General features: G+C 44.4%; 1 protein-coding gene across 1 annotated transcript; it reads right to left on the bottom strand.

Annotated features, from left to right (window-relative positions):
• Nucleotides 1–34,625: 34,625 nt before the first annotated feature.
• Nucleotides 34,626–105,522, bottom strand: RYBP (RING1 and YY1 binding protein). The gene is made up of 5 exons (XM_079712841.1): nucleotides 105,396–105,522; nucleotides 104,514–104,639; nucleotides 35,627–35,803; nucleotides 35,434–35,532; nucleotides 34,626–34,993 (listed from the first exon to the last, which is right to left on the bottom strand). Exons 1-5 carry the CDS (start codon nucleotides 105,425–105,427, stop codon nucleotides 34,741–34,743), a joined length of 687 nt encoding a protein of 228 aa, XP_079568967.1. The 5' UTR covers nucleotides 105,428–105,522; the 3' UTR covers nucleotides 34,626–34,740.
• Nucleotides 105,523–144,179: the final 38,657 nt, after the last annotated feature.

Genomic DNA, 144,179 nt, shown 5'->3' with positions numbered 1-144,179 from the left:
AGAGGGGTTACTCAGGGTCATTAACTAGGAAACTGGGAATTCAGGATTCGCACGCAGGCCACTTGACCCTAGAGCTTGCCCTGTACTCATCCTGTCACAGAGAAGTCCATCTGTTCAAAGCAGGGGTACAGAGCCAATGACCTTATGGGTGTGTGACCCAAGTGGTCACACACGTCCTGCACTTAGAAGGGCCACGCATTCAATTTAATGCTGTGCTGTCGCCATCTTGAAATTCTCCATTGTTTTGTAACCAGGGGCCCCATATCTTCAGTTTGCAAATTATGGAGTCCAGCAAATTATGTAACCAGTCCCGCTGGAGAATTCTCCTGCCCTCTTTGCAAATTCCTCTGAGCTGCATGCTAGACTAGTTCATCACTGGTTTTTCCTCCTGTTCAGAATATAGCAAGGCTTTCTTTTAATTGCATTTGTGGAGAAGATCCATACTGTAGAGTCACCCCCCAGACATGGGTTCAAACCCAAACTCTGCCACTTATTAGCTGTGTGTCCCCCCGGGAAACTGCTTCTCCTTTCTGAGCCTCAGTTTCCTCATCTATAAAACAAAGACAATAATAGTCCCGACCTCATTTCATTGCTGCATGGATAAAATATGATTTTTTGTGGTAAGCACTCAGCATGGTGCCAAGCACGTAGTAGAGACTCAGTCAAGGTTAGTTTTTGTGAATAAAACAGCAAGCATTGGGACTTCCCTGGTGGCGCAGTGGTTAAGAATCTGCCTGCCAAGGCAGGGGACACGGGTTCCATCCCTGGTCTGGGAAGATCCCACATGCGTGCCATGGAGCAACTAAGCCCATACGCCACAACTACTGAGCCTGCGCTCTAGAGCCCACGAGCCACAACTACTGAGCTCGTGCACCACAACTACTGAAGCCTGCGCACCTAGAGCCAGTGCTCCACGACAAGAGAAGCCACCGCGATGAGAAGCCCGCACACCACAACAAAGAGTAGCCCCCACTCACCACAACTAGAGAAAGCCAGCACGCAGCAACAAAGACCTGATGTAGCCCAAAAATAAATAAAATTAATTTAAAAAAAAACTATTCTATTAGGGCTTCCCTGGTGGCGCACTGGTTTAGAATCCTCCTGCCAATGCACGGGACACGGGTTTAAGCCCTGGTCTGGGAAGATCCCACATGCCGCAGAGCAACTAAGCCGCCTGTGTGTCACAACTACTGAGCCTGTGCTCTAGAGCCCGCGAGCCACAACTACTGAGCCCACATGCCACAACTACTGAGCCCACATGCCACAACTACTGAAGCCTGCGCGCCTAGAGCCCATGCTCCACAACAAGAGGAGCCACCACAATGAGAAGCCCGCGTACCGCAAGGAAGAGTAGCCCCCGCTCGCCGCAACTAGAGAAAGCCCGTGCGCAGCAACAAAGACCCAACACGGCCAAAAAAAAAAAAAGGCCCATTGCCTTCTTTAAAAAAAAAAATCTGCTATTAAAAAAACAAAACAAAACTACTCTATTAATTAAAAAAAAAAAAAAACAGCAAGCATTGTGTAGCTCCATCCCCACGGCACCACCAGGACCCCTCCTACACTGCCCTGTTTTCCCTGGGCATGGTGAGTTTCACACAGTCTTATGAACCTGCTGCCTCCAGAGTTTGCCGCGGACACCCTCTCCTCTGCAGCTCCTCCTCCATCAATCTGCATTGCCTGGAGTCTCGGGAGGGGGTCCTCAATCATGTCCCCATTGCCAAGATGGCCAATAGCGTGTGTGCCTCTCTGGATCCTCAAAGGCTCACATCCTCCAAGAACACACGCCTAGAAGCCTCGGTTCCAGGCTGCAGTGGGGGACACCCTTCAGCCCACTGCATCATTTACCAAACGCACGCAGATCTAGTGCCATGCTCACATTAGCCCTGTGGGGTAGAGGTGAAGAACTGGCCCCGTTTTACAGATGCAGAAGGATGAGCCTGGAGAAGAAAGTAACTTGTCCAAGGTCACAACCAGAAGGTAGCTCGGCCAGGATTAGAATCCAAGCCTGGCATCAAGTGCAGTGCCGAGGTCAGGCCCCATCCTGTGCTAAGCAGACAGCTTGTCGCCTCATCCCACAGAGAAGGGTGACCTCAGTTTCTGCTTGTAGCCCCTTCCTCCAAAGGACCCAGAGCCACATGTGGGGCTGCAGGGAGGGGCTGGGGAACGCAAACAACAGGCCAGTGGTTCGTGCCCAACCTCCAGACACCCGTGCAGGAACCTCCCTGCTCCTTTAGCCAAAAATGTTTTAAATGCTCTCGTCCAAACCAGCTTCTCCCAGACCTGTCCACCAATTTCCCAGCCGGTCCCAAATCTGCAGTCTCCGGTGGGATGGCCTGGTTCAGAGGCTACGGGGAGAAAACGCCGGAGAAGATGCCAGCAGGAGGAAGGCGCGCTCAGACAGACACCCATCATTCTGTGGGGACATTCAGAGTGTAAGGGAGGGCGGAAGACCACAGGGTGACCGTGTACAGGATCACGTGTTGCCTTTGAAGGACGTCCAGAACCTGGGAGCCCTGAGAGCCCAAACTGCACCCGTAGGTGCGTCACCTACATCGCTGCTCTGACACCCAAAGGCTTCTCAGGCAAACACCTGGGCTCCCTGTCCATGGGAGCCCCTGGCCTCTGGAGTGAGCCTGGCCGTGCCGTCAACGTCCCCAGGGGCAGCCTCAAGCCAAACAGTCAGGAGGTGGGGATCGAATACCCAGCTTTCTCACACCTCAAGAGGGACAATTCTCCCGGGGACCCAATGGCACTGAGTCCCAGTTGCCCATAGCAGTGACCTGTTCGTTAACGTACCCTGTCTCGGCTGCTTCCCTCCCCTGTCTCATTTCTCCACACCCCTACCTGTGTTCTCTGGGGTCCTCCCCAATCTTTACGTCAGAGTCTGCTTCTGAACGGACCCAGCCTAAGACAGAAAACATTCGTTCATTCATTCGTGTATGTCACAGGTCCTCCTTGCATTTCTGCCTTTGTATGGCCATAAACAGTGACTCCAAGGAGCCCCTCTGTGGGCCCCACCTCTGACACTAGTTCCGTTTCAGGTGCCTGGGAGGCAATGGATACGAATAAAAATAGACACCTTTACAGAGGGTGTCACATGTGCCAGGGGTGGTCCTGAGCAAAGACCTCCACATGCACCGTCTCCTTTCCTACCCACAGTGAAGCATCCATTCTCAGCCTCCTTTTTCAGACAGGGAATTGAAGCCTCGGGGAGGTTAAGCGTTTTCCCAAGGGGACACAAGTAAGTGCCACCAGCGAGGTCTGTGGGAATCCTGAGTCTGTGGAAGATTGACTTGGTCACCATGCTGTGAGGAAGACCAAGCAGCCCCATGGAGAGAGTCACGCGAGAAACCAAGGTCCCTGGCTCACAGCCCTGGCTGAGCTCCCAGCCAGCATCTACTTGCTGGGCACACAAATGAGTCACCTTAACTCCAGCGTCAGTCAAGCCGCTTCAGCATTTGTCACATGGAACTGAGAAAAGCTCTCCCCACCGAGCCCTGCCCAAATTGCAGATCTGTGAGCAAAATGTATGATAGTTGTTGTTTTAAGCCCCTAAGCTTGGGAGTGCTTTGTTTGCTGCAGTAGATAACTGACTCAGAGAGGTAAAGGGACTTGCCCAAGGTCACAAAGCTGGTCAGTGGAATAAAGCCTTGAACCAAAGTCCCCAGCATCCTGGAGCAATGCTTTTCCCTTTCACAACCCTCATTTAACACATGGGAAAAACAGGGTTCAGAGAAATCAGGTAACACACCCAAGGTCACAGAGTAATATCAGGGGTTGAACTGTGTCTGCCCCAAAAGATACCTTGAAATCCCAAGCCCCAGTACTTCAGAATACGTACGACCTTAATTAGACATACGCTTTTTACAGAGGTGATTAAGCTAAGATGAGGTCATTAAGGTGAGCTCTAATTCAATATGACTGTTGTCCTTATAAAAACAGGACATTTGGACACAGGGAGACCACACAGAAGGAAGACAATGCAAAGGCACGGGGAGAAGGGCATTTACAAGGCAAGGAATGCCTGAGGCTCCCACAAGCTAGGGGAGAGGCATGGAACAGCTTCTCCCTCACAGCCCTCAGAAGAATCAACTCTGCTGATGCCTTGATTTTGGACTTCAAGCATCCAGAATTACGTGACAATAAATTTCAGTTGTTTGAATCACCCAGCTTACGGTACTTTGTTACAGCAGCCCTAGGCAACTAATACAGCTAGTAAGTGGGAGTCTAACCCAGCAGTTATAAACTACTGCCTCTCCCCTGAAGCATTCTGGGAAGGCTTCTTGGAGGAAGTGACGTCTCAGTCCTGAAGGATGCATAGGAGTTGGCTAAGAGCTAATGGGAGGGAAGAGTGTTCTCTACAGATGGGGTAGCTTGGGGGGTGCCAGGAGACCTGTTCCAAGGACTGCAGAAGTTCTAGTGGCTGGAATAGGCTGCATGTGACAAGGGCACAGGCTGGAGCAGTGCCCAGGGGCAGGATGAGGATGGCCTTTGTGAATCCAGCAGGCAGGCCATTTGGATGTCATCCCGAGGGCAGTGGAGAGCCCTCTGCCTTTTTCTTCTGCCTTGTCACCACAGCAGGATTCCTCTAAGAGCATTTCACACTGTGGCCTGGCCCTCCTACTTGGAACCTGGAAGTGAGGGAAATGGTGGGTTTGCACTCAGCAGGGGAGGAACTGGCTTTGCAAAGCCCCCTCCTCTCGGAATTAAGGGCTTCGGATGCTGCCTTCCACACTGCAGGCCCTTCCAAAAGTCTCACCACTGCCAAGCGTGAATCCAAATAAAGGCCTCCACAGAGCTGCTGGGGATGGGAAGGGGAGAAACGTTGCTGGGAGGCCACCAGAGGGTCCCTTAAAGAAATCTCTCCTACGGGGCAGCCCCATCTCAGGAGGCACTGGGTGGGATCCTAGGCCCTTATTGCTAATGGGCAAGTTTACAGGTTAAGACACAACCCTCACTCCCTGCAAAGCTGGGGCCTGTAAAGAGTTGCTGTTAAGATTCCTGTTGTCTGGACCGAGGCTCACATGATGTGGAGATTTGGATGCCAGAAGCCTTTCTCCTACCACCTCCTGCACACCCACAGGATAGCTTCTCTGGGTCTCCCAGTCTTTGCCTACATTCCTTTCATATCCAAATTCCTCAGCCAAACCAGACTCTGAAGTGTCCCTGGGGCTGCCATGTCCCCCTTTCCAGTCCCCCGAGGGCCTTCTGTCTCCATTGATATCTGCTCAACTGTTCACCCACCCCAGGTCAGCAAATCTTGTCAGCAAACATCCTACCGGGTAGCTATGAGATGGAGCAGAAGCTGGTGGTGGGGGGAGGGGTCACTGGGATAAGGAAAACAAGCGCCCAACCCCTCTGCAAAGGCCCCTAGCGCTCTTTTCTAAGAAAAGCTTGAGTTGTCTTTAAACCGGGAGACTGTCCAAGTGGAGGCTGTCAGGAGAGCCTAGACGGCTGGGTGGTGGTCCTGGCAGGAACCTGGCTGAACGGTGGGCCCACAGCACATCCCCCGTGGGACACAGGGGCTGCCTCCCACACCTACACCCAGACAGGGGCAAGGCTCAACGGAGATCAAGGGCGTGCAAAACAGGGACTTGGGAGCAGAGAGAAGGAAGCGGGTGGGGAGATGTTTAACTGAGACCTCTGTTTATGTATGTTTGTTTTGTCTCTGCCGCCGGGGAAGGACCAGAAGGGAGGAGAGCTGTTTGTGCTGGTTCACAGTGGCTCCAGCAGCGAGCCAGGCCCTTCGGGGTGACTGCAGGGCTTGGAGACAGCCTCTGGCTGCTGTGAAATCTAGAAGATGAGGCTGGGCTCCCCCGAGGGAAGAGAGGGGAACACTGCCTAGGAAGGGGAGGGAATGTGAAAGTGCTCCGAGCACCCCCAGGGTGGTGGGCGGGGCTGGGGTGAGCAGATGATGGCCTCTCTGTGGGATCCCTAAGGACACTGATCCCCCAGATCTGATACCAACAAATGCCAGATCCGAGCGTGGCTTAGAAGGAACAGCCCTGGGAGACTTCAAAGGATGGGCCGGACTTGGCGATGAGGCGGCCAGGGTGGGGAAAGGCTGGAGGCGGCCCTAGCCCTATCGTGCAGACAAACCCTGCAGGAAAGATGCTGGGAAGGCTCCATGGGGACTGAGACAGAGATGATCCTCCCGTCCCACCGGCACGCAGCCTGGGGCTTGGAGTCGGGGTTAGGTTATCTTCCAGAACATGCAGACGTGAGGGCGGCTCCTGCAAACCTGAATTCACCAGAGGAGGAGGGAAGGAAGGAAGGAAGGAAGGCGGGGGTGCGGGGAGCAAGGGAGGGAGAAGAAGCCGACAGACAGGCAGGCAGACAAAAAGAGACAGACTGAAGGAGGGGGCGAGAGGACGCTTTAACTGACAGACCCCTGGGGATGAGACAGAGGGTCTCCAGAGGGAGAGAGAGACCCCAGAAAGGAGGGGAAGAGATGGGGCCGGGGAGGGCAGCTGACTAAGGACAGCCCCAGGCCCCAGAGCTCCCGGGCAAGCACTCCACAGCCCCCTCACCGTGCCTGGGGCAGGGCTGCGGGCTGGGCCTGAGGACTGATCCCCCTGCTGCCCCCAGCGCCAGGACTGGTTTACACGGTGGGAGTGGAGACTGAAACCCCAGTCCTCACTCGGGTCCCGGGGCTGCACTTTCCAACCCACACAGAGCCAGCCACTGGCCCAGCCCTGGGCCACCGGAGCCCAGGCCGAGACAACCAAAGCCTTTTTCTGATTCACAGAAAAGTCATCCTGAAGTCAAAGGGCAGGCCGATTTTGCATCCTATCAGCCCTAACCTAGGCATACACACTGTACTGCAAGGTCAGCTGGGGAATGTCATCTCGATCCCAGGGGGTCATGTGCCCACCTAATATTTGGAGGTTCAATTTCTAAAAACGGAAGAACAAATATTGAAGAATATCAAGCAGAGAGTGGAGCCCCAGGGAGTGGGAGCCAGAAAGGGGAGTCAGGAAGAAAGGGAGGCTGACAGTGAGGCTTCTCTGGGGAGGAGAGACCAGAATGAAATGTTGGGGGGCAGGGCATGGGGTGCACATGGGGCTTTCAGTACAGGGGGAGGCGTCCCCTGGGCCTTAGGAGTCAGACAGTCCTGGCTCTGCCGCTCAGCACTGTGGCTTTGGGTAAATTACTCCAGCTCATGGAAACTCAGTTTCTTCTTCTGTAAAATGGGCACAGCAAAAGCACGGCCTTCATGGGGTTACTTTGCGAGTAAAATGTTGACAGCCCATCCAGAGGCGCTGGGCACACAGGAAGCCCTCAGCGACTGGAACTGATGACAGGGCCCGCTGTGTGGTGTGTGGAACCAGGGTGAGGAGGACCATGGGAAGAATCTTCGAGGAGCCCCTCTGGCCTGGGCCGTCAGTTTGCCTGCTTGGAAAACATTAGTCCCAAGTCAGCCGGGACCTAATCCCTTTCCATGTTTCCTTAATTTCATCCCCACCCAGACCCTAGAAGGTAGTATCTGAGTCTCTGAAAACCAACTACTGTGCCCAGTGTTGTCACAAGCCAGTAAGTGGGCGAGCCCAGGTGCTAGAAGGGGTCCAGAGCCTCCCTGTCAGGAGGACGCTCCACTACAGCAAGAAGCAGCCTCAGTGCCTCCGAGATGAACACTCCTCCCCTCGGGCTGAGAAATCCTGGCTGACGCCCCAGCTGGACTGGAGCCAGCGTTTGCCCCAGTAATGAGCACCGCTGCCTGGCTCCAGGGAAAGCCTGAGGCCAGCATAGGAATTCAGGGAGCGGGACACCACCGTCCCCAGGCTTTTCCTTGTCATCCCTCTCCTCCAGGAGAGCTGGGAGGAGGAGGCGTTGCAGGAGGAAAAGCTGCATCCTGGCCCCGATGCTCATGCCAGGAGTGGGTCTCATAAGGGCATCACTGGGCAGCAGAATCCATGAGAGCAGAAAGGGAGGGACGGGGCGCAGAGGGGGCCTGAGTGTCCTCCACCCCGGGCTACTTGGAGGCAAGCAAAGGAGAGAGGTGTGCGTGAGTGCGCGCGTGCGTGCATGTGTGTGTGTGTGTAGGGGAGGTGACAGGATGTGAAAATGGGAGGGGGGTGGGCGTTGATCTGGGCAGAGCAGGTGGGAGGTGAGGATGGAGGAGGGAGTGGTGAACAAGAGGTGGGGAGGGGCACGAGGGACAGGAGGGCGCCAGGGATTTCAGGGGCATCTCCTGTTCCCATTGTTCCCCGCCCCCTTCCTCTGGGAAGAGCACTGGGGTGGTCCCTGCTCTGAGAAAACCCCCAAGAGCATATAGGTGGTGCAGGTCGAAACAGGTCCTAGGGTCTCCCGCCCTTTCCCGCTGGCCTTCAGCATCTCTGGCTGACAAGTGGGTTCCACTGGAGTCCACAGTCAGCTCACTTGCCCCTCAGCCTCTTCCTGACAAATCAGGCTGATTTGGGACCATTATTTCTGGACACTGTTGAAGGGGGTTAAGCCACGTTTTGGGTTTGATTTAGGATTCCTCTCGGATTTGCTAGTGATTCATTTGGTTCTGTAAGCAGCCGGCCTGCACCTTGGTGTAGACAAGGTTAAGTGACTGAGCGACGGTGGCCGGCTGGCTGGGATTGGGGTGGACCTGGCCTCAGACTGTGGGAGCCTGCCACGAGCTACAACTGACTGGGGTGCCCAAAACTGGGCTGATGGATGGAGCCTGACTGGCCAAGGGACGGGTTGACCAGCACACTGACTCACGGACTTTACGACTGACTGGCTCCTAACAATGGGCCTGGTGGTGGGTAGTTGATTGGTTGTTTGCGTAATTCAGACTGAATGGATAACTGGGAACTTACCGGGACTTACTTTTCTGACTGCCTGAGTCCTGTGGCTGACTAGTTCAGTGTGGCTGGTGGCTGATTCAGACTAACTAGGTGACTGGGTGACTAACTATGACCCCCTACCCAACAGCCTTGATTGGTGACCTTGCCTGAAGGGCTCTGGCTGGGGGAGGGGTCGTCTCTTTCGGACTGACTTGACGACTGGATGTCTGCCTGCGACCCCAGGGCCTTGGCTGGCGCCCCTGCCTGCACCCCTGACTCTTTGGGACTGACCAACTGGCTGGCTGGTGTTTCCTTGTGGCTGGAACTGACCTGGCCACGGACGATGGCTGCCGGAGACAGTTCAATGGATAGAAACTGTGCCCAGCTGACTGGTCTGGCTGAGTGGACCGACTACCTGCCTCAGTCACTGAAAACTGACCGTCCAGGTGCCTTGACGGCCGTGGGCGGCCCGAGACGGACCGGACAGACGGATACCCGCCTGCCTGGCTGTACAGCTGAGCCTGGCCGTGAGACAACGTCCTACCAGCTAACTGATGGGAATGTGCTCGCTGGCTGACTGACTTCGATGCGCTGTTGGAAGACAGAGGATGAGGTGACACAGGTGATCGGCGGGCTGATGGAGGTGGGCTGACCGACCCGGCTTTGACTGACTGACTGGCTGACAGATGGACACTGACAGGTTGGCGGGAGGCCCGCTGACCACGGCTGCGACCCACAGTGTGAGTGGCCGTGTCAGCCCGGGCGGCCCTGACTGTACAGAAAGCAGTGACTGACTGGCCCACTGAGGCTGGCTGAGCCAACAGCGGTGACTGGGTGTAGCCAAGTCTGTCTGTGAGTCACGGCCCGCCGGGGGGAGGCTAGCCAGGAGCCCGGCTGAGCACCGCTGTAACTGGAGCGTGGGGGGCCCTGCCTCACTGTGCAGCCCTGGTTGTGCGTCGGAGGCTGTGACAGACAGACCGCCTGCAGACACAGTCCCTACTTGTCCCAGAACCGTCAGGGGCCCTACAGGGAGCCGGCCCAGCCCAGGGGACCCAGCGGCTTCTGTGGAACAGCAGGAGGCGGCGGCAGGAGCCGCCAGCGGGAGAAGAGAACAGGCCCTGCCCAGGGCTGGGCCCAGGTGGAAAGTTCTCCACGTTACTCACCCGCCTCACAGGGGCTGGGCCACAGGCACACGTGCTCTGAGCTGTGTTTCTGGCTTGAGTCTTACAGCTCCTTTATTAGGGGCAGGGGAACTGGGGGGAACCCGTAAAAACGCTGAGCCGATAACCCACACAGGCGACGCCAATTACAGGAGCTCGTTGCGGGAAGGGGAGGGAGGAAAGCCAGGTGGGCCCCCGGGCTGCCGGTTATAGGGCTTGGACGGGGGCCAAACACGGCCCTAGAAAACGCAGGCCTCGTAGCACAGGGCTGGGGAAAGCTTAGCAAAGAGTGTGAGTCTGCCAGACGCACCTCTGTTACCGCTGCCCTTTTACAGCTGAGGAAACAGAGGCCCCCAGGGCCTGGGGCATTTCCCAGAGCACAGCCCTCCTGGGGCCACGGGAGCCCAGGGAAACGGTGAACCCCAGGCCCCTCTCACTCTCCCACAAGGCACTGGACGGCAGGTTTTCAGGGGCAAAGTTCATGACCTTGGCCAAGGCACTCTACCTTCCTGAGCCTCAGCTTCCTCATCTGTTAAACAGGTATTTCTAGTCGGAGGCCATTTGGTAGAACTGAGATCGGGCTCACAGAGGCCTCTGCTACTTACTGAATATGTGGTTTCCTCACCCACCAAGGGAATAATATCAATCATGGCTCTTACTCTATAAGCTTGTCATGAGAGAAAAAAAAAAAAAAAGAATCCAGATGAAGACTGCGGCTCAGGGCCTGGCACCCAGTAAACAACCGAGAAATGTGAGCTTTCAGGATCATGCGCATTCCTATCACAGGAGAGATACTGGCCGGGAAGCTCAGCCCCAAAGCGCTGGGAGCAGCCCCTCAGCCTGGCGACAGACCCTTGACGGAGCCGAGCCAGGCCCTCACTGGTGGCCCTGAGATGCCCCCTGGGCCCCCAAAGGATCCAACAGACTCTCTGTGGACACCAGCTGCTGCCGACACTGAAGCCACTGGGCCTGGCCCCCGAGGGACAGGGAGGTAAAAACAGGAGGAAATTCTCAGGGGTTCCCCTGGGAAGAGCCAAGGGCCTAGGGGTTTTGAGTAGCCGTGGTGGGGCAGGGGCTTCTTCCAGAAAGGCCCAGGGTCTCAGGCCCTCCAGGGCCAGGAGAAAAGGCCAGCCTCGCCTCGCAGCCAGGGCAGGCCGAGGGGTGGGATTTCGCCAGGAGGCTGAGCACCGGGGTGTGAACCCAGAAACATCCACTCCCCACCCCCATGCTGCTGCCCTGTGAACCCAGAAACATCCACTCCCCACCCCCATGCCGCTGCCCTGCTCTCAAAGTGCTGCCGACGCGGCCTCATTGGATCTTCAGAGCCACCTGTAGCTGCGAATTCCAACAAACCAGGATGAAACAGCCTCAAGGTCACAGCCAAGGAACTGAAGGTCCCCTCCTGACTCTTTCCTTCCTCATTCATTTCTTCCTGAGGCTTAAGACCTCAGACTCGGAAGCTGGGTAGACCTGCATGGGAATCTGGCAGCTCAATCAGTTACTAGACCTGTGACCTTGGGCCAGAGGCTTCTCCCCTGAGTCTCAATTTTCCCATCTTAAAATGGGGGAGACTATAGCATCCATCTCACCAAGTCATGGAGAGGACTGGACAAGACGCTCCGTCAATGCTTTGCAAATCTAAGCCTGAGGGAGCTGGGAGTCTCTCCCTTCCCTCCCACACCAGCTTCCTCATCTGCAAAATGGGCTTAACCTCACCCTGCAGGTCACTGCGATGAGTATGTGGTCGCTTAGCACAGTGGCCACCCCCCTTGCACAGCTCCAGAAGGTACTATTCACAGCCTACTTGATCAGCCACGGCCTCTGCAGCTCTTCACAGCGACCCTGACTGCACGCAGTAAAGGCTGTTTGTCTTCCCCTTAGAGGGGAAAGCAAAGAAGGAGATAAGCCTTTAAATACCAAGGGCGTGCTAAGGGCTAAGTTAAGGAGGGTGAAGATGCCTCCACTTAACGGAGGAGGGAAGGAGGAAGCACTAGAGGGGTCACAGACATGTAGGGCTAATCCAAGGCACAGGCTGTGCGAGCTGGGGGGCTCCGGCACAGGGGAAGCCCTGTGAAAGGCCTGGAGGCTGGAGACAGAGCAGAACGTCTGGGGCCACCCGGACCAGCTAGGGGAGCCGGAGCTGGAGTCCCAGGGGGACGGGGCAGGAAGAGAGGCCCTAGGTCTGTGGCTGGGGAGGGATAAGGGGAAAGTGAAGGACCTCACTCCTGGCCCCCAGGAACACCAGGGGAGGGAGCTTTGCGGCAGTGGCCAGGTCAACAGGCAATCTCTGAGCAGCTCTCCTGCCTGGGGCGGGGCTGCTGGGTTCCCCGCACCCCCAATTCTACGGCCCCTCAGGCAGGGGCTATCACTGTTCCATTTGACCAAAGAAGAAAGGAGCTACTTCTTAGATTCATTTCCTCTGGATGCCTTTAGAAATTGCCACAAACATGATCGCTTAAAACAACACAAATGTATTCTCTTACTGTTCTGGAGGTCTGAGGTCGAAAGAAAATCAAGGTATCAGCAAGACTGAGCTCCTTCTGAAGTCTTCAGTGGAGAAATTGGTTCTTTGTCTTTTCTCGTTTCCAGAGGCCAGCTACCTTCCCCAGTTTGCGGCCCTTCCTTTGATCACGCGAACCTCTTGCTTCCCTTTTCACGCTGCCTTCTCGCCCTCCAATCTCCTGCCTCCTTCTTAATGACGACCCTCGTGATTACACTGGACTCACCTGGGGAATCTCCCATCTCAAAATCATTAAGTTAATCACATTTGAAAGTGTCTCGTGACCTCAGCGCCCCTGCACTTGCTTTTTTCATTACTTGGCATGTTTTCCCCCAGAGCCGTTTCGTTCACTCCTGCACTCCCTTCAAGTGCTCAAATGAAACACCTCCCCCACATCCTGGTACTCCTCATTAAACTCCTCAATAAACAAATGGGGCACCTGAAGTTCAGAGAGGTAAAGTGACTTGCCCAAGATCACACAGCTACTAAGGGGCAAAGCTAGGGATCTGAACCTAGGTGGGTCTGGCTCCCATACCTTCCTGGTTTGGCTCAAGGATGCCTGTCAGCCTCTTAAAATTCACTTACGTAGATACCAGGCCATCAGGCCCTGCCCTCTGCCTTCTCCTGGTTGATGATGGGGTAATTGTGGGCTGCTGGGTGATTCACCCTAGGAAATAACCAGAGGAATAAAAATAGTTTCTGTTGGCCCAGGGCATTAGATTTCACAACAGACTGAGGGTACCGTGAGAGCAGGGAGCATGCCTGTTTCACCCGGCACAGTGTAATCCGTGCCAGACAATGCCTGGAACATTGTTGGTGCTCGAGTCGTCTTTGTTGTCGAATGAATGGCTGTCACTTGATTGCACAGAGAAGACGTGCTCTATATCTAAGTACCTACGTGTCGATGTACCTATCATCTATCTATCTATCTATCTATCAGTCACTCTATCCATCCATCTGTCATCTCTCTCTCTCTCTCTGGGTTTGGGGACCACCCATTTTTCTGCCCTGACGTCCTGGCCACATTCCTTCTCTCTGTGCATCCTTCTCGCCTCTGCCTCTGAGTTTCACGACAGGGTCCCCCCCAGCAGTACCTCAGGAGGAGCCCCACCCTCCCCTGAAGTACCTGATCTCTGATGTCAGTGCCCATGGTAATGACCCCCAACAACAAGGGGAAACATGGTGGAAAAGGCCCCACATGAGCCTCCCTGTCTCTCCTGAACCGTTCCCCCAGATCGGCCAAAAGGAGAAGGTAAAGGGGCTCTCCCAGACTCTCCCAAACACTTTTCTGTCTTACCTCTCCCTTCCCCAGCCAGGATTTTCAAGAAAAACAGACCCTTACCTTTCTCCGTAGTTTCTTTCCAACCAAACTGCCGAAAGAGAAGTCTAGAAATCTCCCATGATGAGAGAGGGGGAAGAAAAGGCACGGGAAGGTATAAACAAGGATTATGTAATTAAACCCCATCTGCAGCCCAGGGGGGCAGCATAGTGGCAGCTGTGGCTACAAAGATATCACCCCAAAGGGGGAAGAGAATGCAGGAGCTGGCCATGGCAGGTGAGGGATGCCACACTGAGGAAAAGGGAGGAAAACATGCAGAAGGAATGTCGTCCCCACTGAAGAAGACGCTCTAATCTATGGCACTGCCAGGTTCATGCAATTCCATACTCAAGCATTTCAATCAGCCACTGAAGCACCACGAGGACTAGCAGGTGGTTAACGCTACTGATCCCATGCTTTCGAGCCTTTGCTTTACACATTCAACCACCCTGGTTCCATGCGGTAAGACAGCAGCCACTGGTGTGTGGCCACCATGTGTCCAGCTCCAACCACGAGCCCGGGCTCTGCGCTCAGCCCTTTCTCTCCATTAATACTCAGATATTTCACAAATGTCTCTTTGAGGTAAGGTGTGCCCATTCTACAGATGAGACAACTAAGGCTCGGGGAGGTTAAGTCACTTGCTCAGAGCCACAGTGCTCTTCTCATTTCCACGCTGGTCCCCCTGCAACAGGAATCAGCAAACCACTGCCTACAGGCCAGTCTAGCTGTTGCCTGTTTTTTAATAAATTGATTATTTATTTACTTATTTTTTGCTGTGTTGGGTCTTCATTGCTGCGCACGGGCTTTCTCTAGTCACGGCGAGCCGGGTCTATGCTTCGTTGTGGTGCACAGGCTCCTCATTGCAGTGACTTTTCTTGTTGCGGAGCACGGACTCTAGGCGCATGGGCTTCAGCAGTTGTGGCTCGCGGGCTCTAGAGCGCAGGCTCAGTAGCTGTGGCGCACAGGTTTAGTTGACCCACGGCATGTGGGATCTTCCCAGACCAGGGCTCAAACCCGTGTCCCCTGCATTGGCAGGCGGATTCTTAACCACTGCACCACCAGGGAAGCCCTGCTGCCCGTTTCTATCAAGTTTTATTGGAACACAGCCATACCTGGTTGCTTACAAGTTGCTTCTGGCTGCTTTTGTGCTATACGACAGCAGAGCTGATAAGTCGCGACAGAGATTTGTTGACCCCCAAAGTCCAAAATATTTACTCTCTGGACCTGTACAGAGAAAGGTTACCAACCCCTGCCATGTTATCTATTCTCTGCCCGTTCCCCAGAGGAATCCTTCAGAAAGCTCACTCTTCACGACACAATGTTTAAAATCTTTTGAATAAAATCCAAATTTCCTCCCACAGGCCCAGCAGGAATTGTCTCCTGCTAACCTCCTCCCCTCTCACTCCCATCGGTTACATTCCAACCTACTGGACAGTTTTCTGTTTATCTAATGTGCCGGGCTCTTTCTAATCTCAGGACGTTTGCACATGCTGTTCCCTTGTCTGGAACGCTTTTTCCCAGCTTTAAGTCTTAGTTCAAATTCCATTTCCTCTGAAAGGCCTCCCCTCTAGTTATGCTCCATCTCCACACTCAGTCTGTTTCCGGGCTAGCAGTGATAAAAGTTCATCATCGTTTTATCTATAGGTTCACTTTTACTCTCTTTTTTGCCGGCTGCCAGCCCCGCGAGGGCTGGCCTGTCTCTGTGTGGTTCAGTGTTCTCTCTCCACGGCCTGGCACCTAGTAGGTGATCTACGAATGTTGGCTGAGTGACAGCAGCACAGACATGTTAGCGTCCAGGCCTGTGGGACTCCCGAGCCACGTTCCTCACGCAGATGCTCCCATCCTTTCTGCCTTCCCACAAGCCCTCAGAAAGCCAGATTCACAAACGTCAGCGGAGGGGCTAGGCGACTCCAGAGAGGTGGATGAGCAGACCCGTGCCCTTAGTGAAGCCCCGGGGACTAAATCCTCCCCCAGCCCAGCTCCCTTCCCCCTTCTTCAGAACTGCTGGCCAGGGAAGGGGGGCCCATGCTGGCTGCCCCCGGGTAGCCCCGCCCCAGGAAGGAGTCTGCTACTTGTCACTCAGACCCTACCTAATGTCCCCAAGATTGTCACCCCTGAGAGGCTCTGGGACATAGCTGGGCTTCCCTGGAGTAGGTGACACTGCAGGACTGAGGTTGGTGCTCAACAGGGTCCAGACCCCAGGTGTCATAGGTTGAACAGTGGCCACCAAAAAGATAGGTCCGAGTCCTAACCCCGGAACCTTGGGGGAAAGGGTGTTTGCAGACGTAAGGAAGGATCGCAAGATGCGATCACCCCAGATTACCAGGGTAGGTCCTAAATCCCATGGCAAGTATCCTTTTCAGAGACAGCAGAGAGGAAAACACACACACACAGAGAGAAGGCCATGCGAAGACACAGGCCGGGATTGGAGTGCGGTGCCCACATGCCCCAGAGCACCTGGAGCCACCAGAAGCTGAAAGAGGTGAGGAAGGATCCTCCCCTGAACCTTCAAAGGGAGTGTGGCCCTGCCTACACCTTGATTTCAGATATCCAGGCCCCAGAGCTGTGAGAGAATACATTTCGGTAGCTGTAAGCCAGCCAGGTTGTGGTTAATTGGTTAAGACAGCCATAGGAAACTAATACACCTGGGAGAGGCTGGCCCACTTCTTGCTTCAGCCCACAAAGAATCACAGAGTATTTTGCTAGAAGGGACATGGGGTCTGAGTCATCTGGCATTGCTTGACTCCAGGCACCCAGTCTCCACCTGACCGCTGTTTCCACCTCCACACACACGCTGTCCCTCATCCCTTAATATTTATCTTCAAACTGACCTAAGATCGTCCTGCTCAAATGGATTTCCAGAGAGAACTTGAGCTCTGAGTGGGGAGAACCAGCACCGCTGGCCATGTATTTGCTCTACCCTGTTATTCCCTGATTCAGTCAACAAAACATTCATGAAGCGCTGACTATGTCTTGGGCAGTATTCAAGGCTCTGGAAACACAGTAGGGATGAAGCAGACGGGAACCGCCCTCCTGTCGCACTGGCTTTCTCCTGTGGAAGGGGCAGGTGGGGATCATTACCCCAATAAATACGAAGCCGCTAAAATCAAAAACCTTCACTGGCATGTGCCCTAAAGTTGTCAGTGAGCCCTGCGTGGGGACGTGCTGACAAAGTCCCACACCTTCCCTCTCAGGGAAGGCGCTGAGGGTGGGGGGCAGGGCGGTGACGGAGAGCAGGGTCCGGATTCTGGGTGTGCGCTTCCTGGCTCTAGAAGAGCCGTGAGAGGCTCCATCTTCCCTCCACCGAAGCAGGACTTCCCAGGCTCCCTAGTTCCCCGTCTCTAAGAGCCTGTGGTTCTGGAGAGGGAGAGGCCTCCCCCCAGGCACAGAGCCAGGGCGGGTCTGTGGGGCTGGGACAGCAGAATTTCCAAGATGCTGAGCCCTCTGGGCCAGGAGGATGGGCCGGGAGGATGGGCCGGGAGGACGGGCCAGGAGGACGGGTGAGAGGGAGGTTCTCGGAGAGGGGGTGCAGCTGCCAGAGCTCAGAGCCCATGGCAACCCCATCCTCCCACAGGCGACAGGAAGGGCTGTCGTGTGACTTGCGGGATCTGCGGACAAACAAACTGTGAGGCTGGACGCTGGCCCAGGGAGGACAGGAAGCCTACTTCTGAATCCTCTGGTTTTAATAACATCGACCATTCACTGAGTACCTACAACTTGCCCAACCCAGACAACCTGTTTTACATAGGTTAGCAGCACAACAATCATCAAACTGAGTATTACTGTTCCCATTTTACAGATGAGGAGGCTGAGGCTCAACAAGGCCACACAGCTCTCAGTGGCAAGGCTAGGATCTGAACCCAAGGCTGGTCTTCGCCATCTCACTCTACCACATTTAGCTCTAGTTCTGAACTAGTAAGGTGTTTTCAGTTGCAAGGGACAATGGTCCAATTCAAAATGGCTTAAGCCCACTTCCATTCCCCAAAAGAATTTATTGTCGAGTTTAGGGCTTTCAGGCACAGCTGGATCCAGACGCTCAAACAATGTTCTCGCAATTCTGTCTCCCCCTCTGGCCTTCTCTTCCTCGGTGTTAGCGTCACCTTACAGTACCAGAGGTACAAAGATGACTGCCCGAGGCTTCAGTCTTCTCCTCTACCCCAAGGAATCTCTGGAAACATGACACTCTGTTCTAATAGTTCTAGCACAAGACCTGAGTATCAGTTTCATTGACCCAGCTTGGGTCACATGACCAGCCCAGAACCAATCATTTGGTTAAGGGGATGCAGTATTCCCACTGGCCAGAAATGGATCAGGTGTCCAACCCTGAAGTTGGCAGGTGAGGACAGTATCCCTACCCCCAAATCACAGAGACTGAGAATGAGGTAAGTGACTCACCAAAGGGAAATCGAGAACCACTTACTAGCAGAACGGATTCTTGCCAAGTAGAACCAACAGACATCCACTATAGCCTGTTTCCTCCTTCAGTCTTTGGTAAATTTCCTTTGGGAAATCTCCAGCCTTATCCTCATAGAAAGAAGAGGCACAGCCTTCGCCCACTGCAGCAAGGCAAGATGGCCTTGGTGTCAGTCGCCTTTGAATGGCAGATGGGATTGGTAGAAGAAGTGCATTGTACATCTCCCCACACTGATGGTGTGTGTGGCCATTTGACTGCCTTTGGTCAGCACAGTGTAAGTGAGTGTGTGCGAGTAGAGGTTTTAAATGTGTTTGCTTCATTTCACTTGGCCTTCTGTGCTTCTGCCACTTACCATGAGACATCCTCTGGGTAACCACTTATTCCAGAACAAAGAAACACCTGGAACATACCTGATCATAGACCCAAAGCCTAAAGCAGAGCTACCCCAGAAGGCCACAGACCCAAGAGCAAGACCCATGTGTGGCTATTGCTGTAAGCTCCTGAGATTTGAAGGGAGTTGTTTGTCATGCAGCATTATCATAGCAAAATCTGACTATCACACTTTGAAAGTTTAGGAGGTTTCATGTTGAGGGAGACCACTATTCTTTGAAGTAAACAGTTTTTCAGGGCCTTAGTACTCTGAGCTGTAGCCAGTCTGTATTCTGCCAAGATGCCCTGGGAACCCAGAAAGGCACAGCCACCAGATTTTAACACAACATCATATTTCAACGGGCACAAAGGCCAGAAAGAGTTTCAGCATCTTTTTTGGAGCCCTGCAGCTGCCCTACCCTCCCTCCAGGGTCTCTGCATGACCTTGGACAGGTCATTTGCCCTCTCTTAGCCTTAACTGTCTAATCTGTAAAAGGGAATAAGATTAATCCTTAGCTTTGGAGGGGAGCTGATCAAGAGGATATATATAAAACACAGTTCCCGGTGCATTGAAATAGCTCAATAAATGTTAGCTTTCTATTTACTTTATTTTTAAATTACAACAGGAGTAAAGATGCGTTTGAATGTTGGGTCTGCTCCTCTGAGCCTTGGGAACATCATGCAATAAGCATGTCTGTGCCCCTAAGAAGAAGCCCCCTGTGCCTGAAACCTGGCAGAAGAAGAATCTAGAACATGACAAGGCAGGTTTTTCTCTTTTTGTTTTAGTTCCTTGAAATCACACAGTCTATTTATTTTGATCGTTCATTACACAAATAAAAATAAAACAAATACTTGAGAACAGCGACAGCATTTGCTGCAACTCTGATCCATGAGAAAGAGCCACGGCAGGAGGAGAAGTCACAATTCCTTTAAGTGGGAAAACACTGAACTCCCACGCTTCCTTTCCATCGGAAATTTCCCGTGAGGTGGGATTTTCATGCAATTGACAGACCAGCCTTGGTCCAGCCCTCTTCAGGCTCTGCCTTTGGGGGCCTCCTGTCCCCAGCCCTGCCGTGTGAGCCTTGGAATGAAGGTGGTGAAGTGGTGGTAGCTGAGCACGAGCTAATTCAGGGCTTGCCGGGTGCCAGGCGCCACATTACATGCTCGGTGTGCAGGCTCACTTTGTTCTCACCACATCCTGCCGGGCTGCTGCACATTTTATCCCACATGAGGAAACTGAGACTCAGAGATTTTAAGTCATGTGCCCACATCCCACAGAAAGCCAGGGGCAGTTCCAGGACTTGAACTCAGCCCTGATTCCGAAGCTTATGCCCCAAATCCCTATTTTAGGCTGCACTGCCTGGTCCTGGGTGTATGGTCCCGGTCCTCTTTGGGGAGGGATGTAGCCAAAGCTGCAGCTCCTCCAAGCCCCTGGCTGGCCACATCCAGGAAGGGCATCCTCCAAGCTATAGCCTTGCGTCCTCAGAGCAAAATCCCCACCCCGGGCTTCTCTGGCAGTCGGCCTTCCCCACTGCAAAGAGCCCTGGAATAAGGGGCTGCATACCTGCTTCCCATTCTTGGAACGACCTCTTCCCAGCTGTGTCGCTCAGGCACTCACTAATCTCCCCGAGCCTCAGTTTCCCCATCTGTAAAAGTTTCCCCATCACACACTTGGCTCAGTGGTTTCCAAACCGTTTCAGGCAAGGACAGCACAAGTGAACGAGCACGCAGACCCCCACATGAAAAACCGATGAAAGAGCAGCTGTTGCAGATAATAGAGGCCTGGGTCTTGGCGCCCCGCAGTCTCCAGGGGAGCTGTCTGCGCTCGGCTATCCCAGCGCAGCTCTGTGGCCCCATCCAGCTCTGCCATTCTGTGTTTCTCAGATCCTGACACATGCCCCCCGAGAAAGACTTTTCTTACCAGATGTGTTCATCAAGACAGCTTTGCAAGTGACACAAACAATTCAAACCAAGTTGAGCAAAAAGAGAAACGTAGGGGCAGGGTCCCTAGAATTCCTCTTTGGCTTTCTTAAATTTGGCCCTCTCTTGCTTAAAGGCTTCTTGGCTTTCCACAGTCCCAGGGAAATTATGAGTGCCTTCCTTTAGCCTGTAATTCTCTGAGCGACCTGGCCCCTGGTTTTCACTCCAACCTCATTTTGAGGCTTCCTCTCCCTCCTCCGGGCCTTTGCACATGCTGTGCCCACCAAGAACTTCCCCAGGTTCTTCCATAGCTGACTCATTCTCACCATGCAGGCTTCAGCTCAAATATCACCTCTTCAGAGAGGCCTTTCCTGTCCACTCCAACTTAGGTAGCCCCTCACCTCTCCCATCACCTCTCCTGGCTGCATTTCCTTATCACAGTCTGGAAGGACCTTATTATCTATGTGCTCCCATGCTTGTTGTCTATCTCCCCATTAGAACGTCCACTGGATAAGGCTCTGCATTGTTTACTGCGGTATCCCTGACAACCAGCACTGTTCTCGCAGTGGACAAGCACTCCATAAATAGCTGTGGAATGAACCAGCACACGGTTGACAATAACTTCATGCTTTATCGAGTCTAGACTCTGCCAGAAATGCAACATCTCACCACCAACCAGACCCTCTTGCTTCTCTCAGAGGGAAGCCACCCCCCACCGACCCACCGGCTCTGCAAGCCAGTCCCTCCTTGGTTGCTCCCTCCGACGCCCACCCACCCATCCCCACGTCCTGCCAACTCTAGCCCTCACCTCTCAAAGCCGACCGCCTCTCCCCGTCTCTACCACCACCCTCCAGGCCCAGCTCCCGTCTCTCTCCTCGGGGCGCCTGCTGCAGCTTGCCAGGACCTCTCCCGGAATCTCTTCTTGCCCCAGTCCAACCTGATCCCCTCAGCACAACTCTGATTATGTCAACCTCTGCTGAAAAACTACCAAGAGCATCACCTGGGACACGAGGAGGAAGCTCAGCTGCCTTCCCGTGGGCCACAGCAGGCTCTGCAGGCCTGCCCTGCGAGCCCACCTGTGCCTTAATGCCCCTCTCTTTCTGCTCCAGCCCCAGGTTCCCTGGGACCCCAGCTGAACAGAACACTCACCAGTGTCGGTTCACACACTTCTCCTGGGGCTACTGGATCAAGTCTGCTCTCCTCTAAGCTCATCGGGGCAGGTACCTTACCTGGCTTTCCAGGCTCAGCCCAGCCCCATTTCCGGCCTAGGGTTGCTTAATAAATATCGGTAAATGCATGGATGAATCAATGCGGTTGAGTACCTACTATGTGTCAGACATGAAGCTAAAAATGTAAATATGTTATTTCATTTTCTCAAGAATCTTTTTTTTTTTTTTTGGTCACGCCACATGGCTTGTGGGATCTTAGCTCCCCAGCCAGGGATTGAGCCCAGGCCCTGGCTATGAAACCACCAAGTCCTAACCGATGGACTGCCAAGGAATTCCCTCAGCAATCTTTCAAAGTAAGCACCGTTATGTTCGATTAAACACATGAATGAATGAACGAAAGAACGAACAAACGAACTTCTAAATGAGGGCAGGGGCACAAAACCCAAAAGCGTACAGAAGCCAGGAGGGAACGTACTTAGCAAGAGGCACCCAGCAAGAGGCACCAGTGGATAGACAGGCCCACGGCAAATGAAGCACAATGGCATCCTTAGGAGTTGAACTGTGCCCGCTCAAAATTCATGTGTTGAATTGTACCCCCAGGACCTCAGAATGTGACCTTATTAGGAGACAAGAATCCTTGCAGATGATGAAGTTAAAATGAAGTTGTTAGGGTGGTCCTAACCCAGTATGACTGGTGTCTTTACAAAAAGGGGAGATTTGGACACAGAGGGACTGACACACATTGAGGGAAGATGATACAGAGACACTGGGAGAAGACGGCCACCTGCAAGGCAAGGAGACAGGCTGGGAACAGGCCCTTCCCTCACAGACCTTGGAGGAAACGCTGTCAATACCTTGACCTTGGTTTTGCAACCCCCGAGGAGCTGTGAGATTTCTGTTAATCCACCTGGTCTGGGGTACTTTATTACGGCAGCCCTAGCAAGCTAATACAGCACAAATGGCATCCACGTGCAACAACACTTTTCAACTCCTGGGGGCCAAATAAGACGTGCCGAGAGGGCACAGGTGGCAACTCCTACAGCCTGTTGGGTCCCCAGAGCACACTGTCCCCAGGGAATCGGCTCCGGGGGAAACTGAGGTCAAATGGAAGTTCAATTATGGCTTGGAGACAAGTCCCCGAGGTCCCAGATTAAATGAGGGCAGACACTGGAACGGGGGCCCCAGGCTCCAGAAGCTGTGCGGACGCTCCCACACAGAGCCAGGCCAGGCCCAACCCGTTTGTCAAGTACAGGAGAAAACCCGAATTAAAGGGAAGAGAGAGACTGGATCAGAGACATGCCTCTCGACCAGTACCCCCAGCGTACGGTAATCAGTACTCTATAAAGCACATCGGAACTTCTGTTTACAAGTATCTGTTCATTATTAAAATTGAATCTATTTTTTCTCCCCTCCATTTAGTTGAGAAATCTCACGTTACACAGAAAGGTTAATTACAAACCGACTTCCAAGAACCCTTTGTTGGAAGCTTCTGTTTCATTTTCTCCGAGATGAATCCTTGAACTCCACATTTGGGAATGCAGACGCAGGCCAGCTTAGTGAAATCGTTTCCTCATTCTAGCAGCCCCCAGCTGTAGCCAACCTCTCAGATGGCCTGATGCAGCTGGGATTAACCAGAAACCACTTCAACCCCCCCCCCAACCATCTAAAATGTGGTTTTGTTGCCTTTTCCATTGAGACTGAAGACCACCATGTTTTCAACATGTTATCCTGGTTGCAAAAGGAAGAGGGTCTCCAGCTCTGGGACCACAGTGAGAGACATACAATATCCCAGTGGCTACATCAATTAGGTCTGTTTGCTCCTGGCCTTGGGGAAGGTAAATGGCCTGTTACTTGGCGGGTAATGCATACCACATGGCATTCCTCAGCCTCGAGGAAGCCGGAGAGGCCTCATTTTCCTAGCGAGAACTGGAACGGCGCAGTAGGGATTAGGGCCCCCAGCACCAAGGCTCAGTCCTTCCCCACCATTAGCTGTACCAGTGAGCTTCCCTGCTCACCATGATCCCTTTGCAGCCTTCCCAGATTCACTTCTCTCCAGCCGTGCCTGGAAATCTCCTTGTAGCAGGTGGGGTCGTCCCAGCCACCGCCTAGACTCTCTGCCTGGCCAGTATTGAGTCTCATCAGGTTGAGGAAGTTGTCTTCTTCTCCTAGTTTGTTGAGTGTTTTCATCATGAAGGTGAAAGTTAGTTTTAAAAAGAGACCTTGAGGCTTTCGCATAAAGATGGAGCACTGTACACGCATATCATTTTGTTCCCTCTTGTTGTACCATCGAAACCAGGGTCGAGGTTTTGGTTAGGGTTTGGGGGTGGGGGGTATTTTTTATTTCTTTGGCTGGTTTTCTGTTTTGTTTCAGCAAAAAAACAAAAACCAAAACCCAAAAGACAAAACAAACAAACACAAGTCTGGGAGAACGAAGAGGAGACAACAATAAGAAAAGATTCTAAGCTGGGGAATAGATGGGTAGGTGGCCACTGCCTTAAGAAAGCCAAATCTTAAGCCAAGTTGCAAAAACCACCAATCAACCAAATCTTTCCAAAGGTCAGGAATTTGTTCCTTATGTAATTCTAGAAGTCGAGGTGAAGGGTAGGGCTGACTGAATAAGGAGAATTGGTTAAAGCTGTTAAAGAAGTGGATGGTTTCCCAGATGGGCTCGCTGGGCCCACCTCTCACTCCTGGAGGCAGGGTGCCCGCTCCTCCCCGACTCCACCCTAGAATGAAGGTTTATTCCCCCAAGAAGGTGAAGCAGACGATGCATGGCTTTACCTGATGAGGACTGAGGCCCCAGACTGTTCCCGGTCGGTCTTTACTTCCAGACAGGAATTTGGCAGGGTCTGAGACTCCTGAGGTGGGCAGACCTAAAGACATTTACGTTCAGCGTTTCCCAAAAAACAGCGCCAGCACATCCCTCAACAGATAACAAGCTCTGCTCTCGGCTTGGTGTTTCAGCCTTTCAGCCCGCCCCTCTTCAACAGGAGACACCTGAGGAAAGCCTTTAACAGGGCATAAACAAGGACCTTAATAGAGACTACTTCTGGGAAAAAAAAAAAGCTTTAAATCATCATTAATTTTCTCAGAGAGATGAGAAAATATACTACAGGCATGATGTAAGAAGAGGATGTGACAGAAAGAAAATATACAGAGAAAAACAACAACAACAAAAGGCTCCTGGAAATCAGAAACATGACAGAAGAAATGAGTTTAATAGAAGAACTGGAAGGCAAAGATGAGGTGTACTATTTTCTGGAGCTGCTGTAATAAAGTACCACAAACTGGGTGGCTTAAAGCAACATAAACGTATTGTCTCACAGTTCTGGAGGCTGGAAGTCCAAAATGAAGACGTTGGCGAGGGTTGGGTCTTTCTGAGGACTGTCAAGGGAGAGTCTGTTTCTTGCCTTTCTCCTCGCTTCTGCTGGTTTGCGGGCAACCTTTGGCATTTCTTGGCTTGTAGAAGGATCACTCCAATCTCTGCCTTCATTTCCACGTGGCATTCTCCCTATGTGCATGTCTGTCTCTATGTCCAAATTTCCCCTTTTATAAAGACACCAGGGCTTCCCTGGTGGCGCAGTGGCTGAGAGTCTGCCTGCCGATGCAGGGGACACGGGTTCGTGCCCCGGTCCGGGAAGATCCCACATGTCATGGAGCGGCTGGGCCCGTGAGTCATGGCCGCTGAGCCTGCGTGTCCGGAGCCTGTGCTCCGCAACGGGAGAGGCCACAACAGTGAGAGGCCCGCGTATCGCAAAAAAAAAAAAAAGACACCAGTCATATTGGATTATGGCCCATCCTACTGACCTCATTTTAACCCAATCCTCTGCAAAGACCCTATTTCCAGATAAGGCCACATTCACAGACACCGGGGTTAGGACATCCACATCTTTTGTTGGGACATAATTCAACCCATAGCATGAGGATGTTTCTTTCTAAGAAAAACAAGAACATAAAAAGATAGAACAGAAAAGAGAAATCACAAGAAAACCAGAGGAGGTGATTCTCTGAATATCTGAATAACAGGAGTTCTAGCAAGAAAACGGAGAGTAAATGAAGGGAAGTCATAAGCAAAATATTTCAAGGAAATCTCTGAACACTGAATGACTTGAATTTGGGGTTTGAAAGGGTCCACTGGGCATTCGGCAGAGTGGTGAAAAGAGACCCACACCAAAGAGCACAGCCATGACATACCAGCCCACCGGGGACACAGAAAAGTTCTTTAAGTGTCTAGAGAGAAAAAAATCGGTCCCGCGCACAAGTCAGGAACCAGAGGGCTTTAGGCTTCTCATGAGCATCACCAGCTGTGAGGAAGGAAAATGACTTCCAACCCAGCGATTGTGCCAGGCAGGTATGAAGGAAGAATAAACCTGTCATTGGTCTGGAAAGGACTCAAAGAATATGCCTCCTACACACACACTCTTTCTCAGGAAGGTACTGGAGGATGAGCTCCGCCAAAATGAGGGAGTAAAGCAAGAAAAGGAAGACTGAGGTGATTTACACAATCAGCCCCCGAATTCTCAGGCCTTTAGACTCAGACTGAATCAAGTCACCAGTTTTTCTGTTTTTCCACCTGGCAGATGGCAGATTGTGGGACTTCTTGGTCTCCATAACCATGTGAGCCAATTTCTATAAAAAATCTCTGTCTCTAGATAGGTAGATATATATAGATATACATATCTGTCATCTATCTATCTCTCCAGTTGACCCTTGAACAACACGGTTTGAACTAGTCAGGTGCACTTATATGTGCATTTTTTTCAATAATAGATACGACAACATTACACGATCTGCAATTGGTTGAATCTCCAGTTGGTTGAACCTGCAGATGCAGAACCACAGATACAGAGGACCGACTGTGAGTTATACTTGGATTTTTTACTTCATGGGGAGGAGGTCTGCATCCCTAACCCTCCCGTGTTGTTCAAGGGTCAACTGTACATCTCCTATGGGTTCTTTTACTCTGGAGAACCCTAACTAATACAGAATGGCTTAAATAAAAGATAAGTTTATGTCTCACCTGTGAGAGGTCAGGAGCTGGGCAGGGCATCCACGCTGCTATCTTTTAGCTCTTGTTATCCTTACTGTGTAGCTTCCATCCTTAAGCTGACCTCATAGGCCGAGATGACCGAGGTGCAGCCATCACATTCAAGTTCCAAGCTGAAAGCTTGAGGAATCAGGCCAAGCTCAAGGATGTTTGCCTCCCTCTCATCATTTGAGGACATTAAGGGTCTCTACTGCATCACTGGGAGATGTTATTGTTCTTCTATTCACTTATGGCCCTTCTGATCAGACAGGCCTGGGCTCGGGCTGGCTGTGCCCTTTGTGACACTGAGTGAGGGTTGTCAAGACCTAAGGACAGTTCTGTTTGTGTACGGTCCACAGCAGTGGTTTAGTGGGAGGCCAGATCAGACTGTCATTTCCAGGGTGGGCTGACATCTGACAAATAAAGAGAAAAGCCGCCAAGCCATCCCAACAAAACTCAGGAAATAAAATGTTAAGTCTTTCAACATGACGGCGGGAGGCTGGCCACCATCCCGGCTCCTCCCACAGGGCCTGTGGCTTCTTGGGATGCAAGCTCCCGGCAGGACTGGTGGCCCTGGAGTGGGAGAGCCTGTTCTCCAGGAGAACTGTAAGGCGAAGCCAGAACCTTCCTTGTGGGGAGGAGTGGGGAAGCGGGGGAGGGTACCGGCTAGCCGCTGTCCTGGAACTGTGTCCTTTACCACCAAACAGCAGCAGAGTCCACGCTGGGCTTTGAGAGGGGGGATGGCTTCATAGCGGGAGAGACCGGCTAAGAACAGAGGGAAGTTACGGGCCGGCTTTCACGTGGTTGCGTGCCAGGCTTTTTAGAGGCACTCGGGCGGATGTGTGAGAGAAGGCCCCGGCTCTATCATCTGCCGAGCGCCAGAGACCAGAAAATGCCCGTAGCAGGGCCTTGGAGCCCACGCCTTGTCAAATATATATTTACCGCCTTCTCCGTCCCCTCTTCAGGCTAGGCTCTGTGCGGTTGGGAGCAGAATAGCAGGCTTCCTCAAACTTCTCAACAGAAGTCCCCGTCAAGGCAGCAGAGGATATGGAGAATGTGAAATTTCTTTGAGGCCCTGCGTTTTACTGTGAAAATTCGCGCGGAAGTAGTACGTCACCACCGCGCACGCTTCCGGAATTGGTCTTGCGAATTTCACTCCTCCCGTGTGCCAGGCAGCCCCCGCCCCCGCCCCTCACTGCCCTCCAGCAGCACCAGCCATTCCCAGGCAGCGGTGCCCGGGAGAGGCAGCGGGGCTCACGCTGGGCCCGCCAGCCCAGCACACCTCCCCCTCCAGTGGCGGCCGACTCTCTTCAGCAAGATCTTCAGATGTCTGGGGTCGCCGGGCGGTGGGGATTTTCGCAGGCGCTGAAGTGGATGGTCCCCGTCGAGAGGCTGCCAGCATCTCACCTGCTGTCAGGAAGAAAGGCTTCTGGCGTCCAGGGAGTCGAGAAGGACTCACTTAAGCAGGAGTGTGACTAAGATGAGAGAGGATTCAAGAGCACGGCTGACAGCCGGAGCAGACCGTTAAATCCTCCCTGGTTAAGTGACGGTGGACAGACCCACAGGGAGGGGAGCCGGCACCCCGCCAAGGCCACGACGCTGGCACACAGATGTTCCAGGAGGATTTCCCCATCTGCAATTACAGCGCCAGAACCTTCCCTCTTCTGTGGTGGGAGGTCCAGTTTACAGCTCTGAATGCTCCTATCTCTGCAACTAATTGGTACCTGAAGGTGAGACGAGCGATCCCCTTGCAAAGCTACTGTGGTTCCAAATGCGGCCTCCACGGCGGGAAGTGGCAGAGAGAGAGACAGACAGACAGACAGATAAAGAAAATATTTAAAAACAAGATAAGACAATCACAAAACAAAACAAACCCTTCTCATTCATTCCTGGTGTTAACATCAGTGAAGCCTTAGAATGAACGTTTGGGAAAAGTTTTGCTCTTCATTAGAAACATAGCAAAATACAAGCAACGACTGGGCCACTGGCCCATGGCCCCTTGGAGCGGAGAACAGGGCAGGAGAAATTTGCTTCAGAGGTGAGGAAAATGAGCCTGAGGAAGCTGACTTGCCCAAGGTCATCCAGTCAGGTGGCGGTGGGAGTCTCACCCAGTTCTGGCTCCAAAGGTGTATCCTGTTGTTTCCAGGAATCACACCCGTCTGGTGTTCTGCCCTGTCATCTGAGAGTCCCCGAGTTGGCAGAACCAGTGTGACAGCCTGGGCAGGTCCTGGTCCAGCCTACGTGGCGGGCCGCTGGTCTGGCACTCAAAGCGACAGTGCTCAACGTCGGTCTCCTCCTGTGGTCCCGCTGTGAGCTGTGTTAAGAGCTGGTGTTGGATATTTTGTTCTCTTCTTTCCTGACTCCCTTCAAGCCTCTTAGCTGCCTTCTGCTTGGAATCCCTTTGGCTCCAGCAAGTGCTCCACAACTGAACGGTTGATTCAAAACTACCTTGTAGGGTTCCCTGGTTGCTGTGGGTAAGGATGCCTGGAGAGCTGTGTTGAGGTTTCAGAGGCTGAACTCAGCTGGAAAACAGTACTGTGATCAATCTGTGATGCCTGGCACAAGCTCGAGGTGGGGAGAACAGGGTGGGTGGTCCAGGTCAAAAGCACCTGCAGGAATGGGCCAATTTCAGCCCGTGCCCTTGTCTCCACACACTCTGCCCTATTCGCTGTGTTTCAGAACCACGGTGGATGTGTAACCGGGCACTGGATGCCTTACAGCTGGCTTCTGCCCCAGCCTTGCGGTTTATGCCTGGAGAGAAGGCAGGTTGACCAGGCAGAACACAACAGCTGGATGCCTACTTTCACTCTAGGGTCTACCCAGACCTGAGCCCCCTCCCTTCAATCTCTCCAGACATGGCCTACGATCTTTTCTAGAAAAATCAGAGCCTTCCCTGCCAGTATTCAGTGGTTCATTTCCACTGCGCTTACAGAGCCCCGGCTGCCGGGATGAAGACTGTCCTTTCCCGACAAACGTCACTAAGGGCAGTCAGATTAGAACCTGGCTTCTCTTGATGATTAACAAACAAGACCTTGATCAAGAGGTTTTAAGCCTAACAGGACAACGGCTCTGAAGCTTTCCTTGCTATGATGTTAAAATTTCAGAGGAGCTCTTCAGAACTGCTGGGAGGTCAACATGCCCTTGTTTCCATGTTACAGGACAAGGAAAGCAGAGCACGGCCTGGTCACTTCCCGGCTGAAGACATCATCCTACCCTTGACCAAGATTAATTCAGCTAGAGCTTCTTACCTCGATGGTGTCACACCCCAGCCACGGTATTCCTCAGTAGGGTTCTGGACAGGTGGTATCAAGGCTGGGGTTTAGCTAAAGACATGAGGGAAGAAGTCTTCACCTCCCTTCTCATCTTCACAACCAGAAGGAATCCACTCTTCCTAAAAGACACCCTTGCACTTTCACTGTAGGGACCAACATCTTGCTGTACACCTCCACCTGGCGTGGGAAGCAGCCTCCGTGCTCCTCAAAAGGCGGTGCCAGTGCCACTGGCAGCAGGGACCCTCAAAAAGGACTCCTCAGGTATCAAGGAGAGCTGACGGGTTGGGGTACAGCCCATCACTTATCTGAGAGCCCTGGGAAACATCAGAGACACCACTTGCTCCCTGCTCTTTGATCCTTCCAGATCCTTTCCAAGACTCCCGAGGAGCCAGGAGCAAAGACAAAAAAGAATGAAGTTTGCCACGTTTTCTTTTACCAGGACAAACCCATTTTCCAATTACAGTCCTGCACCATTTATACTCTCCTCCACTCCGTGCTAGTTCAAGTGCAGACTCAGGCCAAAGAACAGAAATCACAGATGACTCTTACGAGTGCTGTAAATGACTTCCACATTCTTTGCAAGTGACTGTCTCAGCAGCAGTCTCCCTAGCCCGGGGCAATAAGCCGGCTTTGTTTGTGGGGCTTTTAGGTTTGACACTGCATTTCCTTTACATCAGAGTCACAATTTACCTAACTGCAGTTGGCCAGAAACGGGTTGTCTTCTGAGGGTTTTCAGTCATGCACTGAATTAATCATCGTTACCCATCATCTCCACTTCCTTCCTTAAATCACTGCAACCTACCTCAAACGATGCATTTACAGACGCTAGCTCGCTTTCTTCCAAAGTTCGGTCATTCTTTGGTTCCATTATATTTTCTGCTGCATCTCTGAGCCGTGCACTGAGACACCCAAATCAACTTCAGCATCTGATAAACTCAAGCTCTTGGCCTCCTGTTCTACGGGGAATATTACACAAGTGAAAAATCTGAGTACAAAAAGTTAACTGTTTTCCTACAGGCTAAAGTCTACACAGACAAAAATAAAGATTTCAATGTAAATTTTACTATTTTATTTGTGAAAAAACTACAAGCAGAATTCATAAATAGACATTTCTATTTAAAGCAGGAAAACGATAAAGTGGCTTCTAATAACATAGTCGTGCACATGCCAGTAACAGGAATATATTAACATCTTTTATTTGCTAGACAAAGAGCAGTGTCCAATATAAATTTCCCCAAAACATTTAAGACTTGTGAATTTCTGACCAGTTCACAAAACCACCGACACTTTAGCATGAAGAAAAAAAACAAACCTAACAGACTGTCAGCTCTAAAGACGTTACAGAGCAGGAACTTCCAAAAGCGTTATACAAGCTGTCTTTCTGGGAAAATGAAAAATATAGCTCGTATAATACATTAACAAAAATTCACAAGGTAAGATTATGTTTTGACATACTTAACAAGCATTCTCTATTTGTCTCCAACAAACAAAGCTAAGGAAATAATGTAACCATCTTTACACAGTAAATTAAGGTTACAAGTCATACACAAGAACAGAACTGCTTGCGCATTAAAAACTGTTCAGCTCCATTGTCATACTCTAAATGTTGGCTCTTAAACCATTTTCGGTTACATACAAGCAAAGGTTATTATATATTCAGCAATTAATAAATTTTCAATAATTTAAGATACGGTAGCTTAAAAAAGTAGACTGAGAATGGTCTTGATAAGGCAGGTGAAACATCTTAGTGGAACTAAACTCACAGAAGCTTCTGCCAATGTTTTGAATATCCAGATTGAAACTTTAAGATTTTGATTAAAATTTTTTGTGGGTGTCAAAATGTCTTTACACCTTATTATTATTATTTTTTGAACTGCATGACTCAAGCAGAGCAGGTCAGATAAGCTCTGTGCGCGCGTGCACGCACGAGCGTGAAGGATTGTGTATTAAAACGAATGGAAACTTGCGTTAACACTGTGCTTTTGTTTGTTTTTATAACCTGCTTACTGTGCCGCTGAATACCAAGTATTTCTGGTCCTCTTTTAATATGTATCTTTATCATCTACACTAGTGTTTTTACACACTGCCTACTAATTGTAGGGCAAACTGCAAATGCAGAAAGTTACAGGAATTCCATTTCCAGAATACATGCCTGAGGGATGTCATCAATTTCAGAAATTAAAAGCCTAAAGTACCTACCACCTCACTACCGTAACAGAATACACAACAGCAGCTAAAGGATGGGCCCAAGAACATCTGATTGCTGAGAGCAGTCCCACCGTGCGCTGCAGTTTCTACCAAAATGGCCATTTCATCCTCTCACCTGTTCTAAAGCAATCCTCCCTTCCTTCACCCCTCCCCATTCTTTATTCTTTATCACGGAGGCAAAACTGAAAAACCAGGACACTGGCAATGAATCAATTAGCAGCCTCTGAGTAGCTGGTGAACCAGCTTTTCCCACTAATCTCGGGGTCCAATCACTTTACATGAAACTAATTTTGAAAAAGTACACAGTGTTTCTGAACAAAGTGCAAACCAACACTTACTGGTTTCAAAAGCAGTGCAACCCACATGAGTTTGGTGACGTTTAAATTTTTTAAAAAAGTTAATTAGAAAACTTAGCAATTCCTTACACCTCTGGAAAATAAATATGGCTAATTCACCCTCCCTGAGACCCTTAATAAAAGGAATATTAAAACTTTAGAAGGAATGTCTTTGCAATACCCCACTAATATTAAAATGTGGATTTAAAATTCATAGTCAAATCACTATGTATTCTATATCCTGATGCTTATAGAAAGCATCTGATTTCCTTTGGTTCATTAATACTTTAAAAATGTATTTAAAAAGGTAAGTATAGCTTGCATCCCAGATACAAGCAGTATTTTAAAAAGAGGGGGAACATTGTCCATGCATTTGAGAATAGGACCACAGCAACAAATGGCACTGCTTTATCATCTATACCTTTGAGAACAGAATTTAAATGATGGTACATTAGTGACTAAGGAATAGTTTTAATGTAAATGTGAAAGGAGCCTTCCTGTTGGCTACTCAAATCAAGCTGTTAATTTTTCTGTTTACTTGTTGCCTCCATAGACAGAAGTTATTTCTATTCTTAAGCAAACCAGGTTTTTCACACCAAAATGTGGTGTTTCATTACTAATCTGCTGCCCTCCCGGAAGTACCGTCAAATAAGGAAGGTGACATCAAGTTCCCGTGCTTGAAATGACTCTCAAGTCTATGAACTCTGCGGATATGAATGTAAGAGTCAAAGAGAAGACAGACCCTAAATCTAAACAAAGCAAAACAGAACATGTTTTAAATGAGGAGGGGGGGATTCGTATTAGCGGTCTTTTTTTTTCCCCCCTTTTGTTTGTTTTTGCAAGACAGTTTTAAAAAAGAGACAGTGAAAAGAATCTTTTTTAAAAGAGAGTTTACTCAAGCTATCTTTATGTTGAAGAAGAAAAAGATCACAGGCTCGCAGGAAGTAGGAGCTTTCCCTGCAACTCTGGCTGCCAGCACTTCAACCATTTATTCACCACTGAGTTCCTTCCCACAGCAGGGAATTGAGACACTGTCTCCCAACACTGAAAAGCTCCATGTGGGGACTGGATGTACTGGTTGATAACCTTTGTTCAGTAAAACAAGACTAGATTTTAAGAAAGAAAAAGAATTCTCACAACTCAATGGGTAGGGTAAGGGAAACGAGGGGAAGTGAGGCAAACAAAGTTCCATTAAACAAAACGCCACATGCAAAGTGGAGACAGGGATTTGCTTCTTGTATGGACCAAAAATACAGGTTACACAGTCTGAATCCTAAAACTAAGAGACAATTTACCAATTTACCTCAGACATGACTAGAGGTCTGGAAAATGGATGGAATTCGAGTTACAGAATACCATATTTTCATGAATGCTTATGTAAGAACAGCAATGTTAACATGTAACCGTAATTTACACGAATACTTGGCATTCTGGAGCTAGTTTCGTTACTTTTGACTGATCAAAGCCCTCCCAACTAAACCACTTGTGATTTGTCAGTTATTCCATCGCAAATGCAGGCTATCTGGAGCAGTCTTTAATTTGAGATCACATTGTTTAAAAAATATATATTTTTCTATCGTCCAGTACTCTTTAGACAGATGAGAGAGTCAAGTTCCCACGTGGGTTGGAACATACTTCACGTAAGACTGATTTTAACTTAATTTCAGCACTTTCATAGAAGGGACCGTCCCAGATCTGTAACTGTTCAATGTTGTATTCACTTCACAGTGTATCAAGCACCAGCGTTGCCATGGATTGGTTTCAAATAACCCTTTATATATAATTTTATATTTATATATATATAGTTATATCAAAACTGATAGTACATAGTATAACTGGAAGAAAGAACTAAACTTAAAAGGATATGCTGAAAGGATGGAGTCTGTGAACACAATAAATAAAAGCTCCCTCCCCCTCCCACCCCACTCCCCCCCAACAAAACAAAAACAAAAACCAGTTGTAATGTACATGGAAAATTGTGCACAGCAGATTTTTTTTTTATATAAAAAGTAGATTCAGGAGCACATCCAATTATAAATGATTGTTAGGAAAATCATATAAAACAATGGAATACATAAAAGTGTCAAGAGTAATCGTCAGGGTGCGAAATTCCTTGGGGGCCAGATGCCCATGGCAAGCAGAAATTATCCTGGCAGCATCACTAAGAGGTCGATGTCCACAGAAGATTCTCCAGGGGTGCAAGCGGCATGGGCAGGTGGAAGATGTGAATTTCATACCCTGATTCATAGTTTTCACAACTCCATGTGCAATTTCAGAAAGACTCATCATTTACTGCTGACATGTCGCCCTTTGGCGTGGAGGAACGGGAGGAACCCTTGTCTGTGCTCTCCGACCCCGAGCTGCTCTGGTTCTGCTGTTCTGACCCTGCACTGGAGGTCACTGTGGATGAGGAGGTCGAGGAGGAGCGAGTCTTTTCCTTAAAGTCTGTGATAATGACGGTGACGTTGCCCACAGTTACTGCCAACTGCTGTGCGGTGCTCCTGTCCACATTTTTCAGCCGGGGCCTGAAAGCAACACCACAGGGGAAGAGCCCGTGAAATAGGCTACGGATGCAAAGGACTTCTGGCCCAACATCATCCCGCCACACACACAGACTGTATGTCGCTGTGGCACTGAATCTAAAATGCCAGCACGGATACCAGCGCTTACTACCAAATCTGCCGACTAAGCGTAGCAAGAACGAAACCGCCATCACTTAGCAAAGCTTCAGACCACTGCAAAATTATGACCAATTTATCTTTCTCCTGTTTTGGACTCAGTGATATAAAAGCAGCTCATATCTATGTGCATGTACTTTGAAAGTTAACAGTCCCACCCCCCCCAGCTCTTCACCCCACCCCTTCTTAGCCTACAAACCCCCACAGGCACCAAACCACCCGTGACTCTTGATTATGAGCACGTGAATCAGGGCAGCAACGTGGTATTTCACTCTAGTTTCAAATACCTTGAGGTGTGATTCGTTTCACTGGTCTTTGTTGTAGCATTTGCAGACTGTATACTGTTTGCTTCACTAGGAGGATCTTTCAGAATATCGGACTTTGGTCTAAATGGGGAGACAGAAAAAGAGGCATTTAAAAGACATCTTTGATTCACCTGCAAAATAATATAGTACTGTACGGAGTTACCCAAGAACTTACTTTGTTTTTTTGTTGGTATTTTTCTTGGTAACACTAGGACTAATTTCTTTATCTTTCTCGGGTTTCTCTTTGTCTTGCTTTTCAACCTTCTCCTTCTTCTCCTTTTTAGGGGGTGGTGGAGTGGCATACTGTTGGGCCACTTGCTGGGCCACCAGCTGAGAATTGATCCGAGGTTTTCTAAAACATTCAAGAAAAGATGCCTCATTATTTACTTTTTAACTGTTTCTTTAATTTTAAAATTTTGGTCTCATAATTTTTAGGTATTTTATTACTGGTATCTGGCAACTCAAAGTAAATTATATGGTGTTTATTATTTCCAGATAGTATGGTTAAGTCCATAAAACTTTTCCTCTTTCAAATCCACTCTCCGTACATCCACCTTTAATGACATAAACACACGCGCTCACACAAACATACACATCCCTGTGCAGTCAAGACTTTCAGCCAATAAAACATGACGCTGCTTCTAAGAGTGCTGAGAACACTGCTTCTTTTGAGCTGTCAAGATTATACTGACTGACAGCTTTCAAATACTCCTGCTGCAGAGGGTTGATCTCATTTTATTAAATGGACACTGGTAATCCCTTGAAAACAGAATGAAATTAGCAGTGTGACGTTCACTCCTCAATCTAATTATTCCGACTTGGTCTGCTCCCCTGATGCTCTGTGACGGGCACAGACAACACGTGTCGAGCAATAAAAGGTAACTGTGGTTCATACGCGCTTCCAAGGGGGTGAAGACAAAGTCACTATAAAAAAATCTCAGACACGTGACACATTCATTGTGCCATCAACCACTATGTCTGCACCAGTCTCCAACTGACACTGGCTCTTAGCACTATTGTTTACAAATTCTAAACGGTGCCAAATGCTTCTCACAATGCATGACCATTCGGACCCAAATGGCAAAGGGAGAAAGGAAAACCTAGGCACTACTTCTATACAATATTAATTTTCAAAGACATTAGCATCTAGATCGACATTTACAATATAATAAATTCTCCAAGTACAAGGTAGAAAACACGTATCTAAGTGGGTCATTAATGAGGTGAAGCAACCACCTGCCAAGATGTAATGATCCCCTTCAGACCCTACATCCCCCTCTGTTCCCAACGATGGAGGCACTGGCCAGAGAAAAATAACTGGACAGACAAGGTCTGCCTCATCAACGAGAGAGCCAGTGGTGGAAGAAGGGAAATGGGGAAAAAAATAAAAAAATAAAAAAAAATCCTAAGAAAATCAAAACAGAAGTTTCTTTCTTAAATAATTCCGCCATTTTTTTTTTCAAGAAAACAAACAAAAAGAGTTGCTAGGTACAGGACACGCTGGCTCCTAAGTTAAGCACAGTTACTGAAGCACCTCTTGGGAGGAGGTGTGATGTGGCGAAGAAGAAATACAGGACAAGGAAGGGACAGACACCGACTCCCTGACTTCATCGAGGCCAGCCTGCTAGGGGAAGTCACCGGGTTTGTTCTGAGTGTCTCAGTGCTGGTTCCACAACAGTGTGGCTTTGAAGAAAACACACCAACAAAGGAGCAATCCCAGAGCAAGTTTCCTATCGGTCTCCAGCAAACACAGGCCTTGGTTACGGCGGCATACGACGAAACCCACTACGGGTACGGTCACCTCAGGCTGGACCACAAGCAGCCTCACATGCCACTGAGCAAGGGATTCAAAGATGTGAAGTGCCCCGAGACAAAGGGAGGAAGGTACTTAACACTCTAAATCCCCGCCCCTCAAGTGAAAGGTGAAAGGTAACATTCTTTTTTCACAGGTTCTAACAAAGGCAGCAGCAGCCATTCTAACACATTCTCCTCTTTCAAAGAGGAAGTGTATCTGTTAATACTTACAGAGAAGATAATCACCACTACAAACTATTTCACAAGTACTCACAGGGAACACAAACAGACCAGCTGTCTACAGGGATTACCAAGCAGTTTAAATCAGAGTTTAAACAAATTGTCATATACTAACCAATACTCAGGTGTCAAAATGAAATAACTCAGCCAAGTGAAAACTCACTAAATAAAACTTTATGAAAAACTACACCTTGAGGGAGACTTTCAATTAAGCCAGTATGTGTACCTCACTGCATGGAAGTCTGACAAGAGAGGACAACTGGACACCAGTCCAAGACCACCTGCAACAGCAAGAAGAACCAACTGCACGTGGCACACCAGACGCTTGCCCCAGAGAAACCACTCCCAGCCCCATCACCAGGCCCAGCCAGTCTGAGTTAGGGGGACTGTCTCACTCCAGCATGTCCTACAGAGTTCTATGATGTCAGGTGGCACACCGCACTGTAACTGCCAATCAAATGTACACTCCTGAATGGCATGACCGTGTCTTAATCATCCTTCTCACTGTGGCATTCAACACAGTACCAGGTACCCAATAAAATTACCTACTGGATGAATAAAGAATAAACGAAAATTTCAGAGAAAGACAAAGTAGCATAAGGACTGAGAAAAGGGCCCAAGCTTTGGTGATCAAGAAGTCAACTGCCGACTTTCAGGAGAGCAAGCCACACGCAATCAGGGCTGCAAAGAGGAAGGGACTACAGGATGTCAGAGGAATAATCTAGAGGCGGCCAACAGGAACCCTTTTGAGAATTGTGGTGCTGAGGTAAAGGACAGCCCTGCCACTGCAGAAAGGGGTCAGCAGGGTTTGAGGAGATTTCCTTGGGAACGGGAGGCTTCAATCATGTTGTACACTGAAGAGGGAGAAAGACTGAAGGCAGGCAGAAGAGAGGGGTTAGCCATGGGGCAAAGGAGAGAAAGAATACAATCAAGAAACATGCTGGGATTGGGATTGACATGTATACACTGATGTGTAAAAAACTGATGACTAATAAGAACCTGCTGTATAAAAAAGTAAATAAAAAATAAAATTAAAAAAAAAATCAAAGCACTGGGAAAGGAACAGAGACGCTTTCTTCTGAGATGGGAGGGATGCTAGGTACTGGGGGATTACTGGCAGAATATGGGAGGGAGAGGTCAGAGGAGAGAGCCTGAAACGATGGACATCAGAAGTGGTGCCTGGGCTGGTGAGCAGCTGGCACTACCAGCAGAACAGAGAGGTAGGGAAGAGCAGAGAGGAAAGGAAGTCACACCCTCGTCTCACAAACAGCCCCTAATGGCAGGCGCTTGATGCACCTGCAAGCAGCTCTCAAGGACCCAGATGCTGTGCTGACCCAAGATGGATTATCCTCTCACAGGCGGCTCGCCGAGGCCATGGGCACAGCGTGGGCAACAGGCCAGGTGCCTGTCTCGTACTCCTCCCGCGGATGACCACTCTCTAGCATTTCAGCAGGGTAAGCAAACCCTCAGAATTCTTCAGTGCATGCGCCACAATCCAGCATCTGTAGGACAGTATACATACATACACACACACACACACACACACACACACACACACACACACACACACGGTAACATAAGCTGCAACTCCTCAAATGCAGCACGTGTGCACAACCACGCAGATGTCCTCACTTGTTCCTAAGAAAATGATGTCTGACTACAACAGTGAAAGAAATGGTCCTCCTCTCTAATGGGCAACCAAACTGAAACTTCACAAATGAAAAGGACCCAAGGCTCACTGGGATCAGATTATTACCAAGAAATATGGGATGTCTGCTAAAAGCACCTGTGTTGTTTCACAAGTACCTCTGTGTTCTCAATGTCCTCAAATAACAACCTAGTAATTCTTCCATCATCACTTGCTCCTTCCCCACAAAAACCCCTCACCAACAGGTGGGAATTCATTATTTTAATTATTAGAGTGGTTTTTTCAAACTAGTTCCCCCAACAAACCCCACAGTCCTTCTCGGATCAGGGAACGGGGTGAGGTGGGGAAATGCACCTAATTCATTTTGAAATGGTGCACTGCTGCTGAACACAATGCATACCTTTGGAGAAGGTGAAGAAATGAGAAGGGTCATCGGTGGGAGACCCTCCAAAGGTGCCACCCTGCCAGAACTGCTGTGGCAGCTCCTGCCATCCGTCCCCTACTTATTCCCAGGCCGGCGCACTCTGACGGCATGAGGATGGGAACATGCCACCTCCACGGAGAGCCACGCACGCCGCACCCCAGCCGGCCGCGCTCTCCAGCTTAGATGCTGTGTGAACTGCTGTCGAGCAGCAGGCCAGGACCACCTCACAGCCAGCACAGGACAGGCAGGCTACGAAGCCAGAGTCGGCACAGCATCCTCCACAGCAGAACTGATTGTCTCTGTTTTACCAATTAAGGAGACTGAAAGCAGAAAGATCAAGAACCTTGTCTAAGGTTCACAGTAAGTGGCTAAACTGGGATTTTTAAACTGCGATTTTTTAACCCAGATCCACCTGAACTTTTCGAAGACTCTTCTTATTTATTTATTTAATTTATTTTTGGCTGCGTTGGGTCTTCGTTGCTGCACGCGGGCTTTCTCTAGTTGCAGCGAGCAGGGACTACTCTGTTGCGGGGCGCGGGCTTCTCATTGCGGTGGCTTCTCTTGCTGCGGAGCACGGGCTCTAGGCGCGCGGGCTTCAGTAGTTGTGGCACACGGGCTCTAGAGCGCAGGCTCAGTAGTTGTGGTGCACGGGCTTAGTTGCTCCATGGCGTGTGGGATCTTCCCGAATCAGGGATCGAACCCGTGACCTCTGCACTGGCAGGTGGATTCTTAACCACTGCGCCACCAGGGAAGTCCCCACACACCCCTCTTATGAAAGTAACTTCAAATGAGTCTCCCCACCGTGTGTGTGTGTCAGGGGGTGGGGAGGGGCACAGGGTACTAGGGATGGAAGACTCAGGTCAACTCAAGCTACGGTTCCAACAGATACCTGCCCAAGAATTCCAGCACTCTCGTTAGCCCCGCCACCTTCACTGGGGTAGGAAGAGGACTACTTGGCTGTCCTTAAGGGGAGAGAAAAGGGCACGGGGAGAGGAGATGGCAAAGTATGTTTTCCAACGTCTTTTAACATTTCCTGTAAGGAATGAACCCTTATCATGATATTTAACACTGCTGATCAGTGAGAAATAGTTACTTCCCACAGATTTACACTGCTCAATGCAGTCTTTTAAGTGTCATACAACACACTGTATATAGTTCGCTTAATGGGCAGAATTTCCAGCATATTGCAGGACGTCAATTCTTCAATATGGAGCTGAGAGTCGGGGGTTCTCCAAAATTACCTAAGTTTCCCAACTAACAAATCTTAAACAAGCAATTAACAGCTTTCCCAAAACAGGGGAAAACATTAGATCAAAGAACATGGCTTACTGCTTTTGGTGACTACACCTCAAAGCCCATTAATCACCACTAACAAAAACAAACAAACAAAAAGCCCTATTTGACCAGAAATACTATACAGTATATAACATGGGGCCTGGTTTCCTTTATAAGTACGTTTGGCAACAAAAGTTTTTTCCTATCTTCTTCAAAACTGTATTTTTTTAATAAAAAATTTTTAGGCTTCTGAAAATTGTTTCATACCTTTATTGTTGCTTTTCCAATAGAGTTTACAAAGGAAAATCTGCTGTGACATTTCAGTAATAGACATCATCAGGAAATCTTGTCTATTTATTTGCATTTGAACAGCTAATATTTCAGAGAAGAGCTGATTCCATAAAGTGAAGCAAATCTTTTTCTAGGGACATCCTTCATTTTTGAAAAAGAAAAATTTCAGAGTTCGAGCACACATGAACACAAATGAGAGCAAAAAACAAGCTAACTTCCTGGACTGCTTTGGGGGAACATGGGCAAACCATATGTTTCCCCCGTACAACACTTTCCTTCTCCACTGTGTGCTCAGGGGAACCTGAGATCTGTGATCATTTCTCACGCGCTTTTCTGTAACTCAGCTCCCACAATGAGAAGCAGGACAAAGCCATCTTCTCGTAGTTCAGGCAACAAAGAGCAATAACAAATCTTTTTTTTTTCCTTGATTATGTTCAGCTCTTCCTAAACTAACATTTGTGTGTTTTGTCCACTTACGGAACTCCATTTTCAGTTAAAATACCCTAAAGGCTCTGAAATCAGACAATCAACTTATCCATTAAAAAAAAAAAGTACCCTGCAACTTACAAAACATCTTTGCCAAGTTAACTGACACTGCCCTTGAGTTCTGCCATCGTCTTTACCTCCCCCACCAAGCCCTTCCTTGCCTTGGCAATCTGTTGGTTGAAAAATCAGCAATTTCCAGGATCGAACTACTCTGGAAATGCCTGTCCATTTAGCTCACTCTACCAGGAGCCCACGAGTCTTTATGAGAGATCACATCATGGCTCTGTAATTAAAAGGAGACTTCTCCACATGACCCATTTCCCCGTCCCTCCACTCCAAAGGTTATTCTACACGTGCGCACTGGACTAACTAGGATGCATCTTACCTCCCCACCAATGACTGAACTTCTGTATTACTGAGCCCCCGATACACGCGCGCACGCACGCACACAGACACACACCAGCTGGGAACACAGCAGAGTACTCTGCACAGCCGTTACCGACTAAAATATTTTGAAAATGAAATGGGAATAGTAAATACAACCTCAGGGAAGCGGGTGGGCCAAATGTGTAAAATGCGTTATAAACTGCACAACTTTTTTTCTTTGCAGAAGTACCTGCTAAAGCCAAAATGAGGGTAAATAAATCTGATCTTTGTCTGCATACAGTATGTATTCCAAGTTAAAAGAAGCTACGAATCCATTTTCACACCAGCTAATGCCTGTATTTAGCTCCAAGGCCATGTAAGTGTTAAGATTCAGGGTCTGTCCCAGCAACACTGCCAACCACACACTACTGGCTCCTGGCTTCGGTGAGTGCAACAGAAAAGAGGCCCTACGAGAACAACTCTCTTTCTGTTCGTTTTACCCACCCGCTGCTGACCCATTGTAAGTTACATGCCAAAGATAAAGCAGAGGAGAAATGCTGTGAACAGAACACAGAAGTCAGGATTGTGGCTCCAACATCAATGACCATGAGATCTCAAAGGGTGAAACAAGACTTCTTTTAAACTCTAGACATGCACAGGTAGAACAGATTTGAAGTAATTAGGCTACTTTAGGGCTCTTTTCCCTCCACCTATACTTATATTTTAACAACTACTGCCTCACTTTATCCTCAACAATTCTACAAGGTATGTTACACAACCACTAGTATTCTCAGTTTAAAAAGAGAGAGAGGATTTACAACTACACCAGAGACAATCAGTCTGGTAGTCTTTCAGGTGTACCATGCTAGGCTGAGAGTTTTGTAACAAAGGGTTTTAATCTAATGAATATTTCTGTACCTTTTCATATTTGATTCACTGTTATAGTACAGTTATTACTAAGAATCACCCAGGTGAGTCAATCCAGCCCAATGAAGAATAACAGATGAGGAAATATGGCAGATAACCTAGTTTCGTAAATAAGTTGCTAGGGCGTTTCTAGGTAAGCACTTACTTTGCCACTATTTTAAAGGGCTGATTATCTTAAGAGACCAACGGACAAATACTCATCTATTCAGTTACGGGATGAAACCACAAAAAGAGCTCCAGTCAAATTCTTCCCTGACGCAGGAAACATAAGACCTTGTACTAGTGGTCAGTCCCAGGGACCAGGATGCTCTTTCAGCTTGCTGATTTAGGCTCAGTCCAACATTACTCAGACCTAGCTGGCTTTGCTTTGGAAAGATGAATACTCATGGCCTTCCTTCCCCAGAGCTGCTGTTGCCACAGAGTCAGGCCACGCTACACCAGGGTAATACGAAACTTCTATGACCTTGTGACCTTCACTGCTACAATCATACACTGTGTGGCATTATTAAATTCTCTCTGCTCCCCAAATAGTATCTCTTCTTGCACAGTTCTTTGGCCTCTCATGTAAACACCTGTTTTCATGAAATTTCTCAAATCTTCTAGAATGAGCCACTGGGTGGCCCAAAGGGGTCTGAGTTCATCTTCTAGGTTACTCTTTCCCACCAATATACATCCTTGACTCAGGAAAACCACTCTGCCTTGTACCAGAAAACTAAAATTTCCCCCTTAATTCGGACTCCAACTATCAAATTAAAAAAAAAAAAAAGTCAAGCCATCCCCTTTATTCCACTTACCTCTCCATCCTCACCTTCACAGGTAAATAGGGAGAGTATGGACTTTGGGAGTTAGGACAGCCTTTGGACTTTATCCAGACTCTGCTACCGAGCTTGGGTAAATTACTCAAAATGGAAATGGGGCCACATCTAATGTAACGGGGCTGAAATCAAGATTAAAGGAGGTAAAGGTCTCTTAGCTCGTCACAGTACATGTACGCAGAACATGCAGATATTCCACAAAATAATTCCCCTTAAAAGTAGTATCTACATTTCAAAGCACTAACTTTTCCAGCTGTAGATGCATCGACTACCCTTCCACAGACACAGGGAGGCCAATGGAAATATTTACAAATGAAAGAAGCTGGTAAGCTCTGCCCTATGGAAATGGTTCTAGAGACAGAAATCCCTCATGTAGCTTAGTGTCCTAAGTTAATCATGCCCTCTGGTAGCAAAGGCAGCACTAAGGATCCTCACTGACTTAGCTGTCAGTTTTTTTCTGCATTACTTCAGACAGAATTTTGGTTTTGCAGATATTCCTTTTAAAAGAGAATACCTTTAGGGGAGGCTACCGGACTTCAATTTTACAATACTATATATGGTATTGCACAAACTCACCAGATACAACTTGGTTAGAAACAACTGGCTCCAAGAGAACTAACATAAGCATCCTTAACAGCAGAATCTGAAATGTTCTACTACAGATTCAAAATTATCATTGTATTCAAATGTCTCTTATGCTCTGAAAACACACTTACTTAAAAAGTGCTTGAGCACCAGTAACTGTCGGCACTGTAACTTTTCTGCAACTCTGGAACATATGTTCAGAAAGTGAAAGGAGCTACAAGTGGTTGAGGCTCTTGAAAACAAAACCCTTATTTTATAAACGAAGCTGGCAGCAATGGAGAGAGAGCCTAGTCCAGGATGGTTCTCAGAGTGTGGTCCAGAGACTCCTGGGGTTATTCAAGACCCTTTGAGGAGGGTCTACAAGGCAAAAACTATTTCTATAATAATTACCTCCATGTGACATCACTGCTCTGAGAGCTAATGAAATGTATGTTTGTATATTCCTGTGTTCTAAACATTGCTCAGTTTTAATTTCTGATGTGGAAAGTATCTACAGGTATAGCCAACATGAGCAAAAGCTACTTGGGGTCCATAATAATTTTAAACAGTGCAAGAGATCCTCTGACCAAAAAGCTTGAGAGCTGCTACCCTAGGACCATGACAAATATTTTACTGTGCAAGTCTGCTGCTTCATCACAGGTAAAGAAAGAAGAGGTTTTCTTCAGAAGACAACTTCTAAAACAACTCAAGCTTAAATTCTTGCTCAACAAAAAAACTGCAAAAAAACAAACAAAAAAACCCCACCACCATGAAAAGCAGCATCACCTCCAAATGCAGCTTAAGAAAACATTTCAAAGATAAAGAAAAAAATTTAAACTTCCTAAACACAAGCACAACTTTCAAGAACAAGGCTTAAAGTATTTCAACCATAGACTATAAATCTGGCTTCCTTCCATTTCCTCTCCCCTGTGGTGCCTAAAATAACAGAATTTCATTGTGGCCATTCAAATATTTAAAGTAAATGTCCCATAATAAATATGCCCTTTAGATCTCTCACAGCATTTCTCCAAAAGTAAATCCACTGACAAAGAATGGACTAGTTGACATCATGTGAAGAAAAATGCTTCCTAAATTGTTTTCAAAATGGACCTTCTTTGAAGATGGCTAACTGCATTTCTTTCTGATAGCTGCCATTCCAAATTTTCAATACAAATTTTATTCTACAGTAAAAGACTGGTGTTAAGACTGGAAAGGTGTTTTGCTGGCTGAGGATTTCTTCTGAGCAGTGTTAGGATCGCTGCCACGCTTGAGGCAGTGTGAGAATTACAGTAGCTGCGGTGACTACAGAAGTGGTGGAGACACACCTCCCCTCGCACGCCTCCTTGAGGAGGAAAAGTCCATGTAGGTTACCAAATCCCAACTCTCTGGGCCAGCACCCCGACTTCCGAAAGCCCATCTGAGTAAAGGAGCAGAGAGAGATGTAACATTCCTCGTGCTGTCTCTTGTCCTGGTTTCACCTCCGGCATTCGGGCTTATGTTTCCAAATTCATCAAACAGACTTTTCCTGGTGTCTACTCTATGCCAAGGCAGGCGCTCTGCACTCTGAGTACGGGTGTATGCTTCTTTTCCAAGAAGTTGATAAAATATGACGCTTTAGATTTCAACGGCCAAGTTCTCTGTTGAGGGTCCTTTGTATTTTCTGGGCTGCTCCCTGTCACACAAGTTGGATCCTAGGACTTAGCAGGCTGAGGTGCCTCAGCTCTCTCCTCTGCTTTCTGTATTTATTTTAGAACCTAACTCCATGACCTTGGATGAATTACATACTCTCTCCAGACTGCAGTTTCCTCATTGATAAAAGAGATCAGAATAGAGTAAGTAAGCAATCTCTATGGCTCCTTCAGCTCAGATACTTGTATTCAATATTTAATAAAAACAAGTAAATAGAGTTATTTGTTCTTAACATACAGGCAAGTTTGCATTAAGTACATTCTACAAACTACACTGCTGGTTTGGTGACTTTGATATGACCTCTCCCAATCTCCCCAGAAGATACACAAAATTACCTTATAAATCATGCAAATGATTTTAAGAAGGATCACAAGACACTACAAATCTCTTCGCAAACCATATATCTTCAGATGCAAGTAAACTTGATGATGTATCAAGTCTTTCTCCAAGAAACTATACTAAAGCAATCCAATCTGCTCTGAAAATTACTTTATAGCTGTCAGAGATCCCATTTAAAATGCATGTAACCATTTTGAAATTACAGTTCATGTCACAAAACTGGGTACCTACAAAGCACACAGAAGAATTTGTAATTCTTCAGAGGGAACCGCCCCCCCCCCCAAAAAAACACTATTTAGATAATTTAAAGAAATCCAAGATCTAACAAACCAGTTGCCCTCTTCAGGTCTTGGTTTTCTCACCTGTAAAATTAGAGGGTTGGACTAAATGAAGGTAATCTTAAGGATTCCCTCAAACCTAATCCTTAAAACAAAAACATATGTACTAGAAAATAAGAGTTCTAACAAACAGGCTAGTTCACGGTCAAATTATAATGGGTTTCCTAAATCGCTGGTAGTCAAAACTTTCTAAAAGCCTATCATCACTTTGGAAGGATGTCTACTGCATGGTCTCTCAACCACAGCGCTGGTGACATGTTAGAACTCGTAATTCTTTGCTGTGGGGCTGTGCTCAATGCAGGGTGGGATGTTTAGCAGCATCCCTGGCCTCTGCCCACCAGATGCCAGTGGCGCCCCCATCCCCAAGTTCTGACAGACACTGCCAAATACTCCTTGGGTGGCAAAATCAGTCCCAGGTGAGAAACACTGGTCTATAGAAGAATATAATATAAAGGAGTAGAAACATTTATAAACATGGAAGGCAGCCCAGCAAAAAACAGCACTTGACCCATCAGAATTTTATCCAAAGATATCTACCAAAAACATATATAATATATTCATCATTCTAACTGGTTGGGGTTATAAGAGGGGAGGATTCGGAAAGAAGAATCCTGAGAGCTTTTAATATGCTGACACTGTGTCGTTGTTTTTTTTTTTTTTTAAATAAAGTTGTATGATCACTCCTCTCCAACATTTTGCAAGTTTTATTAAAGTTGTACACTGCATAGCAGCACGGACATATACCCATCATAAGATAGATCAGTTACAACGATTAAACATGATGTCTTTGGTAATTCTACATAGCTAAGCATCACACATTTGGTCAGGAACATATCATTCTCTCAAGATCTTATGTAACATTATTTTAATACGCAGAGCCTTTTCTAGGGGAAAAACCCAAGGTAAAATGTAAAGCAACTTCTGTGTATAATACCATAAGACCAGTCTGTTCAATCACCAAACAGATGCTTGAGGGAAGACTATCTAATGGTCTCTACACAATTACGACTCTGACAATGTCATCTTCGGGCATTTCAGGTTAATCATAGTCTTTATTTGAAGCAAGGGAAGGAAAATTTTAGGGTATTTTATTTACTTCAAATGGTTGAAAAATTAGATGTGAATGAAGGTGATGACTCTGAAACCACCAGTAGCTACTGGCTAGAGACATGAGCCCTGGCTTGGAGAATTCCTTCAACTCAGTATACATGACTTTGTTGGGCTGGGACAGGGGGACAGTGTGGCACAGCTTGAAGATGGGAATTCATATACCAATTTAAACAATACAGTAAATCTTTGAATTAAATGTTGGTCATATTTGCTACTCATGGATGAAACATCTCTCAGAATTCCAGAAAATAATTAGAATTTTTTGGATAGGAATAGAAACTTAAATAAATATGAGAATATTCTGAGGTATGCCATCAATACAGTTGTCCCTCGGCATCTGAGGGGGACTGGTTCCAGGACCCCAGCGGATATCAAAACCAATGGCTGTATTTGCCTGTCTGCTGACCCCTTAGCTCCTGAAATGTCAGTTCTCATACTTCATCTGCTAAACTCATACCTACTTTAAGACCCAGCTCATATGCCATTGCTTTCCCAATTTCTCCTGGCAAATAATAGTTGGTGGTCAGATTTTCAGGGTTCCCAAACCACCGTGACATACTTCTACTACTTAATGTTCTACATTATAATATTACCCTATTTATCTGTCTCTTTCCACAAGATTATATACATCTCTGAGGCAGTCCCCACCTTTTACATTTTATGCTATACTCTCCAAACCTGCTTCAAAATAATTACTTGTTTGCCTGACAGTCGGTCTATACAATGTGGTGCAGACAGCAGATACTGTATCAGCATGTAACATAACGTTGTATTCTAATACTGAACAGTTTCTCTGGGCCTCAGAACTGGGGGACTTTGTATAACTCTTCTTTTATACTGCCAAGACTTGTATTCTAATACTGAACAGTTTCTCTGGGCCTCAGAACTGGGGGACTTTGTATAACTCTTCTTTTATACTGCCAAGACCAAGCAAAAAGCCTCACACATGAGAGGTTCTCAATGAATATAATAACTATCTATCCCAGAGATAGAACAGCTCCCAGTTTGTAAGAAGTGAAGAAGAAAATTAACAGATGATGAAATGCTTCCCATGAGGCGGCACTGTGTTGAGTGTTTACATGTATCACCTCATAATTCTCACAAGTTTTTGATGTTTTTGGTGGAATCAAAGCTCAAAGGTCCAAGGGCCAATAGGCTAGAGCAGTTTACCCTAAGTTTATTCTCCTTCCACTAAGCCACATGGCCCAACCCAAAGAACCTTGAGAAGAAAGGGAATGCAACTGGAGCCAGTGAAAGTGAGAAAAACAAAGGAAAACACTAAAAAGAGAGCCGGAGAAAGTTTTCATGAAGTAGTCAGTAATACTGAAAACTGCAGCAAATGAAAACTTGAAAACAGGTCTCTGAATCTGCCAGTCAAGGAGGTGCCCTTCCAAACGAAGTGTTTCTCTTCCATTCCTTCACTAGATCACACATGTGCCCCTTAACCCTTCCACCTTTCCTCTTACCTCAAATATCTCAACTACTTCAACATATCCCACACATATACTCACAACCATACAGGTATGAAAAAATGCAGACTATGACATTCTGTACTGCAGTGCCTGTATTTTTAAATATCTAGGGCTAGGGAATTAGGACAAAATTCTTGGGAAGTCAAGTCTAAGTCCTTCAGGAATGTTCTTGGTCTTCTGTTTCTCTATCAAAGTAAAAAAGATCTATGAGTAGTAACAACTGACTTCACAGAGCATGACATAATTAATAAGTCTGCTTACTTAACCTTAGAGAAACCACATTATCACCAGAGTAAGTACTGTGGAATCAAGTGGGATTCTCACACTACCAGCAAGCTCTCCAGTTACACAGATTTATCTAAATCCTTAGCTTATAAGGGATACTTAAACTGGGACGATGGTATACTGCATACACACATGTATCTGCATCATTCTGGTACAGGCACTTTTTTTCAAGTTGGTATTCCACTCTGAAGCATCTCCCTTTGGCATCAAAGTAAGCGAATTTTCATGGCTTGTAATAAGTTTCCAACAAGGTAAGGCCTGTGTGTGCCAAAAATGACTCTGAAATGTCTTTGTCTGAAAGGGACTTTTTTCTTCTTAAACTACATTGCTGCAAGTGCACTGTCATCAAAGCTCTGCTGAACATCTGATTCACTAATTTGCAGAAGTACAATGGAGATTTTGCAATTTTTTTTAAAGTCTAAAACAAAATTTTAAATGTTTCATCTTAAGCTAGAGTTGCAAAATGGCATAGAGTTCCCACATACCCCTCACTCAGCTTCTCCTAATGTTAACATCTTATATAAACAAAGGATAATTATCAAAACCAGAAAAGTTAACACTGATACAATACTCTTAACTAAACCGGACACTTTTCTGGACTCGCACTAGTTTCCCCACGAAAGTCCTTGTCTCTGTCAGCCTCCCATCTAGGCACCCACATTGCAGTTTGTTTTTCCTCATGTTTAGTCTCCTCCTATCTCTGACAGCTCCTCAGCTTCTTTGTCTTTGATGGCCTGGACACTTCTGATGAGTACTAGTCAGTTGTTTTGGAGAAATGTCCCTCAATTTGGGTTTATTTCACGACCAGAATGAGGTTATACATTCTGACAATACATTCTCCTGACTGCGTCACAGTAAGGGGTTCCGGATGTTTCCATGTCTTACCCCTGATGTTAACCATGACCAGGTGACTAATGTAGTGTCTGTCAGGTTTCTCCACTTTAAAGTTATTATCTATTAAATAAAAGACTTTAAAAGAGTTACCTTGAGACTCTATATACCAATATGCCGTTTCTTCTCAAACTTTCACCCACTAACTTCAGCATCCAAATGTGGACTGTGCAAATATTGCTATTGTTTTGTTTTGGCCCCATGGTGATTTGGTCTTCCACATTTATTAACTGGAATTCTTCTGAGAGGTGTCTCTTCAAATTCATTCATTTATTCAATTATTTTTATCAGTATGAATTCATGGCTATTTATCTTATCCTATGGGTTAAAACCCAATTCTATCGTTATTTATTTTGTTGCTTAAATTGTTCCAGCTTTGGCCATTAGGAGCTATTCCTTCAGGCTGAGTTCTTTTGACAAGCCCCCACCCTCCTGTGATCCCAAAAAGTCTAGAAGTTTTTAGGATCCAATGTTCCTTGGACTATTTTACACTCCTAAGCAATATACTCAAAGAAAACCCTTACAGTCCAGCTAGAGAAGGAACAAAACAGTCACTCGAAGTGATGAATCATTACATATTATCACAATCAGCGTTATATTCCACACAGCATAACCACTAACAAAAGCTGGGTGATAGCTAAGCAAGTGAGAGCTCTGAATATCATAAGGAGTACATTTTCTCAGAATGTAATCACTTATTTAATGCCTCTATTAACAGAAAACTTTTGTGTTCTAAAGACATACTTCATCATCAAACATTTTGTGGCGAGAGGTGAAAATTCCAGGTGGAATAAGATTCCGGTTAGTTAGACAAGTGTCCTCTAAAAACACACAATGTATTTTTCTGGCATTCTGTGGAGGGAAAGGGAAAAGATTTCAGACTCTGGAATAAGGGTACAAGAGCCAAGGCTGAGTGCATGTTCCAAAGAGTAAACAGCCTGTGGTGGAGGGAAGCAACGACGACACTGTTCCTTTTGACTTTATCGAGCCCTCTCCACGGCTCCAAAAGCACTAAAGAAGAGTGGGACCTCCAAAATTACTCCCTGCTTGCTTACAGATGCCTAATCACCTGCCATCCAAACACCCCAAAAAGGGGAGGGTTGCGGGGGGGAGCTAGAAATAGCAACCGCTGCTGAGGTCTGCTGACTTGGACAATCTTTGCCTGGGCCAAATCTTAAGGAGATACAATTTACACAACAAAACGCACGTGGTTTTAAGGGTACAGTTTGTTTTGACAAATATATAGAGCAGTGTGATCACCACCCCCAACCAAAGTTCTTTAGTGTCCTTTTCCAAACAAGCCTCACTCCCAGCTCTAAGAGACCACGGATTTGTTTTCTCTCACTGTGGACTGAATGAGTCTTTCCTCGAGTTTCACATAAGTGCAATTATACATTATATATTCGTTGTTTCGTATGGCTACTTTCAGTGATCAAAGTATTTTCTGACATTCATCCCTGTTGCTGTGTGTTTTGTTTACCTAGGCTCCTACTGATGGACATTTGGGCTGTTTGCAGTTTTCAGCTCTCATGAATAAAACTGCCATGAACATTCACGTACAAGTCTTAGTGTGGACCTGTTTTCATTTCTCTTGGCTAAAAAAACCTATGGCAAGTATATATTTAACTTTACAAGAAACTTCCAAACTCTTTTTTTTCAAAAGTGACTGTACCGTCTTACACTTCCTCCAGCCAAGTATGGGCATTCCAACTGCTCCGTATCCTCAACAGCACTTGCTACTGTCAGTCTCTTTGAGTCCCTCTAGTGCATGTACAGTAGCATCTCAATGTGACTTTAACTTGCAATTCCCCAATGACTAAAGATGTTGAGCCAACTTTTTGTCCAGGATGCACTTTTACACAAATGCAGTTGATGGTTTCCCGGAAACAATAAGCTTTTATAGTATTTGTGAAGATCGAGAAGCTTGCCAATACGATAACTGTGGAAGCTGAGTGATGGGCCGAGAGACCGATGTCTCTACTTTTGTGTTTAAATTGTCTCCACTGAAAAAAAGTTAAAAATAAACCAGAAGCCTGCTGGGTTGCCTGCCCAGAGAACATCTTATTGAGGTACAATAATTACTGAGGTACAATAATTCTCAATTATCTTATTGAGAATATCTTACTGAGGTACCTCAGTTAAGACCTCACTTGAGGTCTCAATTGAGGTACAAGGATTCAGAAAGAAGAGAATGAAAGTAAAGACAACTACTTGTCTAATTTAGGTACAGAGTAATGGAATAAAAGCATTTTGACTCTGAGCTAAACAGCTTTTCAAGAACCTACTATCAACTAATTCTTAAAAATTACCCAGCTGATCCAGACAAGTAAGAGTGTATGTACGATATAAAGGTCTGTACAAATCAATGCATTAGATGTAGACACGTGGCAAGACTAGAAAGGTGAGCTGCATGGATACCTGCCACCTTGGATGACACAATGGAAATGTGAAGGGGTTCAGCGAACTGGAATAATGGATTTGATATCAGACAATAGGATGTCACAGGAAAGCAATATTTACGGAGATAATCTGCTTGCTGTATTTCTTAATCTGAATGTAACTGGTCTAGTGAAAAGAGTCATAGATGTTAAGAAAATGGAATTTTACTGCTGGTTCTCTCACCAATTTGCAGAATGATTTATAAGAACCACAGCCTTCAGCCTCAGTTTTCCCATTAAGAAAGAAAATATTGGGTTGGCCAAAAAGCACCTTTGGTTTTTAAGTAAAGACATAAGACACATTTTTCATTTTCACCAAGAACTTTATTGAATGTATTCACCCTTTTGTTCCACTACCTTCTGCCATTTTTCAGACAACTTCATAATTCCACCTTCCCAAAACTTTTTATCTTTTTGAGCAAAGAACTGTTCCAGGGTGCCTTTTACAGTCTTCCAGGGAACTGAAATTTTTTCCATTGAGAGGTAAAGACCGAAATCAATGGAAATCTGAAGGTGCAATGTCTGGTGAAGACAGCAGATGAATCAGAACTTCCCAGCCAAGCTGTAACAGTTTTTGCCTGGTCATCAAAGAAACGTGCGGTCTTGCGTTATCCTGATTGAAGATTATGCGTTTTCTGTTGACTAATTCTGGATGCTTTTCACCCAGTGCTGCTTTCAGTTGGTCTAACTGGGAGCAGTACTTGTGGGAATTAATCTTTGGTTTTCTGGAAGGAGCTCGTAATAGAGGACTCCCTTCCAATCCCATCATATACACAACATCACCTTCTTTGGCTGACGACCAGCCCTTGGTGTGTGGTTGGTGGTGGTTCATTCCGCTTGCCCCACGATCTCTCCCATTCCACATTATTGTACAGCAACCACTTTTCATCGCCATCACAGTTTGTTTTAAAAATGGAACATTTCTGTTACGTTTCAGTTGATTTCAGAGAATCACACGTGGAAATACGGTCAAGAAGATTTTTTCGCTTAATTTGTATGGAACCCAAACATCAAAGTGATTAACACAGCCAAGCTGCTGCAAATGATTTTCAATATTTGATTTGGATATTTTGAGTATGTCAGCTATCTCCCATGTGGTATAATGTTGACTGTTCTCAATGAATGTCTCAATTTGATCGCTATCAACTTCAGCTGGTCTACCAAACTTCAGCTGGTCTACCAGACTGTGGAGCATCGTCCAGCGAGAAATCTCCAGCACGAAACTTCCCACACCTCTTTTGACACATTCGATCAGTCACAGCACCTTCTCCATAAACTGCACAAATCTTTTTGTGCGTTTCAGTTGCGTTTTTACCTCTCTTGAAATAATAAAGCACAATATGCCGAAAAGGTTGCTTTTCTTCCATCTTCAATATTAAAATGGCTACACAAAAATTCACCAATTTTGATGTTTTTTTTTTAATGCACGCTGATATGACAGCTGTCACAATTCAATCTAACAAAATTGTTTCGAACAAAGTTAAAGACAACTAAGCACTACTAGAGCCACCTTACAGAAAAAAACAAATGAACCTTTTGGCCAACCAATACCTGTCCTACCTTCTTCTCAGTACAGGCGAGATAAAATGTTGGAACCAGCAAAACATACACTTGGAGGGGGCAAGTATAGCAGAGCTATTTTGGTTTTCACATTCACACACACACTTTTGTATGCATAGTCATAAAGCAAATGCAAGTTTTCTAAACTTTGGTTTTAGTAAAAACAGAAGAATGCTTCCCCAAGTTTCATACCAATATATGCCTCAGAGAGGTGATACTACATAAAAAAATCATTCAGTAAGAAAAAAAGACAAGCCTTAATTGCCACACTACATTTACTGAGCACCACCAGTCATGAGCGAATTCGCCAAATAGTTCTTTTTTTAAAGGTTTTTAAAAACTGTATTCCTGATTCCTTGTATTATTAAAGACTACATGGAAAACAATTTAACCTTCTTCTGGTTACTTTAGGCTGCTATTAAACTGAAATTCCCTGGAGAAGTGCAGAGCTGCTCTAGCTCTGTATAGCCCATACAGCTGTTTTCACAGTGTCGATCAATGATCGTGTCCTATACTCATGCCATCTCTGTTACCTAGCAGCTGTCCACTGTTCCTCCTGTTAAGATAAGAGCCATCCACACCCATACCCAGACCTCATTCTGGAAAACTGGAATGCACTTAAAATAACATGCTAGAATTGAGAACACAATTCTTTCAGAAGCAGATTACAATGTATTCAATTTCTGACCACTAATTCAGGGTCTTGTCCAAGTGTCTTTTTTTTTTTTTTTTTTTTTTTGCAGTACACCGGCCTCTCACTGTTGTGGCCTCTCCTGTTGCAGAGCACAGGCTCCGGGCACGCAGGCTCAGCGGCCATGGCTCACGGGCCCAGCCGCTCCGCGGCATGTGGGATCTTCCCAGACCAGGGCACGAACCCGTGTCCCCTGCATCGGCAGGCGGACTCTCAACCACTGCGCCACCAGGGAAGCCCTGAATCAATTTTTAAACACTCTTAATATTCTCGTTTTGAGGTCTGCTTTGATTTCTTCCCCTCTACTCCCACTTAATCCAAAATATTTAAGTATTTCGTTAATACTTATCCCCTAAAAGCTTCAGACCACATGTCTATCTAGTGCCTTAAAAAATAAAAATTCTCCAAATGATCCAAGAGAAGTGCTCTCCTTAAAAGGTCCTGGGGCCCAAGAAGAAAAAGGAAGCAAAACATGGGTTAATAGAGGGAATCTTGAGACACCTATAGTAATAAAAATTTTCCCAGAAAAATACCAGCTTGTATCCCTGGGACATATTTTGTCACTGTGCTAAGTGCTGAGAAAACAGAGATACAGAACACTACGTGTATCGCAAATATATTCTTCAGTAGTTCTTAACCTGGGTGAGTACATGGGTACCTCTTGGAAACTTCTGCGAATATGCTAACTATTAACCTACTCAGAAAAAAGCACAAACAAGTAAACGTCGGCGTGCAATTTCAGATGTGTAGATCCCACAGTTACAACTGGTCCAGCAAACACCAGTTTGTATAAAAACAAACAAGAACAACAGGGATGACTGGCTAAGATTCCATCTGGGACTTTCAGAGTCTCAGGATGTTATTGCTGAAGCTGTCTGACTTTTCCTTTATCAACTATGAAAACTGCAAATGCTGAATTTAAGTTGAATCAGTCCTTGAACAGTATCCAAAAACTTAGCTAAATGGAAATGACTGAACATGGCCACACACAAATGCCATCCTACCTTTTCTCTATAGATACAGTCACCGACATTATTCGCAGTACGGTGCGGACAGACACCCACATCCAAGAATCATTCCATCTTTCCCTCTCCACCCTGGTCCCATCATTACCATTTATTAGAGAAGAATTAACACAGAGTTTAGGTTTAAACTTGCTTATCTATTCTTAAATTGAGTTTTTGCTTGTGTATTAATTTCCATAACTAATAAATTGTAAGCATTTTGTGACCCAAGAATAGTTTTCACTCTTTCTTGAAATATAAGCCTCTGTAAAATATTATCTTGAAGATTAAGGAAAATCACCAATGTCTAGTATTACAGGATGTTGTGTTTCTTTTCTCCTGTGACACCTTGGACAATAGCCCTGAATTCAAAATCTGCACTTTAAAGTCCTCTCAAAATAGAAATGTTTTGGAATATGTTTCAACATGAGGGAATAAGACTTTATACAAAGATTTATTCAATCTCCTTCATAACTGAATCCACTGGGCCCAGTTTGAAAATGTACTGGTGATACTTCAAACAGATCCCTGACTGAATTGATCGGGGCAGACTAAAATGGGGTAGTTTGGGTGAAGCAAATTCCACAGGCTTGTGTAGAAACGCCATCCATATAAAAATCCATACATGTATATACATACATATATATATGTGTGTGTGTAATGAAATAATCCCAGTTCACGGACAGCAAAGGCAGCTTCCAAAAGCAGAAACGTAGCCTCTCTTGGAGGCCTCCAAATGAAATCTCAACCCGCCTGGGAGAGTGAGGAGTCTACCTTTTCCCACCAGTCAGTCTTCCTTCCTGATAAAAACAGCATCCCAGTGTTACCTTGTCTCAATCTCATCTCAGACACACCATACCCCTCTTCAGACAGACACATACACATGCCCACCCACGCCCCTTGAGCAATCCCCCAAAATCCACCCCACACAAGTTCCACCCCCCCCAAAAGCACATGGTCTTCAAACACACACACCATGACACCAACGAAATAAACACAAATACACCACCCAAATAAACCAGTGCTCCTAATCCCATCCAAAAGATACATACTCCTGTACCTTCCTTCTGTCACTTCACTTGATGACACGCATGTAACAAACAGAATATGACTTAAGTGATCTGAGCTGAGAATAAAAAGGGAGTGCAGCTTCCTCCTCATTCTCTCTTGGACCACTGCGAGAAGCCAGAAGTCATGTGTTGAGGATGCTTACAAAGCCTTCAGGAGAGGTTCACGTGGTGAGCAGCTAAGACCTCCTGCCTTGCCTGCCAACAGCCAGCAAGGAACTGAGGTTTTCAGCCAAGTCATGTAAGGACTAGTTATCTTGAAAAGCAGATCCTCTGGCCCCAGTCAAGCCTTCAGGTGACTGCAGCCCCATCCAACACCTTATACAACCTCATTAGCCAGAACACCCAGCTAAGACACCCTCAGATTCCTAACCCTTTTAAAAGGTGTGTGAATTTGGATAAAGGTGGTGACAAGATACAAAATTCCAGTTATAAAATTAAATAAGTACTGAGTATGTAATATACAACATGATGCCTACAGTTAACACTGCTGCCGTATAGTAATTTGAAAGGTGCTAAGAGAGTAAATCTTAAAGTTCCCATCATAAGGAAAAAAATTTTTTTCTCCTTTTTTTCTGGTATCCGAGGCAATGGATGCTAACAAAACTTACTGTGGTTATCAATTCACAATATATATAAGTCAAGGGATGCTATACACCTTAAACTTATATACAGTGCTGTGTGTGTGTGTGTGTGTGTGTGTGTGTGTGTGTGTGTGTGTGTGTATACTCAGGTGTCAATTATATATCAATAAAACTGAAAAGAAAAAGGTGTGAGATAACATTTGTTTTAAGTTGCTACTTTGGGGATAATCTGTTACACAGCAGTAGACAGTTCACACACAGACACATGCTTCCCACATTTCTCAAATAGACAACAGTTTAAAAGTAAAGAAAAATGCCTACGAAAGAGGATGCATATTCCATGTTAAAACACATTGATTTTCTACAAAACCTTTACGGTTATACATTCTGATCAGATCTACTCTAGGGGGAATAATGGTTAATTCAAGGGAGCCAGAAGTGAATCTTAATTAATATAAGTAACTCAGCTCTGACCTCCTAGTCAACTCTTCAGATATTCAGTTAAATATTATCAATAATATTTATTGCATTCTTTTAGGCCAGGGGTCAAACTTTTTCTGTAAGAGGTCAAACAGTAACTATTTTAGGTTTTACAGGCCAAGAGGCAAAATCAAGAAGATTATGTAGACACTTAAACAACCACCATTTAAAAATGTAAAACCATTCTGAGCTCCCAGGCTCAGAATACAGGTGGTGGGCCAGTTTGTCAATTACAAGTCTAGACAACAAAGAACATACGGTTTCTCACACTAAAGCAAATCCAAAGCTTTCAGTGTCTGTATGTCAAAGGACTTCCCCATAGGTTGCATATTATGCAAGTCTTAATAAAAGAGCAACAGAAACTAGAAGAGCTGCTTTTTCATAAGAGAACAAGACTTGCCGTTCCAAAGTTAAAACAACATCAACACCAGAGCTCTAAGAACAAAGACACACACATTCCTGTCAAACTGGAAAAAATGTAAATTTGTTTCAGTCAGGATATTAGGGGCAAGAGAACGATGGTGGTAATGTTCCCAAAAAATAAATTTATCATTAAACAAGTAAGGGGTTTGAGTAGTAAAAATGACATACTAGTTAACCAATACAACAAGGAATCATACAATTCACCTTCAACTATCGCCATTATCACATCCTCTGGTTTTAAAATTCCTCAAGTGACAGGTTTCCTAATTTATTTTTTTAAAAAAGAGCGCGCAGTTCTGCAAACTCAACTTATTTGGGCTACTGGATGCCTAAAATGAGGTTAATCCTATTAAATTAGCCCTTGTAACAACATAATAGTCAGGAGACTCCCAAGTCTAGTCCTTATACTCTGTGACTAACTGTTCAAACCTTTCCCAGTCATTTGCATTCTCTGAGATTCAGATTCTACATGATGGATCTCAAGTTTATTACATCTGAATCCTCTGAATGACAAAAGACCATGATTCTTATATTTAAAACAAATATAAGAAAGCCTAAAATAATTTAATTCTGTCTACTTAACTGCTATTAGGCGGTAAGCAGGTGTTCTTATAGTTTAAAAAAAAAGGCAGAACAATGAAAAAAAATTAAGGGCTGGAAGATACACCATTTGCTTATGTTCTTGTATTTGAAAATTCTCTAAGAAGCCAGTGAAATGTTTTCTAAAGGGAATGCCAATTTCATTGTCTAATTTGCCTTAAGACAGTGTTTTGTCTGTCTCTAAAATTATAGACCCATTAATCTTCTCAGTAGAAACCTTTTTCCCCCAGTAAAGGGTTCCTGTTAAATGTCCTCTCTTAAGTGGAAATATCACTGACAGCATTTGCTATCAGTCTCGTGGGCCAATCAATGACCCTGAAAACCCCCATAGGAAAAATAACAGGATCAAGCTCCATCTGCCACAAATGGGTAGCCAGGTACTCACTGGGAAATTATACATAAAGTCTTGCACTCACTTGGTTAACGCAGTTTTCCTGCTTGGTGGCTGAGAGCATTTAAGGAAGGCCTCATTATCCTATCTTTGACATCTAGTGACAGGTAAGGATCCAGTTTGAATCCAAGTATGCTACGTATTGAGATATTGTTTAAAGTCTTCAATATTTTAGACATACTTAGCATAAAGTTGTGAATGTATTCAGAGTTCATACTGAAGTAAAATTCTTTAAAAACTGAAAAATATTAAGTGCATTAGGGAAATCCAATGCTTTAAGAAAACTTACATTTTCTCAAAAATCTAACCATTATTCTACCTCCACTGTATACCACAAAGGAGGCAGTGGATTACAAATTTTCTTAATCACAGATTAAATATTTATATATTTAAAATATCAATACTAATGGAAACCAGAGCAGAAAATTAGGACCAGGAAAAAGAATATACAGCATTGACACTGTCACTCTAGTTTCTCGAAATTCAAATTTTGGCTGAGTTTCCCATGGCTCCCTGGTACTTTTAAAAACCAATGGGCAACAGTCTCCACTTAGGGCCACGAGATCCTTAAGGGAGAGAATTTAGGGACAAATGGACTATTTAGTCTCTCTAATCTTTTGTTATCAGTAATTATTTTTTTGGCGGGGGAGCAATTTTTGGGAGAAGCTGAACAAAATGAGCTGGAGGAGGAATTTTCTGATGAGGGCTTGGATACCAGCAACCAGATACAGAGGTAAGTCCTAAGGCATGACAATAATTACGGCACTTAAACCAGGCCAACGACCCCCTTGTCAGGTGAACAAGCAGAGGCAGCTGCAGACAGTCTCGTTTTTTGTTATTTAGAGAGCCCACCTCACCACATGTACAGGTACCAAACTGACCCCCTAAAGTTCTACATGATAGGCGATGGAGGGTGATTTTTGCCTGGAAACTTTTCAGAACAGCTGCCCACCAAGATCACAGAAAGGTCTTCGTTTCACTGCCATGAATACTGTGGTTTTGCTAATGCTTTCCAGTGAGCTTAAGCCTTAGGCTTCCTGCAAGGCTGGTCATTAGCAAAAAAACAGTGGTGAATCCCCATGCATTTTATTTCCTGGACAATTAAAAACAGGAATTAATGGGGGGTGGGGAGCCATCTATGAGTACCTTTTTCCCCTTGGTTTATGTATTACAATGCGTTTTCTTTTAAGCTGTGAGGTAAGTCCAGACAAAAAGGAGTAGTAGTTAACCATGTTCTTCCCTGTGAGAAAATACTTAGCTCAATTTCTTCTGTTTTACAGATGACAAAAATGAAATGCAGATACCTAGCGGTCTGCCAAAGGCTTTACTGTTATTTAGTGTCTTCTGACTCCTGGTACAGTGGTCTTGATCCTTTTATCCCATAACATTGCCTTCCTTATAAAATTCATGTAAATATTCTGAAAGTAATATTCATAGATATGTGAAAATACACTCCTAAATATTAGACATGTATCCTAAGACTCATCTGCAATTAATAAGCAGGTGATTTAATGAACAATTGGTTTGCTTGCCAATTTTAAACTTAAAAAGGTATGAATTATCCCCATTTCCTTAAAAAAAAAAAAAGGTGCCCAGAAAAGTCATAACTACTTAACTTACGTCCATAAAATTTGCTACCATTGAGTAACAATTTCTCTAAAAATAACCACTCTTTATAAACCATTATTTCTCCACAGTGACTCTTTAGCGTCCATCCTGCAAAGCCCATGGAGGACAAATACCCAGCACAATTTCTCTCCCTTCCAAACCCAGAGCAAACATAGCAGAGCCCAAATGGGGCTCTAGAATTCTCAAAACAACACTCGTGAAGGCTTTAAGATAAAACCCGTATGCTGCTCAGTATCTCCAGCCTCAGAAGTCTCTGAGTTCCTATCAACTCCCCTATTTATTTGGTTCTACAGACATATAGAAGCTAATGGAATTTGTGTCCAGTTACCTTGCATTTTATTCATTCATTCAACACACGCTGTTATCTCAAGCACTGTGCTAGGTGCTAGAAATACCCCATGGTGAGTAAAAACAGGCTGATCCCTGCTCTTAAAGAGCTAGGTCTAAATAGTGAGTCAAACTAGCAAATAATCACACACATACATAGGAAATTACAACTGAGGAAAGCATTTCAAAAGATAGGAACATGAAGGGCACATTCAAAGAAAGTGGCTTTGCAGGGAGGGAAGAGTCAAGGACAGACAGTCTCAGGTAGGCAAAGTATGGAAAATGGCCCTGTGGTTGGAAGGAAAATAGTATGGTAATACGAAGACCAAGGTGGCAGATTTGCAGGGACTGGGCGCCAGAAGATGAGGCCAGAAGGGCAGGCAGGGAGCCAGATCAACACTATTATTTAGGGAGCATGTACTCAGCTACTGTAAACCCTCTGTACCGTCTACTATAGTGCTATTTAACCAGAAAGGTAAAATTCACTAGCTGAATGAAAAGTGAAATTCAACAACAGGAATATGCTGAAATATTAAGAGACACAAAAGTTGCTAAAGAAATGAACAGCTTGGTAGGCAATCCTACCAGATTCGTATCACTGATAGTCAACTATGTTTACCACTAGATCAGTGACTCTCAGAACTGACTGCACATTACAATCAACAGGGGAGGCTTTAAAGAAGAATGAGGTTCTGGTCTCACCAACAGAGACAACGATTTAATGGGTCCGAGATGGGACCCACCTATGCAAAGGTTTTGTGCTCCCCAGGAGACTAACGTGACGTCTGCATGGAGAACCATCTTTCTTAGGGATACTCTCCTAACAAGCCTCTCAGAAATACCCTTGGTGTTTCTCATAGCCCTTCCTTAACTGCCCCCGATTCCTCCTAGACTTAACCCAACTGCTGGGGTCCCCAGACATATCTGAGGAGCTAAGTCCCAGAAACCACACCCATTCTTTCCACACCCTTTCAAACAAGCAAGTTGGTATAAAAAATGAGGTGGGGATGGAGTGAGGTGTTAAGCTGGAATAAAAAAAACCACCCTGAAAGTAAGTTCAGTCTTGAATACTCTAGTCAAAACTCTTGTCTGTGGGAAAGGAGTAAAATCCCTAAGATGGCAGACAAAAACAAGAAGGGTGACTTCTGTCCAAGAGAAGCTTCTCCCCAACCCCCAACACCAGCAAAAACAAAAAAAAGGAAAAATAACGGAAAGGGAAACCACTGGATTTGTGTCTGCTTGCTATCTCAGGCAAAAAGGTCTGAGAAAGCAACAGAGAATATTAGACAGCAGGATGCCAAGAACAGGAGGAGGAGGGCATTCAAACCTGCTCCTGAAGCTGCAAGCATCAAACAGTCTTAGGAACTCAAACACAAGTCAATGTAGGTCAACTCTTAAGCTATTAAAATTGCCGGACTTTAAGCAGAGAGACTTCGGCTATAGCTTATGTTTGTTATATAAGAAAATTGCTAGTCGACGTTATCTGTAATAATAGGATTCTACCCCCGAATTCTGGTTATATACAAAGATAATGTTTATAATAATTCAAAATTAAATGCAACTTATGAGTATTTTTAGATTTCACTGGCACCTTTGGATTTTCTGTGCATATCTCCTGAGTATGAGGTTGATGCACAAAGCATAAAGATTTTAAGTAGGCAGTTTTACGAAGGAAACAAAAAATCAGAATTTGCTGAAAATTATCTCAAAAGATGCGATGCAAGTTTCACCTTCTCTATTTTAAAAGTGAAGCCATTTTAAGAACAATTACAGGTGACACAATGAGAAAAATTAGCTCCCTCCAAGAACTTTCCATTCTAAGATGAACCTGGGCCAACTGTAAACGACACCATCCTGGCACCAATATTTGAAGTCATTTTCCATTTAAAGAGTCTCACACATCAATGGCAGAAGTGCCTTTCATTGTCTAGCCCACTTAATGCCCCCAATTTCTCCCCAGTTCCACTGACCAGAATATACAGAGCTGATGTGAGTGAGAATGGATTACTGGGATTCTTAATGCCTTTACTTTCGTTAGCTACAGGCTGAACCCTGGGCACTGTGCCTGAACTAACATGGAACTGTCAGCCTACATCAAGTGTCTTGAGGAGAGTCCTGAAGGAATTAATGAAATAAAAAACAATGTCTGCTCAGCAAAATGCCTCTCACCTCCAAACTTCTAAGTTTCAAACATACATGAAATGTTTATTCTTTAAATCCAGGAACAAGAATATTTCATTCCATCTTTTGATGACATAATAAAAAACACTTTTCATTCAGATTTTTATTTCCTTCCCGAAAATTACACTTTGAAAAAAAGAGATGACTTTAAAATGCCATCCAATGGAAGTCCTTCTTTTAACGATGGCTGCATTCTTGGAAATGTGTCCTATTTCATCATCACCACCACTAAGGCAACAGTATGTCTTTGTGTTTAAAATGTTAACTTAATATAAATCTTTGGACTGGCAGAAATAAGTCAAAATTCTTTTATAATACATCAGGCATCTTTTACAAATACAATGCTTTTTGTGTGGTACTTAAAATTTGTTTCTATAAACTCAGCAATTTCATATTCCTAAAATCATATTCTCTACCTTTACTATTTCATCCAATTGGTGTAGTTTAAAACACACAAAAAACACTAAACTAAATTTTTTTCTTACTAAAACCTTTTTTTTTTTTTTTTGAAGAAATGAGCCTGTTCACACTGGGCTAAGCTCAATGCCAAACAAATGAAAGACTTTACAGTTCCCTTTTGGACATTATGGTCTAGACCTATAAATAAAAATATTCAGAACATACACAGTAAAAAAAAACACAATATCTTATCAAGCTAAACAGTGCATTCAGTAGACTGGTGAATAAATAGGCAAAGGAGTACTAGCAGCATGCTGCAATAAATCATTATGACTCCCTATAGAATAGCTGCACCTCCTGATATTACAGGAATCTACTTGATTCAAATCTCTGGGGTTTCTGAGGGGAGGAAGCTGAGAAGCTGATATAAGGCATTTCAGAAAGAAATGCAATTAGAAAGGAGGCTTGCAGGCAGAAATAGAAAGCTTAAATGAAGTGGATTGCTGTGTATAAACCTGTAAGATCTATACAAGGCAAAGAAGTGTGAAGACATCAGAGGGGGAAACGTCATCTGTCCAAGGAAGGGGCTTTGGCATATAAAACAACAGAAACAGTGGACACAGCCAAATATTTGAATGATAAAAATTTTACTTTCATTTCTTCTTTGGGTGGTTAATGTAGTTAAGTTACTCAAGTGTCAAGTTAGCTACCGGACAGAGCTCTTCGTTTTACTTTCAAACATAGGTAATAATTGTTATTTTTCTCCCCCAATTCAAACTTTTTACAATACAGTACCATCATTCATTCATCAAATGATCTCTTTAAAACAGGGAGTATGCATTTCCAAAATGGTTAAAGATCCTTCCTCGCAGTAAGGCTAATGTTCAGTATAACAGAACAAACATATAAAGGTCTGACATTTAAATAATAATTAGTAAACAACTTGAACAAAAACAAGTAATGTTTCCAAAGAAATCAAAACGAGCTTCACCAAGCTGCCAGCACCAGCTTGGGTGGTAGTTCTCCACCATATCTGTAAAGGCAACGCCTCAAGAGGCCCACACGTTAAAGGCAGTATTTCACCCCACCCCAGCTTCCACCCCACCCGTGCTTTTCTCTGCCGTGTAACACCTTTCTCTGCAACTCGAGTTAGTACATCATACTAACACCACGTACGTTCTGGATGGGTTATGTCTATCCTCATCTTTAAAATGGAAGTAATACTAGGTGTCTCCAGGGCTGCTGTAAAGATAAAAGTACATGCCTTGTACCAGACCTGGCATATCATGGTCCCTCAATAAATGGTTATTATTCCACCTCCCACTGTGGATCAAAGTACAGCTCACCTGAGCTACTTCTACTACAAACCTCCGGGCCTCTAGTATTGTCCTTTCTTTAGTTAACCACAAGAGTGTCAAAGTTCATTCTTTCTCTGGCACTGATTTACGCCACTCCCTTCCTCAAAGTATCAGCACGAGTTCCCACATGCACTGGGAGCCGGATCTAAAGTTCTTACCTTCACAATCCATTGCCAGGTAGCACTGACGCTTCTAGACATTCTCCAGAGGATCCTTTTGTCTGGAACACTCTTTTGCACCCCAATCCAACCCACAGTGTCATTCCTGTTCATTATACCCCCAAGCCTCACTTGTTTCCTTGACTCAACAAATATTTACTGAACATCCACTGTATGCAAGACCTTATGTATTAACCTCTTTGACTGACAAAAGAGGTGAGACCTAGAAACCTCTCAACAATTCAAACTTAGAATCTGTTCGGTTTCACTAACACTCCACACTTCTATTTTGCTGCTTTCCCACTTTCAACACAGTTGCTCATACATCCTCCTCAAGCAATTCTCCCAAAACAGCAATTTCACAAATGAGAAAACTATGAGAGGCCCAAGAATGGTACTGACCTTTTAAGACCTTCCATATAGTGACAATGTAGGCAATTTCATTTTAGGTTTTCTGGGTACGTACCTCCTTTGAAGCGCTGTTCTATTTATTTATTTTTTAAAGACATTGCTGGCTTGTTCTATGCCACTAATTACATATCTGTATTTGATGTACACAGTCTTTACATCACTTAAGCTGTTTTGTAATGTCTTTATGCTCCTGTCAGGCAGTAACAGCATTTATGGGCTCAGGTGGCTTGAGTGTGGTGTTAACGAAGCCAAGATTGCATTTCTATCTCTACGTAGACCAAGGTGTTCTGCTGTTTGGTACCCACATACACTGCTGCTGTTACTGCTGCAAAACCATACTATAAATGCCAATCATTACACTGAGCAAGAGAGTGTAAATGGGTCATTCCATAGTCAACCAACACACAGCAGGTGCTGACAAGTCTAGCAGTCCTTCTGGGGATGGGTAGGGACAGGGTTGGTGAGATGATTCTGTAAAATACGATTTTTCAAATGTGAAAGATTATGGTTATCAGGCCAGGTAATGGCGTACAAAAGAGGGAAAACCAACTTTGTCCTGGGAGATGAGTTCAACGGAAGCTAACTAGGGAGTCTTCAAGCAGTGAACCAGAGAACAAAGGGAATATTCCGAGGAGGCGGGAATATATGCAAGGGGAGAGACAAACAAGTAAGTGCGGGGAACACCAAATAATTTGGGCAGCCAAAGCACATGATCGCCGGTAACAGAAAGGACTGTAGGTGTTCACTAAGTGTTTGGGTTGCTGGAAAACTAAAAGCATACGCCAGGTGGTGAAGTCTCAAGTACAAAGAACATCTCTGCTGTGGGTTTTGTTTTGCATTTGTAAATTCACATAAGAATTGATTATACCACATCACAGTGTCCACAGCCTTTTCCAACCTGAACCACAGAACACCAAAAAGTCATTTCATTGATTATCTTCTCAAGTCTCCCAAGGATACAGACAGGAATACACACACACACACGTACATATGGTTCTGAACACATAGGAGAGAAGGTAATTCACTATCTCCAATGGAAGCCTTAGAGCAGTAGAGATTAATTCTCTTCAGAACCATTTAAGGAAGTCTGTTGGGTTTAAGAACTCTGTGCAGGCATCCTAACACTGAATACAGAATGTATAGAAACTCAACCTGAGGCTTCTGCTCTTATCTGAAAGTTAGTAGACAGTAAGGAATTTCCATTGGTGTTATAGTTTTTTCTCAGAGGCGAAGGCAGCAAGATATGCTAGTTTCCACAGTCTGTAAAGTATTTGCAAATAATTTAATTGCTAAGTATATCAGATGATGTTTTTATTTAGAACAAAACTGGGTAAAAAAATTACAACCCATGAAATTTGAGGATTTCGAGCTGGAAAGCACTACAGAGATCTATTAAATATAAGCCTTTTATCTGATAGGTTAGAAAACAAAAGCCAGGGAAAGTTTAGAGTCACACACCCCGTGCTCAGGCAGAGGCTGCATGGAGCTCAGGCCTTTGCAGGCACTCTATTTGCGTTCACTACCCGTCCTCTTTACAGCTGACATACACCATTTCAAAATAAAGGATTTATAATGGAGTGATAACTAGCAATGGCAACGACGGGGAAGAAGAAGCATTACTTTATAATGCTTTCCAAATTCAGCGTTTATATTCACTTGAAACACACAATGTAATAACTAAGCTTGTCTGGTTGCATTTCAATGTCAACTTTTTAAAGTCTGAAAATACTTTTAGATTTGTTTACTTATTGGTGACATTGTTCTCATCAGTGAAAAACTGACTACTATCAGGAGAAATATGCTGAGACCCTCTAACCTATAGAAATCTAATTCTGTAGTAATTTTTTAAAATTAAAGTTAAAAATAAAATACAAATTCCATCTTTAAGGCTTCTATAAGAAAATATTTTACAAATTCAATTTTCATAACATCTCATGTCTCACTTATACCTTCAGAATGAGGAAAGTTTGAATTTACTTGGCTTAAGCCAAAGTCATTTATTTTCACAGTGCCATGGTTTTTTTGTTTTGGTCAGTAACTTGTATTTTATTTTATTTATTTTTTTAACATCTTTATTGGAGTACAACTGCTTTACAAGGTACCATGGGTTTTAAAAGTGGTTATTACTTAACTTTTGACAAGATCTACTTAGAAACTTTAAAGTATATTCTAAACTATATAGACACCTCAGAACACAAACTTAAGTACAATTTATATATAAGAGAAATGAGCAATCAATCAACTTTAGCCCACATGACAAATTCTAGACCAACAAATAGGAAAAATTAAGATGATTCAGCCAATTTGTAAATCTGTGATGAGAAGCCACCTCAGTATTTACCTCTAGAACCTACTGTAAAAAGAGGGTCCTCCACAGCCCATGAAATCATTTCACAGGTGACCAGGATGACATATGCACCTTGGCAGCTTTAAAGGCCAAGATCTGCAGGGAGGCGACAGTGAGGATGGGTCACTCTTGCCACTCGAGAGATTCAAAAGGGTCCCCATCAACCCTATGCAGCTATACTGATGGTGCAAATAAGGGACGACAAATATCTAACATTTTTTCTATATTGCAGCAAACGGGATTCCATCATTTGTTAGCACATTCACTTTCTTTATGCATGTTCATGCTTAAGTGGAATAGAGCAGCCTAGACATCCACCAGTGCAAGTTTCCTGGTCAAATCAAAATTCCTTCCCCAAAAACCCTTCCTGGCATTTGTCTGACACTGACAAACAAGTGTATCAGAGAATATTCTTCAAAAACAGAAAACTGAAACTCATCATCAGCCCTAAATGCTGTGAAGAAAACCTTATTATATCATATAGTGAAAACACAGCCAGTCAGAGCAACACCATCGCTTTGGGGAAGAGAATTAAAGACAGGAAGTTAAGTCCAGTCATCTTGTTAACTCTCCACATTTCCTCAACAGTCTGCAAAACATGCACCCTGGTTTGTAATTGAGGGAAGGCATCCAAGCCAGGTTGGAGGGCCCTCAGTTTACTAGACTAGGTTGGTAAGGGTGAGACAGGCTGGGACCTGGGACCCTTTGCTGCAGTGCTGCAATGCTTGCACCTGGACACACCTCTCCTCCAGCAAAAAAATACAAAGAAACCGTATGGGACTAAAAATAACTGCGTGCCTGGCAGTTGGGGCAAATTCTGGACAAAAGATACAAAGAGACCAAAAAACCCAACTGCCACTTTTGAAGAGCCTGGAACAAAAGCAGGGCATCAGGAGCAAAAGCAGGGTACTGCACACATGCCTCCTGCACACACCACCACCTAAGGGGTGGGCAAAACACCTAAGCCATCCCTCTGGCCCAACCCCTGGACACACCCCTACCCTCACCCCATATAAGGAACAAGCTCACCACCATCACCACCCCCAGCCCCCGGGGAGCGAACAAGCAAGGGAACCTGCTGTTTGTTCCCACTCCTCCCTGCTGCAGCAGGGCCCCCAATAAAGCCTTGCCTGAATTTGTCTGACCTCTGATCAATTTCTATTGATTAAGGAGGCCAAAAACCCTGGTAGGTAACAAGGGGACAGGATCAGATTGCCTGTATAGCTAGCTAACTGCTGCTTGGCTAACTGCAGCCTAACTGAAAGTTTGTGGTTAACTCAGCAGGACCCATCACCATAGAAGGCTTGAGAACTATTACGTACTTGAAATACATTTCTGGCAAACTCCAAGAGAGTAGATGTTTAAAAGATTATAGCATGCTTATTAAAACACTTTCCTGTATTTTCACTTTTGTTCTATCAACTATGCTGGGAAAAACTGCACCAAGTTAACTGTTTGCACAAGCAGGTGCTCCATGTCTACAAGATGAACCTCCACAGCATGGTGTACAATGCAAAACAAAGTAGACGACTTCCAAAAAGGCACAGCTAATTCTCTGATGGGAATGATCCTGCACAAGAGCTTAACAAGTTACTCTACCAGCACTCCGGATGCCAGGCACATTCTCCCTCATCGAATTCTCTCATTTAAGAGGCACTCTGTGAAGCAACAACTAAACTCCTACTAACTTTTCCCCCATCTTATCACCAACTTTCGGTGTGTCATTTTACTTCTTAGCAAGAAAAATTCTAACTTTTACTGGCAAAAATATGCATATGAGGTAGGAAGTGTACACACAGTTCATACTAATGTATCTTATCTGAAAGGTGATCTCAGTCCCCTCTAGTTTCTGATCTTCATTATCAGAGTCTCTTATATAGCTTGCTGTCCATACATGATGACACACTGCCCCAAAGCTAGGACTGTTCTGCACAGAGAAAATTCATAAAAGATGGCTGATGCAAAGCAGTGGGAAAAGTACTCAAATAACCTTCAACTTGTACTCATCTTGAAATCCACCTGAGAAGTTCACTTTCAATTAAGTGTTATCATTCTGCTGCCCTCTGCATATGAAGATGATGAGTGGCTAAGAAAATTCAACTCGAATGCCATAATTAGGTGTACAGTTTGCATTCCTTCCTTTATCAAGTTTTCTCTTTTTTTTAAACAAAATTTACTCAAGATCTACCTTGCACTTTAGTAAGTTATTACTAGTGAGCCAACGTCAAACTAAGACAAAAGTGAGATATGCAGAGAGGAAAAAGGATGATAAAAACTTGACACTCTCAAGCCAGAATTACACTGTTGTGTAATTGATCTCCAGATGGCAATTTTAAAAAAGCTTGCTGCATCAATAAAATATACATTAAACAGTTACAAAAAGAGAAACTAAAAAGCCATTTTATTTCTTCTGCTGAGTTCTAAACAGAATGAAGAAAAAGAGCTCAAACACAGACACCTGTTCCCCACTACCCTGAATTTCTAATAATCTGATGCCATTTGGTGTTAGTTTTAATATATATTGTGTATCTCAATCAAGCTTAATTACTTGTTGTTCAAGAAACTGTCTTGAACAGGCCTAGGGTAGAATTATTTACTGCTTTTTCACTATAAAGTAAAATGATGAAAACCTAACTTTTCACACAAGATTTATAATACATTCAGAAGGTTCTGGGGCAAAAATATAGATAGACATTATAAGCTGTTGTTTCATTGTTGGGTAAAAAAGCTAAAAACCAAGAAAATAATCAAGTCGGGAACCCAGTATCATTTTAGAAACAGACTAACAAAGGTCACAATATATCATTTTTCACTAGTAAGACTGCCTTCTTAAAAAATATTTTTCTATAAGAGGATGAAAATGATAAATTTAAAACTTCTGCTCTTCAAAAGACATCAATAAGAAAATGAAAAGGCACATATATTTGATAAAGGACATACATTCAGAACACAGAAATAACTCTTACAATTCTAAAAACAGAGACAACTCAATTTTTGAAAAGGGGCAAAAATATGTGAATAGACATCTGACCAAAGAAGATACACAAATGGCTAGTAAGCACAAGAAAAGATGCTCTTCGTTAGTGATTTCAGAATCGCAAATTAAAACCACAATGACGTTCCACAACACATTCACTAAAAAGGCTATAATAAAAAATACAATACAACCAAGTGCTGGTGAGGATATGGAGAAAATGGAACCCCTGTATGTTGTTGGTGGGAATATATAAAATGGTATAATCCCTTCGGAAAGCCCTGTGGCAGCTTCTTTGGAGTTAAATATACAATTACAAGTCAGCAATCCACCTCTAGTTATCTACTCAAGAGAAACAACATTAAAAAAAAAAACCACACAAACATTTATAGCAGCATTATTCATAACAACCACAATTGGAAACGATCCTAAATCCATTAACTGGTGAATACAGAAAACGAAATACTACAGAGCAATAATGAAACAAGGTGGACAAACCTCAAAAACATTATACTAAGTGAAAGAAACCAGGCACAAAAGACTATACAGTGAATGATTCCACTGCCGTAACATTTATACAGAGACTAAAAACTTATCAATGGTTGCCTGGAGTGAGGACTCACTGAAAACAAGCCCAAGGGAAGTTTCTGAGGTGCTGTGTTCTAAAACTGGACTTTAGTGATGGCTGTAGAGCTGCATAAGTTCACTAAAACTCACTGAATTGTTTGATGGGTGAACTGTATAGTAAATAATGCAATAAAGCTGTTAATAACTTTAACCCAATCCTCCAAATTTTTTAAATATAGAAGCTAATTTTCAAAATATTCTCACTCCTTATTCTTTATTTACCAATTAGACAACAGACTGTTTTCAAATATAAATTGTATCAGAATTAAAGGAAACTCAAGATAGTAGCAGTTTCCCATTTAAGACACGCTGTTTAGAAAATTCTAACATAGCATACATATTCCAGTCTTATCTGTAGTGTCAAAAAAAAAAAAAAAAAAAAAAAGAAAGAAAAAAGCATTGCCCAGTAATTGTACTCTTGGGTGTTTATCCTAGAGAAACAAAACTTATGTTCACATAAAAACCAGTACACAAACATTTAGACCAGTTTTATTTGTTCATTGCTCGAAACTGTAAATAACCCAAATGTCCTTCAATGGGTGAATGTTGAAACTGTGGTATATTCATACCATGGAATACCACTTAGCAATAAAAAGGAATGAACTACTGATGCACACAACCTGAATGGATCTCAAAGGAATTATGATGAGTGAAAAAAAATCCAATTTCAAAAAATTACATATGACTCCATTATATAACATTTATATATATATATGTAACATTTATATTATATTTATATAACATTTTTGAAAACACAAAATTACAGAGCTGGAGAACAGATCAGTCGTTGCCAGAGAGGCTGGGGGTGCCGGAGGTAATTGTGGCTGTAGAAGAGTAGCTGAGGGGCTCTTGTGATGGCAATTCTGTACCTTGACTTGGATGGTGGTCACACAAACCACGTGTGACAACATTACAAAGAAGCGAATATGCATGCTTTCACACCTACCACCATATGGGTCTGAGTAAAACTACAGAAATCTAAATAAAGTCTGTGGGTTGTATCAGTGTCAATTTTCTGGAAGTGGTATTAGTCATGCAAGATGTTACCACTGGGAAAAACAGGGTAAAAAGGATATATCAGGTTTCTCTGTAGTATTTCTTAAAGCTTCCTGTGAACTTACAAGAATGTCAAGATAAAGGTTTTTTTAAGTTTAAAAAAAAAATCAAGGCACTATATTTGCATTACTTCTTCTGTGGAATACCAATAAATCACATATTCTGAAGCTGCATTATGTTTAAGTCTTGCGATGTATGATTCTTTTTTATGGGGCATAAACCTCCTCATCAGAAGAAAAGTTGTGATCAAAATCAATCATTAACTTTCGACTCCTAAACCCCAGAGAAAAAAAGGTATGAAAGAAATTCAGCCCTTAAAACTTCTACACCAAGCAACATAAAACAACCTCTGGAAGTAGACTTAAAATTTTCACCAAAAACAAGAACAATCTTATCAATCAGAAGGTATTTTCTACAGTGTGGTATAAGCCATGTCTTTAAAACACTGTAAGACACACAAACAGGCACAGCTTTTGTTATGAATTCCAGGTTTACCAAGCAAGTTCAAATCACTAACCTGGATTCCTTAGCACCCTGACATGTAACAAAGTGCATCTGATAAGGATATCTGAGCATTCTGGTTAGCGGAAAGAACTATCACCATAAACTGCCATTCTGCTTCTACCTGTCTTCTGTGTGCCTAACTGCATCTTCCTTCACCTACTATCACTCACTGAAAGCCTGTGAAGCTCAGCCCCTGGAATCTGGTGACCTACTGATGGCACCATCAAGTCTTCAAATGGAATGGACAGCTGCCAGGAAAAGGAGGGTTGGGTAGAGGTGGGGAAGCCTTCCTGCCCATTTCAAAGAAAGGTGCAGCTGTAAAGTAGCCATTTGAAAAACCGTAACATTACCTGACAGTTATAACAATAGAAAGAAAAGCAAAATGAGCACATACTGTAGTCCTTTTGCACCCTGAACTAAACAGATAACTAAAGACAAAAGGATACAAAACATGGGAAAAGATGCTAAAGGAACTAAAAGAAAGGAATGCCAAAGTACAAACTCAGAGAAGTATGTTCAGAAGATTAAACCCTCTCAACGTTCCAACACAGTTAACAAATACAGAAGGATTTCAAAGAGCTAACAAACACATGAAAAGATGTTTAACCTTCTTGATAAGGGAAATGTAAATTAAAACAATGAAAAACCCTTTCCCATCCTATAGATTCCATTCTCCCTTCTCAAATTTAAATCTGATAACCCCAAGTGTTGGTATTACAGGCATACCTTGGAGATATTCTGGGTTCAGTCCACAGCAATAAAGTGAGTCATGGGAACTTTTTGGTTTCCCAGTGCATATAAAAATTATGTTTACACTGTAGTCTATTAAGTGTTAACGTCTTTAAAAAAATATACACACCTTAATTAGAAAACGTTGCTAAAAAATGCTAACTATCATCTGAGTCTTCAGCACGCTGTAAGCTTTTTGCAATAGTGACATCAAAGATCACTGATCACAGATCACCATCATCACCATATAATAATGAAAAAGTCTGAAATATTACAAGAATTACCAAAATGTGACACAGAAACACAAAGTGAGCAAATGCTTTTGGAAAAATAATGCCGACAGACTTGCTTGACACAGGACTGCCACAACATTCCATGTGTAAAATGCATCACCTGTGAAGCGCAAAGGAAAACTGGAATTCTGCTGCTGGCAAGAAGAGTCTGGAGGACAATTTAATAGACAGCCCTCTATCTGTAGGTTCTACATCCCTGGATACAACCAACTGCTGACCAAAACTATTAGAAAAAAAGATAAAATTTCTAGAAACGTCCAAGACCCAAAACTTTAATTTGTAGCATGACAGCAACTACGTACATAGCATTTACATTGTATTAGGTATTAAGTAACCTAGAGATGATCTGAAGTAGATAGGAGGATGTTAGAAAGTACACGGGAGGATGTGAGGATGTGCATAGGTTATATGCAAATACCATGCCATTTTATTTAAGAGACCTGAATATCCTCAGAGTTTAGTATCTGCAGGGGGTCCTAGAAATAATCCCGTGGTAATACCCAGGGATGAGAGTAATTCTTAATACTGAAGAAGCTCGTATCTTATAATCCATCAATTCCACTTAAAAATCTCTAAAGAAACTCACAAACTTATCACAAGGAAAGATTTCAAAGATGCTTCCAACAGTGCTATCTGTAATAAAGAAAAGGAAAAGAAATCTATCTAGACAAGCTGTATTTTACCCAATAAAATACTACACGACAGTTAACATGTGCAAGTCAGATCTAGTATCAACATGGATGTATCTCAAACAATGCTGAGTGAAAAAAAACAAGATATAAGACAGGTACTGTACACCATTTAGGTTGATTTTCCAAACAAAGAAAAAAAGGTTTATATTAATAATGAATTCATACAAACACGTACTAAAAACAGGAAAATATGCACATGAATGATATACATCTGCTTCAGTAACAGTGGTGTATTCACCATTTAAACCCCAACTAATGTGCACTAAACATTTTAATTAAAATTGCCCAAAGCAAATGTAGGAAAAAATGCTAACATTTATTAACGACAGGTGGAGAGTACAAAGGTACTTTTTACTACTCTTTTGTACTTTTCTGTTAGCTTGCAGGGTTATGTTTTTTTCTTAAGTTTTGAAAGGGGTTAGCATATTAGTCAAGGAAAAAAGAAGATAAAAATTCTCTGTGTCAGGAGTGAAAGAAGAGACATCACTACAACTCTTATGAACATTAAACGCAAACGGGAAAATTACAAGCAACTTTACGCTTAATGTTGACTGCTTAGATGAACTATGTGTCAAGGAACTTTTCCAACCAAAGCTCACTCAAGAAGAAAGAGAACATAAATAGACCTATATCTACTAAATAAACTGATTTGTACTTGAAAACCTTCAGCAATTAAAATAACAAAAACAGAAGAACCTCCCCCCCCCCCCCCCCCCGGCCAAGAAGGCTTCATTAGTGAATTTCTACCGAAAATTTAAGAAAGAATTCTACACAACCTCCTCCAGAAAAAAAAAAGAGGAGCACTTTTCAATTCAGTGTTACTAGAATACCAAAGGCCAGCATTACTAGAATACCAAAACTAGGCAAGGACAACACAAGAAAACTACACACCAATCTCTCACGAATATGGATCCAAAACTCGTTAACAAATTCCTGGTAAACTGAATCCAGCAATACATAAAAATAATAAAATATGATGACCAAGTGGGACTTATACCATGAATGCAAAATTGTTTCACTACTTGAAAAATCAAAATAATTCACCATGTCAACAGATTAAAACAAACAAACAAACAAAAAACTGAATCTCGGGAATTTCCTGGCTGTCCAGTGTTAGGACTCCTCTCTTTCACTGCAGAGGGCCTGTGTTCGATCCACTGGTCCAGGAACTAAGATCCCACAAGCTGAGAGGCGTGGCCAAAACAACAGAAACAACAACAACACAACTGTATCTCAATAAATGCAGTAAAAAAGCATTAATAAAATTCAACATCCATTCATCATAATAATTTTCAAAAAGGCAGCAAACTACGGGTTCTATTCAACATTGCCCATGGTCCTTGCCCATGGAATAAGGGGGGAAAATAAATACATAAAAAGCAAACAGACTTAAAAGAACAAAATAAAACTGTCTTTATTCATAGTCTGCATGACTGTGTATGCAGAAAATCCCAAGGAACATACCAAAAACATTCTAAAAAAAAAAAAGTGAATACAGAAACCAATTTTATTTCTACATATTAGCAATGAACAATTGGAAATCTAGAGATGAAAAAGTACCATTTACAACAGCATCAAAACACCTGCAATAGATGTATCTAATAAAATATGTGCAAGATCTGTATGCTGAAATCTGCAAAACACTGACAAGAGAATCAAAGACAACTAAATAGGGGATATACACCATGCTCGTGGATTGGAAGACTCAGTATTTTTAAGAACTCAATTCTCCTCAAAATGATCTACAGTTGAGCTATCCCAATAATGTAGCCACTAGTGACATGACTATTTACACTTCAATTTAATTAAAATCAAATGAAATTTAAAATTCATTTCCGGACTTCCCTGGTGGCACAGTGGTTAAGAATCCGCCTGCCAATGCAGATCCCTGGTCCGGGAAGATCCCACATACCGCGGTGCAACTAAGCCCATGCGCCACAACTACTGAAGCCTGCGCACCTGGAGCCCGTGCTCCGCAACAAGAGAAGCCACCGCGATGAGAAGCCCACGCACCGCAACGAAGAGTAGCCTCCGCAACTAGGGAAATCCCGCGCGCAGCAATGAAGACCCAACGCAGCCAAAAATAAAATAAAATTAAAAAAAATAAAATTCATTTCCTCAGTCTCAGTATCCACATTTCAAGAAGTCAATAGGCACATGTTGTTAGTGACTACCATGTATTCGACAGTGTAGATACAAAGCGTGACTATCATTTCAGAAAGTTCTATTGCTGTTGGGCAGTGCTGATCTCTAGATTCAATGCAATCCCCTTAAAATCCCAGAAAGTTTCACAGAAATCGACAAGCTGATTCTGAAATTTAGACGACAAAACAATGGACCTAGTAAAGTCAAAACAATTTTGAAAAAGTAGAGCTGTCCCTTGGTGTCTGCGGGGGAGTGGTCCCAGAAACCCCCACGGATACCAACATCTACAGATCAAGTCCCTTGCATAAAGGGAGTAGTGTTTGCATATAACCTATGCACATCATCTCAGGTACTTTAAATCATCTCTAGATTACTTACAGTACCTAATACAAAGTAAATGCTACTCAAATAGCTGCTGGCAAGGAGCAAACTCCAAGTTTTGCTTTTCTGAAACTGTCTGGAATCGTGGTTTTTTAAAAAAATATTTTTTCAATCCATGTTTGGTTCTCTATGGATGCAGACCCTAAGGACATGGAAGGTCAACTGTACCAAGCTGAAGGTTACCTGATTTCACGCCAACTGTACCAAGTTGAAATTTCACGATTTACGCTGACTACTTGCAGCAGACAGTATGGTATTGGCAAAAGGACAGACACATAGAATCTATGGAAAAACAGAGTGCAGAAATATATCCACACATCTGATTTTTAACAAAGACACCAATGTAATTCGACAGAGAAGAGTCTTTCAACAAATGGTGCAGAAAAAATTGGAATGTCCATATGCAAAAATAAGAGACTCAATCTATACCATGCTCCATATGTAAGAATTGACTCAAAATGGATCATACACCTAATTGTAAAACCTCAAACGTATTATAAAGCTGCCAATAAAACATAAAAGAAAATCTTTATGATCCCGGTTTAAGCAAAGATTCTTTGGATAAAAAATAAAAAGCATAAGCCATAAAAGAAAAAAATTGATATACTGGGTTTCATAAAAATTAAAAATGTCTGCTCCTTGAAAGACATTATTTTTCCCCTTTTATTGAGAAATAATTCACATACATCACTGTGTAAGTTTAAGGTGTACAGCATGATGGTTTAATTTACATATATTGTGAAATGAATACCCACAATAGGTTTAGTTCACATCCACCATATAGATACAATAAAAAGATGAGAACTCTTTAAGATCTACCCTCTTAACTTTCCTATAGAATAGAATCCCCCTTTATCCACGGTTTCACTTTCCACAGTCTCAGTCACCCGTGGCCTGAAAATATTACGTGGAAAATTCCAGAAATAAACAATTTATAAGTTTTAAATTGTGGCCCCTTCTGAGTAATGTGATGGAATCTCGTGCTGTCCACTCCATCCCACCCAGCATGTTAGTCTCCCCTTTGTCCAGTATATCTCACCTGTGAGTCACTTAGTAGCTGTCCTGGTTGTCTGATAGAATATCAAAGTATTCCAGCGCTTACGTTCAAGTTCAGTCTTATTTTACTTAGTAACAACCCCACAGCACAAGAGTAGTGATGCTGGTAGTGATGCTGGCAATCTGAATGTGGCAAAGAGAAGCCATAAAGTGCTTCCTTTAAGTAAACAAGTGAAAGTTCTTGACTTAATAAGAAAAAAAATTGTCTGCTGAGGTTGCTAAGATCCAGGGCAAGAATCCAATTCTTATCCATCAATGTGTGAAAAGGGGTCGGGGGAAGAGAATCTATGCTAGTTTTGCTATCACACCTCAAACTACACAAGTTATGGCCATCATGCATGCTAAGACAAGATGAAAAAGGCATTAAATATATACAATAAGGTATTCTGAGTGAGTGTGTGAGAGACACCACATTCAGGTACTTTTATTATAGTATATTGTTATAATTCTTCTATTTTATTATTATTGTTAATCTCTTACTGTGCCTAATCTATAAATTAAACTTTATCATGGGTGTGTATGTATAGAAAAAAACATGGTGTATATACAGGGTTCAGTACTATCCATAGTTTTAGGAATCCCTTGGGGGTCTTGCAAAGTATCTCCCATGGATAAGGGGGGACTACTGTGTATCATGCAGCAGTGATAACTAAAGTCATAATGTTGTACACTACATCTCTAGTGCTTATTTCTCTTATAACTGGAAGTTCGTACACTTTAACCATCTCATTCCAATTCTCCCTCCCCGCTAAAGGACACTATTAGGAAAATATAAAGCCACAGACTAGGAAAAAACATTTGCAAGACACATATCTGATAAAGAACTCTTATCCAGGATACATGAAAAACTCTAAAAGCTAAATAACAAAGAAACTAAACATTTTAAAATGGGTAAAAAAACCCTAAACTCATTTCACCAAAGATAATATGGGTGAGTTACATAAGCAAATGAAAAGAGGCTTATCATTATTCATCAGGGAAATGAAAATAAAAACCACAATGTGGTACCACTACAACCTACTACACAAAACAGCAACTGGCAATACCAAGTACTGAGAAGGATAAGGATGCACAGAAATGGAATTCCTACACTGCTGACGTGAATGCCAAGTGGTACTTCTAGGACGAGGAAATATTCTTTTCCTTGTTTGTAATTAAAAGACCAAGTTCAGACCTAATACATGAAAAGGTTTGATACTACTATATACAAATACCTCAATAAACCAGATTTTTAAAAAATTCTCATATATTTTCTTAAGTACTTTCTCTAAAATATTTTATCATTTCAGTTTTCCATTCAAAAACTCTTCATCATGTCCTTCTAGATGGCCTTCTGAGAGCCTCATATAACCAGCTTCATCAAACCTCAACTCTGCAAGACAAGATGACTGGCTGTTCCACAGCACTAGACAGTATGTTTCTAATGCACAGAAATGTACAACCAATCAGATAAGCTTCAAAAAGACTTGTAAAGCATTCTACCTCTGTCAAAGTATTCCAGCTGCTCCACAATTATCTATAGAGAAAGTCATCAAGACGAATAATCAATATGAAAAGATTGATTCTAAAAACAAAGGACATCTTACAAAGGGAAAGGAAGTGCTATGGATGTGATGCAGATGGCAACTTAAAAAAACACCAATCACTCTTACATACTTCCCACTGGGGGAAATTAGATGGGTTGAAGAACGGAAACATATGTCAAGAGAAAGAAAGTTCACGCCCCGAACCCCCTCATTTCAAATAAGAAGTCTACCTGTCAAGCACACCAAACCACAGACTTCCAAAGACAACATAAATGTTGGAAGTCGAAGATCGTAATAACTGTTTATGGACTATAACATGAATCAATCACCAACAGACCTGCACTAACAAGAAATGTTAAAGGAAGTCCTTCAGGCAGAAGGAAAATATTACCACATGGAAATCTGGATCTACAGAAAGGAATGAACAGCACCAAAAATATATGTTGGGAAAATATAAAAGACTTCTTGTTATATTTTAAAATCTCTTTAAAAGGTAACTTGACAAATTAAAGCAAAAGTTAATTGTGGGAGACTACAACACATACAGAAGTAAATTTATGACAATAATAGTATAAAGGCTAGGGGCAGGAAAAGGGCTACTACAATAAGGTTCTTATACTATATATAAAGAACTGTAATATGACTTAAAGGTAAACTAAGTTAAAAGATGTATATATACTAAAGCAACAACAACCGAGGAGTAATAGCTGAGAAGGTAAGAAAGGACATACGTGAAATTAAAAAAAAAAACAAGCAAACAAAAAAACCTCAAGCCAAAAGAAGAGGGGGAACGAAGAATCAAGAATAGGTGGGAAGGGACTTCCCTGGTGACACAGTGGTTAAGAACCCGCCTGCCAATAAATGCAGGGAGTGTCGATCCCTGGTCCGGGAGGATCCCACGTGCCGCGGAGCAACTAAGCCCATTTGCCACAACTACTGAGCCTGCACTCTAGAGCCTATGAACCACAACTACTGAGCCTGCGTGCTGCAACTACTCAAGCCTGAGCCTAGAGCCCGTGCTCCACAACAAGAGAAGCCACTGCAATGAAAAGCCTACGCACCAAGGAAAAGTAGCCCCCACTTGGTACAACTTCAGAAACCCCGCATGCAGCAACGAAGACCCAACACAGCCAAAAATAAATAATAAAACCAAAAAAAAAAAAAAAAGTAAGACAGTAGATTTAAAACCAATAATATCAATAATCACATTTAATGCAAATGGGCTTAACACCACAATTAAAAAGGCAATGTTGTGATATCTGATCAGAAAAACTAAACCCAACTACATACTGCCTGTAAGAAACCCACGTCAAATAAAGATACAAATATGGGAAAGGGTATGCCACGCTAACCCTAGTCAAAAGAAAGCTGGAGTTACTATATTAATATATGACAAAGTAGGTAACAGAGCAATAAATTACCAGGGATAAATAAGGTCATTTCACAATGACAAAGAGCTCAATTCGTCAAAAAGACATTATTCTAAATGTTTAGATGCCCTAATGACAAAATTGAGATAATTAAACCAGAAGTCAAAGAGAAGGATATCTGGAAAATCCTCACACACTTGGAAACTAAGTAACATAATTCTAAATAATGCATCAGTCAAAAAGAAATTAAAGGGATAAAAAAGTATTTTGGATTGATTGAAAAGGCAAACACATGATCAAATTTTATGGGTTGTAACTAAAATAGTACTTGAGAGGGAAATTTATAGCATCAAATGCCTATATTTAAAAAAGAAGGCTCTCAAATCAATGACCTCAATTTATACCTTAAAAAACTAGAAAGGTATAATAATAGTAAAGACTAAAACAGAAATCAATGAAATACAAAAGAGAAACAAAGAAAAAACCAGTGAAATCAAAACCTCACTGAGATCAATAAAATCCTGGTAAGCCCAACTAGACACATCAGGAAAAAGGGAGAAAACACAAATTACCAATAAGGAATAAAAGAGGTGACATCTCTACAGATGCTACAGATATTAAAAGGATATGGGAATATTATAAGCCACTTTATTTCAGTGAAATGGACAAAGTTCTACCTTCCTTGAAAGGCACAAACTGTCAGAGCTTGTGCAAGAAGAAAGAAGTAATCTCAATATTCCTATACCTTTTAAAGAAATATAATTTGTAGTTAAAAACTACCTATAAAGAAGACTCTAGGCCCAGATGGCTTCACTGGTGAATTCTACCAAACATTTAAGGAAGAAATAACACGAATTCCATACAAACTCTTTCAAAAAATTAAAGAGAAGGAACATTTCCCAACTCATTCTATGAGACTCACGTTAGCCTGAATGTAAAACTAAACAAATATAAGGTAGGAAAACTACAAACCAATGTCCTTCGTGAACACAGATGGAAATATCCTTAACAAAATAATCCAACATGGATTATTGCCCTGAGAACACATCATGACAAAATGAGATTATCCCAGAAATACAAGGTTGGTTTAAAATTCCAAAAATCAACCAATGTAATTCAGCCTTACACATGAAAACCTGTATAACTGTTTTAATAAATCCAGGGGGAAACTATATGTGACAAAGTCCAACATCTATTCTCCAATAAAAACTCTCAGCAAACCAGAACAGAAACTTCCTCAACCTACCAAAAGAAAACCCAACTAATACCACACCTAACGATAAAAGACTGAATGCTTTACTTCCTTAAAAATCAGGAACAATACAAGGATTTTCACTCTTACAACTTCTATTCAACATTGTACTGGACAATTGACCAGTGCAATAGGCAAGTTAGAAAAAACAAAGAAAATCAAGGCATCCAAATTGGAAAAGTAAAACTCTTAATTCATAGACAAGATCATTGATGAAAAAAACTACAGAACCTGAAAAAAACAAAACAAAAACCCTGTATTTTTATAAACTAGCTACAAACAACCAGAAATTGAAAATTTTAAAGTACCAACATTCACACGGCATCAAAAATGTGATAAATTTGACAAAAAATATGCAAGACTTGCATATTGAAAACCACAAAACACTGCTGAGAGAACATTTAAGTAAATGGATAGCTACACCATGTTCAAGGATTGGAATATGGAATCTAATGTTAGGATGTCCTTTTTTCCCCAAGTTTATCTATAGATTCAACGAATCCAAACAACAATCCCAGCAGGCTTTTTTGTAGAAATTGACAAGCTGATTCTAAAATTTATATGATAATGCAAAGGACCTAAAATAACAAAAATTACTTTGAAAGCAAAATTAAAAGTCTTATCAGTCTGCCTCTGTATCCAAGGGCTCCACATCCACAGATGCAACCAAGCAAAAATATTTGGGGGAAAAAAATTCCAAAACAGCAAAATGTGAATTTACCATATGTCGTCAAATTTTACATAGCATTTACATTGTGTTAAATAGTAAAACTACTGTAGAAATGATTTAAGGTACACAAGAGGATGTACATAGGTTACATGCAAATACGCCATATTATATAGGGGACTTGTGCTTCTATGGATTTTGGTATCAAAAGGGGGTCCTACAACAATCCCCATGGATAGTGAGGATCTACTGTATGCCCTGATTCCAAGACATTATAAAACTATACTAATTAAGACAGTAGTAAAGAAAGACAAATATATCAATGGAACAAAATAGAGTGACAAATATACAGTCCATTGATTTTCATCAAAGATGCCAATGCAATTCAACGAGGAAAGAATAATCTTTTCAATAAATGGTGCTAGAACAACTGGATAGCCATATATGTAAAACAACCCAAAACAGACTAAAGACCTAAATGTAGGCATTATAACTATAAAACTTCTAGAAGATGATCTGAGAAAATCTTAGTGATGGTTGGCAAAGATTTCTTAAATGACACAAAAAATTATAAGGGCTTCCCTGGTGGCGCAGTGGTTGAGAGTCCGCCCGCCGATGCACGGGACACGGGTTCGTGCCCCAGTCCAGGAGGATCCCACATGCCACAGAGCGGCTGGGCCCGTGAGCCATGGCTGCTGAGCCTGCGTGTCCGGAGCCTGTGCTCCGCAACGGGAGAGGCCACAGCAGTGGAGGCCCGCGTACCGCAAAAAATAAATAAAAGAAAAAGGAAATTAAAATTCATCAAAATTAGTATATCTGCTCTTCAATACACTTTCAAAACATATATCTGAATCTAGAAGAACTCTCACAATTCATAAGTCAAGCAACCGTATTTTAAAATGGAGGAAAGATATAAAAAAGATAATAAAAAGAAAATACACAGATGGCAACTGAAAGCACATGAAAACACGCTCAACATCATTAGTTATTAGGGAAACACAAATTAAAACCGCGATGAGATACCATCAGAAGCCCTCTTAACATTAAAAAGACTGACCACATCAAGGCTGGCAAGAGGTGGAGCAACTAGAACTCTCATACACTGCTTTGGAAATTTAAAATAATATAACCACTTTGAAAAAAAAGTCTGGCAGTTTATTAAACACACCCACTGATTCTACTCTGAGGTATGTACTACAGAGAAGTGAAAGTATACATCTACACCAAGACTTGTTCAGGAAAGTACAAAGCAGCTTTTTGTTTGTAAGAGCCAGAAAATGGAAACTCAAAGGTCCATCAACAGATGAAAGAATAAACAAAAAGCAGAATATGCATGCAATGGAATATTACTCAGCAATCAGAAGTAATAAACGGATGAATCTCAAAATAAGCATGCTGATTGAAAGAAAACAGACCCAAAGAAGTGCATACTGTATGATTACATTTGTGTAAAATTCAAGAAAATGCAAGCTAATCTATAGTGACAGAAAGCAGATTAGTGGTTGCCTGGAGACAGAAAGGAGCGAAAGCAATTACGAAGGGGCAAGAGGAAATTTTTAGGAGTGATAGATATGATCATTATCTTCTTTGTGGTGGTTTCCCAGTTTACTCTTTAAATGTGAACTTTTTAATATGCCGATTATACCTTAATAAAACCGAGAAAGAAACAGATGACAAGATGTTGTGTTTTTTTTTCCTGACTGCAGCATAATACTTCTTGGTTTCTCTTAAATAATACAAAGGATTAAGTAACACAGAGTTAATACAGAAATTATACATTAGTGTACAAAATTTATACAGGTTTTTTTTTTTTTTTTTTTTTTTTTTTTTTTTTTTTGTGGTACGCGGGCCTCTCACTGCTGTGGCCTCTCCCGTTGCGGAGCACAGGCTCCGGATGCGCAGGCTCAGCAGCCATGGCTCACGGGCCCAGCCGCTCCGCGGCATATGGGATCCTCCCAGACCGGGGCACGAACCCGTATCCCCTGCATCGGCAGGCGGACTCTCAACCACTGCGCCACCAGGGAGGCCCTATACAGGTTTTACTGTTTATCACCTTTTAAAATCAGGAGATAAAAAATCTAGCTATTTAGTACTATTTGACAACACATTCTAGAAATGCTACAAATAGATCCTCTTGTAGAGCAGAGTTATCTTCTCGCTAGCTTCGAAGTATTTTCAAAATACTCTATCTTCATTCCTAGTAATTTTAACTGGCAATAGAGCCTGACATTTTAGCTGTAAATTTAGTATCAATACCATCATTATCATCACACACACACACACACACACACACAAAACACACCCTATAAATTATAACATGCATCTCTTCAGAAACAATCTGCACTGCCAGAGTTTCACCAAGGCATAAAGTGGTTTTCCTGATGACTGGAAGAGGTCATAAATCTAGCTTGTTTACAACTTCGTGTCGTGTATTTGGGGTCGCTATGCTATTTCTCACATTCCCTACAGTAGAGTAATCCTACTCTTCTTATCTCCACACCAGTATCTGATCCAAACAATTTCATGTCCAGCACAAGAAAAGATATGAAAGAACGAAACACAGCCAGGCTGAATTTACTCAACGGTCAGTTATCTAGTTAGCTCTTCCCTGCTTCACGTCACCTAAAACTTCTCATGGGGCTGGACACGGAGAGTTGGGACTTCTTTCCCTACTTTTGAATCCATGAGTCTTGAAAAGCCAGAGGTAAGCAAAGAAAAGTATATATCAATTTCCACTTGCCAGAAGCCTCGTGTGGTCTAATTCCAGGGTCTTCTGTTTGGTGTTTTGTTTGGGGATATTTCTTGGGGGGGGCGGCGGGGAATGATAAAAAGGTTGAAGCTAAAATGAATTTGGGGGTTAGATGAGGAAATTCTAAATGATATAAGACAACTGAAAACTGGCTCTAATGCTCTGCATTCATCGCTCTTACTTTGCTTCATCTCATAAAGTAGAAGCAGGGGAGGCCAACTAAACTGGTTCCTCTGATTCTAAATGCAGCCAATGGAAAGAATTAAAAATGTGTTCATTCACAGGTAATAAAATGTATTCCACAAATATTTGCTAAACTGAAAGTCAAACTGTATCCTCAAGAACAGAACTATAGAAAAAGTCTGATTTATCTGCACACTACAAATATTCTGACCCTAAAGAACAATCAGTAAGTAAGTCCAAAAGCCTGTTCTTTAAAGGAAAATATAAAGAACACAAGAAAACCACATACTATACCTTACTTTCTAAAATCCGGATAGGTTTACTCAATTACATAAAGGTAAAAGAGTTTTAAAATGAAATTCACAGTAGCAGACACCACCATAAAGTCAAAGTTAGAGTTAGCTCTGACCTATCGAAACTCTCATTCATTAGCATGAGAGTTAGAAAAGTTAAAATGACACAAAAATATCCAAAATACATATGTCATTATGTCAGACTTTGAAAGGTTTTCCACTTCACCACACTGCTTATTACTAAGAAGCTGGAGAATAAAAACTATTGTAAGTTTGAATTTTACTTTATAGACATTTGAACAAGAGTTACAAACAAAAATTTCTAAAGCAGTATTTCACAGAAAACTATAGAGCCTGGATAAAGGAAAGGGGAAAAGGAAAAGATAATCAGGACCTGTTTACTTGACAAAATCACTAAACTGGAAATAAACTTCCAGGGACAGGAAAACAAAACTAAAAAGGACACTTTAAAGATTCTATTGGTCACTGAGAAAAACAAAGCAATATCCTTATACCAATTTTCTGTGAGCATGTTACGAACAAAATTAATTCTGAAAATACACCTCTCAAAACCACAAGAGGATCACAATGACTCATCAAGTTAGCATAAGTTGATTAAGTATTAGGATTAACTCTAATACTAAGTTTAGCAAAAGTTTCCCAATCTACTGATCAGCCTGGTTGCTGTGTATTAAATTTATTCCATTTTGTCAAGACATTTCTTGCTTGTAAATGTTCTTTAAAACTAGGTATTGATTTTACAGAAGTTTCTACATTAACATCTATTTAGAAACCTTAGTCTCTATTTTCACTGATAACTTATTCTCAAAATTCACACTCCAGTTATTAAGTGCTTATTAATAGCTAATAGTTTTATTTAAAATGCAACAAATTCACTTTTTTACCACAACATCCCAATTCATCAGGAAAAATATCTTCTCACATGAAATTCATTAATAGATCAAAGATTTCTGAAAATACTAACAATTCAGAGGCTCTGTTTATAAAACAGTACCAGCTGAAAGGGAAAGATCTGGGACTTCACTCCTGAAAAATAATAGGTAAAATTCCAACATGTCTAAATTATTAAACAATTCAAAAAATTCTCTAGCCCACCTCTTGAACATCCTTTTGCTAGGAGAATTACAATCATTCTGAGTCCTATGTAGCTGCAAAATTTCTAAGAAAAATAAAGACTTCACGATCTTGTCAATTTTAATCCACCGTTTCCTCCTTAAGCCATACTCTTGAGTCTAGTAGACCCTCTAGTCCCTGTTTTACAAACCTTTAAAGATAGCTCTGTTTCTAAAACCTTAAGCCAGCAAGCAGAATGGAATTTAAGAGGAGGTCATTCTTTAGGAGTTCTCCTGAGAAGGATCACCTTTTTAAAAGATACTGCTTCAGAAGAATTCTATTTTGCAATCAATTGTTGTCTCAGCTGTAAGCAGAAAAGCAGGTATCAACTTGAAAGGGAGATAATCAAGGGACCTCTCTAAACAGTAACAACAGAACAGTAACAACAGACTATGCAAAGAGTAATGTAAAATCAGAAACTAAAGAGAGGAAGTAAATTAGGGTTAGCAGTCTTTGCAAGTCACTTACCAAGGTGTTTTTTTTTTAATGGACATACCCATTTGCAGAGAGGGTTAACCAATATACAGCACAATTATTTTAAAAAGGAAACAGGATTCGTAAAACAGAGATTAGGAGAATGGATTACACTCTAAAGGGTACCATGAAGAATACAACAGCAGCAGCACAGAAGACCCTGCCTCTGAAGACATAACAGTATGTCACTGTGCCTGCCCATGAGGGCTTCAAATGTAAACCTGGGGCAACAAAAGCAAACAAGAAGTTTCAGTACAAAAATTATGCTATGCTATGCTAGAGATACATACAAAGTGCTTCAATGATCACAGAAAAAAAGAATCAAGAAAGGGTTCCCAAAAGAGCTGACATGAGCTACGTCTAGAAGCAGAAGGTGGCATTTCCTAGGCAACAGTAAGAGGTAAGAATATAGTTCCCTGTGCTATACAGTATGACCTTGTTGTTCATCCATTCTACAGTCTTTCTTTTAATTAAACGATATAATAAAGACCAAGTAACCATACCCCTAGGGCTGCAGTACACCTGTCTGTACTTAAAAAAAAACCATTCATCTTCCACACCAGGTGTTCTGTCTCGAAGCCCTTATCTTAAAGATCCTTAATAGGAGATTAAATGAATCTAGTGTCTTGGTCAGTCTGCAATGAGCTTAATTTATTTGGGAAAATCAGGGACAAGGATTTATTAACCCATAAATGAAAAATTTAAAAATAAAAAGATTAACTATAACTTAAATAGGAAACTATTTAGTTACACATAAAGTTGACAATGCCAAAAAGTTTTAACAAATAAAGTTTTCCCTATTGGAGATTCTGAAATGTGTATCTACTGATATATCTTGGGGGTGGAGTGTAAGACATTACAAATACATTATTTTCTATATATTTTAAGACAAGTTATTCGGCATCATGATATTCAAGAGTCATTATATTAAAAGCTAACAAAATTGACATAAATCAGTATTTCAAAACTGGAGGAAACATAGACATCATCTAGTTCTGTGAATTTCAGGGAATTTCAAGTGTTAACTGCAACCCACAGTTTTACATTCCAACCTAGCACACAAAGTTGTACATATATATTTTACAATATATTATTTTTAAAATATATATAATTGTAGTAGCGGACATCGTGTATAGTGAAACTTTTAAGAAATCCTAGGCATTAAGAATGCCCCTGCCAAAATAGTAGAAATCTTTGAAACGTGATTACATCAAACTTCATCCCCAAAGTCAATCAGGATAGCTACATTCCACAAACCTCACAACTCTTCAATAAAGAAAAACAAATACCGAAGCAGAATTTCATGTTGTAAGAATCACCAAGATCAGAAATGATGAGTCTTTCCTAGGAGTTCTGATGGGTTCTTTGTTTAAGATTTACAGCCCTTAACTATACAACGGTGAAGGCTATATAGACAGGAAGAGAGGCACTGTGAGGCAAATCATGCTAAGCCAAAGTAAAACTATCCGAAAAGGCAGAGAGAAAACCAAGGGGCAAAGAACATTCCACCTACCTCCCCCTGTCATCACTCGGTCCTGAGCATCAAAACATAACTTCCCTTCTATAAATATGCTTCAACAATGCACACCAAAAGTACTTGTGTCAAGATGACTTGATAGTTTACTGTCACACATTCTGTCCCAGGGTACCCAGCAACAAACTGGATGTCCTGTGACTTCCTCAATTTTCTTAATTGAAGAAGAAACCAGAAAAAAGGTCAGCAATGCATACACTGAAAGGAGAATCTACATATTAGAACACAAAGAATGAATACCTGATGATATATGCTGCACCTGACTCTGCCCAGGAGACGACTGCCTTCCACTGCACCACCACACTGGGAGAGTCAATCATTCACAAACTGCCTCTCACCACTGACTTTTAATGGTGGCATGTAATGTTCTTTCAAAGAATTGTTTAATTTTCTGAGTAAGTCAAGCAATGAACAGCACTTCAGACGAATAGCACTTCAAATAACCTGATTTTAAGGCAGTCGGCATATATAGCATATTCTTAGCCCATTTTTATGGGTATATTTAACCAAGAAACAGAATGATAAACACTCAACTTCACAACAAGCAAAATACATCACCTAATCTACAGACTTGTATTAACTTTTTACATCACATGTGACCTGATTAGGCTAATAATAATGACGGAATAACTGAATCAAAAGAATACAGTTAGGGCTTCCCTGGTGGCGCAGTGGTTGAGAGTCCGCCTGCCGATGCAGGGGACACAGGTTCGTGCCCCGGTCCGGGAAGATCCCACATGCCGCGGAGCGGCTGGGCCCGTGAGCCATGGCCGTTGAGCCTGCGCTCCGCAATGGGAGAGGCCACAACAGTGAGAGGCCCGCGTACCGCAAAAAAAAAGGAATACAGTTAAAACACTTTCGTACCATATTAATTTGTCCATTTAATTATAGTCATTTTTCTATTTCTTCTATTCTACTAACTGGGTAGGAAATCAAATAAGTTACTTCACTTTTCTGAGCCTCAGCTTCTTCAACTGTGAAAGCTAGAATAACAACTACCTCTCAGGATTGCTCTGAGTACTGCACTGGGAAAACAGACAAAAAACTGGTATGCAAAATGTAAAGTACTATGCAAATACACTGTATTTGAGGATATCATCTTACGACTTACAGTCTAAATGTTCAAGTGCCTCATGCAATATTTTGCACATAAGTGCTCAAATATTTGTCCATTCATTCAGTCATAACTTTAAAGTTAGGGCCCAAAACTTTAATTCTGGAAAACGAAGGTTATCTCATATACTCCTTACATATTTATTCACTAGTAATATTATTAAGAAATCAGTTGTGCCTTTAGAATGATTAGTCGTTCAATCAACACACAATCTATTGGAATAATAACATTACCATCAGTTACATATTGTTTACAGTATGTATTCTGTGCCAGGTCCTGTGCCAACTATGCTATATACATTCACTCATTTAATCCTTAGAATACTCCTACAGAGAAGTTATTATCCATAACTGAAAAACTAAAGCACAAGTTAAAGTAACATACCCAAGGTTACAAGGTTAGCAAATGACAGAGCTGGTGTTACTCAAACTTAGGTTTGACAACCAAAGCCCTGACTTTCAACTACTACTGCTACTACTCTCCAATATGGCAGCCATTAAACACCTGTGGCTATTGAGCATTTGCAGTGTGGCTAGTCTGAACTGACTCATGCTGTAACTGTGAAATGCACACCGTATTTTGAACACCTAATATGAAAAAAAAGAATGTAAAATATCTCACTGCAATTTAATATTGATTACAAGTTGAAATGACAGTGATTTGGATATGATGGATTAAATAAAATATATTCTAAAAAATAACTTCACCTGCTTTTTGCTTTCTTACTGTCGCTAGTAGAAAGTTTAAAATTACATGTGGCTTATAATGCATATACTTCTGGGCAACACTGATTTAGAATATTATACAGGATTTTGTAAATCAAAGAGCACAATGGGATTCCCTGGTGACGCAGTGGTTGAGAGTCCGCCTGCCGATGCAGGGGACGCGGGTTCGTGCCCCGGTCCGGGAGGATCCCACATGCCGCGGAGCGGCTCGGCCCGTGAGCCATGGCCGCTGAGCCTGCGCGTCCGGAGCCTGTGCTCCGCAACGGGAGAGGCCACAACAGTGAGAGGCCCGCGTACCACAAAAAAAAAAAAAAAAAGAGCACAAAACTTTTTTTTCTTAAATGTTTTAATATTTTTTCATTAATATTTATTGGAGTATAGTTGCTTTACAATGTTTTGTTAGTTCCTGCTGTACAGCAAAGTTAATCAGCTATATATATACACATATATCCCCCCCCCTTTTTGGATTTCTTTTCCATTTTGGTCACCACAGAGCACTGAGTAGAGATCCCTGTGTTATACAGTAGGTTCTAATTAGTTATCTATTTTATACATAGTAGTGTATATATGTCAATCCCAATCTCCCAATTCATCCCACCCCCATTTCCCCCTTGGTATCCATACATTTGTTCTCTACATCACTGTCTCTATTTCTGCTTTGCAAATAAGTTCATCTGTAGTATTTTTCTGGATTCCACATATAAGCGATATTATACAAGAGAACAAAACAATTTTAAATTTACAAACACAACATATTTTAGAGTATAGATATATTCCAATATTAATAGCTGTTCTAATACTAAGTTAGTGTAACCAATATAAACAAAACTTTAAATTCCCTTAATTTAAAATTTGATCTTGCTTATTTAAATTTCAATATTCTAGAATTAGATTTTTTTTTAATTTCCTATTATGAAAATTGGTTTTTCCAACTGCAAAACTGATACCAACTCATCCACACTACAGAAATCACAGAAAAGCACACATACAAAAAAACCCCATCATCCCACCAAGCAGAATTAGTATTTTGATCAGTCATTACTTCTAGGTATGTATATTAGGTGAAATGGTATGAAATATTATTTCAAGTGGGATTATATTGTTTATCATTTTGTAACTTGCTTTCTTTCAATATATTAAGAGCAGTTTCTTATATTACATATTATTTCTAAATGTGTTCTTAAATTTTTATTTGGAAATTATAGATTCACAGGAAGTGGCAAAAATAGTACAAGGTGCCAAATAACCCTTACCCAATTTCCCCAAAATTGCATCTTCTTGATTATAGTACAGTATTAAAACCAGGAAATTTACATTGGTATACTGTATGTAAACTGTTTTGTCATCTTATCACACGTGTAGATAGATGAAACCATCACTACAATCAAGATTCAGATCTGTTCCATCACCACAAAGACCTCCCCCTCTTGCTACCTTTTTCCAATCACACACATCTCCCTCCTTTTCCCGCCATCCCTGACCCCTGACAACCACTAATTTGTTCTCTCTGTAATTTTGTCATTTCAAGAATGTTAATGGCATCCTACAATAGGTGACCTTTAGAGATTGACTTTTTTCCCTCAGCATAAGGGCCCTTTGAGATCCATGCCAGTTGTATGCATTGATAGTTTCTTCCTTTTTAGCTGCTGAGTAGCAATCCATGGTATGGATGTACCATTCTCATACTGAAGGACATTTTTGTTTCCAGTTTCAGGCTATTGCAAGTAAAGCTGCCATGGATATTTGTGAACAGATTTTGTGTGAATGTCAGTTTTCATTTACCTGGAATAAATGCCCAGGAGTGAAATCCCTAGGTCATATGGTAAGTTTTATAAAAAACTGCCCAAACTGTTTTCCAGAGTAGTTGTACCATTCTACATTCCCACCACCACTTGACAGAGATCTCAAACCATTTTTAAGAGGTGCAAAATATTTATGGCTATTCGATAGTTTCTAACAATTCCTTGTTGATTCCTATGTAAGTAATTTCATTTTTTGTTAAAATAACGATGCAATTAATATACATAACACAGAATTTTCACATGCAGATCACACAAATTCCTGTAAATTAAATTGTTGGGGAACAGGATAGAAATATTTTAAAGGCATTTGCTACCAACTGCCGTGATGGCCTTTGGAAAATTTAAATCAACTTACACACCACCCACCCAAGGGTCTGTGAAAATGCCCATTTCCTAGCCTCACTAAAAAATTTTTTTTAATCTTTAATTTTTTACTTGCAAAAAAATGTTACCTTGTTTTGTATTTATTCGAATAATGGGAAGGTTGTATACATTTCCCACACTTCCTAACTTAATTTGCAGTTCTTTCATAAATTACCTGTTCGTGTTCTTTGCCAACATTTTACTGGAATGTTGATTCACTAATTTTAAGACCTGGTTCTGCCTCTCTAACTTATGTTGCAAAGAAATAGGTTTTTTAAATAAACGTCTGAAATTCAAGCCAAGTGTTAGTAATGCAAGATAACTGTTGATTTTAGGATGTAAAAAATAGTTTAGTTGATATGGTCCCCCAATTTATCAATTCCTATACTTCACACAACATATTCATTAATTAAGCAATCACCTCTAATGCCAGCTCTGGATTAAAAACATGTTTCCTAGAACGTTGATCACTTACTTCTCTTAAGCTCACTTCAAAATACTAAGACATAATTTTTCCATAACAGACATCAAAAAAGATCTTCACCTTCATGAGGAAGCGTGGCTGGCTTCTCTTTAAAGGAGAACTTAAGGTCATCTAAACCAGTCTTCAAAGTGTGCTCCCCACACCAGCAGCCATCAACATCACCTTGGACTTGAACTTGTAAGAAATGCAAATTCTCAGGATACCCCAGACCTACCTAATCAAAAACTCATAGCCTACATATGAAATCTGATCTGTTGTTAGAAAACAGTCACCAGGTTTGTTTTCGCCCTCTGAGTAACCACCATGCACTTTTGTGTTTTAAGACCCAATAAGCTGATGAAACCGGCATCCTATATCACCCTTAATTTCTTGTCCCTCCCAAAGGCTATCAAAGTTTCATCTTCAATTGTATTGCTTATGATCCGAAATTACAGAGAAAATGTTTTGAACAAGTTTTAAGATGTTTCTTTTACATCCCCCTTTCCTAGTCTCTTTTTCCAGCCAAATGATAATTTAAATAGATTTTCTAAATTGACAGAGAGAAGAAAGGAGAGGAGGAATAAAGATCTAATTGTATTTAAAAATAAAAATTTCACCTGTTTACCTTGTGATTTCAACTACAGATGGTCCCTGACTTACAATGGCTTTTTCAACCTTACAATGGGGCAAAAGTGATACACATTCAGTAGAAACCACACTTCAAATTTTGAATTTTGATTTTTCCCTGGGCTAGAGATACGTGGTACAATACTCTCTGGTGATGCTGGGCAGAGGCGGGGGCTGCAGCTCCCAGTCAGCCACGTGATCAGCAGGGCAAACAACCGATGTACTTACAACCATGCTGTACCCAGACAACCAATCTGTTTTTCACTTTCAGTACAGTATCAATACATTATATGAAATATTCAGCACTTTGTTAAAAATAGGCTTTGTGGGCTTCCCTGGTGGTGCAGTGGTTAAGAGTCCGCCTGCCAACGCAGGGGATGCGGGTTCGAGCCCTGATCCAGGAAGATCCCACATGCCGCGGAGCAGCTGAGCCCGCGCGCCACAACTACTGAGCCTGCGCTCTAGACTCCGCGAGCCACAACTACTGAAGCCCGTGTGCCTGGGGCCTGCGCTCTGCAGAGGTGGAGGCCAGCACAATGAGAAGCCTTCATGCCGCAACTAGAAAAAGCCTGAGCGCAGCAACAAAGACCCAATGCAGACAAAAAAAAATTTAAAAAAATTAAAAAAAACAGCTTTGTGTTAGATGATTTTGCCCAACTATAGGGTACTGTTAAGTGTTCTCAGCACGTTTAAGGTAGGCTAGGCTAAGCTGTAATGTTTGGCAAGTTAGGTGTACGTTTTAAATGCATTTTTGACTTACAGTATTTTCAACTTATGACAACTTATGATGGGTTATCTGGATGCAACCCCATTTAAAGTCAAGAAAAATCTGTACTTATGATTTCTGAGTAACACGGGAGTTTATCTGCAATGCCTTTACTGAGAATTCATCTTTGGCATCACGGTCTGTGTCAATCACTGCACAGAAGTGAAAAAATAGCCACATACATGAATGAGTCAAGACTTAACAACAGTAATTAATCCAAATAACAGTAATGTATATCACGTACAAGGTACAACTATCAAGTTATGGGTATGTTAACACAACAGAACTTAACACAATGAACAGCGTAGCAAAACATTTCCAAGAACACCCAAAATGTTCCGTAGCCATTTTTAAACTCCCTTTAGGTGCCAGCGTACAAGTGCACCCACCGCGTTCCTTATCACATCTCAAAGCTGGTTCTCCACAACGTGACTGACCCTCTGCTTTATTAGCATACTTTGTGACATGACTTTTGGCAGCTTAAATCACCAAATGGGCAACAAAAAAGGAAAAAGAATCATCACAGTTATTGTTATTTAGTTAAGTGTGCTAAAGCTCTGAAGCCCAAAACCACTCCAGGAAGTACTTTAAATGCATGGCCCAAGGTCTCCAAGGTTGTAGACTCTGTGTTTAATTTCTAGAACATGTTTAGAAAACAATATCAGAAAAATGAGAATACTACTTCTTAAGGACAGGCTTTATAAAGACAAATTTACCGTAATCCAATAACTTTACAGACAAGACGCAAGCCCTAAAGTGCAAGAATATGTATCAGAGCTCTTAACTGGAACAGTTTTAAAGGCGACTCCAAACTTCCAGTCTGCATCTAGTCTACATACATTGAGTGAACCCCTACCAAGTGCCTGGCACTGTATCAGACATAGGAAAAGATATGAAAAGAAAGATCGTGCCCTCAAAAACAAAGGTGAAAACATAACAAAGGTAATCAAACAAAAATACAGTTCAAATGTTATAAAGAGGTATACATGATTGTAGGGCGTTGGAAAAGGCTTCCAGAGACATGTAGAAAGACAAGTAAGAGTCAGCCAGGCTACAAGAAAGGAGGAGCATTTTAGAAGAAATCCAGAGGAAAAGAACATGTGATGGTATGGAAATGAGACATCATGGTCCATGCTAGGAAAACACCAAGCAGTTTGGTATGAAACACACACATGCTGTGTGTGGAGGGCAGATGCGGTGGTGGCAGGCTGCTTCCAGAAATTCTAAAGAAACGGTAGAGGACCAAATCAGAAGCCCCTTGTGATGCTCAGGATTTGGACTTTACCCTAAAAGCAATGAGAGCCAAGAGATAATTTAAGCTGTCCAAATGGAGAGGCCCAAGAACCAGTTGGATCTGTTTGTCACGTGTATGTGTACATGGGGGTGGTGACAGGTGGTTAATAAATAGTATCTGGGAATTACCAGCCTGTGAAGAGAAGTAGAAAGGTACGGGTGACATCTAAGGGCAGTGAACAGTTAAAAAGGAGGTAGGAGGAGGCAAAGAACTAACTAACTTGTATCAACCTGTACAACAAACCCTACATCCAAGAACGAAAAAGGCCTAGTTCAAACCTCAGATTCAGTGAGGCCTTGCCCAACATACCCCATATACTGTCTCTACCTCCTCTAAAAAGCACTTAGGGTCTCTACCAGGTACTCTTTCACTCCATGCCTACCATGGCATTCACACCACTGGCTATCTTTTTATGGTCTTATCTTTTCAACAAGTTAGGTTCCTTGTTTATTCAACCACTGCCTTGAAATACAAATGACCGATGAACAATATTACTCATGAGAGCCAAAAGTTTACTCCATTTGCATACTCCAGAAAATTCCACACACCAGGTTTTATTCCTTTCACCTAATGTGGATTTTATGCTGCTGCTGGGAGGAGATGGCTGTGTTCAACTGTGAGGTAATGAACAGAAGGTGCACAGAGATCCCATCTCTCGAATGTGTTAGGGGTCTGTATGTAGAGTTGAGCTCTAAGATATTCTTAGGATAAAACAGCAGTGGTTGACTACACAAGAACCACACACAACATGGATATTCACAAGCATAACAATGAGTGAAAAAAGCCAGACCCAGAAGTGTACATACTGTATGACTCCACTTAAATAAAGTTCAGAACCAAGCAGAACTCATCTCCAGTGTCAGAAGTCAGGATAGGGGTGGGGTAGGGGGAAGTGACTGCAGCGTGAACAAGGGGCTTCTGGGGTCCTGGTAATGTTCTGTTTCTTAATCTGGGTACTGGTTACACAGTTATGCTCACTTTGTGCAAGTTCATCAAGCCTTACAATTATGATTTGTGCACTTCTCTGAATGTATGCTACAGTTCAAAAAGTTTACTTAAAAATAAACAGGCAAAGCTTCCCTGGTGGCGCAGTGGTTGGGAGTCCGCCTGCCGATGCAGGGGACGCGGGTTCATGCCCCGGTCCAGGAGGATCCCACATGCCACGGAGCGACTGGGCCCGTGAGCCATGGCCGCTGGGCCTGTGCGTCCGGAGCCTGTGCTCCGCAACGGGAGAGGCCACAGCAGTGAGAGGCCCGCGTACCGCAAAAAAAAAGATAAAATAAAATAAAAAAACAGGCAAGAAGAAAAAACGGGAGGAGAGATAGTGAAAGGAAGTATAAAGGAAGATGTCACAAAGAGAAAAGGCCCTGGCGATGGGACAAGAGGGCAAATGAGAACCACAATGACTGTAGAATGTTTTACTTCAAGTTGTAAAGGAGACTTTTGGAGACCCACTATTCCCTAAAGTACTAAGGAACCGAATTAGTGCTAATGAGTATTTTCGTAAGCTACAGTCACTTGGAATTTCTTCAGCATCTACGGAAGCACACGATAAATACACGATGCATGAAAAAATAATACATATTGAATCCATTCAAAACCTCCCATCCTAGTAACAGCTGACCCTTGAACAACATGGGTTTGAACTGCTCAGGTCCACGTATACATGAATTTTTTTCAATAAACACACACTACAGTACTATACAGTCCGTGGTTGGTTGAATCCACTGATGCAGAACTGCAGATACGGAGACCAACTATGGGACTTGAGCAGCCAGGGAAATTCGTGGCAGGTCCTGGAACGAATGCCCCTCAGATACCAAAGGACAAGTGTTACGTGGATTTTCAACTATGCACAGGGAGGTAGGTATCAGCACCCCTCACCTTCCAGTTGTTCAAGGGTCAACTGCAACAGGATATACTGGCACGTTAGCTGGCCAGACTTTAGTCTATGATGTGTAGCTAAAAGTTGCGTAGCCTATGCAGAAAGGCTCGAACTCTAAACTGTCCCCCACCAAATGAGCTAACTGGCACAGGTAAACCTCCAGAAATAACTATCCCCTTGCTCCAAAAGAAAGCAGCTTTAGTGTTTCCTAAAAAGGCAAATGTGTATCTCGACTCTGCCCACAAAGCAGTCGCTCTGCCCAGTACTCACCACTCTGTAGTTCCCTATTCTGCTCTACTTTCTTCGGAGCACTGGTCTCTAGCTGAAATGATCTTATTCTTCTGTTCACTCGTTTATTTTCTTGTCCTCGCCATAGTACTTTAAGCTCCACGGGAACAAAGATCTCATCTGTCTGTACACCATTGTACACCCAGGGCCCAGATGTCTGTGTGCTCAATAAAAACTTGTCAACTACCCAGGTAATTTACTTTAAGGTCACCAAGTATACATAAGATCAGTCAGTACTAATAAATCAGTTAAGTCCAGTGTAATAGCAAACACAAAATAAATTATCACTCCATTTCTGGGTAAGAGTGATCTCTAAACCTGTACCCGCTTTTGTGTCAGCTTCGAGGCCGAAAGGTTTGACAAGGTTTGATGATTTGGAGGACTGGTAATTTTTCTATGTATTTTATGGAGAAATTTTACAAAAGACAAACACTACAATACAGCCAATGTGGCCTAAGGAGCAGAACCACTGTGGCGAGTGACCCAGAACTGCGGGGAAGGGCCTGGCTCCTCTCTAGGTCAGGCACCCCTCTGCTTCCTGGGAGGCTTCCTATCCGAAAAGTACCATAGGATGATGCTCCTCTGAAGCTTCCAGCAAAGATCAAAACTTTCACGTTTCACTAAATATGTGTGTTTTCCCCTAAAACTTCTAAAGTACTTCATGACTAGTCAAGAGACTTTCAACTGTCAGGGTATCTGAATTTAAGAGGAGAAAAAGTCCAAAGTTAAAACTGCAAAGAATCAGGGAGTTCCTGGACAAGGAAAATATTTTACACACAAACAACTGAGTCCTACCAACTTCCCATTCAATAGCCTTAGTACCAGAATTTTTTTTTTTAAGCCACACAATCTTATTACACATCTAAAGCAAATTCCTCACTTTTACTTGTCTGTAAAAACTCTAAATACAGTACATTTTTCAGGGGAATAGTATTCAGTGCAGCACTATTATCAAAGAACCACTAATCAAGAAGAAATGCAGCAATATTTTAGTAATTTTAATTTTACAATAGAGATCATTGCATTCAGAGAAATAACAAAACCAAAAGTAAAATATATTTCATTTATCACCATGTCTAGGAAGTTACTCTGCCCAATACTAAAAAACTTCAACTTAGCAGAACAACGGTTAGGTAAATTTGTGAGTTTGTGGTTTTGTTGGTTTTCTTCCTTTTAAAAGCTGATATCCTCTTTCATGAGACAGGCAAAGTGGGCTGGGAAATACTACTTTGGCTATCACCTAGGGAAGGGGTAGTGTTTCTTTCCCACTCACCACCACCTTCCATAGACACTCCTTTATTTACTACCTTGAAAGGCTCAGAGTACATCAGCATGGTGGGGAAGCGAATTTCTCAGCTGCAGGTGCCTCCTCCATGCTCCAGTGTTAAAAGACTTCGTAAAAGTGTATCACAGAACAGGCATGAGGAAGACATTCAATGTGACAGAAATGTACTAAAACTGGTTTGTGGTGATGACTGTACAACTTTTTAAAATTACCAAAAATCACTGAATTGTACACTTATAGTGTTGATGCATCATATGGTATACAAATTATGTCTCGACAAAGCTATTAAAAAAAAACAACCAGCAGGGTAGAGAGTGGAACAGTATAGGTGGAAAAGGGAGTGTATCTAAGAACTAAACAGACCCAAAACAAAATTGGTAATACATCCAAAATAAAGCTCTCCACTGCCCCCTGAACCTCCAAGTAGCCTATTAAGTGTTGTCTCCTTCTTCCCTTAATACGTTCCTTTCAAGCTTCTGACCCTCTGCTCTAAGCTGCTACAAAAAGAAGAAAAGACCTTCTGAATCACTTTCTTGACTCCACCCGCAGAATTAAATTTATCTAGTACACATAGCAATAACAGTGAAAGTTGGCAGGTAATTCTGTAGAAATCAATTCTTCTTATCCAGAAGAAATGAGGGGAGGGGGAATTCTTCTAACTGATGCCCAAGCCAGACTGCTCAGACCTCCCGTAGCACTTTATTTATACCTCTCTTAGAGCCTTTATAACTTGGATTACAGCCATTCTTATACATGTCTTACCAACCTTTTAACACCCTCCTCCTGTCCCCAATGTCTTCAGCAGACTCTTTCACGCCCTAGTAATTTAATAAATGTTCTTTGGATGAGTGGCAATATTTTCCTAATGAAACTGAGGAATATCAATTCTATTCTCAAAGAATAAATACAGTTCTATGTCCTACCGGACTATCACTAATTCAAAGCTGACTTCCTTAGCTTGATTGGTGGATAGATGATGGCAACGACAGTGACAAGAATGATGAACAAACTCTAGAATTACCACTGGCTACCCAACCAGCGAGGCTGTTATAATACAAAACATCAGCTCAGAGCAATAAAACCCAATTTCTATGCCAGTCAACAGGCTAGAAGTCCTTTTATTACTTAAAAATTATTCTAGGGGCTTCCCTGGTGGCGCAGTGGTTGAGAGTCCGCCTGCCGATGCAGGGGACACGGGTTCGTGCCCTGGTCTGGGAAGATCCCACATGCCGTGGAGCGGCTGGGCCCGTGAGCCATGGCCGCTGGGCCTGCACGTCCGGAGCCTGTGCTCTGCAACGGGAGAGGCCACAACAGTGAGAGGCCCGCATACCGCAAAAAAAAAAAAAAAAAAAAAAAAAAAAAAAAAAAAAAAAAAAAAATTATTCTAAAAATCACTAATTTTTGCCTATTACCCAGCATCCAAAACCCAACAAGTTTTCTACTGCCATCAATACCAAATCTGATGAAAACTATACAAGGCAACAAATGTCAAATCTTTGTTGTATCAAGAAAATTACACACACACAAAAAAGGCCCAGGAAAAAAACAAAGCAGTAGTAACTAGTGTCACAGAAAAATTAACCAACAGTTAATACACTGGACAACACAGGAGGAAAACCTGTGAAATTCACCCTTTCACATGAAACCCATCCACAGCATAAGAAAGCCAAATGTTATTTGCCTTTTGATCAATGACTTCTAGAACAAAATCTTTTATAAAGACTTCCAGATCTAACACATGAAAATATTGACAATAACCAAGATGAAATTAACTTATGTATAAGTACCATGAGTTGTTAAGAACTTAAATTCCTCAGATCTCTAAAATCTGTGTTCAAATCCTACACAACCACAGACCTAAAAAAGTCACAGACTCTTCAAGACAGTAGGTGAGTATCCTGTTCCTGAAACATTTTCATTATTAGTAATTTAATATATTTGTTAAAAAAACAATTCCAATGTTGTCATCTGTGACTCAAAAAATTTTAAACATCTATACTGTTTTTAAAATCAAAACCTTACACGTGCTTCCAAAGAGCTGATGAGTCAGATTTTTTTTATACGTGTAGAAACTGAAATGCACTTTATTATGAGATAATTATTCCCAGCAATACATTGGATGTAAACTTTTGAATCTGCTTTAAGTTTCTCTTCACCAGTAAAGTTCTCAAGTTCTTAGGAGTTTCCTAGTCATTTACTTTAACATCATCTACGGTAACACTCAAAGCAAAACCACAATAAAGAGGTTTGGCCTCTGAGGGATTCTACATGTAAAAAAACATTACTCAAATAAAATACAATCACTATTGCTTTAAATAACAAATACATTTCTAAACTTTCATGGCATTTGATGGAATTCCCTGTTTTAGATAGCAAAACAAAATCTACTAAGCTCCCAATCTAAATCTACTAATCTACTAAGCTCCCAATGAGTGTTTCTTATTTTAACTAAATCTGCTCTATGGTAATACAAAACATTGATATGAATTTACTTTAAAACGTACCTATGGGGAAATAGGTACTTTTTAGTTCTGGAATATTTTTATTCAAAAGTCTCAGTATTTAGAGTTAGTGGAATTCACAGAACTGTTCCACCAGTAATCGGACAAAGTTGCCCAATATCTATTTATTCCCAGGTATAAATAAAGCAATGAAACCCTAACAGGACACATTCATTTAGCCAAAGAACAATAACCAGTTTGAACTGTGCAGTGCTACTACACGGTCATGTTGGAATGCCAATTCAAAAACAAGTACCTGATGAAATAAGACTTTTGGCAATCAACTTTAAAGATCCCCAAGGAACTCACTCATTCTGTCTTGCTTTCTCTCTCTCTCTCTCTCACACACACACACACACACACACACATGAACACACACAGCCCCCCCAATGTCTGCCCATTAAATGACATAAAGAATAGTTTTTAACTTCAAACTCTAATCACTGAAACAAATTCCAGTTACAAGTTAAAAGATGACCGGAAAACTACAAAATCAGCTTCCACATTTCATTCAAGTATATCTAAATGTTAAATCTGGAGTAGTTCAACTCGTTTTGATACCAGTTTACCACCTTCACTGAAATGAGGAATTCCTTCAACATTCTTTGCATTTTAATAAAGCTCTAAACACAAACTTCAGTATAATCACACTATTCATTCTACATTTTGCAAAAATCGTCCTCCATCACCATTTCTCATAAGCTAATCAGAAACACACACACACACACACACACACACACACACTGACAGTTCAGTCTTCCAAAAAATGCACTTTATCAAACCCCAGCATTTATCTTCAAGTGCAAGGAAAACAAAAAAAAAGGCATTTGCAGTTCAAGACAGGAAAAGCACAACCACCGCGTTACTGTACAACCACCACCAAATTTCTCAGGGAAGAGAAGAATAATTCACGACAGGCAAATTAAAAACATTCTGCACATGGCAAAAATAAAAGGTCCAATGTCCTACAATCCATAGCAAAGCTTCCTCTCTTTTGGAGCCAATACCAATAGAGCCAATGGATACAAGTGTCAAATAAATCCAGCGTCTGTTTGAAACAAGACGAAACCTGGAAAAATTCCCTCCCATAAATCAGTGAACATGAGGCTGTGCACCCAACATGAAAATATACACAACCCAAAGCGACATCATCCCCCCCCACCCCACCCGGCACGTACAGAAAAAGCCGTAATCAACAAGTTGGAAAGAAGGCAGAAAGTAGAGCTCACAACCCTATACCCCCACCGTAAAAAAAAAAAAAAAAAAAAGAAAGTCCTATAACAAAAGGTAACACAGATCTTCAAGTACCTGGTGGAGGTGCCTTTCCTCACATCGCAGATGCTGCATTTAAAGGCTTCGGCGCTGTTTCTGAAGGTGCAGACGCTACAATCCCAAAAGCCTTCGTCTGCGGCAGGTTTCGCTTGTCTTTTTGGCCTTCAGAGGAGTGAGGAGTGGGGGAAAGGGGAGGGAAGAGTCAAGGAGCAGGAAAAAGGGGGAGAGACAGCAAAACACAGGCGCTGGTGAGCCGTCGTAATTTCGCAGGAATCCGGCGCTGGAAACTTCGCCCCGGCGACCACCCACCCACCCTTTTCGGGGCCGAGAAGAGCAACCGGGGGAGGGAACGGGGCGCCCCCACCGGCACCACGCAGCCTCCGGGCCCGGGCCGTGCTGCCTCGCACAGTAGGCGGCAGCGGCGCCCCGGGAAGGGCCGCGGCGGGCGCAGGAAGCGGGCGGACTTGTGGACTTGAGTGGGGCTGGGGGGGCCGGGAGGGGAGCCGCGGGCCGGATCTGGAGGGGGCGCGCAGGGACAGCCCGAAGCCGGCGGCGGGGAGTGGGCCGGCTCATTCCCTCTCCCCTCCCATGCTCGCGTCCTCCCTCCCTCCCCACCTGGTTAAATCTCCCTTTGTCTGGGAGGAGTGGCGGCGGCGGCGGCGGCGGCGGCGGCGGCGGAGGGCGGCTGAGGAGGAGCCGCCATGGCTGCGGCGCGCACGGCCGCCGGCCCCGAACGGGAGCGACACCGCCTCCCGCCGCCGCCGCCACCGCCCGCCGCCGCCGCCTCCCCCCGCCCCCGGATCTCCATCTTAGCAGCGCCTCCCCCCGCCCCGGGTGGCTCCGGGGCCTAGTCGTCGCCGGCCCCCGCCCGCCCCCAGCCCTCCCTCCCCTTCCGCCCCCTCGGCTCGGAGCAGGTACCTGGTCGGGCTCTTCTTGTCGCCCATGGTCATGGATGGGCTGTACCCCAGCCCCCCCCCAAAGCCGAAACCGGCGCTGCTCGGAGGAGAAACGCCGTCCGGGGAGTCGTCGCGGACCGGCCCCCCTCCCTCCCCCGCGCCCGCCCTCAGCCGCTGGGGCTCGAGCTCCGGCCGCCGCCGACGCCGCCGCCGCTGCCAGTCTCCGGACGAGACTAGTCCCCACCAGCGCCGCCTCCGCCGAGTGACTGACGAGGGGCGGGGCCGGGCGCCGCGCGTCACGCGCCGGGCGGCCAATGGGAAGGCGGCGGCCGGCGCCGCGAGGGCGGGGGCGGGGCGCGGGGGAGGGCGGGGCGTGGCGGACGTGGGCCGGGCCGTCGGTGTGCGTGCCCGGGAGTGTGTGCGCGCTGGGGGCGCGCGTGCCTGCCGTTGGCCCCGCGGCCCGGCGCGGTGGAGCGTGCGAGGCCGGCGGGGCGCACGTGGCCGCGCCCAGGTGCCGGGTCTGGGCTTCGGGCCTCGCGCGGCCGCCCCGTGGGACTGTCGCCGGGCCTCGGGCCCCGAAGCCGCCCCGGGGAAGTAGTTGGGCGCAGTTTGCGCGCGCCGCTGGGGCTTGCAACAGCCGCGACGCTCGCAACGCCTCGAGGCTTGCGTTGACCCGGGAGCCGGCAGGGCCTCTTTTGGCCCGGGTTCTTCCGCGCCCTTCTGCTCCTTTGCCACGCGGAGCTTTGTATCTGCCTCTCGTGAAGTCCCTGTTTCCAGCCGATACACCGCCCAGAAGCCCTTTCCCAGGCCCCTGACGCCGGAGGGAACTGTGCGGAAAGGGTGTGGCACAACTGAATGTCCCCCAAGGCCCGACACTCAGCTCCTGCTTGAACCCCCGAGAGCCTAAATAGGGCGTTTCCCTAGGGAAGCTACTGTTCAGATCCTGGCAGCCACATGCCAACAGTTTAAGCCTTATGTTTCAGCGCCTTCATCTCCAAAATGAGGCTAATAACCATCCTCCTTAGGTTCTTTGGAAAATTCAGAGACGTAATGCACGAAAAGCAGGCAGGTCAGTGCCTGGCACTTAGGAAGGACCAACACAAAGTAGTGGGTTAAGAACTATTATAACTGGGCCTGGGTTGTGCACCATTTCCCCTGCTTTAGAAGCTTCTTAGAGGCAAGGAACACGTAGTAACCTTTACTTTCTGCCCTGCTCCAAGGACGCTTGCCAAATTGACTTGAACGTGACTCAGGCCCCTCTGGTCTTAGGCAATGGGGAATTGTGGTAGGGGGAAAACCACAGATGATAAGATAAAAGGCTTGGCTGGGCCGAAGCCCTGGGTGGGGTAAGGGACAGGCTCAAGGGATAATGCTAGAAGTTGGGGGGTGGGGATAGGGGTGTGGAGGGAAGATAAGACGGGCCCTCAGCTCCCACTGAGACAGCCCCCCTCCCCCCAGTTTATATGCAAACACAAAGTGGGTTGCTGTCAAGACTGCCCCATAAAAGGGAAGCATTCCAGGGCAGGAGAACAGGGAAGCTGACTTCCCTGAGACAGAGTGCCCAGGGAGCAAGAAGTCCTAGGATCAGTCCACGGTTCAGAAGGGAGAGAAGAATTAAAGAGGGAGGGAATGTGTCAACGGATAAGCTTGATAAGCACATGCTGTCCTTTCTAGGCAGGCACACCCTGGAGGGCCAGCACGGACAACACTGTTCAGCCAGGGTCAGCTACCTCCCGCAACCCTCCAGGGAGGAGAGGAGGAAGAGGAGGAGGAAGGCACAGGGCTGAGGGCCAAAGAGGCCAGAGAAAGGCAAGGGGCATGCACACAAGCCATGGCACAGTGCCTGCAGCCTTGGCCTCTGATGTCTGCCTGGCATGCTCCCAGGATTCTGCCCCTAGCATGAAGGTACTGCGAGAAAAGGGACATTAAGAAATCCCAGCTGGAGGAGTGGCCTTGTGGGAGGGAAACTGGGTAGCTGGGAGCCACAGGTAGTGGGAAGGAGACGGACTTTATTACTATTTACCAAGAGTAACATGCACGAATTGTTTTGCAGCTCCGTGAATTTTTATGTGTATCCACTGCACCTTTGCGTGCACCATCTGTATCAAGATACAGAATCTTTTCATCTTTCCGGCGAGTTACTCCTCTCCCTGCAGGTTAGCTTTGTCTGAACATCGTACACATGGGTCACACGGTATGTACTGAAGTGTCTGGCTGGCACCTTTTGCTCAACAAAATATTTGTGATATTCATCCATACGGTTGCCTATCTCAGGAATTCATTTTTGTTTGCTTAAGGGTGTGAAATTCCATTGCCAATACACGGTCATTTAGTTATCCATAGGAGACTGACTTTTAAAGTGTATTTGTGTGTGTGTGTGTTTGACCTGTTTTATCTCTTCAAAAAAAAAAGAAAAAGTTTAAAAACTGGTTTGAAGAAAAAAGAAGTTCCAGAATAGAGAACTAGTTTCTAGGAACATATCAGACCCACACATCACCATGTGGTTGTAACTGCAGAAGCTCTAAGTTCGTTCACATGTTGGACGTAGATATCTACTGAAAGTCTCCTTGTAGTTACAGGAGCCAGACAAGACTCCTTCATACTGGAGAACAGCATGACTCTAGGCAGAGCATCAGACTATGATCCTAGAGCGGTGGTTGGGGAACAAATCTTCCTCCACAGCGTAACCTTGGACCAGTGTGGGGTGAAGGGATGAGTGGGAGTTGACAGAGCTGCCTTGCTGCTCCTCTGTTGCCCATCTTGAACTTCCACTTCATATTTCATTGGAAGGAAGGGTTCGACTGCTTTAAAAACTGTTAGAAGCCCGTGGTTTTAGAACAGACGCTGGTTAGAAGCACTCCCCAAGAAATGTCTGGTGTAAATGATTCCATGGATACACAGGGCAGATAAAAACACCACATTTGGACATTTTGCCTCCTTCCCTCTCATTCACTCCACTTCAGTCACACGGGCTCTTCCAGGAACAAGTCGTGCTCCCACCAAAGGGCCTTTGCACTTGCTGTTCCCTGTGCTTGGAATGCTCTTTTCCCAGATAACCACATTTTCAGCTGCCTTACCTCCTTCCGGTCTTTGCTCAAAAGTCACATTCTCTGTGAGGTTTTTCCTGGTCACCAAATCTAAAAGTACCGTCCACCAGCTCCCTGTGTGTCCCTTAACTGCCTTTCTTTTTTCTGCTCTGCACTTATCACATACCATGACATACCATGCTGTCTGCTAATCTTGTTTAGCAGATCTTTACCCAGTAGGATAGAAGCTCTGTAACGGCAAGGATTTTTTTTTTTCTCTTTTTCTCCTCACCACACCCCACCCCCCCTCCAAAACACACACACTGTGATATATAAATGCCTAGAACAGTGCCTGGTAAACATGCATCGAAGAGGATTTCTTTCATTTAACAGTAATTTATTGCACAGCAACTCCATGCCTTGCCCCATGCCAGGGATGGGAAGATCAGATAAGCAAGATAGACTTAATTCCTGATCTTTTGGAGTTTACATTCTACTTCAGCAGGCAGACTTCATCAGAGTAATTAATTATGATTGTGACAAATGCTACAAAGTACGGGAAGCAAGGCAAGATTGCCTAGGAGAAGAGAAAGGAAGAGCATTCAGGGATGTGGGGCTTTGGAGGAGACAGAGGTGAGCAGCTGTGCCAGGAGCCCTGTGAGAGAGGAGAGATGGGGCCAGCGAGGTAGCCCCTGGCTACGCCCTGTACGGCAGGGTGGGCTGAGATGGGAGCGGGGTCTTTATCCTGAGTGCCATGGAAACCACTGATGAGTTTACCAAGACTCTCTGTCTGCCTGGGACTGTCTTTGGTCTGCCTTCATGAATGAGGGACTGGGAGAGGCAGACCCCTTAGAGCAGGGAGGCAGGGGGAGGACCTTTAGATTAGCTTGGGAGTTGGACAGAGAAGGGCATTTCGAAAAGAGCTTCCCCCCCCTTTCTTACACTCCAGAAAGAAGCAAAACCTACTGGTGCCTGTCAAAGGAAGGGTCTGGAATGTTATCAACTCAGCTTCCTCCTGCCTTTACATTTGCGAGTGCTACTCCAGGCAGAAAACCTAAACACTAAGACTGGGGCTCTGAACTTTAGCAACACCCAATAAGGATATTACGCACAAGTGAGAGGAAAAAAAGCCTTTCTCCAGATACCTTAGGGCTTACTCCGCCCCATCCATGTTACACCTTCCTATGGTCTGAGTCCAAACTGTGGTTTGGGGGGAGGTTTTCACCAACCTGCAGTGAAATGAGAAAACTAAAGGGGAAATGTATGAATACTTTCCTACACTCAAGTAAATTACCAATTAGTTGGTTCTCAGCAAAGACTATTTTTTATTCTGAGATTATGTCCTTCCAAGTTTTTTCTTTTATTGTAGGGTTGGGTAACTTAAATCCTCCTTTTTAAATGGAGTGTTGGCAATAGTAGACGGTACTTGCCTTGCTTAAAATGTCCTCAGTTGACCAAATCACAAGTGGACAATTCTCTGTTGGCTTCCTAACTCCCTCTCCTCATCAATTTTATTCTTGATGTTTTAAGTGTACCAAGATCTAAATAATTTTAATGAAACTTCTCAAGATGGTGTTATTGAGGGGAACAGTAAGGAAAAAACAGTATCACTTAGTGACTAAAAGAGTCACCCACGAAGGACGGAAGCTAGGAAGGTTAAGATTTTGATCGTAATTGCAAAGATTTAATGCCCTACTTTGCACTGAATGTTCCTTCAGTGGTTTAAGAGAGAACATTGTTTCTTGAAGCATCTAACTACCTGGAGTATCTTAGGAACTGGGGAAAACCTAGCTCATTTCACTGAAAAACTCAGGCCTGTCCTGATATCACTGGCGATAGCTGTGGAGCTGTTACTGAAGACAGGATTAACTTCTAAAGAAGCAGCCCCGGAGTAAGAAAGAGGTGGAGCTTCCCTGACCGTCTGTGTTTGAACCTTAACCAGATTTTGCAATGAGCCACACTGTCACCTGTGCACGTGCTCATCAGAGATAGGAAGTTTTATTGATCTGCTTCTTGCGCAAGTAGGAAATATCACAAGTCACGTTTTCCCTGGGTTATGCCTCACGCCATTTATAAAAATTAATTCAAAATAGATCAGAGGGGCTTCCCTGGTGGCGCAGTGGTTGAGAGTCCGCCTGCCGATGCAGGGAACACAGGTTCGTACCCCGATCTGGGAAGATCCCACATGCTGCGGAGCGGCTGGGCCCGTGAGCCATGGCCACTGAGCCTGTGCGTCGGGAGCCTGAGCTCCACAACGGGAGAGGCCACAACAGTGAGAAGCCCGCGTACTGCAAAAAAAAAAAAAAAAAAAAAAAAAGTACAAAATAGATCAGAGGGCTTCCCTGGTGGCGCAATGATTAAGAATCCACCTGCCAATGCAGAGGACACAGGTTCGAGCCCCGGTCCGAGAAGGTCCCACATGCTGTGGTGCAACTAAGCCCGTGCACCACAACTACTGAGCCTGTGCTCTAGAGCCTGTGAGCCACAACTACTGAACCTGCATGCCACAACTACTGAAGCCCGCACGCCTAGAGGCTGTGCTCTGAAACAGAAGCCACTGCAATGAGAAGCCTGCACACTGCATCCAAGAGTAGCCCCCACTCGCCGCAACTAGAGAAAGCCCATGTGCAGCAATGAAGATGCAATGCAGCCGTTAATAAATAAATAAATAAATAAACAAAATAGATCAGAGACCTAAGTGTAAAACCTAAAACTATAAAACTTCCAGAAGAAAATATAGAAGAAACCTTTGTGGCTTTGGATAGAGCAAGATTTCTTAGATATGATACCAAAAAAACCACATGACCCATAAAAGAAAAAGTTGGTAGCTGGACTTCATCAAAATTAAAAACTTCTGCTCTTTGAAAGACACTTTAGAAAACGAAAAACAAGTCAAAGACTGGGAGAAAATATTTGCAAAACACATAGTTGATAAAGGAATTGTATCCAGGATACATGAAGAACTTTTAGGATACAATTAAAAAACAAGCAACCTGGGCTTCCCTGGTGGCGCAGTGGTTGAGAGTCCGCCTGCCGATGCAGGGGACACGGGTTCATGCCCTGGTCCTGGAAGATCCCACATGCCGCGGAGCGGCTGGGCCCGTGAGCCATGGCCGCTGAGCCTGCGCGTCCGGAGCCAGAGGCCCGTGTACTGCAAAAAAACAAACAAACAAAAAAAAACAAGCAACCTAATGAAACATGAGGAAAAGATCTGAATGGACATTTTGTCAAAAAAGAGGTATGAATGGTTAATAAGCACATGAAGAGACACTCTACATCATTATTCATTAGGGAAATGCAAATTAAACCACAGTGAGATACCACTGCACATTCGAATGGCTTAAATCAAAAAATCCTGACATTCCCAAGTGCCGGGGAAGACATGGAGCCGCCTTCAAACAACACCAGTGGGAGTGCAATATGGTATGATTCCTCTGCAACAACGGTTTGACAGTTTCTTACAAAGTTAAACATACACTTACCATATGAGCCAGCAATCCCACTTCTAGAAATTTACAAAGGGAAATAAAGACATATGTTCACACAAAAACCTATACTCAGATATTTATTCATCATCACCAAAATCTGGAAACAACCCAAATGTCTTTCAGCTGGTGAATGGGAAACAAAGAGTGGTAGGTACCCCTACACCATGGAATACCACTCAGCCAGGAAAAGGAATAAACTATTGACACATTTGTGCAGCCCTGGTGAATCTCAAATGCATTAAACTAAGTGAAAGAAGCCGCCTCCAAAGGTCCCACAGGGTGTGATTCAATTCATGTGACATTCTGGAAAAGGCAGACAGGGATGGAGAACAGATCAGTGGTTGCCAGGGGTCAGGGGTGGAAGGAGGATGTGACTGCAAAGGGAGGAGCAGCAAAAAGGGAATTGGGGGAGTGATGGAAGCAGTTTACATCTCGACTGTGCAGGTGCTGACAAAAGGAATTTGTCAAAATTCAGACCGAGTCACCCCAAAGGGCAAATTTCACTGTACATAAATTATGCCTCAACAAATCTGACACTTGATCGTTTTGGATTGAAAGGGTCCCAAAGCCTCTACATTCTACATTGCCTGCTCCCTTCATAGTACTAACCAAAGAGCTAGCATTTTGTAGTTCTGCTGTGCACCTAACACTGTGGGTAACCCTGTGCTTTCCTGGGTGTTCTTTTCAGTAATTCACTCAGTTACTCAGGCCATAATCCCTGGAGTCATCCGTGAGTCTTCACTTTGCCTTATACCCTACCTCCCATCCGTCAGCAAATCCTTTGTACTTAACCTTCAGTATATCCTGAACCTGACCACTCCTCATCCTCTCTGTTGCTTTCACTCCAGTCCAAGCTGGGATCACCTTCCAGCCTCCTAACTGGCTCCCTACTTCCCCTCTTGCTCCTGGTACCTGTTAGGATAGGTTAGGTTAAGTTATGGTTACAGTTCCCAAATCTTCATGATTTATCCTGACAAAGGTTGATTTCTTGCTGAAGTGATGTGCCCACTGCTGGCCAGCTGCAGCTCTTTTCCGTCTCCTCCCCCTGCAACCCAGGCTTCACCTCCAACACTACTGGTTGCCGACACAGAGGAAAAAGGAACTCTGGAGGGTCTTGTACTGGCAACTGAGTGCTTGCCATGGAAATGACACTCGTGGACTTCTGCCGCCAGCTCACTGGTCAGTTGGCAACAGGAAGTGCAGCCCACCATGTGCCCGCGAGGTGCAGGAAATATTTGGAGATCAGCTTGGCGACTACCATGATTCCTTAAAGTCTCTTCTCCAAACAGCAACCAGAGGATCCTTCTAAGATGTAGATGACAAAGTCACTCCCCTTGCTGAAAATCCTCTAATGACTTCTCATGACACTTTGGTTAAAATCCAGAATCTTTTTTTTTTTTTCCTCTAACATTTTCCTTCTGTCTTTACATTTAATATTCTTTATTATGTCAATATAAAATGTATCAAGGATGTTGATCTTTTCTTCTTAATCAATTTTGAGATGACAAAGTAAATGTTCTGTTTTTATTCCAACCTCACAGTACATAAAAAATTAATAAATCATACATTTTCCTGAGAGATTCATGAGCTAAATGGAATTAATAGCTAAACATTACATATAATGCTTAGAGGTTATAAAATCCAGAATCCTTTTTTATTTTCAGCTGCGCCATGTGGCTTGTGGGATCTTAGTTCCCTGACCAGGGATCAAACCTGCGCCCTCGGTAGTGAAAGTGCAGAGTCCTAACCACTGGACCGCCCGGGAACTCACTAAAATCCAGAATCTTGACCCTAGTCTTTAAGGCCCACTGACTTCATCCACTCCCAATTCAGCTCCAGGCACACAGGCCTCTTGCAGTTTCCTGCCAAGTGCAGCCACCTCTTAGGGCCTTTCTACCTGTTCTTCCCCCAGATATTCCCATGGCTCCATGTCTCTCATGGTTCAGGTGGCTGCTAAATGCCCCCTCCTCAGAGAGGACCTCTCTAAGCCATCTTACATGGTATCAACCCCAGTCAGTGCCATCCCCTCATCCTGCTTTATTTTTCTTTACATCCTTATCATGATCTGGCACCGCATGGTGCACTGTTTTTGCCTGACTCTCCCACTAGAATTTAATTTCTCTCAGGATGATGGCTTTGCTTCCTTTCATTCTGTGTCCTCAGTGCCTAGAACAGTGTAGGAAATGTTCCTACATGTAGCAGGAGCTCAAAAATTATTGGTGGAATGAATGAAGCACTTTTACATGTTACCCCAGTGAAATTGCAAATGATCCAGTGAGGCAAGAACTATTATGACCCTATTTGATAGATGAAGAAACTGAGTCAGTGATGTGCCCAGAGCCAGGGACAGGGTTTGGATTCAAACTCGGCATCTGACTCTCCGACTCCATCCCTTCATCTCTGCTTCTAGAGCATACCTTGCATTGAACAAGAACCAGCCGGTTTTGGAGGGAGCCTGAGGAAGGTGGACAGATGTGGAAGTTCAAGTGGTCTTTTTTTTTTTTTTTTTTTTTAGTGGTCTTTTTTGATAGAGCATCCCGGGGTCCTCTTAAAGACAAGTAGGTTTTCTGCCCCTTGCACACCTAGTTAATGGCCCCACGTTACTGTGAGTTCTGGCCAAAGCAGACAAGCCACATGTGCCAGAACCCAGGGACTGAATGATACACATCGGCACTGCTGCAGTTTGAGCCTTGGGAATATGCAGAGTGGGAGCCCCCCTAAGATGGGTGTGATTTCCTTCATTGATTCAACAATATCTGCTGATGCCTTGGGCCCAGAAACTGCTTCCCCAGCAGCTTGTTCTTGATGCTTGAATTTCCACCCTTAGAATCACAGTCACAGAATTTTGAGGATGCAAAGGAAAATCAAGACAATCCATCTAGTTCTGTCTTTTTAGGTCAGAGGCAAAAACCTGGGGATGTGGAGATTGTGGAGGGTTTCACCCACACTGCACCCTTGGTCCTCACAGCCACCCTCATGTGAGTTACCATCCTCCTCCTCAGGATGAAGATGCTCGCTGAGGGTCAGGCAGGCCACAGACCCATGAGCAGGTTTTAAATTGGAGCTTCAAATCCTGCTTCTCTGAGAGCGGGTTCTCTCTAGTAAACCACAAAAGAAATCCCCTAAACCCAAACACCCTGGGATACAGTAATGAAGAATTAAGTTAAGAAAGAGGCTCCCCCAAAGAATGTCTAATGGTGGGGTTTCTTTACACGTTGTCATGGACTGAATTGTGTCCCCTGCTCAAATTCATATGTTAACCCTAACTCCCAATTCCTCAGAATGTGACTATTTGGACAGAGGGCTTTTAAAGCAGTGATTAAGCTAAAATGAGCCCGTTAGTGTGGGAACTCATCCAATCTGACCGGTGTCCTTATAAGAAGAGGACGAGACATTGGGGATGCACGTGCACTGAGGAAAGATCATGTGGGGACACAGCAGGAGGTGGCTGTCTGCAAGCCAAGGAGAGAGGCCTCAGGAGAAACCAAACCGGCAGACACCTTGATCATGGACTTCTAGCCTCCAGCACTGTGAGACAATAAATATCTGTTGTTTTAAGCCACCCTGTCTGTGGTATTTTGTTACAGCAGCCCAAGCAGACTAATAAAGTGTCATGAGTTTGTAGGTAGCTAAAGAGAGGCCACCGTGGGATCATGATAACCAACATACGTGGAGCGCTTACAGGCGAGGTGCTGAACAATTTAGGTTTGTTAGCTCAGTGAATGCTAACAATAATCCTGTGAGATGGGTTCTATGATGATGTCTTTTTTTTTTTTTTTTGCAGTACGCGGGCCTCTCACTGTTGTGGCCTCTCCCGTTGCGGAACACAGGCTCTGGACGCGCAGGCTCAGTGGCCATGGCGCACGGGCCCAGCCGCTCCGCGGCATGTGGGATCTTCCCAGACCGGGGCACGAACCCCTGTCCCCTGCAGCGGTAGGTGGACTGTCAACCACTGCGCCACCAGGGAAGCCCCGATGCCTCTTTTATAAACAGGAAATGAAGACAAAAGTCACTTGCCCTGAGCTGCATATTTGGAAAGTGGCAGGGCTGAGATGTGAACCCAGGCAGCCTGAGTCTAGTTACCATCATTCCCATCTTCCGGATGAGGAAACTGAGACTCAGAAACCTGTCCAGGGCTTCCCTGGTGGCGCAGTGGTTGAGAGTCCGCCTGCCGATGCAGGGGGCGCGGGTTCGTGCCCCGGTCCGGGAAGATCCCACATGCCGTGGAGCAGCTGGGCCCATGTGCCATGGCCGCTGAGCCTGCGCGTCCGGAGCCTGTGCTCCGCAACGGGAGAGGCCACAACAGTGAGAGGCCCGCGTACTGAAAAAAAAAAAAAAAAAAGAAACCTGTCCGACTTCCCACAGCCAGGGCATGGCAGAACCAGAATTCCAAGTTCTCTGTACTTGATCACAGACTGAATCCCTGGAACTCAAGAATCCTGAAAGTCATTCACTGGAGGGAGAGTAGGGACCCACCTGGAAGGGTCAGGGCAAAAACGTTTGGTCTCACCAAATGCATCTGCAAAGGAGAGGTGTCTGATACAGAAGTGTGGGCCACATGAAGGGTGAGGGGAGAGGATAAGATGGAGCCAGAATCTGGGCAGGCGAGGAGGAGGGGATGTACGAAAGGCCAGGGCTTTAAGGAGCACCGTCTCTCACCTCCTCTTCGAGTCCTCGCCTCCCCGTGGCTACTGCCCACAGACAGAGCTGTGGAAACTGGCCCCAGGTCACACCCCCAGGAAGGCAGCTGGCAGGATTCATTCAGCTCTCCCTGGCCCCAACGTCTACTCGCGTCTTACTTTTAGCTTTAGATTTGACAGCTGTTTACGAGGCACCTACCACGTGCCAGCTTCCAGGTGCTGACAACCCCTGGGAAGGGGAGGCCACGGCGGGCCTGGGCCGCTGGAACACACGGGCTGGGAGAAATGGGCCATAAGCAGATAATGCCAGCAGGGTGGGGAGGGCAGCAGTGGCCAGGTGATTGTAAAGGTCCCTCTGTGTTCTTCTGTCTCCTGGCGTTTTCCTCTTTCCCAGTTAATTCTCTGTCTGAAGAAGCAACGCGACACAGTACAAGCAAATAAGGCCTGTCAGTCTGTGCCTCTCACGTTCCCTAATTCTAAACTCTCCACATTCCCACAGGGGAGCTTAGGGGAAGTAAGGAATAAGCAAATGTTTGGAAGAAGAAAGCAGATGGAAGTGCTTTTTTGAGACAAGAAAACTTCCCAGGTGCTGAGGGAGGGAGAGATGGCAAGGAGGTAATGAGATGGAGAGGGTAAGGGCCAGAGAGCAGGGGCGTCCGTCCACAAACCCCCAGGAAGGTGGCAAGACCTCAGAGCAGGCAGAGGGGTGCCTACACGGGAACAGCAAAAGCCACCTTGTAGAGATTCCAGGGACCCAGCATGGAGTGGGCATTGCCAAGATGACTCCTGGACTGGAAGGGGCCATGAACAGAAAACCAGGGTTGTCTCTATGGCAACCTGTGATGAACAGATGCCCTGAGACCAGGCAGACAACGCCCCTCAGCACCCTGACACTTGGATACAATGCCGGAGAGTCTAGAACTTGGATACAATGCCAGAGAAAGGGGAAGCACCAAATGGACCAAGATTGAGTTGGGATGGGGGTTCAAAATAAAAATCAAGGGGAGAGAGATGAAAATAAGGCAGGCTATTTCTGGCATGCCTGAAATTCACACCTGCTATGTTGTATGAGTGGCAAGCCAAGGTGCATAAGAATCTACTGGCCAACCAGGATTGTGCAGGGAGACAAGTCAGGGAGGACATCCCAGGTCTATGGAACCACACATGCAGTGACACTTGGCTGGTGGAGCATAAAAATCAGTGGGCTAGAACTTAGAGCATGTGTGGAGTGGTGGAAGTGAGAGTTCAGAGAGGTAAGCGCCATCTCGAAGCATCTTAGAAACCATGTGGATTGGATGGATTTCATCTTGAAGACAAGGGGACTGTCGACACATTTTAATCAAGGAAGTTGCTGGATTGGTACTGAGTTTTAAAAATCTCGTTGGGAGCAATATAGATGGTGGTGGCTTGAGTCAAACTGAGAAAGGGGGAAGAAAACCAGTAAAATGGCAAAGAACTGAAAAAAACAAGGAGAAGGTAAATGGAAAGAAAACACGAAAGATTTTCAATAGTAGAATCTCCTGGACGTAATTCTTTTTTTTTTTTTTTCCAAGATGTTGGGGGGTAGGAGTTTACCAACCAATTAATTAATTTTTGCTGTGTTGGGTCTTCATCTCTGTGCGAGGGCCCCCTCCAGCCGTGGCAAGCGGGGGCCACTCCTCATCGCGGTGCGTGGGCCCCCCACTATCGCGGCCTCTCCTGCCGCGGAGCACAGGCTCCAGACACGCAGGCTCAGCAGCTGTGGCTCACGGGCCCAGCCGCTCCGCGGCATGTGGGATCCTCCCAGCCCAGGGCTCGAACCCATGTCCCCTGCATAAGCAGGCAGACTCTCAACCACTGCGCCACCAGGGAAGCCCTGGACGTAATTCTTGATTGCACTTTTGGGGGTGAGGCAGAGTGAGGAGGCAGGGATGATGTCCAGGTTTCGGACTTGGGTGAATGAGTCAATCATGGTGCTATTAACAGAGGTAGAGTCATAGGAGGGGAGGCTGTTTGGCGGAGGAGAAAATGAGTTGAGTTGTAGATATGATGAATTTGATGTGTCACTTAGGATACTTTTGGCTGCAAATAACAACAAAAAAACAAAACAAAAAACCCATACAAACAATGATAAAATGTGTTATTTAACGTAGCTGGAAGCCCCTGTCCCAGTAAGATACAATCAGCTGGTCATTAAGAACCCAGATTCCCTCCTCCTCTTGTTGGATTCAACCTACCCCTCACGGTTGCTGATGGCTGTCACCACTCCAGTATTACAGGGCACAACATCATCTAGAAGAAGAAAAGGAACCATTTTTCATGTGTCTATTAAAGAGGGGGAATAACCCCTTATTGCTAGACATTCCCAGCAATCTCTCCTGGCAGAATCAGGTCATGCGCCCACTCCTTAAGCAATCACGGACTTTGGTAAAATATCAGGAATGGAATGGTCGTTAGTGAGTCCACCATCACCACCTCTACAAGATGACTGTGGCACATGCAAATGGAGAAATCTTGGGAACAGCTGGAAACGTGGAGCACAGGACAGATTTTGGCTATATTTTGAAGCTATCATAGAGGGGCTATGAGAGGAAGGCTGTAGGTGAACCTCTACGGGGATGGGGCAGACAGAAGAAACAGGGGCCAAACACAGAGCTCCGGGGAACACACCTATTTAGGGGGCTACCTGGGGAAGATAAATAGCAGTGTGGTCGTTGAGAATTTGACTCTGGATTCAAACAAACCTAGATGGGAATTCCAGTCCAGCTACTTATCAGCTATGTGACCTGGGGTGAGGATTGCTTCATCGCTCAGAGCCTTACTTTCCTTGTCTGTAAAGTGGAACCACTAAGTCCTACCTCCCAGAGTTGCTGTGAGGAGTTGACAAGAAAATGCACACAGAGCCTGCATGACCTCAGCACACGGCAGCTGCTGGTAGCCACTGGTGGAAAAGAAAACAGCCTAGGGAGGGTCTGAGAGGGAGTGACAGGGAAAGCTGGAGTATAACCAGGATGGGATGGTGTCATTGAAGGCTCAGGGCGAGAGGATTTCAAGGAGGAAAGAGTGGGCAATTATGTCATCTGCTGAAGAGAGGTCGGGTCAGAAGTGGACTGAAAAATGCCCTCTGGATTTAGCAATTAGAAGGTCACTGGTACCCTTGACAAGAGCACTTTGAATGGAGTGCTGGGGGTGGAAGCCAGGAAGCAGGGGGTCAGCAGCCAAGACCAGAATTCAAGCTGCCTGACTGCCAACATCAGCGCCCTTTCCGCTATGCCAGGAGCTGCTTCGTTCTGAAAATTCCCGTTTTTTTTTAAGTCTTGCCTCAAAAATACTCATTCAGAGAGCAGTAAACAGTAGGATTCCACAATCTGTGAATGAAACGGCCCCTCTTCATCTTTTTTTATTTTTTTGTGGATCAAGCGAAGGTGGTTGTTTCCTTTCATTAGAAATATGTTGCATCCTTTTGGAGGGTTTGTGTTTACATTACCATTTTATTGCTATATGGTTCTTTTTTATATAACATATTTTGCAACCGTAAAAACAAACAAACCCCAAACAACATATGTGCTTTGCATTAAATTCAAAAAGTTCAAACCCCTCTCACTCTGCACATTTTTGAGGCAAAGTGTGGGACTTGGAAAACCCTAGAAGAACCATGCAATTTGGCAAGTCCTCCATTAATAAATGATAGCAGTTGCTTTTGAGACTGATTTGGTCATACGGATCATGTTTGTCAGGGCTGTCATTTAAAGCCTAATATTTTTCCCGTTGCAGAATGGCTCCAAGTAATCCAAAGGAGGGCAGCGGCTAAGCATGGTCAATTTCATGACCTCCTTCCTGCTACCCACCTCCCCCTCCTGGCTATTTCAACTCCCCAGTGGATGATCCCTCATCCCTAGCAACAACTGCAGCTGCTACTGTTTCTTGACTCTAGCGAGGAAAATGGGCTCGGGGCCAAGTCTACTGTCCAGGGCTCCCCGTGGAAGATGCTAGAAGAACACTGCACACTCTCTCATCATCAGTGACCCAAGTTCATCACCTCTGCTGAACATCTGGATTGCTACACAGTGAGTTCAAAGGTCCAGCGTGTGGGTCTGCACCTGGCCTGGCTGTTTAAACGGAGCTGACCTCAAACCAAACACCGGGCCTCCGTGCTGTTATTTATGCGGAGGATTGGGTGCCAAATATAAATATTAACTTCGGCATCTTCTCCCTACAGGCCTTTGCGACTAAAAAATACATATTAACCGTCTACTGTGCAGAAAAAGCCACCCAACTCTTCTCTGACTCCTGATCTCTTTTACCAAGCAGGCTGCTCTCCTTTTTGACCACAGCTTTGTTCACTTGAATAATACAAGGCTCCTTTCCAGCGTGGAGCCCACTGTAGCCTCGTGCATTTCAAGTCATCAGGGATGGGCATGCTGCAGAGGTGGTCTTTCCCATCCCATCTCCCGGCGGGAGAGGCTGCGAGTGAGCACCGTGCTATTAAGACCTCTCAGAATTCATTGCCAGGGCTGGGAGTGCAGTCAGGGAAGCGCAGGGCAAAAGGGGGCCTTCAAGTGGAAGTCGGTTCTTAATTCTCAGCAGCTCTGAGACCGTCCCCCTCTTTGAAGTCAGCCGAGGAAGATGGATGAGCGTGTATGGAGGGTGTGGCTGAGAGCAGCCAGGGGCAGAACAGGTGTAGCAGTTTAAGGAAAAGGGAGACCATGCGATCCCTGGGAACAGGAAGGGACCTAGTTTTCCTGTTTCTAGAGAAAGGCCTGAAGAGAGAGAGCACGGTTTAATTTCTACCAACATTTCTTAACAAGTTGGTTGTAATTATCATTCAGTGGAATGAGTGCTGGAGGACAGGGGCATGCACAAAATAGTACCAGAGGAGAAAAGATTCTAACGTTCACTCGGATACTTACTTACTTAAAAGTTTCACAGGGAAACGAGTGTTTGAATGGGATCCTTCAGTCGTTCCTTCACTCAGCAGATATTTATGAGCCCTACTGTGTGCTAGCACCATACTGGGCACTAGGCAGAGGACAAGCAAGGTTGCTTCCATCATGGAGCCGTCTCTTTCATGAAGCTACACTGCATGCCTATTGGGTGCCAGGCCCTGGGAGATGCCCTCTTGGAGATAACAGTCGGTTGAAACAGATGAGACAGTCAGACGAGTCATTTAAAAAATGTGCCATGGGTGTTATGATCGGGGAAAAACAGGGAGCTATGGGGTGATAAGAAGGGAACTCAGTCTAGTTCAATGGTTCTCAACGGGGGTGGTGGGATGATTTTGTCCCCCAGAGAATATTTTGTCGTCTCTGGACATGTTTTCCTTGCTGCAGCTGTGAGGGAAGGGAGCTCCTGGCATCGATCAGGCAGAGGCCAGGGATGCCACTCAACATCCTGCAATGCCCAGGACGGCCCACAGCAAAGAGCTATCCAACCCTAAATGTTAACAGTGCCGAGGATGAGAAACTCTGGTTTAGTCCTAGGCTCAGGGGATGCTTTGGGGAAGAAGTGCAGTTTGATGTGAGAAGCAGAGGATGCTAGGAGCTCAGAATGCTGGGGAATGAGGGTCTGGCACCTAATCAGAGGACACAGCAGAGGGAAAGAGGAGTCCCCGGGAGGTCGAGCTGAGGATGCAGGGAAGGTGGAGGGGAGACGGTAGGAGACGAAACACAAAATCCACTCTGTTCCCAGAGTGACTAGAGGGTCTTCTGTGCCATGTTTTAAAGTGTGGACTTTATTTGGAGGGCATGATGGGCTGATACGGTCTTCCCACCCATCCACCTCTCACACGCACATTTATCCGCTTGGAAAATTTCAAATCCAACAATCTGATTCAATTTGCTTTTAGAAAATCCACTCTAACAGCAATGCAGATGATTGGGAAGGGAAGAGATCCGAGGTGCATGAGAGGCTTTTGCGATACAGAGATGACGAACAGAGGCCATGGCCATGAACGTGAGGAAGCTGCCACAGACTCCTGAGAATAGAGACATTCTTATACTTGGTGGTGATGAACTGGATGTCGGGACAGAAGGAATTGCTGAGGATGACTCTGAGGTTTCCAGCTGAGGGCTAGTGTGAGTGGCGAGGTGTGTCATAGAGGACAAGTGATTTGTAGGGGACATAGTTCAGTTTAGAAATAATGGTGTCTATAGTCCTGAGGGGACGTCCAAGTGGGCACGTTCTGTGCACAGAGAGATAGGTGGATCTGCTGCTGAGGAAACACCTGCACAGGAGACACAGATGTGGGGATCACTCGGGCCCGTGGAGGCTTAGAAGTGGAGAAAGCATTCAGGGAAAGCACCTAGTGAGAGATGAGAAGGAAAAGGCAAAGGGCAGAGTGTCGGGGTTCATCCATGGTTGAAGGGCAGAAAGAGAAGGGGAAATAGAGGGACCAGAGACGCAGAAAGAACAGTGACATCTGCCAAGGAAGGGACTCACTTTAAGAATAAGAAAGTGGTCAAGCTGTCCAATGGATCAGGGGTTCAGCAAGATGTGAAATTAGATGAAGCTGTTGGACACGTCAATCAAGAGGTCATTGGTGACCTTTTCAAGAGCAGTTTCACTATAATGGTGAGTGTGGAATTTATTTAAAGACACTTGATTATCCAAATATAGAGGAAGAAAATGGGAATTGAATGTCTTTATATCTGGGCAGAATTTATATAGCAGTCATTTTCCAGACTTGGCAAACTGAAAAGGAGGGTATCAATTAAGCAGCAGAAAATCAGATTCACAATAGGCCAAATCATAAAACAGTTATTGTATACTAAAATAGAAATTTGGAGGCAAGCATCCCCAGAGTCAGCCTGGCAGCTTAGCAATGTCATTAAGAAGCTGGCCTCTTTCTATTTTTCTGCTCTGTCATCCTCATGCTTATAACCACGTGGTTACAAAATGGCAGCTGTAGCTCCAAGCATCACATTCTCACCTGACAGTACCTAAAGCAGGAAGGAAGACAGCAGGGGCCAAAATGAGGCTCACCCCACACTGCTCTCTCCTTTTACTGGGAGACTTTCCCTTATATCTCACTGGAAACTCAATCACATGCCTTCTCCTGGACCGATTAAGAGAAAAGCAAAGGGGACAGCCATAAATGGCTTACACCAATTATGATTCCTCTCCTGGGGCCAGGCACATGGCACATGGCTGCCTGAACAGAATTGGTATTCTATTCACAAGAAAGAAGGGGGGCTGGCAGTTGGGGTGGTAACCAGCAGTGTCTGCCATAGGAAAGCATCCTTTCATAGGGTGAGCATGGGCCATGGGGAAGCAAACCAGAGAGCTTACAGAATGGGACAAGCCCTTAAGAGAGCTTTGAAAAGAATGATTAAATTTCATAGTTGATATTCACAACAGAGATATGACATCCACCATCTATTTACCAACTTTGAACAGAAGGCTGATGGCTTTGCAAATCATATACTGAGTATCACAAAGATGTAGGTAATAATTATGATGATGCTGGCCATAAAGTATACCTACTGAGTGCTTACTGTGTGCCAGACACTTTACATTCATTATCCCAATTAATCCTCAAAACGTAAGTGAGACAGGTGGATGCTATTAATATTTCCATGCTATAGAGGAGAAAACTGGGCTATATAGCGGTTCAATAACTTGCCAGAGGTTCTTAGTAGCAGCTAACAAAGGGCTGCCTCATCCCGGCATCCACTGACTGCCTCCTTAGATTAAAAAGAAGCCACTGGGAAGTTTTGTTTTATCCCAGACAGAGAAGCAGTTGTGCATAAGAATGGAAAATTTGCTGCCACGAGCTCTGGTCTCTCCACCAGTGCCCTGAGTTTTCACTATTTCATTTTTCCACACAACTTTGCAACTAAAGTACGTCCAATGGACGGCCCATTCCTTTCAGCTTTGCGCCCTTGTTGACAAGCTCCCTGGCCTAACATTGTACTTCTGGGGCCTGGAGACTGAGACAGAGAGGCATGCCAACGGCTAAGTGCACGTCATGGTAACCAGAACCTCTTCCTGATGGGAGTAACGACGCGGACAAGGTTTGTGAACGAGGATCAAATTCTGAAAGCGTTCACGTGGAGTACTGGGGGACCTCCAACAAAAGGTGACAAAAACTGTCTCAGGTGTTCAAGGTCTCAACCAGAATTTAGCTTCCCATCTCGAGACGTGAGAAGTACTGGCATTTATGGGTGCTGTGTTCTCGGCCCTGTCCTCACTGTTTTACATGCATTATCTCATGGAAGCTCACAATGAGGTTATGGAGAAGAAACTTACTATCTCTGTTTTACAGATGAGGAAAATGAGGCCTAGAGTGTTTAAGCAGTTTGCTTAAGGTTGTACAGCTAGTTAAGTGGCAGAGAGAAGATCGGAACCCACCCAGATCTGTCTCTTCAGATCGATCGTTTTTGCACCACTCTGCGTTACTACCAAGGTCATGCCACGTTATAAATAGCTTCAGGTACTGAATGAGCCTGGTGGAGGGGGAGGAGGAAGGGGATCTTGAAACTCATCATCTCTCTGTTTCTTTAAAATCCTATCTCTGTTCCAAATATATTCCAGTGTGTATATTTCAGGATGAGCACACATGCCTAACTTAAATCATGGCAGCATGTTGGAAAGGCATCTTAACAGTATCTAGAAACAGAAGTAAAGAGGGCATAAATACTATATGTAACCCTTTAGCTGTGCCTGTAGTGTCCTGGGGGTTGGGTGGAAGGACTTTCAGATTCCTCAGAAAGAAAAGAGCTCTAAGGCAAGCCAGCCTCTCTCGGGGTTAACACTGGCCAGCTCTAAGGCTGGGACCAGTTGTTTTGCTAACTGAGTTTTCAGTTTCTTTCCCCACCATTCCCAAGACTACCCACTGTGGCTTGGATTAGGGTTGTGGGTGGAGAGACCAGCTGGGAAGTGTCAGGGAGATGACCCCGCCTTCCCACCAGCATGTGAAAACTCAGTTCTAGGCACCAATGTCAACCCCTCTCTTCCTTGAGAAGAAAATTTGGATTCCTCTTACCAATACAGAGATTAGAGGTATTATCCAGAAATGGCATCATCACAAATCATAATCCAAACCTAAAGCAGGGGGGATCTGAAACAATGTTAAATCCATTCAAGGCTGCCTCCGGACCACAGTGCACCCACACGGTGCCCTAGCATGTGAATTAGAGTAGGGCATCCCTCTAAGCAATACAGCCAGCCTGGTGCTAGGGTACATGACTTGATGAGTGGAGAGCAGCCTGGATTTTAGCCCTCACTGTGCAAAGCACAATAAAAAATGACGGCCCTGATCCAGGTCTTGTCTCGGATTCCCTGGAATGTTTTCCAGTGGTTAAAAGCAGAAAGCTGGGGGACACCTTCTCACCCAGCTTAAAGGGGAAGGAAGAGAATTCTGAGGACTCTTTTCTTGTTGTTGAATTACTTAAATCCTGCAGCTCAGCCTGGAAAGACTCAATTAAGAAGAGTTGTAGGAAAACCTCAGAACCATGAAAGGTGCAAAGCCATGTTCAAAAAGCTTTCAAAACCTGTTAGCACAGAACAACTTTGTTTAGTTCACAAAATTGGCATTGATTCAGCCAACACCTCTCCTCTTAGCTTCATCTCTCAGCCTCATTCACAACTCTTCCTGTCCCAGGAGGAAGGCAAAGACAGTGTTTCAGAGGACAGGGCTATAGATTTAGGTTTAGAATTGACCATACTTCTTTGGAGCTATGTGACCTTGGGCAACTTACTGAACTTCTCTGAACTCCACTTTCCTTATAGGGTTATCATAGCAAATAAATGGGATAATGATGTATAAAGCACTTTGCATTACGTTAGGCTCTTGGAAAATGGACAATACATAATAGCTATTATTAACCTAAGCAGTGCTAGAAGAAAGAATGCAGGAGTGCTCAGCCCATCTGACCCTGCTTTTCTTGCCTAAACACTCAGATGGGTTAAGACCAGCATGGTAAGGACTATTAGAAGTACATATGACTGGAAGTTGGCATGAAAAACTTTTTTTTTTAACTTATTGAGCATCTTTATATAAGGCACTGAGCTAAGTATGGTGGTGAAGACAAAGATGAGAAAACCCCTCTACCCTTAAAAAGTATGCAGATTGGTAAGAAAAGAAGTAGCAAAGAGGCATCTGCTATTACCAGTTCAGAAAAAATTCTGGAGGCATCATTTTCTCCCTGCCCTATCCACCACCTGGAGGAGCCAGGCCTTCATGTCTTGTGATCCCGACTCATCCTGGGCACAGCTGATTGGACCAGAACTAGACACGTGACCACACCAAGCCAATCAAATTCTCTCCTGGGAATTTAAAATTGAGTGGATCAGAATTCAGACTCAGGATGGAGTTCATCATGATGGTTATGGGTACAGAACTCACAGTGATGTAAACTCAAGGCCAACAGAATTCTCAGCCTTGCACACACCAACTAGTAAGCAGAGAATTCCACGTAAAGCAATGATGGGAGGCCAGGCGGCTCCAGAAAGAGACAGAGGCAGTAGCCCTTTTGGATTCTTAATGGCATTTCAGTGTCTTTGAGGCTCAGCTATCCTTTCTTCAATAGGGTTTCATGAGTCTTCTCTTCCGATAAACCCCTTTTCACCTGAGCAATCAACACTCCCTGGTTCCACAGAAGGGCTAAGTGTGTGGGACCCACTGATTAGATATAAAAAGCTGCCAAAGGTCATTCAGATATGACTCCTTTAATCAAAATAACTGCCTCTTGAAAGCCTGATTAGATTAACTATTTGGATTCAATCCAAACAACTGTTTGGCAATTGATCCCATTTGGACAGATCCAGGAAAACAGGAGTATCCTCCCCTCTTACTCAGAGCACCACAATGTTATGTGACAGCAGACCATTAGGAAGAGTTCCTTGAAAAACGCATACTTCTGGGGAAATAAAATTCCAAAAGTTGTAGATAAAAGAAAAGTGCAGTTAAAGCTCTTTCAGGCTCTTTTAGGCCTGCCTTGTGATGTCTAGAGGGGGGCAACTGCTTGCTTTCAGGTCTTGGGCTTGTAGGTATGTACTTGTTTTCATGGCTGACTTAAGAGACAGTTTATGCCAGCACCACCCAGCTGTGTAGAAGACAGGAACAGCTGGCCATCAGTCCAAATGCAGTGTCCATCCAAAACATCTTTTTAGAAAGCATAAACACAATTACTTTCATCCAAGCACACTTTCTAAATATTCTGGGCTTGCTGGTACATTAGCAACATTATTTTGCCATGGCTAAAGCCTCTAAAATTTAATTCAGGGAAGTCTGTGAAAGGGATATTGCATTTGAGGAATATGTATATTGCCTGTACATCAATTGGCATCTTGGGACGGCTCTGGGGCACAGAGGTCAAAGCTTAGTGATGCATGGAGTTGTCGTCCTAATGGTAAGTATTGATTAGTCGCCTCAGAAACAACCAGCAGGCACTCAGTCTTTCTCCAGCCAGACGCCAGGCTCCCAAAGAAGGAGTGTCTTTCCCAGAGAGCCTTGAAAAACAATGCATGGAACACTCAAGCCTGCAGTACAGAGAGGCACTGAGATAGTGAATGAGTGCTTCAGTGGGATAAGTGGAAAATGATAAATAGCATCGTGAAACATCTGCATAGCTATGATACCTGATAGGAAAGTACTCAAAACCAGTAAATATCATATCCATATAATTACATTAGTTTTCTATTGCTGCCCAAATTACCCCAAACTAAGTAACTGAAAATAACACAAATTTATTACCCCATACCTCTGTAAATCCAAAGTCCCAGTTGGCTGGACTGGTTTCTCCGTTCTGGGTTTCACAAGGCCAAAATGAAGGTGTCAGCAGGGCTGCATTCCCTCCTGGAGACATTCTGGATAAACCGCTTCCAAGCTCGTTCAGGTTTTTGGCTGAATTCAGTTCCTGACGGATGTAGGGCTGAGGTACCGCTTCCTTGCTGGCTGTCAGCTGGGAGCTGGTCTTTGCCCCTAGAGGCTGCCCACATTCATTCTCATGCTGGTCACATTGTCCCCTCCAGCGATGGCGGGATCCCTCTCACACTTCAAATCTCTCCAACTTCGACTTCTGCCAAATCTCTCCTACCTGCAGCCAGAGAAAGGTCTCTGCTTTTCAGGGTTCATGTGATTCAACTGGGCCCACTGGATCATCCAGGATCATTTCTCTATTTTAAAGTTTGTAACCTTAATTACATTTGCAATGGTCTTTTGCTATGTGTCCTAACATATTCACAGGTTCCAGGGATTAGAATGTGGACATTTTGGGGGTCCTACTATCTGACCTATCACTATGTGTGTGTGTGTGTGTGTGTGTGTGTGTGTGTATTCTTTCATATCCTGAAAAGCAGAGTTACAGCTAGAGCAACACGGTGGGGTCTGCACTGCAATCTAACTGAGCAAAATGCATCAGATGGTGTATTAGTCACCTATTGCTGCATAACAAATTACCCCCAAATTTAGCAGCTTAATACAACAAGACTTCATTATCCCACAAACCACATGCAGCTCAGCTGAGTGTCCCTCGGTCTCTCACGAGGTTGCAGTCAAGCTGTTTGCTGGGGCTACAGTTTCATATGAAGACCTGACTTGGGGCTTAAAGATCCAGTTCAAGTTTACTCACAAGTTGGCAGGCCTCAGCAGACTCACCTCCACGTTCACCCGGATGGTTGTGGGCAGACCTCTACTCCCCACCACACGGGTCTCTCCATAGGCTGTCTGAGTGTCTTCCCAACATGGCAGCTGATGATCGGAACGAGAGCCAGAGCCAGAGAGTGAACATAGCAAGAGGGAGTGAGAGAGCCTGAAATGGAAGCTGCAGTCTACTTTTTTTTTAAAAAAAACCATCTTAACCGTTTCTAAGGGTGCAGTTCAGTAGTGTCAGGTATATTCACATTGTCGTGCATCAGATCTCCAAAACGTTGTCCTCTTACACAGCTGACTCTACCCTCATTGAAGAGCTCCCCGTTCCCTGCTCCCCTCAGCCCGAGGCAGCCACCGTTCTACTTGAATTCGACTGCTCTAAGGACCTCATATAAGTGGAACGGACAGTTATTCGGTGTTTGTGACTAGATTATTTCACCTAATCTAGGAGGTCTTCAAGTTCATCCGTGTTGTAGTATGTGATAGGATTTCCTTCTTTTTAAGGCTGAATAATATTCCAGTGTATTTTCTTTATCCATTCATCCATCAATAGGCATCTGGGTTGCTTCTACCCCTTGGCTATTCTGAACAGTGCAGCTGTGAACATGAGTGTGCAAATATCTCTTCAAGACTCTGCTTCCAATTCTTTTGGATATATACCTAAAAGTGGGATTGCTGGATCAGATAGTACTTCTAGTTTTCATTTTTGAGGACTCTCCATACTGTTTTCCCCAGCAGCTACACCAGTGAATATTCCCACCAAAAGTGCACATGGGTTCCAATTTCTCCACATCCTCACCATCACATGTTATTTTCTCTCTGTGTGTGTGTTGTGTGTGTCTGTTTATAGTGACCATCCTAATAGGTGTGAGGTGAAATCTCATTGTGGTTTTGATTTGCATTTCTCTAATGATGTTGCATTTCTCTAGTGATGTTGAGTATCTTTTCATATGCTTATTGGTCATTTGTATATGTTCTTTGGATGGAAGCTACATTCTTTTAGAAACCTAAAATCAGAAACAACATCCCATCAATTCTGTTGTATTCTATTTCTTGGAAGGGAGTAAATAAGCCCAGTTCACACTCAAGGGGATCAGAACACCAAAAGCAGGGACCACGGGGGCCATGTTAGAGGCTGCTAACCACAGGTGGGGTCTCCAGGGTCCATGAGGAAGGGCGGCTCAGGCTTGCAGTGCACCAAGGAGCTCTTCCTAAACTTCGATTTTGATAAGAATCGTTTGGGGAGTTTATTAAAAAACAGATTCCTAGGGCTTCCCTGGTGGCGCAGTGGTTGAGAGGCCGCCTGCCGATGCAGGGGACACGGGTTCGTGCCCCGGTCTGGGAAGATCCCACATACCGTGGAGTGGCTGGGCCCGTGAGCCATGGCCGCTGAGCCTGTGTGTCCGGAGCCTGTGCTCCGCAATGGGAGAGGCCACAACAGTGAGAGGCCTGCGTACCGCAAAAAAAAAAAAAAACAGATTCCTAGGTTCCTACCCTGGAGGTACTAAATCAGTGGATTTTGGGTTGGGCCTAGGAATCTGTTTTTTTAAGCAAACTTCCAGGGAGTTTTTTTAAAGATATAATTCACATGCCATAAAATTCACCCTTTTAAAGTATACAATTCAGTGGTTTTTAATATAGTCACAAATTTGTGCAACCATCACCGAGAATATTTCATCACCTGATAAAGAAACCCCTACTCATCAGCAGTCCCGCTGCATTCCTCTCTCCCTCCAAACCCGACAACCACTGATCAACCTTCTGTCTCTATGTATTTGCCTATTCTGGAAAGTTCACATAAATGAATTACACAGTATATCGCCTTTTGCATCTGGCTTTTTTCACTCTGCATCATGTTTTCAAGGTTTATCCATGTCGTAGCAGGTAGCCATACGCCATTTCTTTTTATGGCTGAATGATATTCTATTGTAACGGATACACCACATTTTATTGATCCATTCATTCGTTGAAGGACCCAAGAGATGCTTATCAGAAGGGAAGTTTGAGAAAGGCTGCCAACTAAGTTTTACAGGGAGATCCAAAGCAGTTTGGATGTCTCAGATGCTCATAAAAATGCAGATTTCTAGACCCAACCCGAATCTCCTGAGTTAGAATCAGAGGAGGGCCTAGAGATCTGTATTTGAAACCAGCTTTTCAAGGAGATTCTTTTGCACAATGAAACTCAGACTTAGAGCAGAAGTGAGGTGCGGTGGGGAGCAGGAAAAGCAATATTCCCTACAAGAACGCTGTTCCCAAGGGGCACCTTTTCAACAGTGTGTAAAGGTAATGTGATGAGATGAAAGCTCATCACTGAGCAATATGACTATGATGAAAAGACCTAAACAGAAGCTTCATGAACACAAAATCCTGAGACACACACCGGAGGTAGTCAAAGATGAGGCCTCTTACTATTTTTCTTGTTTTCTGTTTTACCCCCTGTAGACCCTGCCCTCTGGCCAGGCCTCAACCCCAGACCAGTTTCCTCTGATATAAGAATTTAACTAAATAAGCGTCACGTCATAGATTCTTAGAGCCGAGAACTTAGGAGCTTATCTTGTTCAATGGCTCCAAACACAGGTGATCGTCCAATCCGCTTTCAGGATTCTTTTAAAACTCCTTCTTTACAACACTCCTCTCCCCTCCCAAGCTGTCTAGATTCCGTAACTCTAGGTTCTTGAAATCTGTGGCTTTACAAAGCTCTCCAGGTGTATCTGATGGTCAGCCAGCTTCGATAACCACTGGTCCAACACCCTCAATTTTTCAGAGCAGGAAACTGACTCAGCATCAGACAACTGCAGGAAAGAACATTCCCTCCAATTTAGGCCTCCTAAATCCTCATCAATATTCTTTCAGACCTGCGTTGTCAAAATGTCTAATCGTTGGAGTAAAGACCACATGGAACTTGTTTGTTGATGCTGGGGTACAAGTCTGTACACAAACAGACCGTCAGGATTTCACTCAGTCCTTGATGTTGTTATGTTAACTGGTCGAGGACATGAAATTGTGAAAGAATGAATGATGGATGAAATGGTCACTACCAACTTAATACCCTTTGGAATCAGCAGCCGTTAGTATTTCAGTTCCAGCTATATCTCCTGGTGGTTTGATTATCACTAAGATGTAGAAATTAGAAAACTTGGACTTCAGCCGTATCATCAGTATGGATAAAATGCTCACTCGCATATATTTATCGTAAACCTGGAAGTAACAACTTTCCAGCTCAGTGGTTCTCCAATCTTACTGTGTATTAGAATCACCTGGGAGAGTTTAAAAATAGACCCTTGCCCAGTCCCACCCTCAAGACCTCAAGAAACAGAATCTAGGTCCAGAGCCCGGGGTCATATATTTTTAAATAAAGCTCCCCAAATTATTCCGATGCATGGCCAGGGTTGATAACCACAAGTCTAGCTCCCTGGGTGTCTAATAAAATGAAAATAATTAGAAAACTTTAAAGTTTCATATCATATTCCTGAAAAACATTTTCACCCTGAATGGGCTCATGAAGGATCTCATTCTGTGCTCCTACAGCCGAGGAATTATAATCAGTAACATTTGTGCGCTGCTTTATAATTTACTAAGTACTTTCACATATATTTCACCACCCAGTTATGATTATTTATTAAGTGTCTATCATACCTTTTCTGCTAGAAATTTAAGGATTCTCCTGCCCATTCTAAAAAGGACTCCATTAATGAGGCTTTTCTTTTTAGAATTTTAAATAAGGCAAAGGAAAAAATGTCAGAAGCAGAGTAGAAATCTTTTCCACTGGAAAACTGCACTGTATGTGATGACACTGGGACTCGAACATTATGTGTTGAGATTGTGCTAAATTCAGCCTCGGAGGTTCACAGACCCTGGGAGTTAAAGTGATAATGAGAAAGGAACCAGGGGGAAAAAGTGAGTCCTGGACCAGGGCTTTTCAAAGTCTAAATGCATATGAATCAACTGCGGATCTTGTTAAAATGCAGATTCTGTTTCGATAGGTCTCAGGTTGGATTTGAGATTCTGCATTGTTAAAAGGCTCCCGGGTGACACCAGTGCTGCTGGTCTACAGATCACAGTTTGAGTGGAAAGATTCTAGCACTAGGGACAGGCAGTTGGAAAGGGGTCAGGAGATCTGTACCCGCACCCCTACCCCACGTTCTGCCACAAAGTTACCAAGAGACTTTGGAGAGATCACTTCACCCCTCAAATTCTTAGACTTCTCATCCATAAAATTGGGCTGGGACACTGGTCTCGATCAAAGACGACAAATACTTAACACTTGTGACTGCTTTTCCAGATGCTGTGAAAAGATGGGAAGACCCTGGAGGCGGGATGGACACGATTTCCAGTCCTCCCGCCCAGAGAATTCAGGTGAGATCTGCAGGAAGACCCTAGTTAACTGTAAGTTGTCACACCTTGCAAACTGTGACCCAGTAACTTTTTCACATGGATCTGATTGTCAAAGCAATTAGGTTTAGCGAGTCATACTTGGTAGCGATAATTTGTGATGGGGAGAGAAGAAACCACAGTGAGAGAGCCTGAAGCACCCAGAGTCCCTTCGACAGGAAATATGCCCAAAGAGAGGGAAGGAGTCCAGAGGCAGGGGAGCCACAGGGCATTCCTAATGTCCTGGTTCTGGGATTATCATCTGAAACCTTGGTCCTCAGCTTCAGCCTGCAAACCTGGACTTCTGCTAGAGAAGGGACCTCTCCAACCCAACCCAAGCAGAAAAAAGGGGATCCCTATAGGCAGAGCCTGCTCATTTTCTCCTTCAGCCCTGACTGGTCCTGACTGGTGCTGAGAGTGGGCTTCCGGGACTTCCGGGAGGGCCACTCAGCCTCACTGCCTGGAGCTGTGCTCCAGCATCTTCTAATTGAGATTCACGAGGAGATGGTTCTATGTCCATGAATAGAGATGCAGTTTAGTGGGAGCTGTCCAGGGGCAAAACTGATCAATGCACTCCTCATGCAAAAGCTTCAGGAGTCGTGTAGGTGGCACTGCTTTCAGATTTTCAAGGTTAAAGGAGATCTTCCCAGAGGGAAAAGTATATATACTCAGACCCAGACAGTTTGCCGAGGCACTACGCCAGCAACTCTCACTTTTATCTCACTGAAGTAGCTCAACACTGAAAATTTAGTGTTGTTGTTCCCATTTCACAGATGAGGAAACTGAGGCTCAGAGAGGTCAACAAAACTCCCTCAACTCACACAGCTGAAATGTAGATGACACGGCATTTGATTCCCAGGTCATCTGACTCCAAGTCTGCTGCTCGTAACGCTGCTTCTCACTACCTCCTAGATGCTGTACTTGGAGGATGGAATCTGCAGAAGCTGCGACTGACTCCATTTCATCAGCCTCACTCAATTTTATTCCACCTCTCTAGTTGGGGACAGACAGGTGCATAATACATTGGAACACTTTTTACAGTTCTTCAAAGAAAAAATGTAAGCCTGCCTCTTCTGTCTCCAGGTGGTGGCCATCTGACTTTCGTGGGTCTGTGTCACAAATAGATGACATAGAGAAGGTGCCTGGGACACTGACTGCCCCCTTGAGCAGGATCTAGTTCTTACTAGATACGAATTGTGAATGCCCTTGGCAACTCTCTCGCGCATACCCCCAAACCCTGCAGTCAATTCAGACATGTTTTGAGTACGACAACCTGCCAGACAGAGCGGCAGGTGCCGGGAGGTAGGTACAGGTGAACAAGGCAGATGAGGCCTCCTCCTGGGGGCTGACCTTCTGGTTGGGGGAGCGGCAAGGGAGCGGGTCACAAATGAGACATTTTATGTGTAAGGAACATGATGAAAGGGGGCCTTGCGGTGCCCTGGGAGCACGTAGGGCCCCAACCTCTCAGCAGGCAGCATAGAAGACCAAATGGATGGAATTAAACTGAAACAACCTTCTCCTGCCTGGAGGAACTTGAACCAAACCAGAGGGTGAGCCACTTTGCCGCCCGGAGCCATGGCTGCCCTGCCTCTAGCTTGAAGAAACACTCTCTGCTAAGGTTGTAATAAATCCCCCAGCAACTTGGCTACGTGTTGGTGTGCCAAACCTCCCTGGCCCGGACAGAGAAGTACCAGGTGTGTACACGTGTGCACAAGCACGCTCGAGAGCGCACGCGCACACACACACACAGCCCACAAGGTCATATTTCACATCCTTCCTCTCCTCAGGCAAAGCCAAGTGGATGGGGTTTCCTTCAGCGTCCGCCCTGGAGATGCCGTAAATGTCATGCATTTTAAAACCGTTTCCTTTGTTCTTAGGGGAATACACTAAGATGTTAACAGTGCTAGATCTGGGTGGTATTATTATGGGGGAATGTCTTTTCTTCCTTCTCTAAAAAATCATTTTCTATTTTGCAGCTTTTCCAAATGAGCATGGATCCGCTGTGTAATAAAAAAAATTAAAAATAAAAAGGAGATTTCCTTCACTCCACTATAACTGCTCTCCAGTTCACATTTGCCCTGGAAGATAGGGACACATGTGGTGTCTTTGAGGCTTGGTGGCAGCTGTGTAGTATGATGGCAAGGGCACTGGACTAGGAGCTACAACACACAAGTTCAGTTCCCAGGCTTCTAGAACCTTCTAACTGTGGGACACTGGGCAAGTCACTTTACTTCCGTGAGCCTTCATTTTCTCACCTGCAGCATGGAGCAGAAATAGCTCTCAGAAGATGAAATGATGCACAAATGTCAAGTGGGATTATCATTTTCATGTAACTGAAAATTGGCTAATTTCGCATTCATGTAGAAAGAAACAACAAGTGTATCTGTGAATGGTAGCTTAGTCAGTTTCAGTTGATACTTGGGAGTGGTAGCCAGCCCTGGATGGCCTCCGTGATGCTCACTTCCTGGCATTTATGCCCTTGGATTCTCCCCCATTGAGTAGGGCTGACCCGTGTAACCAATAGAATACCACAGAAATGACAGAGTGTGACTTCTGAGGCTAGGTCATCAAAGACACTGTGACTCTGCCTTCCTCTCTCTTGGATCACTCACTCTGGGGGAAGCCAGCTGCCATGTCATGAGGACACACAAGTGTGCTTAGGGGGAGGGCCTTGGAGCAAGGAACTGAGGCCAACTGGCAGCACCAACTTGCCCCCCATGTAAGCGAGCCACCTTCGAAGCAGATTCTCCTGCCCCAAACCTTCCGATGCTTCCAGCCCAGGGTAACATCCTGACGGCAAACTCTTGAGCAACCCCAAGCTACCACCACCCAGCTAAGCCACTCCCTATTTCCTGACCCACAGGAACTGTGTGAGAGAATTAAGGGTTTATTGTTACTCTAAGCTACTGAACTGTGGGGTGATCTGTTATCACAGCAGCAGGAGATAATCAGCCCTTCAGCTGGCAGCCATCTAGGAAGGTTAGGGACTCGCATGGCTTTGGGAAGGGCAATTCATTCCAAGCCAATTTCATTTCCTTTCGTGATGGAGTGACCTGGCATGTGAATAGGGGAGGGCTGGGAGACAGCAGTAAGTGTACTTCTCTGACCTCAGGAGGGCTTTTAATTTGATACCACACGCAGTGCTCATCAGCATGCCTGGAGGCAGGGTCTTGGTGGTTCATTGATTTGGCCCCAGGAGAATGGATGCAGGAGCTAATCGAGGACTTGAGGGAGGCACAGGAATAAAGATACTGATGTCAATACCAATATCAATACTAATAGTAATTCTCTTCACTACTACTCATACGAGCACTGCTAATACTCGTCACCCGGACACCTCCCCTTTGGAGAGCCCCAGGTTCTTTGGAATTCAGTAATCACCCTTTCCTTTAATAAACTGGGAAAACAGTTTCAACCTCCATGGTAGTGCTTTGACAAGTCTCCTTCAAAACCTCCACAGATTTCCAGAAAGATCTACCTTCTCAGGTCAGTGAGGGCTGCAGCCTTGCTCACTACTGTTCCCTGGTCCTTAACCATCAGCCATTGCTCCTGAGGCCGCCACCCCCTGTCCCGCTCTCTGTTACCCCTGGACCACCTCACTTCCTTCACGCCTCCCAAAGCACCACGAACACAAGACTGGTTCCCGAAAGCTTGTGGATGATGGGAGGGCAGTGACAGTCCTGCACAGCGCATCGGTTAAAAGGGAATCTCCAGGGCTTCCCTGGTGGCGCAGTGGTTGAGAGTCCGCCTGCCGACGCAGGGGACACGGTTTCGTGCCCCGGTCCGGGAAGATCCCACGTGCCGCGGAGCAGCTGGGCCCGTGAGCCGTGGCCGCTGAGCCTGCGCGTCCGGAGCCTGTGCTCCGCAACGGAAGAGGCCACAACAGTGAGAGGCCCGCGTACCGCAAAAAAATAAAAAATAAAAATAAAAACAGGGACTCTCCAGCAGCCTGGTCCCCGAGTTCCTCGGCCGTCAGGGTTTCTCTTGCTCTGCATATGCCCTTGCCCATCACTGCTCTCCCGAGAGGCTTTTTATATCGCTCTGGACCCTCCCAATCTCTCCCTTCCTCCCTCCCCAGGCCCCCCTCACTTCCTTTTCACTGGCTCGCAACTCCCAACTCCGAATTCCCATCACCTTTTTTGCAGACAGGCTACCTCTGCTAGGTGTCACTTTTCCCACCAGGGTAATAGAGACATGATAAAACACATGGGCTCTGAGGCCGGAAGAGACGCCCCGTGCTCCTCCCCCATTTAACATCTAACTCCCAGCTCTGCCTTATCTCCTCGAATCCTTCCTATCCCTGCTATACAGCTGTCAAAATGGGCTTCCAGGGGGACTAGGTTTTGTGCAAGGACCCACGGAGAACAGGAAGGACCTGCGCCAACTCCCAGGCCTCTCCCAGGCACGAGGAGGACTGGGTTGGAGACCGCTAGTTGGGGGCACCTGCAGAGGCTAAATCAAGCCTGCCTGAAGCTTAGGAGGAAGGTAATGTATGTAGAGTTAGTTCCTAGAGGGCTTACAAATGGGACCATTGCTCATCAGTCCTGAAACGTTGCAGGGCCGGCTTTCCCACGGGGAGGGGAGGGAGCAGGGCCACATGTCCTCCTGAGGTCGCTTCTAGCTCGGTGATTCACGAGACAAAACCCCAGCGTGGGTTCAGCCCCGCTGAATGTACTTTCATTTTGCAGTATGATTTGCCCCTCGAGCTGATGTGAACCCAAATTGATGTCATTTCCCTCCTAATAAGCTCTTGACCAGAAAACATCTATTCCTCCATCTAACTTGGGAATTTTTTTTTTCACCCAGTTCCTACAAAATCATGTTGCAGTGTACTTCAGTATTTTTCTTCTCTTTTAAAGACAGCCTTTGTCAGGGCTTCTCCTCTGGTCATAAAAGTAATGTACATGCTCATCGCCAAAGAATCTGGAAGGCACAGAAAGCTGAAGGAAGAAAATAAAAATTATATATAATGTTACACCCATAGACAAACATTAAAATGGTAGTATGTTTTCTTTGTCTTTTCCCCATGTATATGATACTTTTTTTTAACCATAATTGGATCAAAAACTTTTTTTAAGACTTCTATTTAAGAGTGGGAGGGAAGGATTACACATGCTGGTTTTAGTGAAAAATGTGTTTTAATAATAGCTACACTTGCAGAGTACTGACATCATTCCAAGCACTTTATATGCATTGCCTTAAGGAACATAAATACTTTTATGCATTGCCTTGTTCAGTGCTTATAACAAACCATTGAGGAAGATGCTAATACCACCTGTGCCCATTTTACAGATGAGGAAACTGAGGCTCTGAGACCATAACTTGCCCACGGACAGCTAGTTCACAGCACAGTTGGGATGGACTTGGATGAAAATCTTTTTGCCTCCACAGGCTAGGCTGGGCTTTATGGTGTATACAGTGTTTGCCTCTTTTTAGCAGTAATTGCCACAACTGGAAATGCCACAGTGGAGATTCTGGCGTGCTACTCATTTGTTTTTTTATTTGATTGATTGATTGATTGATTGGCTGCATTGGATTTTCATTGCGGTGCACGGGCTTCTCATTGCAGTGGCTTCTCTTGTTGTGGAGCGTGGGCTCTAGGTGAGACGGCTTCAGTAGTTGTGGCACACAGGCTCAGTAGTTGTGGCTCACGGGCTCTAGAGCACAGGCTCAGTAGTTGTGGCGCACGGGCTTAGTTGCTCTGCGGCATGTAGGATCTTCCCAGATCAGGGCTCGAACCCGTGTCCCCTGCACTGGCAGGAGGATTCTTAACCACTGCTGGCGTGCTACTCATTTAAATGGGAATATTTTAATCGAACCACCACGTATGTATGGAACAAAGACCTCGCTCCATTCTGACCTTCTGTAGCTCTTTGCTTGTAAAAAATACAGGGAGAAAGAAAATCCAAGGGAAAGGTCAGAAGTTTATTAGCTAGTGCTGCTGCAAGCTTGCACACGCTTTCCTATAAGCTGTTGCTATTTTAGTGCTTGATGGCCATCTAACATGTCCCCAGGCACAGGGGCAGCTGACAGATGCCAGGGGTCAGCGCAGATGCTGTGAAGTGACTGCTCATTCTTTCCATGCCCATTCATTGAGCACCTACTGCATTTCTCTCAGGCACAGTACTAAGCATGGACCCCAAATGTAAGCTGTACAAAGGCAGCACTCATGGGTTCAGCCTAAGTGATGAAGTGGTCTTCTAATTAACACACTCACACAGACACACACACAGACTCAGGAAATGAAATATTATTTCAAAATAATAACTCAAAATGTTATACTGGTTAAATAGTTTATCTGTTAGGGTGCTTTGATTGCAAGCAACAGAAACGGACTCTGGCTGATCTAGGCAAAAAAGAGAATTTCTTGGAAGGATACTGGAGAGTACACTAGAGCAAAGGGAAGGCTAAAGACTCAGGCTTGCAGCCATCAGGCACCCAGCAACTCCAGAAGGTTCTTGGCAGCAGAAAATGCTCAAAAATCTCACTTAGCTGCCTCGGCTGGAATGAGAATACTCCAACTGTTCTCTGTTTTGGACCTGAATCCGTGATTCAGATTTCCGAGCAGGAGCCCCCACTGGCCTCGCTGGCGGTCGTGTGCTGGGGAGGGATGGTACCTGGCTCACCGTTCAATCGGAGGACACTGGAGAGCTATTAGCTGAGGAATAGAGGCAGCTGACAAACAACAAATGTCCTTGCATTTCTTGAGAATGATGAGAGCTAAATACAGAGGCTGTGATAACGCTTATTTAAAAAAAAACAAAAAACCCAAAAAACCCTTCCTCTTCTATCCATTTCTCTCACATGCGGAAGCTGCTCCACAGAATCTCTCTCCAGTTCTGTGCAAACCTGCTCGCTAACCACTCCTTTACACCCTTGCTGTGCATGTGGTCTGAACACCAGCAGCATGTTTCACCTGGGAGCTTGTCAGAGATGCAGAGTCTCAGGCTCCGGCCCAGACCCACTGAATCAGTCTGCAGTTTAACCAAATCCCCAGGTGGTTCCAATGCAGATGGTTGGAGAATCACTCACTGATACACGTTCCTCTCCCCTCCTCTCTCACTTTCTTTATTAGATGGATCAACCTAGTCTCTCACCAACCTGAAAGAATCCCTCCCCTTCAGCGAGAGGGAGGAGAGGAGATGCCTCGTCAACTACAAGGTTGCGACTGGAGGGGTGAGAGAGAAGCCATAAGAACATTTGCATGCCAATAATTTCTGTCCTGTAAACAAGGGCTAAGCAGACACAGTCTGTGACCTTGGAGAGCTCATGTTCTAGAGGGAGGAGCTGGCCAGCCAGTCCAAATCCTACTGAGGGCTTCCAAGGGGCACGGCACGGCTCTCAGAGCTGAGCTGGCTCTGGCACGTCGGATCTGGTGAGGATCCAAGGGACAAAGGGACAGAATGGGCAATTAAGTTTTATTGGGCTGCTCAGCTACATCTGGAGGGCCAGCGGTCCCCAATGCCACGCTGAGGTATAGAACAGAGCCAGGGACTCATGGCTGGCCTGTCTTCCGCTCAAAGAGAACAAACAGGTCCCAGAGGAGGGCACAGAGGGGAGCGCAAAGCCTAGGAAGTGGACAGTTGCCAATGCCGAGTCTTGAAAGCTTTAGGGTTCAGGTACACCACTCTGCTGGCCTCTCATCATTCGGTCTCTGCAACATCCAAGTAAAGCTGGCACGAGATTTCCCCCCGAGTTACAGTCTCCTGTGACTCATTTCTCAGGAACTTGGTGGCAGCCACTTGGCTGAAGGCAGCTGTGAGGAGGAATGTCCAGGCGGGTGGTTTCAGCCTCGGGGCGGTGGCAGTGGGTGTGACTGGGGCAGGAGGACAGACGGTAGGTGTGGTCACAGCTGGGGGCGTGGCTATAGTGGAGGAGGGGACAGGCTGTGGGCGTGGCTGTCAGTCTCAGCGGCATCCTTACTGACTGGCTGACTGGCCTCAGCTCTCAGGGACCCCATGGCAGAACTCGGAATGGTGCCCTTGGTCCCCCAAACAGGTAGAGCTTTAGACAGAGTCTGGGTAGAAACTGAGCCAAAGGTGAGAACAGGCCCTAGGGGCCCTGGGGAAAGATCAGACAAGAGGTCCCAGTCACACACCTTGGTGTTTTCTGTTGCTGCTGGTGGCAGTGAGGTCCGGCGTGAGGGTGACCTGAAACGCCCTGAACCCCTTCTGTCTGGAAGGCATCTGGGTTCAGGGAGCCCCAGGTGGCCATGTCTGAGGCAGAGGGGCATGTGGTGAGGATGCCCCTCCCCGGCTCCCCGCACCCCGCTCTCATCATTCAGATCCCTCAAGGCCACATGAAAGGACCAACACCATCCCACTTCTTCCTCATCTTCTGTCCCTCAGGCCTCACAGTCCACCAACTATTGTCCTCCCTTCCATCAGCCAGAAATAAGCAAAGACACACCCCACGCCAACCCCAAACCCTCATACCAACGCTGTGAGTTCCCACCAGCCCAGCCCTTCCACAAAAGAAACGATCGGAATTCAGTTCGGGTTCAGCTGGAACACTCTGTGGTGGAGTCCAATGAGTTAATGGTTGTGAAATGTCTTAGGAAAAGATAGACACTCATGCTCCTGGAAGAGTTTGATTTACATTTCTCTGACATTCTCCAGTTTCAAAAGCCACTTACCAATGCCAGTCCTTCTGAGTTTTATTTCTGATACTTGTAGAAAGGCACCTTTCATAAAAAATAAAAAGCCTTTTAAACCACGCACTTCCGGACGGGAGAACGGAAGATGCAAAAAGGAATAAGGATGAAATATATAAACAAGCAGATTGGCTTGTGAAGTAGCCCCAGCCATAAGTCCACACCTTTCCAGGACCTTCTCATCAGCACTGATGACTAAGGGTCACCCAGCACTTACTTGGCAGCCCTTACTTCCACGTGTTTTACCTGTATTATTATCTCACGTGATACTCTAAACAAGTGCTTTTCAAGCAGGGATTATTTGGCAATATCTGGAGACACTTTTGCTGGTCACAGCTGTGGGGAGGGAGGGGTGCTGACTGGCATCCAGTAGGTAGAGGCCAGGGATGCTGCTTAAACATCCTATGATGCTCAAGACAGCCCCTACAGCAAAGAGCTTCTGGCCCAAAATGTCAATCAATAGTGCTGAAGTTGAAAAACCCTGAACTAAGAGATAAGAATGACCCTTCACGCCATTTTACAGGTGAGGAAACAGAAGTTCAGAGAGGTACTTCAAGAATCTTAGGTTGGGCCTCCCTGGTGGCACAGTGGTTGAGAGTCCGCCTGCCGATGCAGGGGACACGGGTTCGTGCCCCGGTCCGGGAGGATCCCGCGTGCCGCGGAGCGGCTGGGCCCGTGAGCCATGGCCGCTGAGCCTGCGCGTCCGGAGCCTGTGCTCCGCAATGGGAGAGGCCACAACAGTGAGAGGCCCGCGTACCGCAAAAAAAAAAAAAAAAAAAAAAGAATCTTAGGTTTACGATCAAACACACGCAGCCAAAATGAGTGCAAAGGAGAGATGGAGAAAAGTTTGCCAATATTTGAAACAAGCTAAAAGGGACACGGAAACCGTTAGCTTTGTGTCTGCCCTGTAATTTTCTGTGTTAGGATAACGTGAATCCGTGGCATCTGAACTGACTCGTTGGAACGGTTCATGTGTGCCTGGCGCTGCCCAAGACAGCACAGTGAGGGTAGAGACACAGCTTTCCAAACTCCTCGCTCGCTTCCCCTATTTGCTAACACTCTGTTTTCCGATCTCACAGTCACACTTCTCATTCTCTTCTCAGTTTGCAGTCTGTGCTTCCACCTTGTTAGGTCCATTTGTGAGAGCTCAGTCTGGTGGCGATGGAGGGAGGCATCTGCTCTGCAGACCCAGCGCCTTCTCACTTTAGACAGACAGCCTGCCTCTACCTGGGGGTGGACAGGGCAGCTGTCTGCAGTCTCTCCTCTCTCTCCTGGGCAAAACTTTCTCAGAATCATCGCAAATGTCAGCTGATGGCTATACAAGGAATGAGGCCAGAAGGAATTAAAAAGAGGCTAAGACTCTTTCACACAGACTATCATAAAAAAAGTGCTCAGGGTATCTGGAATGAAACAGCCAAGTACAAAACTGAATGTACATCGATGATGACTTTTTTAAAACTTTGCACTTTTGCATGTTCCATTTTCTAAATGAGCATGTATGACTTTTATCAGAAACAAATTATTTTAATAAGAATGTTTTTCAAAAAATCCCACATAAGGAGTGAAATGAGTGAGGTCCACAAAGGGGCATGAACAAAAATGCTCTGAGCAGCCGTTTTGTGTGCGAGAGCTAAAACGATCCAAATGAAGTGGAGAAGGGCTAAATAAACTAAGGGTCTTTTGCTGCAACAGAATACTACATAGCAAGGGAAAAAGAGCAGATTGATGCCACCCGTAGCCACACGGATGGGTGTCAGAGACATAATGTTAAGGAAACTCGACAGAACACAAAAACATACATGTTGTCGTATTGTATTTAGGTGAAGCTCAAGAACAGACAAACTTCGTCTGTGGGCACGAGTACTGACTGGAAAGGGGCAGAGAGCGTGGGAGGGGTGGGGGGTAGGGCGGCTCCCTCCCCTTGCTCACCCAGAGCCACCGGGCTGGCCCCTCATTTGCATAAACCACTCAGCAAAACGAAAGCCCTGGAGGTAACAGGAATCTGCTCCTTTAGAAGACAGTCTAGCCACAAGGTAGTGGGACTTTAGGGTGCTGCT

The sequence above is a fragment of the Hyperoodon ampullatus genome (genome assembly GCF_949752795.1).
Source record: "Hyperoodon ampullatus genome assembly, chromosome: 10".
NCBI lineage: Eukaryota > Metazoa > Chordata > Mammalia > Artiodactyla > Ziphiidae > Hyperoodon > Hyperoodon ampullatus.
The sequence above is the reverse complement of the archived record's forward strand: the minus strand, read 5'-3'. Positions and strand labels throughout refer to the sequence as shown.

Excerpts from the sequence above, each read along its gene's own strand:
- RYBP (XM_079712841.1), bottom strand. The coding sequence starts at position 105,427 with ATGACCATGGGCGACAAGAAGAGCCCGACCAG. Across the intron at positions 35,804-104,513 it reads AGGAAAGGCACCTCCACCAG|AAAACCTCGGATCAATTCTC; the intron begins GTACTTGAAGAT and ends TGAATGTTTTAG. Across the intron at positions 35,533-35,626 it reads AATACCAACAAAAAAACAAA|ACCAAAGTCCGATATTCTGA; the intron begins GTAAGTTCTTGG and ends CTCCCCATTTAG.